This window comes from Vanellus vanellus (assembly GCF_965231255.1).
Source record: "Vanellus vanellus genome assembly, chromosome: 3".
In the NCBI taxonomy this organism is placed as follows: Eukaryota; Metazoa; Chordata; class Aves; order Charadriiformes; family Charadriidae; genus Vanellus; species Vanellus vanellus.
In genome coordinates, this window is record NC_138907.1 from 72,187,030 (window position 1) to 72,331,208 (window position 144,179).

General features: G+C 37.3%; 1 protein-coding gene across 1 annotated transcript; it reads left to right on the plus strand.

The window, feature by feature from the left end:
• Window positions 1-2,845: 2,845 nt before the first annotated feature.
• TBC1D32 (TBC1 domain family member 32) lies at window positions 2,846-97,233 on the plus strand. The gene is made up of 34 exons (XM_082481157.1): window positions 2,846-2,995; window positions 4,910-5,064; window positions 8,623-8,784; window positions 10,738-10,915; window positions 11,565-11,636; window positions 12,831-12,956; window positions 13,881-13,959; window positions 14,120-14,220; window positions 14,307-14,368; window positions 14,857-15,001; window positions 15,736-15,795; window positions 17,262-17,361; window positions 17,641-17,778; window positions 19,146-19,238; window positions 19,483-19,625; window positions 23,860-23,987; window positions 25,096-25,297; window positions 28,256-28,338; window positions 29,849-29,987; window positions 30,700-30,787; window positions 32,302-32,420; window positions 32,841-32,957; window positions 37,248-37,336; window positions 50,344-50,466; window positions 51,603-51,711; window positions 52,538-52,631; window positions 62,100-62,225; window positions 71,834-71,917; window positions 86,910-86,979; window positions 87,801-87,916; window positions 88,889-89,043; window positions 90,694-90,834; window positions 92,700-92,888; window positions 96,181-97,233. The coding sequence occupies exons 2-34, from the start codon at window positions 4,910-4,912 to the stop codon at window positions 96,298-96,300; spliced, it is 3,906 nt and encodes a 1,301-aa protein (XP_082337283.1). The 5' UTR covers window positions 2,846-2,995; the 3' UTR covers window positions 96,301-97,233.
• The last annotated feature ends 46,946 nt before the right edge of the window (window positions 97,234-144,179 follow it).

Sequence of the window (144,179 nt, forward strand, 5' to 3'; positions counted from 1 at the left end):
AGTGTGAAATCTGCATGAGCAATTTCACAGTGATTGCAACTTCTGTCATGTGACTGACAACCACCCATGTAAACAAAATGCACTTCTGAATAGCGTTGCTCACTCTGGAGTATCACCCTCAGAAAGTATATGCCTGGATGCACCCTAATGATCATGTCAAATGAGTCCTGAGATCCGCCACTTCGACTCAGGAGAAAGGGCTCCAGGTTCCAATTGCTGCAAAACACGTGGCAAAAAAAGCTGGATGAAACACAGAAGGTGGAAAAGAGCATAAAGGAATGGAAGGATTTCAGAAGCACCACAGATACCATGAGAACACCTTCCTGTGATGCCACTACAAGTGCAATTTTTTCTTATAAGGTGTTTTATAAAATAGGAATGGCATGCTAAAATGAAGCCTTGTTCAGTAAGAACTAGGAATGGTGAATGCTATGTATCTTGGATTTCCTTATTTCATACCAACCATGAAATTGTGGTGCTGTCGCTTGAATCAGTGCTTGTGAAGTGGCAGAGGACTGAGAAGTGTGGTACCTCAGCACAGCGCTTCTCAGTTGGGATGGGGACAGAAGAGAAGCAAACCTCTTTATTGCCCACGAAAGAGGAGCCTGGCTTGGACCAAGAATAAGCTGCTGTCATTGTAGCCCATTCCAAATAGTGCACTTAGAAGATGTGGACAGCTGAGCTAACAGGACTCAGGATCCTTTGCAAGCAGCAGTCAGCAGACAATTGTTCTGGTTTTTGTTTTGTGGGTACCTGAGAGCACTAGACACTTCAAAGCACTGAAGAGAACAGTGTTAAAAGTACCACAGACTCCATTGCTACTAATCGAAATCTTGTTTCTGAGGAGCTAACAGCAAGACAGATTTCTGTTTCAATTCCAAAATCGTCATTTTTCAGTAGAAATACCATTTTTTACATGCTTGGCCCCAACGTGCTAGTAGTTCTACTGTGAGAGAGTGGATCCCTATCTTTAGGTAGAGCTCTATTAACTGAAGGGACAACAGATCCGCTTACAGGAACATTTTGCCATGGAAGATTAGCATTACTGACGTAAAGGACAAAAATGTACAATGTGCCACCTTCCACACTAGCGCTGTCAAACGTCATTATGAGTGTTTATTATAACTCATTTCTTCTTGTTATAGCTAAGCTAATGGAAAATGATTTCAAATCAAAATGTTTTCGCTGTTTTCTGTTATACCTTTATTTGTTGAATAGAAAAGAAACCTATTTGCTCTTTTTGTAATATTTCCTCCATCCCAGGAGGCAATGGAGAGTTAAAGAGCACAGGAAAATACCTCGCCATTCATATTTTTATTTATTGAGACAATGTGGTCCCTTGCTGATGTGAATTGGGAGTAACAGCACGAGTGTATTCCTTTGATTTCAGCGGAAAACCTACACACCACAGAAGGCTGTGGGCCACCGCGGGCCGGACAGAGGTGAGCCCTGACACACCAACCTGAAGATGGGGAGAGCCAAGTTATGTGTGGCTGAATGTTTCATGAGTTTTGCTGGGGACGGGACCCTTTACTGATTGATAAACATGTCCCAATTACCCGAGCCATGGGTTTTCCCTTGCCTGGGCATGGGGTACTTCATCACAGCGCTGGAAAAGAGGGGAAAGTGCAGATTGGTCTTTTCCTAGGTCACTGCCATTCTTTGGCACCTTCATTTTACATAATTTGGCCGGCAACACAGAGAGACCACCAAAGGAAGGTCCTTGTGTAAAGGAGGACAGGGAGAGCCGAACAGCAAAGGCCGCTGTTTCACGCCTGAAACTGTTCATAGAATCATAGAATGGTTTGGGTCAGAAGGGACCTTAAGACCACCTAGTTCCAGACCCCCTGCCACGGGCAGGGACACCAGGCTGCTGAAAGCCCCATCCATCCTGGCCTTGAACACTTCCAACGCCGCGGCCCAAGCACCTCCGGGGCTTGCCGGCTTCCCGCCCTTTCCGCCTCGCCGCTAGCCACCCCCGTGGCCGGGGAAGCCTGCGGCGACAGAGGGCGCTGGCGGGGGCCCGAAGCCAGCGAGGGCCGGAGACTCCCGCCTCGGCTGGGCGGACTGGGACAGCGACAGCGGCTTCCCCGCCCGGGCAGGGGTAGCAAGCTGTGGGCTGAGGCGGCCCGGCCCTCCCGCGTCCCGCCGGCCTCTCGCGATGTTGCTAAGGGCCCTGCGAGACTCGGTAGAGGCCGCCGCCGGTTGCTAAGGGCCGCCGCCCGGGGAGACGCGCGGCCGCCGCGACGAGGAGAGCAGCCGCCGCCTCAAGGTGATTCCCGCCGGCCTGGGGTGAGGCGGGGGCTCGGCTCGGCTCGGGGCAAGGGCAGGGGCAGGGGCAGGGGCAGGGGCAGGGGCAGGGGCAGAGAGCCGGCGAAGGCCGACGTACCGCGATGCTTCTCTCCGCAACCCGCGGGGCCCGGAGCCTGAGGATGGGCGGAACCGGGAGTACGGGGCCCCGGGACCGGGCCGGGCGGGGGGCGCCTCGGAGACCTCCCCGGAGGAGTGGGGGGGAGACCGGGGAGGGCAACCGGTGACTGGGCCCAGCGTCTCCACGGTGCCCTGGGAAAGGCCCTCTGTGCTTTTAGCGATAGCGTGAGGGAAGGGCCTGGTCAGGTTTCGCCTCCTTCTCCTGAGGCTTCTAAAAAGGGCAAGCCGCTTCGGTACGCGAGTTGTCGCGATAAATCTGGTTACTGCCAAAAACTGATAACGCCGTTGCATGGCTTGGCGATAAAAACCGCGAGGGCTTAGGAATTCCCGCGCTACCCCTGTTTCTGTTACCTGCTTGCTGCTAAAATTACCACTTATTATTATTATTATTATTTTTCGGTTGTTCAAAGCCTGTCTGGAGCAGAGGCACGTGTGAGGGCGGCTGCTGGCGGCAGCGGGCCGCTGCCCCACCGCCCCGCGGGTGTCGGGGAAGGTGCGGCGGTCGTGGGACGGTGCCGGGAAAAGGAATTTTGAGTTTAAAAAGGCTGCACAGACTGGGCTTGGGGTAAGGTGTTTTTTTTTTGTTGTTTGTTTGTTTTTTTTTGTTTTTTTTTTAAGGGAGGAAACGATCATTTTGCCTGGAAATTGAGTGGGGGATATGGCTGCTGGGGAAAAAAAAAAAAAAATCAAACACAACAAAACCAACCCACCAAAAGACCAAACACAACAAACCGCAAACCCTTAGAAATTAATTTTAAGATAAGTATCTCTGTTAGTGATTATATAAGTCAAATAAGACTTTTCAAAGCAAACCAGAGGTGAAATTGCCAGTATTCTCGTGATTTGTCTTTATGGATACTTCGAGTGGGGCTCTGCACAGGTTGCCAGCCACTGTCCAGATATCCTGGATTTTTTTTTTTAAACGTGCAAATTATCTGCAGTTTTAGACAAGACCTGCAACTTAAAGAAAAAACATTCTGCTACACTATTGTGTTAGGTGTAATCACAGATGGATTGAAGTATCCAGATACTTGCACTTTTAAAAATGCCTAGTTATACCAAAATATTAAGGTTTTTTTTCAGGGGATTAGGATATTATTCAATTTTAAGGTCAATATATAAGACTTAGGAGAGTGGTTTATACAGACCTAAAAATGTATTGACTTGGGTTAAATATCTTGAGACTAATTTACAAGAAAGAGGACTGCAAGCCAGGGAGTTAAGATTATTGCAAAGGATTTGTGTTTTGTTTTGTTTTTAATTTTAATGCTATTTTTGGTAAGGTGATTAAGTTAATGTTGAATTATGTTTGATCAAAGTAAAACGTTCAGCAGTTGTGCTGCTTGTCACAGAGAACTGCTAACTCAAGGAACCGTTGCCTTTCATAAAGGGTAGCTCTGCCAGCTGATGCTCTATGGCTTTGATTTATTTTTTTGTTTGTTTTGTTAGTGAATAGTGTTTAAGTCTCAAGAAGTGATTTATTATATTGTCTCTTCCAGGTGTGCATATTGTTTATTCACAGGTGCTTAGAGAATTCTTGATTATTTTTTTTTATAAAAAAAAAAATAAATCAAAGGTCTCTAAATCATTCTTCCTCAAATAGACTAGAAACATATAAGCTAGAACTGTCATTGGGGGATGAAAGTATTCCTTGGCATATAAAGAAGTTTAAGCCATGAATTTAGGTTAATTACTTAATCAAGATAAAAATGGAGCTTTTAGGTTCTTTTGGAACCCTTGAAAATTAAACTGATAAGACACTATCTTCTGGACTTGACAGATGTTTACAGTTGCTCACTGCTGCTGCTCCTCCCAGTTTTTCTCAGTAGCTGTAGGGTTAAAATGACAGGACTCTATCAGGTCACTGCTGTTGACTACCTTACCACAGGGAAATTAAACTGTTCTGATAATTCCACCTGGCCCTTGCAAAAGCTGCCAGGACCTTTGATCATGGGCACATGATCAACAGCACTGAGTAGAGGGATCCAAAAAAATCAGAACTGGGTAGTAATAGTGGATGAGGAGCAGGTGAGAGACTTGTAGACATTTCTCATCAAGATATAGTTTTTACATCTTGTAAAAAAAAACAAAAAACAAAAAAACAAACAAAAAAAAACCCCAAAACATTTTTTTAAATTATGATGTAGTCTTGTGTCTATTTGATGGGCAAGTCCTCAAGTAACTATGAACAGGAATATCCAGGTTTTTCTTAAAGCAATATCTCATTTAAGAATATTGTACTAAGATAACAGCAGGTTTATTAAAACTGATTTGACTATTTTGTTTCCAGTTCACCTGAAGATAAGCCTTATCAAATATGCCTTGTCTGTGATCGTGTCTTTTGATAGAAAATCTCATGTTGTTGACAATGAGAAAAAACGTGGCAATTTAAGGGATTTATGCTTTTCTCTGCATCTTGGGGGGTGGGGGGGAGCCCAAAACTATGAGACCTTGTTATTCTTATATTTGCTTTATACAGATGTCTCACTTTACAAGTGAAGATGAAGCTCTATTACAGTCTATGCTTAGACAGTTGCTGCAGAGTGTGAAGGAAAAAATCACTGGAGCCCCATCAGTAGAATGTGCAGAAGAGATTCTCTTGCATTTGGAGGAAACAGATGAGAATTTTCACAAGTAAAAATATTTTTCCTATTTTTAATATTTTGATGGAATTGAAATGTGTTGAAGTATGTTATTCCTGGGAAATGTTTACAATTTAGACTGCTCTGTGAATGTGTATGTATTTCTATATATAGATATTCCTGTTGCTAATCAGCTCTCAATTAGCTCATGCTAATTTAGAAAATAAAATTAATTTTGCTATTTTTCTGTGGTTTTTTTTGTCTTCTTTATTTTACTCTTGGTAGTATGTTTTTACTGTAATAGTAATTGTTGAGCTATTTGTGAGAGAGTACCTTACAAAACTACCTAACTTAGCCAACTCTGATGCATGTGTACATATAATGTACTAAATGCACACATGAACAGAGGCTAGAAGTCCTCACTGAAGGCTGTCGGGCAGTATTTTTGACACCTGCTAGAAATATAATTTTGTTTTTCAAAATAAGGTACACTTTCAGAAGGCCACTTGGCTTCCATATTTGATTGTTCTGTCTGGCTTATATTACTGAACCCTTGTATAACTTATCAGGTAGTTGTTATTTTAATTTATGTTTTGAATAAAGCAGAAATGTATCCCCATCACACTTTTGTTAAATATGAGTTGACAGAACGACCTTACTTACATGTGACTAGATTTCTGGAGCCCACAGTCCTGTTTCTTTTCCATGGTGTTCTAACTTTATTTTTTTACTACATGGGAGATTGTTAGTATGCATTTATGACAAGTTAAGAGAATATCAAGCTGAAATTACCTTGAAGACATTTCAATAAATATCAGAGTTCTGTGACCTGGCTTCTGAGAAAGCTGGTTCCCTGCTGTTTTTTTTTTTTTTTCAGAAGTGGTACTATCTACATTCGCTTAAATTTGTTTCATTTTTAGCATTGCTTTGTCAGTGGTAGAAGTTAGGTAAAAGTAAATAAGTGAAATAGAAATAGCGTTTATTTAAAATTTCACTATAATTTTAAAACTTTCATGCTTTTGTGTCTTCTGAAGATGCTAAATGTTCTAAAATGTATTTTAGCTTAATTTTAATTTGTCTTACAAATTGTATCAGATAATGCTTTGGTTGGCAGTCTTGTGAATTTTGAGCACCGAGAGTAAAAAAGTTGGTTATAAAACATATCAAAGTTGAAAATGACATGTAATTTTCAAAGAAAAATGTTTTCATTTAATGGAAGATACATACAGTAAAATAACCCAAACAACCAAAAACCTATGAAATTACTGCTGTCTATTTCTTATTAGGACTTATTAGGAGAATACCTAGGATAAGGGAGTAAAGCCTACAACTGGTGGAAAAAATGCATATATAGCTTTCCCCTTTAGAACAGTGAAACCGTGGCATCCAGTACTCTTTCTGGTATGGTAAAAAATTGTTGATCCTAAAGATATTTCGTTTCATGAGAAAGGCTTTAACTTACATTTAATGGAAAACCAAGTGATGCTTTAAATGCAAGATGTGAGCATTACTGTTGGGCGCTGGAATATTTCTGGAGGTATTCTAGTCTTGTTCGTGACCTGTGGCAGTATAGGTTGGTTTTCGTGGAAGGTCAGAGAGGTCATATGGCGATTTATTAGCGAGACCATTAAGAAACTTTCTCCTTGACCCTTACCCCATCCATCCAGACTGCAAGCTCCTTTATTAGTAGTGTGTGCTTTTGGATTGTCCAATATGTGAGTTTGGCTTAGCATTTTGATCAGCGCTGTTTCTGCCTCATGGTTATTTTGCCTCAGTAGTTTTATCAGATTTTGAGGCCTTACTTTATCATTGTTCCCACTTTGATTTAGAAAAGACAGAAACACAGGATCCTCAGAAACCTAATAAAAAGGAAAACTGAATCAAGTTCAAAGTTTAGGTGCAGTAGTAGAAATCAAGATTTTAAATTATATAAGTGGCATGTTTTCTGTTGTTTTTCCTTAAATTAAAGTCCTAGAGATTTTTTAACACACATCCTCCCCCCTCCCCCCACCCCCGCTCCCTATGCTTCCTTTGTAAGGCTAATAAGATCAGTCTGACTTAAATCTGCATGTGAAGAAGTTGTTCTGTCATTGTTGAAATCCTTGTTACAAAGCATTTTTAAGGTGGAATGATGCAGACGATCAAGGCTAGGACATCAAGTAAACATAAACTTAGTGGCATGAATAATGATGTGATTGCTATGTATTTCGGAGTGAAGCAGCCAATGCAAAAATATATACCCTGGAAATGTTACTGTCATAAAACAAATGGGAGAAAGTTTTATGGAAGCTTTCATTCAGTGGAGAGTCATGTGCAATTTCATTACTGCAGAAGTAAAAAGCCAGCCTTGAAGACAAATGAAAATGCAAATAAACATGTTTGCAGCTTGCTTGAGATGTATTTCTGTTACTTTCATTGAGAACAAAAGTGATGTAGAAATGGAATTAAGGGGGGAAAGGACTGTTATACCTGATGGAACTTGAGGTAGGCAATCCAGTGAGGAAGTATGTATCGTGATACAAGACACAATTTTCTGTGCTTATTTTTTTTAATGTATCTTGAATGTAGTCTGATTTTTATTTATTTATTTATCTATTTATTAATATCCAAGAAAGCCAAAAGCTGCTGCCTGTTGTACAGTTGCTTTTATTTACATTTGTATTTTATAGCTTTGGACTCTGTACCTACATGGTGACTGACTTTTTAATTAGAATTTTTCTCACTCTGTATTTATCCAAATTAACACAAAGTAGTTGCACATCTACATTTGTTATAATGAAAATATAATGATGCATCTACTCTTTATGTATGATTACTTTTTTGTGTGTTTGCCTTGTCCTTTATACAAATTGGAATACTAACCAAAAAATGTGTATATATTCTGAGCACTAGTTTTTAGCAATTTGTATAGCTACTACAGAGTCTGAGGGCCCAGTGAGTCTTTTGTTTGAAATCCCCTTCTGATTATTCTATTGTTTAAACAAGTTTCTGTGAGTATCTAATAATAAAAGCATAAAGTGCCAGTTTCCTTATGTTTAACATGTACATGTAATCATAGACAGCTAGTTTGTCGGTTTGAGTGACATCTTCTGCATACTGTCATGACATATAGACTTTCATAGGCCTTAGACATGCTCATATGCTAGAATTTATAAATTGTTTTCTGTGTTTCTTCTCATTTTGTATGTATACTGCATAAATAATAATACCAGATGGATATACCATAAGACTGCTATGTTCAGGATGCTCCATGTAATGTTTCTTTTGGAATTTTAAATTTGAGATTTCTTGATATTCTATGATTTTTGTCTACAAAACCTTAACCTTTTGTCTGAGTGGTGTTTTACATTTAGAAGTGCAAGAGGAAATTAGAAACTGTTTGGTATTGTTTCTTCCTGGAATATGTTGATAATAACCATATTGAAGAAAATCAAACCTTATTGTGTTTTTTTACACTGTTGAAGTTTATTTCTCTGCAAGTCATTAACCCTTACCTTAAAGTAAGAGGTCTGCTGGGAGAGAAGACAGCAAATATTAATGTAGTGTTGAAAATGTTTGACGGTGAGCTCAAGGCAATCTGTTACATTTTAATTTTGTGCATTTTTTGCAGCTATGAGTTTGTGAAATATCTTAGACAATATATAAATAATACTGTGGGATCTGTGATTGAAGAAGAAACAGAAAAATGTACTTCTGCTCAAAGTCAGGGGGAAGTATCTGGCTATGACACTCTTGTCCAACATGTTACTAAGAAGACGCGTGAAACAAAAGAGTGGGTATATACATGTAATTCACATTTTTGTTTCATTGTGGTCTTTGTCTTCCTTTCTCTTTTCCAGAACTTGTTCTGAAAAAAAAAAAAATTCTGAAGCAATGGGTAACAAAAGTAATTCTTTGCTTTCAAAAATCAGTGCTAAGCAATTCATATAGCCACACCTGACATTGCGGTTTGTGATGGTTTGTCTCACTCTGGAATTAAGATTATGAACTATTGCATAAAAGGATCGATAGCAAATCTGTGAAGTTTTTGAGTTATCTAGGACTGGAGTTGGGCAGGAGTAAGATTTGAGAGAAGAATCACTACTTCATACTATTTCACTAGCTACAAATTAAATTCAGTTGTAATATGGAACTTGGCCTAAAGAAAAAATCGGTTTTATCAGTTTTTAAGGTATGATGATTTCCTTAGATATAAATGGAGAGTCTGCATGAAAATGTTGTTTTCTAAAAAAAAAAAAACCTAAAAAAAAATAATTAGAATTTTAGCCACTAAATTTATTTTATACACTACTTTGGCTGAACTATTTTTTTTCACTAATTTTTATTGCACAATCATAATTTCATCTCCATCGCTCTTTTTAGTGGAACTAGGATTTTACTTTGATGCCTATTGTTTACTATGTGTCCTCAGTAAGAAAGGAATTAAAAAATAGTGTATGTTTCTTTTCTAGGAGATTTTATTTTCTGTTTGTTTTCAAAAGGTATCTTATCTAGAAGTACACAGAAATATGTTTTATGAACCATGCTTTAATAGGTTTCTTTTCTTGTCACCTGTCTGGAAGCATTCTGAACTCTGATAGAGCATTATTGGGTCTCAATGGGATGGTCTTGACATCATTTCAGGATCATTCAAAGTTTTTGCGAAATTCAAAAAAATCCGATTTTTGTTCATTGCAATTATTAAGTATCATTGCAATTAAGTTCATTACCACTTTCTGTGGTAGGTAATATGCTTAAAGGTATTTATGGAGAAAAATGTATTAAGGAATCTAACTCCTTAGTGGTACATTCTGTATTTTCACAGTACAGTCATTTATGTTAGAAAGCAGTTCTTAATCAACTACACCTGGCTTTTATTTTCACCTAGAAAATAGATATTTGGATGACTGTTTTTCAAATTACGCCGTTTATGTATTTTTGTTTCGAGGATCAGGACCTTAGGGTTTTTGTGCTTGGTAAAGTTGGTAGAAGGAGCTCCAATGAACTAAATATGTTGTATCTTAGATTTTAAATTTGAGAGGTAGGAGGATATTAAAGCACAATATGGTAATAATTTGTGTCTTTGGTGACTATAAAATAAGTACTAGTAGCCTTAAAGTAAAAAATAATTTGAAATAAAGTATCAACATTTTACAATTGCATGTTTTTCTGAAGCAGCTTTTATTTTGAATTGCTTCCTTGTGTATATTATTATTCAATTTATGTGACTTAGAAAAACACTAGTTTTGTTGAAAGAAAATTGTTTTGTGTGCATGATCTGTACTCCAGATCTTGAATCAGAATGATGTGTTCTCTTCTACTGGTTCTGCTCGAGGCTTATAGCAGAAAAAAAATAATTGTATGTTGAACTTGAAGAAACATAAACAGTAACAAGGGTGAGAATTGTTTTCGCAGGAACAGATTCTCCCTCTTGATGGATTCACATTGTTCTTTCTTAAGAACCTCCCAGAACAGAATTATGGTAGTGGTATTACATTGAATGCTTTTAGAAGGGCAAAAAGGAATTTTATTATACATTTAAAATATAGTTATCTGAAACTTTTAAGGTACATACATGTTTTGTTGCTCATTTTGGATTTGCATTTGTTTTTCACTTATTTCTGTAAATCCAGTGAGTTTAGGTCTAAGTAGCATTATGCCATATGCACTTTTTCATGATTTAGTGAACTTTTTTTAATCAGTGATGTTTATGCTCTCTAATACTAAAATCATCTTTATTTTAAAGATACAGGGAAATGATGCATGCCTTGAAGAATGTCATGACGGTTGTGGTAGAATCTTTGATTAACAAGTTTGAAGAAGATCGGATGCGTAATAAGGAGCAGGATAGTAAAACAAAGAAAGAACATCAGAGTGGCTTCTATACGGACAACTGTTCTGACAGTGACTCCTCATTCAACCAAGTACAGTGTGTTTTCTCTCTACGTTATGAAATAAGCATGGTACTACAATATTTTTAAGCTTCTGTCAGTGGAGACTGAGAAGCAGCCCTAGAAAGAGATTCATCCTTCCTATCTTTGATATATCGTAATATGAATTAATTACCTTTCTTTCACTCCAAAGTACCAAGCTTATACTGGCTGTCTAACCTTTAGGCGGCATATGCTAGATGAGACGAATTGGATGCCCATATGTGCTGAAGTACATATGCAAGTACTGCATAGAAAAAGATAAAATAATGGTAAAAGCAATATATCATCTAACTTTTTGTGATTTTACTTTGGGAGCCAAATAATGTGCAGTTTGTTTCTAGACTACTGCACTATGCTATATTACTTACTGAATGAATTGGTATAAAGGATTTTATGAAGATACAGGAAACTTTTAAGTAAAGCAAAGCAAAACATGTAACGAGAATTTTGTTGCAGTAAATTTAACTTGGGGCAAATGGCAGAAAACATTTAGAATAGTCACTTTAATGTTAAATTAGTATAAATATTGAAGTCCTAATTATTAAAAGTAATTTAGATATCCGAAAGACTGATTATTTTAATCTTCTGCTGTTCAGTTTAATAAAATATTCTAATGGTCATTTTATAATGTGTATTATAGAGTTACACATTCATGAGTCAAGAACAGTTGCAGCTGCTTGTTGAAAGGCTTGACCCTGTTCAGCCTAAGGAAGTAAGTTTCAAAGAAGAAATAAAATGTTGATACAAATGAATGTTTATGGCATATTGGAAAACAGACTCTCTGTACGTAAGAGTTCATATGTACCTAAGTGGAATCTTGTCTTTGTTGGTTCATATATTTTGGCTTCAATGCAGTAACTGCTCTGCAGTGCAGTATTTCATTGTTCGTAACCATCTGGTTCAAAAGGTAATGTTATAGCAGGTATCTTTTTTTTTTTTTTTTTTTGGTTAGGCGTTTATGTGATATAGATGTGCATTTTTAATTTGGAAAAAGTTATTCTGTGAGAAATAAAGTTATTGAAGCTTATTTTCCTGTAAAAGTGCCCCTTGACCTTCTTGGTAACTTCTATATTGTCCTTTGTGTTACCCCTATCAGAAGAGAGAGATGCCAGCTGGTTTGCCAACAAGTTGCTGCCAGATGGAATATATAAATTCCAAGTTAGGTTTGCCTTCCTGTCAATGGCACCACTAATTTGTGTCTCTAACCGCCAGTCAGCACCAGCTGCTATTTTTGAAGCTTGGAGAAACATTTTAGAGTTCTGTCTCAGTAAGACTTGTTTGGGATTATCTGGCACTTGAAAAAGGCATGGTAGATGGGAGCTGTTATAAACATTGTGATCAAGTTTTCTTAGAAAAACAGGTAAAAAGTCTGATGCTATTAAGTACAGTTAAAATCTCCTACAGTTTGTTTCAGTAATACAAAATAAATTACTAGAGATTACAGTTGTCTACAAATAGAACAAAAAAATTAAGTTATTGAGATTGTAATGCTGATGAAAATTCAGCAGTAAACATAGTGTGTAGTCACTCTGTTTCCACTTTCACTTACTGACTTTTTAGAAAGCTGCTAGGCACATTTGTAGTATTTGGTGATAGTTTCCTATATTCACTGATAAAAAAAATATTTGATTATAACCAGAAAATAGAACAAAATCCTTGCATCCGGTATTGAAAACCTATATAAAATGTTTTTGTTGCTTTTTCAAATATGTTTGGGTTTTTTTTTCTTAGTGATGTAAAGGTTTGTCTAAATCACCACAAAAATATAGCAGAAGATAAGTTTTCTGGAATTCCCATCTGGAACAGGCAGGTCCTGTTCTTCCTTCCTCCAAATTATATTGTAAATTATGTATTTGAGAAGTGGCTGTGAACAGATCTGTGGTGTTTATCTTTTTGACTACTTCAGGTTCGCCAAGAAGCGTTGCAGACACTGTGCTTTGCCCCTCCCTCTGATATACTGAACTCTGAGAGTTGGCCAAGTCTGCGTAAGCATCTGACGATGTCTCTGTCAGATCCTGATGCAACATTCAGTGTAAGCTAGTGTTCTGTGTTGAGTTATTACATGTGTAGACTTAGTAGAGTACTGAAGAGGAATAAGAAGTTACATTTGTATTATGAGTAGTCCAGCAGGGTCCCCAAGACATTTTATTATTTGTGTATCTATTAGATAAACTCTTTTTTAAAGAACTATATGATTCCAGTAGGTCTTGATTTAAAGGTTTACAACAGGATTTGAATAGGATTTTTAGAGACTGGAGTACTTGTTTACGTATCTTCTAATAGGAGTGATAGGTTTGAATGTCTTTTAGCAAACAGATTTAAAAAAAACTGACAAAACTCTTCTGTAAAACATGTCGTGTTAATATTTCCTATTTAAGTCAGGTAATATGCTCCATGATGATGAGAAAATCATACATAGTAGTATTACACAGGCACTAACGAGGAAAAAAAAAAGACAGCTGCTTAAACTGCTTTTAGATTATTTATTATGCCAATTAAGCTTTTTTTTCTTTTTCTTTGAATTTTAAAGTGATTATCAGATAAATATGAAAGTTGCTAAAACTTTTTGCTGTCATAAATATGACAGCTGCTGTCATGTCTTTCTCTTTCAGCTTAGGTCTACAATTTCTTTTGAAACAGTGCTAGTTACAAGTTACTGGTACATTTAGTAACACGAAAACATTAATGTTAATGGAAAAGTACAATAGTATTCCCTGATCTGCTTCTTTGTGTCTCAGTGAGGTGCTATCAGTTAAGGTATTCAAGTAAAATTTCCTTTGGACTGTATGTTTCTGTGGTCCCAAACTGTATATTTTTATAAAATATGCTTCACCTCTGTAGAGATATCTGAGCAATATGTAGTATTAGGAATAATGACACTTCATATTGATTACTGTGCAATAATAATACACAGTTACATGACTGTTTAATACATTGCTTGCTTTTTCTACCTTAGGAGAAAATTCTTAGATTCTATGCAAAAACCTTTTCTTCTTCTCCATTTAATATGACAAGAGACGTCTATACGAGTTTAGGTATGTGCATTTAATTACATTTAAGACTTCATGAGTCATGTACTTCCAGAAAATCAGTTAACTTTTATAATGAAGCTCTATAATACACTGTTTTGCCCCTGTTGTCATGGAGGTGAGGTTTTGTTGTTTTTTTTTTTTTTTTTTTTTCCTTCTTTTTTAGCAAGACACTTGGAGTTGTACTTTCTTTCTGGAGAATATTCTCTTCGTATTTCAGCTGGTCTGGATGTATCTAACACAGACATAAATCGTTTACTTAAAAAGGTATACATGAACTTTCCATACCTTTTTTGTCATTACTGAAACATCAAGCATTCTTTGTCTTTTAGTTTTAATAATTATGTTTTCAGGTCCGCCTTTTAAATGAGTACCAAAAGGAAGCTCCCTCTTCCTGGATTCGTCATCCAGAAAAGTATGTCACTTTTAAAAACCTGTCACTGTTTCTTAATTTAATGATTTTCAACATATAATTAGATGCATATAATTTCAGCAAAAGATTGATTACAGAATGAACAGAGGACTGGTCAGTGATAAGGGGGAGGGGTGTAAATAGTTGGTGGGAAAAGTGGAACAGGGAGCAGACAGGTCATATTAAGTAACTTAGCTTTTGAAATGTTCTAAGTACTTTTTAACAAAAAGAATTTGGATGTTTTACAAAGTAACAAGTGTAATAAAATATGTAATCATGAGGACAGTACACATGTATGTTGTTGTTAGTTTTATTCATGGTAATACAAAGAATTAATATCCTTACAAGATCGAGTTAAAGATAATATTGTTGATATTTATGATTTATCTGAACAAAGAGGTTTTACTAGAAATTTGTTCCTGAGTGTTACTGGTGGAAAGATTTAAGTGATTTTTGTTTTCTGTTCTTTTTTTTCCTATTTGTGTCATAAGGTACATGGAAGAAGTAGTGGAGAGTACCTTGTCCCTTTTGTCAGTAAAACATGAGCCTAATCATCCTGCTTCTCCAGAGTTTTTGAGTCCAGTCTACTTCTTGGCGCTGCTAGATAGCAAAGCAGTATGGTTTAAAAAGTGGACAGTAAGTAAAAAAAACCCCAACCCAACAACCTCTAACTTGTTCATGTCTGACATGTATTTTGAAAAATTTGATGTATGACTTATTATCACAGACCTCTTGTGACCTGATAACAATGTATAATGAGCACTGTAATTAAGGAAGTCTGTGGGTTTTTTTTAGGCATTTATGTCTTTTGCCCTTTAACACTACTCTCTCCCTCCATTTCTATTCAGTTACTAGTTTTCATAAAATATGTGTGAACTTGCTCTGCTTTGGGACTTCAGTCCCTGAGTCATAATTGACTGATAGTTGTCAGAAGATACAAATATTTTTCTGGAAGAAGTGATGAGCATGAAAATACAGTTATATATATGATGTGCTGCACACAACTTGCTAACCTCCAGTGGACATTAGAGCTTTTTGCTCTATTTTGTATAAAATTATAATTTAGGATTTACATGGCAGTGTCAAAAGACGTAGTCTAACATTTCAGCATAGTTATGGTTTTTGTTTATCGCATGTGCTGCTACATATTTTTCTAATGACATAATTTTTTTTGTCATCTTAAATATATTGCCAGCAACAGGCTCAGTTGAGTATAATACTGCTTTACACAAGCTGGAGTTCAATACATTGAACGTGTACTGTGCACAGGATCCCTAATAGAACAGAATCAGAGATAATTTCTGCTTTTTAATTAAAAAAATAAAACTTACATGTTTAAAGTTGACATTAGGTCTTCTTTGTCATTTTAGCATGCATATTACAGCAGAACAGTGGTACTTAGGCTTTTGGAAAAGAAATATAAATCTTTGGTAAGTACTTCCTGAGGCAAGTTTACTTGGAACTTGTTCTTGCTTTGCACATTGTGGTTTGAATACTTTTTTCCCTTTTGTCAGAGCTGTTCCATGTTGTTTAGCTAGATGAGCCTTTTAGATTTTATTATTTTTTTTTTAAATTTCCATTTGCTTAAATGAATCATTTTTAAATGCAAAGAAGGGTATGTGACCAGCTCTGAGTGAGGGGGAATTTGAATGTTTTATAGCAGGTGTTTAATTAGGATTATTATTTATTAATTTCTTATGTTACATTGACACTTAGAACTACTTCTGACAATGCATAAAAATAGGAAATGGTGAATGAAAAAAATATCATAAAAACTCTATGCTGAATTTGGATTTTTGATGAGAGAGAGAGAGACTAAAATCCCATTATTGTGTTCTTTAAGTTGTGATATGAAACATCAAGGATTCAAAGTGTCAGTAAAATAAATCAAACTGGGAAAACATCTTTAGTAGTGTAGGTGTTCATGCTTGCTCATAGTCTGTATGGGTAGATCTCTTCACTGGAGTGGAAGTTTCATTGTTTTCGGTAAGACCAATATAGATGTGAGATCCATTCATATAGACAGGGATTTGGCTATGTTTTGTAAAATCTTGTAATACAAGTAAAGTATAAGGTAAAATTTATGTGACTGAAAAAACCTTAAGATGGGAGACAAGGATACAGGCAACTATAACAGATGTATGTCTTGTTTGTCTGTATGCATAGAACAGAACATAAAATAAAGCATGTCCCATGCAACAAAGAGTTTATAATAGGAAGTCCATGAGCAGGGTAATCTAATCTAATTTATTAGCATAGAGTAAACATCCGATTGAGGGTTTTTTTTTAATTATGTATGTCTGTATATTTTATTTACGCTTGTGATTAAGTCTTAGCAGCTCCAAACTGTAATAAATCTAAATATACTTCGTTGTTCATATGCTATATTTGTGATTAATTTCTAAATCCACGCTGATAATTTTTAAACTTTTGTATACATTGATTAGATGATAATGCTATGATACTGATACAACACTTCTGCAAAGAACAGTAATAGCACTTACAGCACCAACTTACAGTTTAGTAAGTGTATTCAAGACAAAGTTTTTGACTTGGGGAAAATTAAAATCTTCCACAGTAATGAGAATACGGCAATCACAGATTGCCATTAACTTCTCAAAATACTTGCATGTTCTCTGTACTCTTTTTCATGGATTGTCTTAATGCTTATAGAGCTGGTAGTGTGATAATGTAATAATAATGGAAATGTGTTTTAATAGCCCCGTAAAATTTTGCCTCCTGTTGGTTAACCCATTCAATGCACTGAAACGTGAAGTAATTGCAGTGAAGTGGATATTTAGGTTCTTGTGTTAAAGGACAGTACTTGGTTACAAGAGAGAGTGACTTTATTGTAAAATACCAGGTGCTTTATACTTTTGTGCTTTTTTTTCCACAGATTAATGCAGCTGTCCAGCAATGTCTTGATTATTTTGAATTTTGCAAGGCAGCAGTTAATAAAAATTCCGGAGTCAATGACTTCTTCCAGCAGCATTGTAGTGAGTACCTTTGCATGTCTTGCATTATGTGCACATACATCCACATTCTCTGGGTCTTTGAGCGTACTACCTTAAGAGGAAGACATTCCATCTGTTCTTTTTCTTCCCAAAATGTTGTATGTCTATCTTTTGAGAGAACACAAATAGCAGTGTTTAGTTACTTAAGCTGTCTGTCTTTATATACAAAATGATCCATGTATGTTGCAGGTAGTAGCTAGGTACCGTAGAGTACTAAGCTAGAAGAGTCAAGTTCTAATTTTTTTGGTTTTATTGTTAAAGGTGATAAGCAGAACTTTTCTTACACTGGACAAGAATTGCAGTATGTCTATTTTGTTCATTCACTGTGTCTTTTGGGAAGATTGTTGATCTATAAGCAAGGCCGAAATCTCTTTCCAGTACAGCTGAAAAATAAAAAAGGTAAGGGGAGGGCTGAAGAAAATGGAACCTGTTGAGCAATACTTTCTCTGTACTTGACGTATGTTTACACTGCAATATCATGGATGTTATACTCTGTTCTGCACTTCTGTGCCCAGGAATCTTTCTTAAAAGATGGTGTAGGTAATTTTGAGCATCAACACTGTGTTTGAGTCCTTGATGGACATGGTTGAATGGATCGCTTTTATCCTTACATATAATATATTAAATTAATGTTGAAGGAGAGTTGGATCAGTGTGTAAGTGATTCAGTCTTTCTAGGTATGAGTAATATCTTTTGTCAAACCAATTGATATAATTGATTGGAAGAAAGACGTGTACAGGGACCAAAACTGTTTTTCAAATGTGAAACAAAATCAGTATTTTCAAGTTAATTGCAAATCGAAAACAATTGCTCTGAACTTAACTTATTAATATAATTAATGTAAAACAATAGTAGAGGAAAAGGTTGGTACCTGTGGAACAGAAGTGTTGATAAGGACAGAAGATATGAGATGGAAAAGCCCTTGGACATCCAGAGAAATCTGCATTTGGTGATACATTGTGCAGGGTTGGCAAATGCAAGCATGTGAGAACAGTTGTAGTGTTCCGTTACATTAATATCTCTATTAATTCAGTGTAGGATTAAAAACATTACTGGATACTAATTCTAAGACTGGTTTTCTGAAGATATTTTGTCCCTCTAGGGCATTGTAGAGCAGTTGTGAGGAAGAAAAATATACTAATTGAGTGCTTTTGTCATTTCTGGATTATCTGTATAACACCATTCAAGCAGTGATCCATTGGTGATGGTTGCTTTTTTCTCTCCCTTGCAAAAGTAACAATCTCACCATCTGTCTTCTTAATAGTGTCCTTCTCGGCTTCATAGATAGCAACCTTTTCCTCACAAATTGCCTGATTTATTAATATAATTACATTAAATTGGAGCAATAGTTCCCAGCCTTCAGTTAGTTGCATGTTTGTTGTTTTTGCTTCAGACCTGAGGAAAAGTTGTCTGATACCTTGTCTCTTTTCCAGTTGTTTCCCTTAATCTAATACTAAGGTAATGCTTTTTCCTATAGCCGTGTATATTCAGCATTCTCAAACTTTGGCTGCCATTTTTTTCAGTAGAAGGCATGGTAAAATTGACATTGGCTAAACTGGGAGCAAGATCAAACCTTATAAGTTGATCATGAAATACTGTGGTAGTGTCCCAGGGACATGCATGTCCTTTGCTTTATCAATTGTACTTACGCTGATTTTTCTCAATAAAGCAAAGCACTTTTTATATATATTTACAAAATCCATTTTATCTGTAAAATTAAAGTTGCATTTTAATTTACAGTACTTTTCTTTTTTTGTTTTTAATAGATAGTGTATCCATAACCGATCTATTGGTATTATTTACTCAGCTTATTTATTACTCTCCAAGATACCCAAAGACGGCTTTGGCAACGCATACAGGTAAATGTTTGGTTTTAATATATGCTAATCTGTATACTTATAAAGTCATGTAGTAACTTCTTTTGCAATTTTTAATTTGTGGCTGTTATTTGTGCAGATTTTTCTCTTCCTTATCTTTCCTTTTTCCCCTCTAACTGTGTTAAATCAGCGCTTAACAAAATTATAATTCAGAAGCATGTAGATAAGCCATACAGATACATTTGTGTAAGTTAAAATATAAACAAATACTTCTTGTGTTCACCAGACAATTATTCTCCAGCAAGTCTTGTTATGGAGATTCTGCAAGTTTTTTGTGATCAGACAGGATGTGCTGCTGAATTTTTATATAAGGATGCAGTGATTGATGCCCTACTTCATCCTGTTCAGACTTTACTGAGTGGCACAGAGGTTTGTATTAATCTTTGAAATAATGTTTAAATCTATAGAGTATTATCATTTTCCTGTATTTTCTATGTAGAAGATTTATTTAATCACATGGTAACTTCTGTAGTATTTCCTACATTAGCTGTTATAGCTATCATTAAATAGTGTAGGCTGTCGTTAAGATCAATCTGAAAAACTTGGTTTTCTTAAAAGCTTGTGAATAGTAGCAAAAATTGTTCTGTAGGGAGACCATTCCTTTGAGAAAATCACATAGCTTAATTTTTTGTTTTTGTTTTTTTTTCCTTCCAATGTTTTTGTGTGTCTTTTGGATATTTCTTGGATGCTTATTTGCTGTACCTCCTATTTAAAAGGCGACCTACTTTTATTCCTTTTTAAATTCAGCTGGCAACTTGAAGTTAAGTGTTCTCAATAATGAGTATAGGTAAAATATGTAATTCTTCATGAAAAATTATTATTTTCTGAATTGGTAAAAGGAAGAGTGTGATTTTTGTTTTGTTTTGTTTTGTTTTTTTTTTTTAAAGCACTTCTGTAAGAGTTGTAAAAATCTTGGGAAACATTATCTACCTCTAGGTGCTGAAAATCTAGTTTATAGTTTCAGCCTGTCCTATTGGTTTTGTTTTGACTGAAATGATTTAACTGATCTAGGTGACTAAGTCTCCAGACAGAGAGGCCGAAGGTCTGAAATGCCTATGGAGGAGCCTGAACTATCTTACATAAAAAGACTCTGAGAGAAATTAATGGCTGAGAAGTTTTGAATTTACTTCCTGAGATTCATGCTTGAAAAGGCAGTTCCTAAGTTAAATACCTCATCTACATTCTCAAAGTTGAATTTTGTCAGTATCCTGATTATTTTTTCAGTGCAGTTTGTTTATTTTTCAGAAAGGACACTTCATATTGATTCCTGAAAATATTTTTAGCTCTACAAAAATATTCCAATGCTATTTCAGAAGTTTCCAAGTAATATTTTAAAGTATGTATTTCTGTAAAGCTTAAAGCCATAATCCTGCAAAAACTTTATTGTGTCAATAATTTAGCTCTTTTGGCAGTAGCATTACTTACGTATTTTACTATAAGCCTATCTATGGATGCTTTTGCAAGACTAATAGTTTAAGTTGTCTTGCTTTTACTAGACATTGCAAAAATTTAGTGCAAATGTTTTCAAGTACAAAAAACGACTGAGCCTGCAAATGCTTTGAACACTGATAGTCAAATTTAAAAACAGTACTAAGGCGATCATTGATTTGCTGTGATGGAGTCCTGTGTAATCCCCTAGGAAATCTGTGTGTTCACATGGTATTCTAAAGCATATACAACCGTCTCTCTTCTTTATTATACATTAGTAGTTATAAAAGAAATTACATCAACGTTTAATGGTTCTTCCCTTTTTTTTTTTTTTTTTTGTTTCTACCGTGCTCAGCTGTTTCTTGTAGGTAACTGAACTCTTAAATTATAAGCCCTCCTGTGACTTAGTAACTGGTCTGTTTAAAAAAACAGGTCAGAATCAGGCATAATTAAAGCAGAGGAGCTGTAGTAGGTTGGTTATGTGTTACGAATCTGGAATATGTCATATTTGTTCTAATGAAGGTGCAGATTGTTTTGTATTGCATCTGGCAAACAATAGCTAGAAATGGTAGACCAAGTCAGAGTGACCCTCTTTGTGTTTCACAAGAATTTGAACTGGTTTTGCTTCCCAGCCAAACCATTGGCACTTCTTAGACACCCAGGAATCCTAATGCTGCACTCTACTACTGGACCATGCCTATATCGGAAGGCTATGGCCATGCACACATCTTTCTTCAGCTGGGGTTGTGGGGCGGGTAGTGCTGGAGCTGCATATGGGGCTCCTGGGTTGTACAGTGGGCATACTGAGCAAACACCGTGCTGTTATTTTACATTTGAGCGCTGAATTCACTCAGGTAAGTGCAAGCCTTACTTGCCTTTTAAGCAGAGTAGTATTGCATATCTGTAGTAGAGGGGAGAGGAGAAACTTGGTGGCAATCACCAGGAGTTGTCAGAAGTATCAGTTTGTGGGCAGCAGTATTGATCTTTTGGGCTCTGTAGCCTCTGAGTTGCTGCTGACGCCTAGCTGGTACAGAACTTTGCATTCCCATTCTAAATAAACAAAGTACTATGTTTTGGGTTTTTTTTTTTTTTTTTTTTGGTGTTGCACAGGGAAAGCAAAATAATAACGCTCTTGAAGAAGCAGTGACAGCACAGTATGTTCCTTTCTTAGAATTCGGAACAATGATACCCAGTAACTTAAAAATAAAAGGTCAGGGAGATTTTTAACCCTCTGTATCACTGAAAATTTTAACTAAAAAACCTAAAGTCGAAATGGTATTTTTGTCTTGGGTTTCTTTGACCACCGGCATTGATAGTAAATTCCTTAAAATTTAAAGTAGGAAGACTATTTTTCCTCTCTGCACTATATAAAATATAGAGCTACCTGTAAGAGAAGAAGTAGGAGCTGGATTGCATAGCATTTTAAAAATAATTTCTCTTGTGAATCCAGCTGTCCTTGATGAATAACAGAAGAGTGGAAAAGACTTAAGCAGTGGACTTCAGCTTCAGGAGGGTGGTCCTTTATTCCCCATTCTGATATACTAGATATTTAACAAGTGTTACTGGGAACAGTAACCCCTGCTGGCTCATCTCACTGTGGACTCCATTCTCTTGTCCCGGGTATGGGTAGGGGGAGGCTACAAAAGAGGACTTCTCACTTTGAAAACTGTCCTTCTTCTTTATAAGTACGTTTGTGTGTAAGTCCTAGGAATTTGGAGGAATATGGACAGGAACAGAGTTTGGTTGAACACCGTTAGGACACTAAGTCCTGCAGAATTACAGCTGCTGTCTACCGTTAAGGCCCTTGGCACATCTCCCCATTATTTTCCCTCCCCTGGGCTTGGTAGCCTGGGCTCAGGGCCAGCATAGGTAATACTGTGGGTATCCAGCCTTGAAGAGCGCTGTTTGAGAAGGTTCTGCTAGGAAACCTAAGCAGAGATCCCCCCAGTGATGACTCTCCTAATAAGCCTCAGTGTGGACTCACTCCACCTTCCACTCAGGAGTGTTTTTTTTTAAGCTGAGATTCTTGTCCTCATTCCTTGCCTGTGCTATGTTGTAGCAACATGGAATCCTAGTGTCCCACTGATGTGAACCCTCACCCACAGATGTGATTTCTTCACTTGCTTTGCATCAGACCTGCTTTATCACTATAGATCCAGTAGCATGGTGATCACTGGGCTCTCTGACCCTGGTTACTGTGTCTGGTGCTGACCCTGACTCACTCACTCAGCTTCCTGGCTTAACCTTGCACCTCCATCATCACTGTGGAGGGGATCAGGACTGTTGAGTGAACCTAGTTACTGTCACTGGACCTCATCTGCTCACCTTGCTTGGGTATAGTGGGACTGCCCGCCCATCCCATGCAAAGCCACTGGTCTCATCAATTCCTGGCTTCTTGTTCCTTGCAGGGCATTCTGCCCTCGCTGCTCCCTGACAGATTCTTCATGGAACACCCGTGCTCTGCTTATCTACTATTGGAATGTTGACTGAATTTATTAATGGACAATGGCCAATTTAGCATTAATTTAGGTAGTACACTCATTAGTGATGGTACCAGACTGAACAGTCTGAATCCCAGTGTTAAATATTCAAGTTTGCTTGATTACAGCCTAATTGTGCTTATGCAGTGCTCTGAAGTGAATAAGGAATTGGAAGATGACTTTTGTTTTGGTCCAGTGGGGACTGGACTTTCCTCATGATTCCAAAGCCGTTTGGGCCTACTGCAGCCTAGAAGTGGGGTAGACACAGAAGATCTTGGGAACTAGAATTCCAGTTCTAGCCAAAGAGTTGCCAATGCATATGCAGCAATGAGGGAGTTAGCGTGTTTCTCACCTTGATTCAGGTAATGCTGTTATAACCCTAGATGGCATATCAAAAGCCTTTCCACGTTCATGGTGGGAAAAGAGAAAAATGAATTTAGAAATGTCTGTTCTCTGTATCTGTGGAGTCATTGAATTTCTGCTATAATCATTAAAAGCTGCAATTACTGCGATTTGTGATGAAGACTTCTATATGATGGCGTTTGAACATAGGCTGTATACTTGTTTTGTTTAAGCCATTAAGCAGTCATCAGAAAGGTGACCTTCAGGTTCTGCATACATAAGCCAGACTTGAATAAACAGCTTTCACAGAAGCATTGAATTGAAAACTTTTTTTTTTTGTTTCTTCCAAATAGGTATGTATAAATTGTCTTGAAACCACTTTAATTGATGTAGCTGATATTTTGGCAAGGATTGCTGCTGTAGACGATGGTCTTTCTCTTCTTCTTTATGGAGAAAATGAAAAAACTGCCAGAGAAGATAGGTAAGAGTGCATTAATGAATAGCATTAGTGAGTACTTTAATGAATTACATTAGTCTTATGAGACTCATTTTCTCTTTTTTCATTTATCTATAATGTGATATATTTTGTTTATGTTTGGAGTAAAATATCTGATTATCAAGTAAAGTAGTAAGTGTTATAGCGAATGTATTAGGGAGACATGTATAACCAGGTGAAACAACAATTTAAAGAAATAGTTTTAGTAGATTTCCATGGTTTACTGTTTTTTCTTATTCATGTGAGAGCTTTCCTTTCTCTGAATGTAGTTCCCTGATATTCCTCTCTTCTCTGTTTTTTGTTTGTTTTTAGAATAAATATTAAAAATCAACCTGCTTTATTAGAAGAATAGATTTAATGTAGCATTCACTTTTCAATACATCTGGTAGAGACAGATGTTGCATCAGAAGCTGACATTTGTAACACTGTACCTAACTTAAGATCTATGTGATCCTATGGATACTATATTGTTACTTGATGCTAAAACTTGAAACAGGGCAGTAAAACTGAGACTAGCCTTTAAAAATATCTAAGCTGCAGGTCATAAAAATGTGTGAAATATGTCTTCTGAGTGGAGGAATCTCAGAAGTTGCACATGTTTTTAAGGGGGGTTGGAAGTAAAGGACATTATTTTGGAGAAAGAGTTTTCCTTTGCATTGCAAGCGTAGAAGACTTCAAAAGGAGATCTTGGATAGGAAAAAGGAAGAACAAAGACAAATTTTTGCCTTGTAGTAATATCCTTAACACTGATTAAGCAGAAGCTGAAATGGTTGTCTTGTTACTCTTCCTAACTGGACTCCTGTAAAACATACAGTCTGTGTAGTTCATGGCTACATGGGCTGGAAGGAAGACAATGGATGCATTTTTGCCTTACGTAGACCTGTAGCCCAAGTAAAATCACTTGCTGTATATTTCTTTTCTTTTGACTGGTGTTACAAGTTATAGTATAGTTGGCCCATCCATAGTGGGTCGTAGTGTCTTTTCATAGTTTATTTTCCCCTAGAAAAATTTGAATTTGTTTAGTCAGAGGATTTCTTTCAAGGCTTATTGATAACTACAAACCAACATTTTAAAAGTGTTATTTTATTTCTAGTCCTGCAGCTGCTCATGTAATTGTTCAGTTTACAAAGAAACTTCTTCATGACGACATTTCTCTTTTATCTGGATCCGAGATTTTTCCGGTTGTTAAAGGAGCTTTCGTTTTTGTATGTCGTCAGATGTACAGAACTTGTGAAGGCCTGCAGATGCTAATTCCTTATGGCTTGCATGAGTCTATCGGAGAGGCCTGGAAAAAGGTAAATCTTGTTTTGGATTGGGAAGATTGGAAAGAATCTTACTGTAGAGGTTCAGCTTGTGTAATAGGTGTTCTCTGCTTCAGGTTGCTTATATTAAAGTAGTGAGATAATGCTTGGAATTGTTCTAAAAATGAAGTTCTACTTTTCAAATTTTCCTTCTGTATGTGAACGTAGCAGAAGCTTAGTTTGAGACTTCTGTGCCTTAAGATTCAACCAGGAACACTCAAGATGCATGGATAGACCTACTGTTCATAGACCAACTCCTTTCTAAACATTGTCTTTGATGCTAGAGGTCACCTGATGTCATGATAGCCACTGTCCACCACAGATCTGATCTTCACTCTTGGTTTGGGATATTTAAGGAAAACCTCCTGAGATGTGGCCTCAGTAATTTTTAGGCTAAAGTAGTTAGCTTTGGTCAGAGATATGGAGAAAAGGAGATTCCAAATATTTAACTTAAACAGTTAGATGCCGTTGAAATGTTCTCAAGGGACCATAATGAGCAGTGCCAGGCAGGAGTTCTTGTCTTACCTGTGTATTTGGATATCACATGAAGTGTAGAGTCTGTATTTCAACATCAGTTTGATTGCTAGTCTAATGCTTTTTCTGCATGAAAGAACAGTTCTGCGTATTTTGCTTTCTGTTATAAATTTACTGAACGAGGTATATGGATCTCTGCTTTATTCACTAAACTTTTCTGTTTTCAGTGTTCTGATTGCTGTATGCAGTGTGAAAAGTCTTATGTATTACTAAAAAATTTAGTTAAGATGGAAAAATGACAGCAGATGCTGCAAGAGCATTTTTCCGAAATTCACAGCGAAGTAAAATTCAAACAAACATTTGAATCATGAAAATATCTTTGGCAGCATTTAAGTAAGGGTAGTATACAAAGCTTCAACTTTGGCTTCCAGCTAAACTGAAAGCATCTTTAAACTATCAGTAGTAGAACACTTAGTGGAATAGCAAAATTTAGCTGTGTTGTTTCACTTCATACTGAAAAATGGAACCATCTCTTTTTTTTACTCCAGTGATTGTAAAATGTTTTCATAGAGAAGGATCAGAGCAAGCTGGAAGAAAAAAAATTGGCTAAAAACCTAAAGATTCTTTTTGGAGGCAAGGAAGCAAGAGATTGAATGCAAGGGAAAGAGAATGGAACAGCTATTCTTCCTGTCAAATGCTGTATGCTTTTATTATGATTAGAAATTTTAAAAATACAGTCACAATGTAAACTCAGGCAAAAAATGTTGGAAAGATAGAACGTGAATAGAAGGAAGACTTTAAATCCCCAGCTTGTGGGTATTTCTCACTGCTTTTATGTATGAATATTATCATGAAAGCATACATTTTGATTGAAAATAAAATATATTATTACTTACAATCATAATTATATGACAGTAAACTCTGTTTCTCATTAAAGAATGTTGGTTTTGAAACTTAGGCTCTTCCTTGCATTGAGAGCTTTAGGATTTCACTGAATTAAGGGGTCTAGTTCACTTGAATCGTGCTGTAATTTACATAACTCAACAATCTGTCTTTCTGTGCTTTCCTATTGTGTAACTAGTCAGTCTTACTTGAACTAACCTGTTACTCTATTTAACGTTTATCACAAGCAGACTGTTATATGCTTTTGATGGGCATTTCCAGTTATTTGCTCTAAAGCACCTCAGCATTTGCACATGCACAAAAGACTTCTTTGCACATTAAAATCATCTATTGTGGTCTAGAATATCATTTAGACAAATTGTTTTGACACATACAAGATAAGTAGGCTGAATGTGTCAAATTTAAAAACAATCATGAAACATTTAACTGACAAAATGCCATTTTTTCACATCACTTCGGAGGTCAAATTGAGACTGAAGTGTGATCTACAAATTCAGGACCTCAGGAATTGACAAGTTGGTACAGTAAAGTCACATTTTCAACTCTGCCATCTTGATTACATTTTAAATTATTTTCTGTAATTTTTCAATTTTAAAACATCTGCGGTTTATAAAATATTCTACCATTTATAGTGTAGCAAAAATGGTGTACTTTGGTGGACTCTATCCAAGCAGTAGTGACAGTTTTTTAACGGATAGGCTGGTAATTTGTTTCCTCTTATTTTACTTGTCTCCTGGGGTTTTAAGACTGATGGAGAAACAATTTTTTTCTTGGCAGATTCTTGGGATTCTGGGACGGAATTTGTACAGATGATACTAAAAGGGGAACTTAACAGATCCAGGGCAACTGACTGTCTTAATAATCTTTTGTGGATATATTAGATCACCTTTATAAGAGAGTAAATTAATGACTGCTCTTTCATTTGAATGGTGCAATATGCTTTTTATCCCTGGAAACATAAACCAGCTTAAATCATTCATCTTAAATATACAGTGTTTTTGACACTAGTTATTTTCAAACATAATTTAAATTAGAAACTCCATTAAATATAAAAATGTGTATGTATGTTTATCTATGCCTGTACCTCTAATTATATCCATACCAATATAGATATATTTATAGAATTTATAGATAAATAAAATAAAAATTGACAGAATTACTTAATAAATTTGGTACTGAGTTGTCAACTCCAGAGGCTTTTATTTCCATTACCTGTGACAGAAGTAGAGAGTTGCTTTCTGGTTTTTTGTTTTGCTGTGTTTAATACTGATTTTTTGCTTTGGGAGTCTCCAGTTAAAAATTAAAAAAATAAATAGTGCTTTTTGTTTTAAGAATTATAATGAAGATTTAAATAATGTACTAGCTTTAAGATGGTTTATGTCAAAGGAAAAAATAAAAAATAAACTTTTCTGGAATAAAAAATGTAGCAGAATAGTGTATTCTGTGCCAAAGGCTAGAGTACAACTCGATCACGGTTATTTTTTTAATGTGTAACCAGAGCATGAGCAAGATCTGGAGTTTAAAAATGGTATAAACAAACAGTAAGGAGGTATTTATTTATTTTTTATTTCACAGACAAGTTTGCTTTCAGAAAGAGTACCCACTCCTGTAACCGGCGTGGACTCAACTTCTTCGATAAGTCTAGAGTCCAAAAACACGTAAGTTGATGATTAATTTATGCACATGCACAAGTATGAACATACGCTGCTAATTTATCCACAGTTGAAGCATTTTACGACCCTGTGTTTTTTTTGCCAAAAGCATAGGGGTAGGTAGAGTGATGTCATCCTAGTATAGGTCTGAGTAGCGTTACAAAATTGTTCTTGACCTTTCACGATTTTCTTGTCTTCCAGAGTTGTGTCTAATCTATGTAAGATTGACTTATAGGTAATTCTCTCTAACTGCAGAAATTGGTTTGAGGAAAATGTGAATTAGAAAGCATAAAACAAAATAGCTGTCAGAGTTTATCTTACGGCTTTGATGTGGTGTTGATTTAAAATGCTGTTCTGCTGAATGGTAGCTACACCTTCAAAATACTATGTAGCAAGATTGGCAGCATTCTGGCTGAAAGCCTGATACGTATTGAAAGACATCCTTCCTTTTGTACTAAAACTTAATGTCTATTTCTAGAAGTTTGTATGCATTAAGATGAGAGATATACAAATATTTGTGATCCTGAAAATTCAGGGTGATGTTGGCGTTGGTGCAGAACCTAGTTAATTATGTAGATCCTTGTTTATACTTTACCATAGATTTCACGTATAATTTGCAAAGATACCTCTCTAGTCTGTGGTGGTGGCATGTGAACTGGTTATAGCAATTCAAATCTAGTGGTGAAAAGAAATGTAGGGATGCAGAGCTCTGACTGAGGAGGCTGCTACTAATCACTACCATTGACATAAGCTACAATTTCCTCCTAGCATTTAGATTTTTCATTTAACTATGGAACAAGACATGCTTATATTTTTCTGGGTGAAATTTTTGCTTCTGAACAAGACATAGCAGGGACTTTGCAGGAGACATGATTAAAGTTTGGGGTGATGGTTGGCTGCTATGAGAAAAGCTGTGTGCTGCTTGCTGGTGATGGGAATAAAAAGTGAGAAATGAGAACTAGAGATAAGAATCCAGTAAGCAAATGCTTTTAGAGAAGCAGAATCACAAGAGTCTAGTGATACCTGCAGGGACGGTACCTAGTCAAAGGTGATGTAATTGCTAATTGTAATTTCTAACAGGACCCTTTATCTCGTTAAATTTGTGTTTTTATTAGTTCCTCATTGTGTTTTCACATTGGTAAGAAATTCTGAGCATGCTTTGCCAGTTTGTAATTGCCATATTAATACCTTAAAAGACTTGTCTAGCGTCAGATAGTAAGTCATAAGTACATTTAAGGATGGTATGGGTCTTTTGTTTTCCCAATTACATCATCTGTCTGTTCTGTTTTCCTACCTAACCTTAGTTTTCCCAGGATGAATTTAAATGTTTGTACAAAATACAGTCTAATACATATAACTTTCCCAAATGCTTTTTAAAAACTAATGTAAACATATGCAGTAAACATAGAGTCTGGTGAATGAAATGTTGTTTTTCAAAGTCAGAAATTGTTGTTTTTCTTTTTTCCCATGCTTTTTTTACATACCTTTTAAAATTATTATTTTGCTACTCTTGCAGTGTGTTATGGGAAGAGACTTTGTTAGATGCCTTGCTAAATTTTTCTGCCACACCAAAGGGACTATTTCTGCTTCATAGTACAGGTGCTATGAATGACTGTGTGAACTTTATGTTCAACAGTTTATCAAAAAAACTCCAGGTAAGCATTATAGAGTCTCTACAGCTTTTCTTTCTTTTAATGATTCCAATAAAATAAAGAAGAAAGAAAATAAATCTAGAAACCATTTTGTCACTTAATTTTTGCAAAAATAAATTTAAAATGTAGCTTTTCACCTTTGATATTGGTGCCACACTGATTTAAGATTGTTGGATGTTACTCATCTTCAATATGTCAGGTATTTGTTTAGTTTTTTCTGACTTTTTACAGAAAAAGTTTGAAATGCTAAAGCAAAATAAATTTTTTTCCTTTTTTTTGTTTCTAAGTGCATATTTTTCTAGACCACGTTTGTAGGCAGTGTTGAAATCTGGATATGCTAGACAGTACTTGAAATGTAACCAAAATTGGGTAATACGCATTTTAGGATAAAAACCATAATGTTACAGACATCCTACTGAATGTGTGCAAAAAACCCTATTGTAATGCAAACATTTTTATTCTTTGCTGATGTTACATGTCTCAACCATAGTATTTTGCATTTAAATTTTGATAAGATACTTGATAAAGATGTTTAGTTTGGAATCTGACCCTGGTAAATCTGTAGAGGATAATATAGATGCGCTGTTCAGGTCTAACCATACAGTGAATTAAATTCTCTAAACAAGTGTAGGAAAGATCAATATTTAAGAGATCATTTGAGAGTTTCATGCCCTCTGAATAACTAACACTGTGCTTGTATGTTTGTTACTAACAGAGAAATGCATGTGAAGAGTTTGGTAATAGAGTGATTGTTACACAAATGGCAACAACACCAACAGGTGCAGTAGCTCTACAGAGTTCAGGTAAATTGAAGAACATTGTTATGAATGCTTACATGCTGTAGTCTTGCATATTAGAAAAAGATTGTGAGGAAGATGTTAGAAAACATCAACTGAGTGGAATAATTACACAGTATTAGCAAAGACTGCTTAAATGTCTTGATTTCTTCTTGATGGAAACTTATTCTTTCCAACTTTTAAATCATTCGCTTATCTTGATGCTGGATTTTGGTTTTGTTTACTTTATTTTCTTAAATTAAGCAAAGCTTTTACTTCATCAGTTTGGATTTCCAGAAATTTCCTATATGTGCATGAAGACATTTATGTCTGTTAAAAAATAAGTTGCTAGTGCTTCTTATTGATCTGCAGATCACAATTAATAACTGTTGATTTGTGTAATTTGTATGTACTTTTCTGTGGCTACTGACTGCTGAAAGGTTGAGCAACTGCAAAGTCACGAATGTCACTGGTGCTCTTATAGAATAGTGAGATGGAATTTAGATTATATGTATTGTTGATTCTTCTTGTATGCTAACTCATACCACAAAGTCCCTTCAGATTCATTCTCAGATAGCTCAACTGTTCCCATACCACCTGGTGGTCTGGGTAGTCATTATGTTAAAACTAGAATCTTATCAATAAAGTATAGCCGCTGTCTAAAGTTGCGAAGGAAGTCCATGAGGTACAAAAGAGTATCTAGAAGCGGCGGGTGTGTGATTAAAATGACTTGACTGAAAGACTGTCAGAAATTCAGGCAAATTCTGCCAGTCAAGGAAACTGATTGTTAATTGCTTATTATTTATGCCTCCGGGATCTTTCAGAAAGCAGGGAGCAGATCTACTTGAGGAGTAACCCATCTGTCCTGTTTAAAGTTCTCAGCCAAGTTGCTTCTTATGGCCCTTGGTGTCAAAGACAAATGGTAGACCAAAAATAATCAGCGTTGATTTTAAGCCTTGAGAGGAGGTTGTGTAATGTATGTAAAGTTTGTGTTAAGCCTGTAACTTCCATTTGGAGATTTCAGAGTTATGTGGCTGTCCTTCCTCTTCTATTTTAACATTTAACATTTTAAATTCAGCTAGTAGTTCTTCTTTTAAAAAGGTTTTTCCAGTCCTTAATGTTTCATCCTGGTATGTTTTCATTTATTAATGAGTTATAATAAATCTGTATTTTCAAAACCACGGAGCCAATACTAGCTAGGGCTTGATCTGTAGCAGTTAACTTGTTAAAGAAGGTCAGCAGCTCATTTACATGGAAGTTATATAAATATCATCGTACTCTAGTATAATAATCTTTGTGAACTGTTGCATTAGATTTTAGATTGAATATAAGCAGACTGCTGTAGAAAGCTAGTTTGACTAAAGGATTGAGAATAGCAGGGAGAGTAACCCTCAGGCAGTCTGTCTTGTGAAATTTTAGTCCACAATGTAGAGAATTTTGAGAATCTGGTTTAGGATTATGGTGTAAAATGTTTTTTAATATGAAGATTGTTTTTCTGGTGTTCTTGCCATTCAGATGATTACAAGAAACATTTTTTTTAGGTTTTGTAAAGGCACTTGTAACTGAGTTATGGTCTCTTTTGGAGTGTGGAAAAGATGATGTGAGGATAATCCAACCCAAATCTACTCCAGTTGACCCTATTGACCAAAGCTGTCAGAAGGTGAGAAATTACTTAATCTTCTGTTGTGGCATGGAAAAAACAGTGCTGTGTTTCAGGTAGGATAGTACATACATTTCTGTAAATTTTTATTGCAACTATACCTGCTTCTTGACACATGGGGCAAAATTAGTGTAAAACACTAACTGATGACTGATTGAAAGAATTCTTTTCCTGCATGGCAGGTCACAACACCAAGGATCGATTAAAATCCTATTTACAGACACTACTGCCCTTGTAGATTATATAGAGACTTGCTAGGGTTTGCAGTCTAATTTTGGCCAACTCTATTTATGCCAAGTTCAGCCTACAAAGAAGGATAAGAACAAACCTAAAGCAAATGGCAAATAATTTTTAAAGTTTATTTGGTTATACTTAACTGATTAACATTCCCTTTTGTCCTCCCTTTTTTTCTTTTTCTAGTCTTTTCTGTCTCTGATAAACTTGCTCACTTACCCTGCAGTTTTTGAGCTCCTGAGTAAACAAGATGTACCAAATAAACCAATGTATTCACTCCGCGAAGTACCTACAGATATTATTGTAAGTATAGTTTTTATTTTGAAAGAAAAATGAATACTTACGTGCAGTCATTTTTCCTGACAAAACGTTACTGTAATAACAGAATAAGGTTTTTCTTCTTAGTGAAAGATTTTGAAATTTTCTGCATTTTGTATTCTATACAGCATGAGGGCAGTATATGCACATATTACTTCATGTTAACCTAAATTTTCATTTTGAAATCCTAAAGATAGTATAAAACTTGATGCCTAATCTAAAGATCATCTTTTCTGACTTGTGTTAGAATTGTGGTTTTCCATGAAAAAAAAATTGACATACATAAACACCTCAGTATGTGCATGCAGATACATGCTGGAAAATGCTGGAAAATGTCTATACTTCTATTTTGTATAACATTGCTCTATCACACTGTGGATTTAAACAAAAATTAAAAAAAAAAAACAAAAAACAACAAACAAATGAAAAAACAAACCAAACCAAAACCTCAAGCACAGATGATTCGCACACAGAAAAAATCACTACCTGGGAAGTTACTGATTAAGGCATATTTCAGTCCTAAGAAAAATGGTGTTACCATTTCTGTATTTAGTATTGTTTTGTATTAGTTCATCCAACTGCAATCTATTTTTTTTTTTTTTTCTCGTCTACAAAGCGCAGGCAAATTTAATCCGTGACCTTGACTGGCAGTTAATTTTTTTTCTAATGAGCTAGCACTTTGAATTGCTGTTGTGTTAAAGTGTTTGTTTAGCACAAGCTCTGGATTGGTGGTAGTTTAAATTGTTTAGGCAGCATATATCATAATAGTGTGTGTTATGTTTGAAAGGGATTTTTGTAGTTCTTTTTTGTAATACAGTCTTGGTGATTTCTGGAGAAAATGGGATGATAAATGTCATTTTTCCAATACACTCAATGTTAGCGTGTCCACTGATGGATAGTGCTGTTTAGTCATCAAGTTTTCTCAGGCACTGGGAGCCGGGGAGATAGATATATATTGAAGGTGATACATATGTGAGAGCTTTCAGATCGAGGTGCATCTTAAGTAATGATTTTTGTGACTTTTGAAAGCCTATGTTGTTTTGGTTTTTGAGGCACTTCAGTAGTTTGATGGAATTCTCTCAGTTTCCAGAAATAGCAATACTGATACAGTTGTTCAGAGTTTCCTGAACTGTTACAGATGTTTTGGACAGGGTCTGTCTCACTTACATACTGTGCAACAGTGGGTTTTGTAAGCCTAAGCTAGACATCCAAGATTATGTAGTTAAAAGAAGGGAAATAGTCAGTTAATTGAATGTTAATTTAACACATAAGGACTAAGTCTAAGTACTCAGAAAACTTCTGAGGTTAAGCAGACATAAACATTTGTTATAACCATATTTTTGGGCAGTGATTGCACTAAGCTAAAGATAAAAAAAGAATTGACCAGATGTAACTATGGTTAGAAAGCAAAGTAAAAAAGCAATTTCGGTGCCACTAGAAGATTTGGTTAGAAAACCCAGTTGCTTTCTGTGCTTCGTTTTTCGGTATTTCTGAATCATGTCACGTTGCCACGGAATCTGACTTGTAATATTTATAGAATCATAGAATCAGTGAGGTTGGAAGGGACCTTTAAGATCATCAAGTCCAACCATAAACCTACCCTGATAAAAACACCACCACTCCTAAACCATGTCCCTAAGCACCTCATCTACCCTTTTCTTAAACACCTCCAGGGATGGTGAATCCACCACCTCTCTGGGCAGCTTATTCCAATGTTTAATAACCCTTTCAGTGAAAAAATGCTTCCTAATATCCAATCTAAACCTGCCCTGACATAACTTGAACCCGTTTCCTCTCGTCCTATCACTTGTCGCCAGGGAGAAGAGGTCAGCTCCCATCTCTCTAAAACCTCCTTTCAGGTAGTTGTAGAGGGTGATAAGGTCTCCCCTCAGCCTCCTCTTCTCCAGGCTAAACAACCCCAGATCCCTCAGTCGTTCCTCATAAGGTTTGTCCTCCAGACCCTTCACCAGCTTCGTAGCCCTTCTCTGGACACACTCCAACACCTCAATGTCCTTCTTGTAGTGAGGGGCCCAAAACTGAACACAGTACTCGAGGTGAGGCCTCACCAGTGCCGAGTACAGGGGGATGATTACTTCCCTAGTCCGGCTCACCACACTATTCCTGATGCAGGCCAGGATGGTGTTGGCCTTCTTGGCTGCCTGGGCACACTGCTGGCTCATGCTCAGCCGGTTGTCCACCAACACCCCCAGGTCCTTTTCTGCCAGGCAGCTTTCGAGCCACTCCGCCCCCAGTCTGTAGCACTGCATGGGGTTGTTGTGACCCAAGTGCAGGACCCGACACTTGGCCTTGTTGAACCTCATACCATTGGCCTCAGCCCATCTGTCCAGCCTGAACTATGTTTGATAATGCACAGAACTTAATAATCTTTGCATGCCTTTATTTCTTAAACACACAGGATTTAAACATTTTTTCCTCCTTTGTATTTTTGGCTAACTAGTTGCATCATTGACTGAACAGATTATCACTTGGGCTTTTAGTACTTCTAACTGATGACTTGACAAAACTTTTCTTAATACATGCCAGTTTTTTTTTTTGTAAATTTTGCCATATAAAAATATTTTAGAAAACGGAGCTGATAAATCAGGGTCCTTCTGCCTGCTTCCACTCTTCCTTTGAGAGGTTCTACAGTATACATATTCAAGGGAATCTAGCTTGGAAGGTACCCTCCAGATCTGTAGCTTTGAACGACATGTTTAAGCAGGTGAAGTTTGTTTGTTTTTTATTCTCCCCCCCAGTGATTATGGAGAATCTTGTATTTAGATGGTGTATCTTAGGTATTCAAAGTAGATGACACCCTACCTGTAATATTTAAGCTATACAGTGTAGTTGAACAGTGCAGATTTATCTGCACATTTTTCTGTTCGAACCTTGTGTTGGACCTTGTTCACTATCCTCCTTCCTAATATCCAAAATCAGAGCTTGGTCTGCTGTCTCAATAGTTCTTTCTCTGTGCCTGCTCTTTCTAGTCTATTGCAGGCTCCAACCTTTGATGTATAGATGAGAGGAGGAGGATGTTGGCAGAGAAATACCCCTTTGCATTTAACTCTTTGCACGTGCAAATATCTGAAAAGCCTTAAACCCCCAAAAGATCAATCGCTTGCATTACTGATTTTATGAACAGCCTTGAGGTCTGAGTTTAATTATTTTATTGTGAATTTAATTGTGAACATACTATATAGAAAATATATTCTTCATAGTCCCCTACTGTCAAAAAAAATCTAGTAGGGAAAATATGGTTTAACTGTATTTTAAGTAGTGATGCATTTTATGAAGACAGTTTATTTGACAAGTTTTTTTTTTCTGCTATTGGGAGTTTTGCTTGTGGTGTTTATTTCATCTGTGTTGAAAAACAGAGCTTTGGTTGATTTCATGAAAGTATGGATCCTAACTTTTCTCTTGTATCATATTGAAATGACTCATTGATCTAACCAGTTTAGTAATAACTCTGTCTCTGAAAACGATACTTCTTAAATGTGGAGAAAATAAAATTTTTGATTTAATCCAGATTAAATAAAGCCTATAAGGACTTTGTAGTTTTTCTTCTGACCATAACACAGCAGACGATAACAGTAAAAGCTTTTATGCATTTCTTAGTCTTTTACTGAAATAATTTCTTCAGAAGCAGTTTGGATATGCAGTGAACCAGTGGGGAAGATAATTAGGCTGGATTTGTGGAAGAAATGGGAAGCAGCCACAGGTCGTTGTCTATCACATGAGATGCTATATGGTGAAAGATGTGAGCCTCAACATCCAAGCTAAGCCTTGTTACACTGAGAATAAATAGCCATGTTTTGAAGCATGTAATGCTAACCAGTGTTAGAAAGGTATTATACTAAAGGTTTTGCTGTTCTTTTCATTTAAATAGATGTATACACTTTTCAAACATACAAAAAAACCCCAGTTTAACATTTTTGTTGTGGTTTAATACTAAATAAAAACTGGGGTACTTGATATGCTAGGATCTTTTTGTATGTTTAGTGATTTATTCTTTTTAACTGAGTTTTTTTTCCCCTAATCTTCTGCATGGTTTATTTTTTCTTTTTTAAATGAGTTTTTTTTTTTTCCTCTTATCCTTCTGTATGGTTTCTTTTTGCCATTGACTTTTATGGTGGAAAGCACGTCTTCTTACAGAAATAATTTTAATGTGCATTTTATTAATAGGTTTCATTTTATAGTAAACATCCCTGTGAAACTATTATGGGCATAAAATAAAAATTCATAAATGATTGTTTTACATTTGTCTTCCTTCGGCAGGATATCATTGACAGGCTTATAATTTTGAATTCAGAAGCTAAAATTCATTCCTTATTCAGTTATGAACAATCACATATCTTTGGTCTGAGGTAAGACGCTCATTTTTTATTCTCTGGTCACATTAACTAAATAAGATGTAACATGCTTGGATGTGTTGCTTCTGATAAGGTAACATTGTTTGGTTTTTATTATGCATGAAGGTGAAATTCCTCCTTTTTTAACATAAGAAGATTAAATGAAAAATGGCCTACAAAATGAGAATAGCAATGAATCTAATCTTATTACCTGTAAATGGATATATTGTAATATGATAAGCAGTAATAGAAATTGCATGTTGTTATTTTGCCTAGTTGATTGGAAAGAACGTGTTACATGCATTGTAGTGCATAAACCAAAAATCTTACCTAAATACTAAAATAAACCAAGTATTTTTACTATGTTTATATCGGTTTGGTTTATCTAATCTACCTGTACTTAATTTTTAAAAATTTATTGGTTTAATTATCACCAATTTGACCAAAACTTACTTTGAGAAGGAGAGTACCATTTGATCGCAAATATTTCTAGAACCTGAAGGAACACTTAAAATATGTTCACACTGTCATGCTCTTGCTTTGCAATATTAAGTGCTTTATAATATTTTAACATAGAAATTAGTTTCTGCGTTTTTCTGTTTTCCAAAGTTGAATATATAAATCCTGAATTCACATTTTTGTTATGAACATATTTTGTGCAATCAAAATAAAAGATCTGCTGGATTGTGCTTCATAGTATGGAAAACTTTGATAACCTTGCTTGGGCAAGATATAGTGCAATTGATTAAGTATGGCAACATTAGCTTTCTGCAGCTGTATTTGTACTTTGATACTACAGTAAAATTATTTCATACTATGTATGAATAACCATAAGATAGAGTATAATTTGCTGATAAGGATGAGCATGGAGGAGGTGAACAGTGGCAGAATTTGGAGCTGGGAGATAAATGATTTTGTCATATAAATCAGAAGTTATAAATGCTATTTTGAAGGAAATCACTAGTTGGATAGGAATGAGAAGTCCTAAGATAAAATTTGAAAAATAAGATGTTATTCTGCATTTAGGATTATACTGACTCCATAAAAAGCTTCATAGAACTCCCATTGATTTAATTAGGGATAAGGGAAAGTGAGATGTTTTACAGTTTGAAATAATAGTTTGCTTTTAGATTGTGTTCTTCCTTTATAAGGTAAAAGAACAGATTTCTCCTACAATGACATTAGGAACCTTTGTAAGTTATAGGCAAAAATGAATTATTCAGCATAAGCAGTTGACTCCCATGCTGTAAGATGGGAGACTGGTATGCAAATCCATGGATCATGTGTTGAAGTTGTGTTGAATGTTTACAATATTTTTAACAAGGCCTGTACCCTGTGAAGCAACAGCACTACCCATAACTACACATAGGAGCAATGTAAATAGCTCATCTGTAATGACATAAAAGAAGTTATGTTGTTACACAGATAAGATGAGCTTCAGAGTTCACTGTGGTAAGGACATTTTCTGCTGGACACTGACAACGTCAAAAACCAAGTGAAAATCCAGTCAAACTGTCAGGTTTCAAGAAAAGATTAAGTAATATTTTCGGTGTGGAAACTTACTTGTAAAAGTGATAGGTATCTTAATTATTTAATTGTAATCAGAAAAAGGAAAAAAATTTAAAACATTTAAATATAATTTTCAATAAAAGCTTCATGTTCTGTAGGGACTTTTGGAATCTCAGATATACCTAGGACCTCATATTTAAGTTCATTTTAACAGATTCAGTCTTTTTTCTTTTTTTTTTCTTTTGTTATTGTTCAAAAGCCCTGTTCCCTTCCCCCCTGCCTTTCATTGCCTTTCCTATAAAAGAAAAGAAGATACAATTCCAGGGTTTTTAATATGGGCTTGTGTATACCACAGATTATGTAAGACTGTTTTTTCTTATTGATTAAATGGCATTTCATGAGCATGTGGGGCTTGCTGTACAAAGGTATTTTGCAAATAATAAAGAATTCGCAACTGCCTGCACAAATAAAACTTTTATTATTACATAGTTATTCAAAGTTCCCTATTAAAATGATACCAGAATTCTGGATGATTCTGGAATTTTCCATAGTTACTGTATTGTTTACAGTAGTAAGCCTTGCAAGAATCCCTAGGCTATATTATCTGAATATGAGTGGAATACAGTTAATTTTAAATACCTTTTGAAACCAAGTTCCATGAGCTTTTCTGTGAGTGCTGCTGACAGCAGTTCTGTAAACTGAACATTGCCTTGTGTAGTTGGTTTGCTCCTTGACCAAATTCTGCCAAAAATACGAAATTCAGCAGCAGTTAGATCAAATAATATCAGATGCTTAACAGATCTGAAAATTTAGAAAGTTAATTAGAAAGAGCAAAATGTCTACATTTCTCTTTTCTGCTACATAGAAGTAAAACATTTAAATGTTTATGATAACTGCAACATTGAAAAACCTAAGTTTTGTGACTGAATGATTTTGGGGAAACATTTGTCTAGAAACATTTCTTTCTGCTAGACTTAATACCAATCGTACAGCCAAACACACATTATTTAGTCGTTCACAGATCTACACAGCCGTATACTTTGTTATTTGGTCAGGTATCATTGTACATGTGGCTCACCCAGAGTTGAGTGTTGGACTTAGATCTGTTTTAACTTACAGGTTATACTCCGAGGTCCTTTAACCCACATTTACTGTTCAAAAGAGTTACAAATTTGCTTACTTGAATGTTAAGAAACTTCTGCAATTTAGAACTTGTCCTGGTTTCAGCTGGGATAGAGTTAGTTTTCTTCCTCGTAGCTGCTGTGTTTTATATTTAGCGTGAGAATAATATTGATAACACATACTGTTTAAACTGTTCCTAAGTAATCATAGAATGGTTTAGGTTGGAAAGGACCTTAAAGATCATTGAGTTCCAGCCCCCCTGCCATAGACAGGGACACCTCCCACTAGACCAGGTTGCCCAAGGCCACATCCAGCCTGGCCTTGAACACCTCCAGGGATGGGGCCTCAACAACCTCTCTGGGCAACCTGTTCCAGTGCCTCACCACCCTCAAAGTGAAAAACTTCTTCCTAATGTTTAATCTGAACCTGCCCTCTTCCAGTTTAAAGCCATTCCCCCTCATCCTATCGCTACATGCCCTAGTAAAAAGTCCTTCCCCAGCTCTCCTGTAGGCCCCCCTTTAGCTTATATTAAGTCAAAGACTTTTTCAGCTTTCTGTAGAAGCTGAGAGGGATCATAGACAGGATAAGCAGGCCAAAGGAGTATTCCATACCATACCGCCCTCAATATATAAATGGGGGTTGGCCGGGGTGCAGGAATCCGCAATCACTGCTCAGGACAAGCTGGGCAATTGATCATTGGGTGCTGAGCAATTGCACTGTGCATCACTTGTTTTGTATAGTCTTTTATCATTATTATTGTTACTATTTTCTCTTCGTTTGCTGTCCTATTAAACTGTTTTTATCTCAACTCATGAATTTTTTTTTTTTTTTCCCCTGATTCTCTCCCCAGTCCCATTATGGGAGTGGTGGTAGGGGGTGATGAGCAACTGGCTGCATGATGTTTGGCTGCCTGCTGGGTTAAACCACGACAGAAATATGTTTTTCTTCACGCGTATACTGTGCTTCAGTGACTTAAAATTATTTTGGTTACTAGCTGTGTAACTATAGGTATTTCCACAGTCTGTTTACTCCAAAAAGCACAGGTGTATCTGTTTTTAATGTTAATATTGCATTTTTTTGGTGGATGATTGTTTTCATTTTGAATAAGTATGAATTCCGAACTATTAATTTTGAAGGACAGTCCTGCAGAGGCTGTGCTGTCAACTTTCCTTTTCAAGCTTGCCCGCTCTGAAAAGTGGTGTGCATGCAGTAGAAATCAAAGGGAATATGTAAGGAAGCTAGATACGGTTTTGCATAGCCAGTATCTCTCACTCTATAAAGAATGCTCCCTAGAGTGCATTCATACAAACTAGGTCCTGTGTGATCAACGTAAAATACCTTGTGAACAGCAAGCTATAGCCTAGTGTGACTCTATTTTTTTTTTTTTAATTCTTAACTGGTATTCCTTTAATTGCACCTATTGCGTGCTTTTAGGATAAGATTTATTTATTTGAAGGCCCTTTTAAAAATTATTATTTTTATTAATTACAGGGAAAATTTACGCAATAAGTTGGAGATAAGAATAGAAAAGTATATAAAGATTTCCTAATTCGTGTATATACAGATTTTTAAACTGTCAGTTCAATTTTCAACTTCAAAGCATATTTGTATTTACTTAGAAGCAGGAAGTTTCTCAATTGGCCAATATTCATTGACAAAAGAACTCTGAAGGCTGTCTCAGCCACTCCTTTGTACAGCCTGAAAATCTGGGTGCACAGGAACTGATGCAAAAATTCTCAACAGTCTTTCTGTTTTAGAAGATTTTGAACTTTAATTGCCATCAAAGCTGAAATCCTAAAGAAAGGGAATTCATAGCAGTAAGCAAAGTAATACATTGTTAACATACTGAATAAGAGAACTTTCTTAATTTACTGATCAACTTTATTTTTCTCATACAAGTGTACCCATTGATCTTATCTTATAAGTTACTGGATGTGAGAGAAAACAATTTTCGTAAAGGTGTGACACTAGTGATCTTAACCACCTACCTTTCAAGGCCAAGCTCTTTCAATCTCTGTAACTTATATTTACAGAGGAATTAAGTAAACAGTGGTAACATACTTTTTCTTTCAGACATTAATTATATGGCATCAAGGCAACTTATCTAGTATTGCAGTACAGTGAATACATCTGTGAGTTGTGAGTTTTTACAGCCTGCCAAGGAAATATGTGCATAATATATATTTTCAAAGCATCTGCCTAAAGCATTATTCAGGCATTTAAATATTGCGGTTCTCTTTATTCAGAAACTGAGTTTTCTGTGAATGTTAGTGACACCGTGTTGTTAGCTGCATTAAAGTGTGGCAAAGTATCAAATTTTTACCTTCGATAACCAACCCATCGAAGGTATCCCTGAAGAGTATCAGTGTTCCAAAATAAATTCAAAGATACTCAGTCAGTTTGCATAATAAACAGAAGAAAAAGTGTTACTGGCAACAGGCATAGGCTGTGGGCCTACAAAACTAGTAAGGGAAAGATTTAGGAAAGAGAATTTAAATGGCTTATACTATATTGACATCAAAATCAACTGGTATCTTGAAGTTTGCCTCAAAGCAGTATGTATTAGTCAAAAATTCACCCAGTGAAATCCAGGTGAATGAATTAAATCCTACAGGAGCTGGGAGATGAACAAACGTGTGATAGGCAAGAGATGACTTCAGGGGTTTAGGAAATACAGATAATGAGCACCCGTGCATTCTTTTCCATTGTGTTTTCATCTGCATTGTAAACACACCCTCTTATATAATTGCATTTTAATAATGAGGTAGCTTCAGCGTATGAAATAATTTGTTCCTTTAATTAGACTTACATTATGTGTATTGTTAATTAAGAGAATGTGTGATTTTAATGATTGCAACACAATGGAAGGAGCATTAATTATCTTGTTTTCTAGAGGTAGAAGAAACGAATCCTGATCATTCTTTTTCCTCAGGTCAACGTGCTATTTAGATTTATCCCCTCTGTCTCTCTCTTTCTCAAAAAGCATTATAAGTAGCAGAAGCTTTTTGAAGATGTTCTTATATGATTCTTTAAAATCACATTTATTATAAATTGAAGCAAGATGTTTAAAACTGGTTTTAAACAAATTCCCCTTTAGAAAACATGGCATTCTTTTACTAGTTTCATGTTTTTGTTTCCATCTTCTTTTCAGAGACAGAACAAGGCTGTACCTCTTGCATTCCGCATATCTTTGTTTTAAATATACCGTCATAGCCCGTGAACACTGTTGCCTAATGTCACTGATGAATCTTTTTGATCACTAACGGATGGTACATCTACTCTTGCAACAAAATTTTCGGTGCTGTTGCTTAGAGGTACAGAGGAAGCCTTTCTCATGCCACATTCTGTGGCATTCAACATCCTTATGTCTTTGTGAACAGAAGAAAACCATGTTCATAGGGTTCCTCCTCTCGAGGGGAGGGAGGAGTGTGGTGAGAGAGGGGAGGAACTGAGCCTGACAGCATTCATTTCTTCCTCCAGACCTACCAGATATGAATTCTTATGATGGAAGTGTGAAAGACTATGTAGTCCTCCAGTTATTTTTCACCATATCTTTTTCAATTAAATAAGAAGAACTGATTGAGTTAATTATTAATTAATGACCCGTTTTCTATTATTTTAAATGTGTTTTCTGCTTAGTAAGTGATTTATAGTTCTTTGGAAATGAACCTCTTCCTTCCAAGTGTACATGTTGGATGTGTGTGAGGGAAAAGACTTCTGCAGTAGTGATCACTAGGGAGTGCACATGTCCTATAAATCTTTAACTCCTATTTAATAATCCAGAGGTAAAGGAGGACACAGTCTACATTAGTAGTGACGAGGATTGGCAACAGGATTGTTGCATGCTTCCACATCACGTAGTTATACCGTTATTCAGTTTTTTCTTAGTTTATATATTAATAGAAGTTTGTTAGGTTTATAAATTTAAAAGAAATTATAATTAATAAAATAGGAACAGCAGATTCTGTGATACTATTATGTCACTTATTTGTTGATGTGGTTTTTTCTTTACTTCACTGAGGGAAATTAAAATGCTTCACTTCTCAGTCCTCTAGGCTGGCAAGTGATGCTCATGAAGAGCATTTTTGTTTAGCTAGGGAAACTTTTTTATCGTTAGCAATTGCATTACGTGTGATTTGTAAGTACATTGGGTAGCTAAAGCACTTTAGGTGCTCTTTTGAAAATCTTTTCATGTGGAAAATATCGTAAGGATGTTTTCATCAGTCTCAGTCCCTGAGTTTTCTTACTGGGAAAAACATGACTACCCTGCGGTAGTAGCTTCCAGTGCCCCCGGCATCAGAAGTGTAACTCAGGGTATTGATAAATGCTCTTGTTGTGGTTTCGGCTGGGATGAAGTTGATTTTTTTACTAGCAGCTGGTATGGTGCTATGCTTTGGATTTGGGATGAAAGTAGCGTTGGTAAAGCACTGATGTTTTGGGTTGTCGCTAAGCAATCAAGGCCTTTTCTGTTCTTCATATCGCCCTGCCAGTGAGGAGGCTGGGAAGGCACAAGAAGTTGGAAGGACACTGCTGAGACAGCTGACCCCAACTGACCAAAGCAATATTCCATACCATGTGACAGCATGCTCAGTATATAAAGCTGAGGGAAGAAGAAGGAAGGGGGGGGACATTCGGAGTCCTCCCACGTAACCATTTGTCTTCCCAAGTAACCATTACACGTGATGGAGGCCCGCTTTCCTGGAGATGGCAGCCTGCCGATGGGAAGCAGTGAATGAATTGCTTGTTTCGTTTTGCTTGCGTGTGTGGCTTTTGCTCTACCTATTGAACTGTCTTCATCTCAACCCACGAGGTTTTTTTCCTCACTTTCCACCCTCTTTCCTTCCCTTCTTCCCCCCCACCCTTCTGGGGGGTGGGAGTGGGTAAAGGGGGTTTTGAGTGAGTGGCTGTGTGGTTCTAGTTGCTGGCTGGGGTTAAACCACAACAACTCTGTATTCAGAAGATTTCTTATTTTTCGAAACCACGTTGAGCATTACCTTCAGTGGGACAATTACAAGCCTTGATTCTTTAGAAAGACCTCGTGCAGACACGCTTGCTCTCTGCTCATTATTAATGCCTTTTGTTCAGTCTGCAAAGGCAGCCTGCAAAGCTTTGCATGGCTGAAGCTTCCGCATGCCCCTTGTGTTCTGACTAGGTAGCTTTTGGCTATTTTTTTTTTTTTTTTTTTTGCTAGCCATTTGCTTTTGTGTACTTCTCTGGCACACTTGATAGTAATTGCCACTCGATGGTTGGATCAGTGTTCTTATTGGAGCTCAGGCAATTACTCAAAGTATAATCAAGAATAAATCAAATTTGTAACGTAGGCACTCACGTTAAATGTTTTGAGGCTGTTCCCCATGATGACGACACTAGAATGATTTAATGAAAATTTTGCTTTGTGTTTCTCTGTTGGTTTAACGTATTCATTTAGCAAGGAGGAGGTCCTGCTACTGCAAAGAGGTTCCAGTCCTTGGGGTTTTTTCTACTTATTTTTTTAATATTGATTGCTAGGAGAGAAAGAGAGACCTTACCTTGTCCCATAGCTGAGCTCTCTACAAATGTCACGCTGTGTATTTTCCACTGGCCTGAATCAGCCATGCCTCTATCTATAAAAGATAGTAACTGCAAGCCAAAAGAAAACCTTTTACTAAAGACCAGTTTTGTCCACCATTTTGGGGTCGCATCACTGGAACACTTTAGAGACAGCGTAGACTCAAGCATTTATTTGGTTAGCTGTTGCACACTGCATGAACTGAGATTATTACTGAAATTGCAGTATAGGTTACTTTGGATGTGCTGGTTTCTCTTTTTCCCTACGGTGGATGGACTTCTGCTTATAGCTTGAGATTTTATCTTCTTTTGCTAGGACTATTTACTGGCTGGGATGGAGTTAGTTTTTTATAGTAGCCTACATCATGCTGCGTTTTGGATTTGTGACTAAAACAGTATAGATAACACACTTGTGTTTTGTCTGACACTGTGCAAGCGCTGCTCAGCAACAGGGCTTGCTTTGTTTTTCCCCAATCCCAAGCAAGTAGGCAAGAGGCTGGGAATGAACAGAGCTGGGACAGCTGACCTGAATTGACTGGAGGGATCTTCCATGCCATCTAACATCATACTCAGCAATAAAAACTGTGGGGGTGGGAGGTTGGTCTTGCAGGTAGCCATTGCTCGGAGACTGGCTAGGCATTGGTCTGCTTGTGGGAACTGGGGAGTGAGCGAGCAACTGGGTGGGTGCTTAGTTGTGACGTGCGGAAATGAGACTCCAGAGACTCCACAACCGAGAAGGTTGTAAAGTGGGTATGTTTATTCGGCACCGGGCAGCACGTGAGGTCGCCCCACCACAATCATGCGTACCCAATGCAGCGGCCTTCTCAAATGTATATAGTACTTAATTACATAATCATAAGATTTCCCAATATGCCTATACATATGCATAACCTGTCCCCGCTTCGTATTAAAATTAGCTCTAAGAAGTCATTTCATAAACTCATCCCAGCTGCGCTTGTGCAGTGCCTCCTGGTGGTGGTCGTTAAGGGTCGTGAGGATGAAGGCTGATAATTCCTCTTCATCACTGCAAATAACCTTTCGTCCCTGCGCAGACTCAGTTCTTCTTTGGTCTTTGTCCAGACTGCAGGGTTGGTTTCAACCACTTTTAAAGACAGACTCTTATTTGTTATCAGGAGCTGTCCTTGGCAAGGTCTCAAGACTTCTTGCTTCATCTAGTTTTTTATCAGGCCTCTCTTTTAGGTTATAAATCACTACTAGCCAATTAGTACCCGCTGTGTTATTGCCTCTATCATATACCCCTGACTCAGTTGCTGGCTGCTGTCAACCCACCAAAGACTATTACAGCTACTGTATCAAAAAGAGTATCTTGCATCTTCCACTGCCAGCTGAGTATTTGCAGGCATCCCAGAAGTGAGAACAGAGCATCAGATTGTCTTTGGAAAGAACATATGTTATGAAAATAAGGAAGAAGTCTATGGGAGTGTAGCAGGAACTGCGGAAAACTAGAATTGGGTTTACCATAATAAAGGTGGTGTTGGAAAGAGATGTGGTTTGAAGTTGGGGAAAAAAAAAAAAAAAAAGACAGCTGAGAAAGCAGGACTACAGGGAACATCATACTATTTTGTGTTCTTAAAAGGAAATCATAGAAAAAATATTGAGAAATATGATAATAAGCTGTCCTCATAACGGGTGTTTTTAGCAACTTGTAGAAATTCATAGGTGTTTATTTATAGTATTTTCAGGTGAAAAAATTAGAGAGGGAACATAAATATTAACAAGTTGGTTTGTTGTTTTTTTTTTTTTTATTTAACAAACAGCTAGGCTTATTTACTAGCTGTTTTATATCCCATGAAGAACCTTCTCTTCTGCCATAATTAAAGAAGTCATTATCACCACCTGCCAAAACCAAGGAGATAGTTTACAAAGGTACAGAAGTACTAGTATTAGTTGTGAAATTACAGTTAAAGGGGGAGAATCTGGGGAGCACCGTCTGAGAAAGACAGAGATGGCATAGGACAAGAAATGCAGAATTCATAAACAAAATTACTTATTGCTACCATATTTTCGCAACTATGATATGTATTTAGGTTTTTCTGAATTTCTTTAAAATTACTGTTCTATAAAAGGCTGCCTTCAGATAACCTTTTATTTTATCTGTATTGCAGTTTTTTCCTGGGATTATGGTATCTCTTATTAGTAGTTTTCATAGAATTGTAGAATCGGGATTGAAAGGGAGATTAAAGATTGTGTAGTTGAGCTGCTCTGCTCAGTGTGTTTGACTAGAGAGCGTTACTCAGGGCTGTGTCCAGTCTGGTTTATAATATCTCCAATGCTGTCGATCCTGCAACGTCTCTGGGAAACTTGTTCCACTGTTTCACCATTGTCATAGTATGTTAAAATGGAATTTCCTGTGTTTCAAATCATGCCCATTGCCTCTTGTCCTTGCAGTGGGTATCACTGAGAAGCCTGGCTCCATCTTCAAACCCTCCTGTCAGGTATTTATACACATTGACAAGATCTCCCCTGAGCCTTCTCTTCTTCAGGCTGAGCAGACTCCCACTCTCTCAGCCTCTCTCCCTATGTCAGATAGCCCAAGCCCTTAATCATCTTTGTGGTCTTTTGCTGGACCTGCTCCAGTGTGTTCATGTCATGCGTGTATTGGGGAGCCCAGAACTGGACCCAGCACTCCAGGTATGACCTCACCAGTACTGATAGAGGAGAAGGGTCACTTCTTTCACATGACCTTCTGGCAGCGCTCTTCCTTACACAGCCCAGGATGAAGTTGGCCTTCAAGGCCATGTTGCTGTCTCACGTTCAGCCTGTTGTCCACCAGGACCCCTGGGTCTTTGTCTGCAAAGCTGCTTTCTAACTTGTCAGTCCCCAGCCTGTACTGTCACATGGGGTTGTTCCTTCCCAGGTACAAGACCTTGCATCAAAGCCTGTCTTCCAATTTTCAGCAACGTTTAGGTTGGGAATTCTATCTTCGGCTTTTAAAACCAATTTTTTTAAAAATATCTCAAAAAGATATGCTTTGTTTTTATTGTGTTATATCTGTCAAGGTTTTATACCTTTTCATAACCATGCACTCCTTATAGATAGGATGTTGAGCTGGGTGGTCTCATCCAATTCTTATGTTCCAAATGCAATTAAAAACAAACAAAAAAGAAAAACTCCACAGCCATATTTAAGCATGCTCATAAATATACACACTATAAAATCTGATTTTTTTTTTGTTTGTTTCAAACTTTAGTCTATGTATTTATGACTTTGGAAGGAAGGTAAAGCAATGGGATATTACCTTTAACCAAATAACTGTACTTCAGTGACGGCATTTTAGGTGGATTTTTCTACCTAGATGAAAATGCCATTTGAATGCCCCAGCAGAGGTTGCTTATGTTAGATCTTGTATATTTTTTAGTTTGTCTTACCACTATCCCTTCTACCTAGTTTTATTTGTTCTATTGTTTTGCCCTGCCTTGTGTACCAGAGGAGGCGTTATAAGTATTCTCGGACATCAGTCTTCTCCCAAGTGTTTTTTAACTGCTGGAAACAGGTTCTTTGCCAGTTAGTCATCATTCTTAACAAAAGAAATGGTCCATCCTCATAATGGTTTCAGTGCTCTTTTTGTGAATTTATCTTCTATGTAATAATAATAAAAAAAATCATAGTTAGACTGTCACTTATTCTGTGATTTAGAAGAGTACTGAGAACAAGTCAATGTCAGGAAACAGTTAATGTAAAATAATAAAACTTGGAAGAGGACTGAAACTGAAAAGATCATGTTAAAAAAGCAACAACGACAAAAGGCATATTATCATCTTGACTATTTAACCTTTGGCCACAACTGTGTGAATTTGCAGGTGTTAAATTATCCAGAGGACGTCTTGCAAATTTTCGCTATTGTCAGTAGAAACATATAGGGAATTACATGGAAGAAAATAAGCACTGACTAGCAGACTACAAATTTCTAGCTCATATCTAGTCTTATGTGAATGCAAAGTATAATGCTGATCAGACTTAATTTACGTTGCGTTTTATGACTGTGATAAACCAGAAAATAAAAATAGCAACAAGAATGTTTAGTCATATTATTTTCCATGAACAGGAAGCCTTCAGTGAAATTATTCTGTTGCTGTATTACACTGAATAAATTAGTTAAAAATAAAAAAGTAATATGATTTGGATTGCCCTACGTCAGATTTACATGAAATATATTGGAGTACTTTCACTGTTAATGTGCCCTGAAGTTATAAAAGAAAATTGTATGTAATGTGCTGTCATGTGCTCTTGTGATTGTTAATTTTATTTGCCATTGCTTCGTGTTTCTCTGAAATAAAAAAAAACACAGCAGAATTGTTGTTTTTGTTACGTTAAATCTTTTATTGCTTTTGAGCTGTGTTAAATTTGATTATACAGAAATGCTGAAAAGCCTGTTTTCTAAAGGAAAGATTTATTTTCATCTCACTCGCTCTCCCCACTTCGAACAACCTGATTCTGAGTTGCCTTTCCTGCCTATTCTTCTTTTAATTTCTTCACATTTCACGTGGAATGTCTTATTAAGTCTGTGTCGCTTTTGTTATTCTGTGATATAAACTTAAAAGCGGACTGAGCTGACCAGTGACTTATTTTCTCTGGTTGTTCAGTGCACACAAAAAGTCTGTTGTGAACCATTCCCTGTTTGTTCAAGGCTGTGAGTGGCTAAAAAGTGTATAAAAGATTGTTCCTGACCCAGTTGTGTCTGGGTATTCTTCAGGCACTTCAAGTCTTTTGGTTTTGGGTTTTTTTTCTTTCCATTTTGAGATCTCATAAATACATTTGCCTTTCTCTTACTCTGCATTGCTGGATTCCTGAGTGATGTGCTATCATTTCAATGTGTCCTGCAGATTGTTAAATGTGCTGTGCTGTGAGCTCAATACCTTTTTACTATTGGAGACTCAGTATAAAGTGTCACAAGTTCTGCTAACTGCTCAGGAGGAAAATGTCACAGAAACTTCAGAAGGACCAGGGTAAGAAGTGACTGACGTAAATGTTATTTTAACTATCAAACTTTTCTCCTGAGAACAAATACGCGAATGCCTTAGTGGCTTTAAGCATACAAATGCTCTAACTCAAGTTGGCTTCTAATGTGCGTATGTTTACTTACATGCAGGTTTGTCATGAATCTTAAATTATGAAAAGATACAACAGTCATCTTTCTCCCAGTTTCACCCCAAAAGTGTAAAGAAGCAAATATTTTTCTCATTTTTATTTGTGTTAATCTTATGTTATTTCTTTTAAAAAAGTGCAAGATTTGTGAGTGTAAAAATGACTTTTAATTTTTATTTTATATTATTTTATATTATGTAATAATATAAAATTAGGGTATTGTTTTCATGTTTATGAATTAAAGGCCTCATCAGTATTTTACTTTTTTGGATTTTATTTCTTTTTATTTATAACTTAGTCGACTCTCCAACTGCTGTGACTTTCCGTTGCTGACTTTTAAATAAAATTGCACAATGCATTATTTCAAAAAAGAAAAGTGTATTTTTTGTCCACAGACGTGGACAGTCATTTAGTCACAGACACTTTGTCCTTTCTCTCAGCATGCTGAATTTTAAGAACTTTCCTCTTACTGTTTGCTATATGGGACCAGTACGTATGGGTGAAATCTCAGCAGATATAGATGCTATATACCATTTGAGGATGAAACCTACTGTTTGCTTACTAAGGAAAAAGTTGTAAGAAATATAAAAACTGATTTTATCCCTTTTAAAAAATTTTGTACTTTGGGCTACACAGTGACTTCAGCCAGCAACTTGACGGTGTGTTAAGTTATTCATAACTCTGCTTATTTGTGACAGCAGAAATTTGCTGTTAGGCCAAATAAAGAGCACATTTTGATGGTCCATTAACTGTCTTTGCCCTAATTACTGAGCATGTGGATATGAGATGTTTCCAATCAGCAGTAGGCGAGGAAGTACGAGGTTAAGATAATGCTCGCAGACATCTTAAAATACTTCACGTTTCTGTTTATTTCTTTATGCCTATGTGTTTTCCAGGTTGTGTTTTAAATCCGGTATGTCTCTTATGGTATTCTTGCTCATTAAAGTTTGCCGAATTAACCAGTCTGTAAATCAAAGTTGTTCTGATTTCCCACCAGAGATTTTATAATTGATGGTCTGTCAGTGGAGAGGAACCATATTCTTGTAAGGATAAATCTGATTGGAGGACCACAGGAAAGGATTTTGCCTTTGAGAGTACTAGATAAGGTTAGAATCTAAAGTTTAACAGTGTCACTTTCCATAACTCCTGCCTTGATTAATGGAACATTTTTGCTGATAATTCAGAATGTGGAAAATTATTTAAAATTAAGAAATACCAGCCCACCTTTAACTTTATAAAGGGCTAAAATTTCTAAGAGTGATACACTGAAAAAATGCATTGTTCCCACTGTCTGGGGATTGGCATGTGTCTGGGACATACTGCGTTCAGATGAGGTGTTTATATTGCTCCATTTTTAATGTTACGTTTCTTACTATAAAAGTGAATGCAATTTGTCTTTTTCTTACTTTTATATTTCTGTGGGTTTTTTTTTTTTCCCCGTGCTTGGGTTTTCATCTGCAGTATCTAATACCTGGAGCTTTCATCCATGTTCTTAACAATACAGTGTTTGTTAAGCAGCTTCTTTAAATGTTCTGCTTCTTGGTGACTGTCAGTCTTATAAAGATAAAATGCAAATTACTGTCAGCACAGCAAAGATGGCTAGATCAATGTATAAAATTGGAAATAGAGTTTGGTGGGTTGTTTTTTTTTAAATTTTTATAAAATCTGCCTTTTTCTTCTTGGTTGAAAAAAAGAACTGTAAGATCAAAACTGTCAGTATATACTAGAAAAAATTCTGGCTCAAATGCTTTTTCGATTTTGTATCCTTTAACTTTTTTTTTTTTTTTAGTGGTGGAATATCTCATTGCAAATTGTAGCGTCAAGCATAATTTTGGTGCGTAGGCAGTAATTTTGGAAACTTTACCTGTGTGTTATTGAGCAAATGCTATTAATTCTTCTCCTAAATTAATTTTTTTCTGGTCCTGTTTCTAGGGCAGTGATCCATATCCTTGGCCAATGTTTTCATCATTCCCTTTGCCAAACTGCTATGTTGCAGAAATTCCTAGGAAAGCTGAATTCAGACAAGGTACATACAAAGCATGCAAGCAGCGTAGATGTCAAACAAGCATCTCTGTTGATTTTTTTAATTATTTTTTTTCCCTTCCTCCCCATGCCCCTCCCCCCCTCCATCCTCCAGATTATAATCTCATAAGTATTTAAGGATTTTTTTATTGTTGGCTGCATTTGTAGCTAAATAAATTGGTTTGGTTTTGCTTGTCTGCCTTTGTGCAGCTGTCAATCTACAAAGCTCTGTTTAGTAATCTAATTCTTATGCAAACTTCAAGATTAACCTTTTGGCTTGTCTCAGGTGGGTGACTCATGAGATGCATTTATATCATCTCTCTAGTAACTGAAGGAAGACAGTATGGTTAAGCTACAAATTTTTTGTACACTATTTTCATGATTCAGATCCCTGTGTTTACAAAGCTTGGTAGCGTGTGAAATAGACAGTGTTTAGGATATTTGGTTTCCACATTGAACATCAATTTGGAATGCGGGCAGACTGAAGAATCCTTTGAAGAGCTATCTAGGCAAAGCAGTTTAATTCATACAGAAAAACCGTTTTAAGGTTTTAATTTGCATAAACAGTGCAAAAGAATCTGATGAATGGTTTATAGTAAATAAATCACTCTTTGTATTTGTTCATGTTTTCTGTATCATTGAGATGTACTTGTTAGAAATTACTTGTGAATTTCCTTAGCAGATACAGATTTTCAAAAGTGATAGAAGTTAACTGTAGAATATAAAATAGTCTGTTTATAAATATCTAGAAAAAAAATAAAAAAGGCTATTCCCTTTTCTGACAAGAGGAAAGGCCATGTATTTATAACAGAAGGGAGTTTTTGTTGTTTAACTTTAGTAATAACATTCCAGCAGGCTTCCCAATACAGTTTTCATAAAACAACAATCAAATCATCATAAAGTGGGTGCCCAGTTTTTTTAAATATGTCTTCAAGGAGGCAGATAGTATTGCTCTTAGATTGGAAAAACATATTTTACTGTAACCCACAGAACGTCTCTGTTCTCTTGCTCAGAGCAATTCTGTTGCTAATCATTAACCAGTTTGATAATGGAATAGACATTGTAGTTGTCACTTGTGTGGATGACAGCCAGCAAGGAAAGCTTGGCTAAAACTTTTTGACTAACAGTAAATTTGCTGAAATAGAGTTTCAAAGGCTTGCAGATGTGTTTGATGAAGTATTGAATATTTGCATTTGAAATGGCATTTTTTATATTAAAAAGTAACTGAAGGAAAAGACAATATAACTGAAAAATTAACAGAACATTTAGTTTTATAGTCAAACAAAATATTTTGTTTGCTGTTTGAAAAATAACGAAAATAAAATATTGAAAGTGTTCTATTTCAGTTCTCATTAAAAAAAAAAAAAGGAATTATTCTTCCACCAAACTGTGAATATCTGATTTGCCAGACTGAAGCTTTCAGGATGTGTAAGTTATTTTCCAAGAAAGTTTCAGAATAAATAGATCAAAAATGAAAAGAATGAGATTAATGAATTGCTATTTCCAGTGCTTATAAAAGAGAAATCAAGAGCATGAGTAGAAGATGGGGAATATCTGAACTGCATTCTTCAGCACTACAGTATGGGAGTGATAGGAGTGCTCATTTGCAAGAGAGGTTAAAAATACAGTTATAAGAAAGGTCTGTGAGTTATAGTTATGCAAGACAGAAGATGGTCTTTGTCAGTTGAAGGTGATGAGTCCTTGGGTGGAGTATCTCTAGCAGGGCACTGCAGTCTAAGAAAAATAGATATATTTGAGGGATTCTAGAGCACAGATACAGATCATGACTCTGAAATGTGATATGAGGGTATAGATTGAAATAATTGGAACTGGCTGATGCTGAAAAGACAGAGGTCATGCAAGTCTGATAGTATGTTAAAAGCAGTTAAACAGAGGACAGATTGATTGTTTTCTATATCCCTGTGCAGAGAAAAAAACATACTTGTGTTACTTGGCAATAAAGATTCATTACAAATTAATAAAGAAATGTTCTAGTAGGATACATCTGGAAGTTCTGAAATCATCATTGGAGGTTTTAAGAACAACTTCTTTGATGTTGTGAATATTCAGAATTCGTGTCGTGTGTTACACAACTCGCAGGTTTTAAAAATAGTTTAGGCAAATACTTGTTAAATTTTAATTCTGCTTCACTGCAAGGAGGTGGACAGGGTTCACACAGACTTCTGAACGGCAAAACTTGTGCAGCCGTGCAAACACTTGTACACTGTATGAGTGGGAATGGGCGAGTGCTTTGTTATATCTGTCACCAAAGATCGAAGGTAGCAGAATGTTCCTGCGGTTCCCTGAAGCTGTCTGTATTCAGATTTTGTGCTGCGGTGTTTCATTATATAACCTGTGTGATATCATTCCTTTCCTCTTTTTGTGGTGTTTCTACTACGTGAATGATTAAGGCTGCTAGATTCTTAGTACCGTTAAAGAATGTATAGTTTCTTTGGCTGGAAAGGCTGTAACTGTAGGTTTTATGCTGTCTGCGCTGACCTCTTACTCACCTCCTCTTTAATTAACCATGGACACATCTTATTAACCTGGATGCCAGAAGCTTACCTTTTCTTTCTCCTTTGAAAATTGGTCCTTTGTCAGTCATGTAATTGTGATGTCAGCTGTAAAAACATAAGCTGAGTTGATTTTTGTTTTTAAAAATGTATCTATAATACAGATATTGGAGATGGCTGGGAGGGGAGGAAAAACCAAAAGGGTTACAGATGTGCACTCAGATATGATATTGCTCTCTCTGAACGTGTTTCTCTTCTGACCCTCCCTTCAGATGGAGTTGAAGGACAGATGCAATAACAGAACCTTTGTTTCCTACGGGTGTCTCTCAACTAATGGAAGTTGCCTTTCTGAGTGCAACCTGAAATTACTCTGAATATTTTGGAATAGCGTGTCTGTTGCTCACTGAAAAGATTATGTGCTGCTGAGGTCAGGGAGCAGGAAGTTTCGTTTCCACAGCCCTAGGCGTCACGTAGCCTGTGACTCTATCTAGTCTAATGGAAACCATAGATAAAACTTAGAGTAGCATATGAGGGGTGGTCACTGAAAAAAGCTTTATTCATACTGAGTTTTCTGTGAAGAAAACAGGCAGCACTGGCACCTTTTGGTTGTTCAGTGAGCAGGGGAAAGGGAGGAGGAATAATGAGCTGTAAGAAAAAGCAGAGCTGTGCTAAACCTGCAGAGTGTCTGGAACATGTGTTTCCCAGTACCAAGTCCTGAAGACTGCATCTTGGAGAACTTTTTTTTAGCACTTTTGCTATTATTCTGTGCTGATGTAGTGCTCACTGACACTAGCAACAGGATATTTTGCCTCACTGGTTAGAAAATGAAGCTATTGTAATTTATGCTGGTAAAATTAGTAACTACATTGGAATAGTGGAGTAATTCCTCCATTTTGAGATGGCACTTTGAATGTACCCAAAAAGTATATTTGTATTTAAGGAAAATCTGTATTGCTTCACTCTACAAATATCTGCCCTGGTTTTGCAGATGTTAGGCATTTGCCTGTATGGTATATGTGTCTGTAGGAAAAGGTATATGGAAAAATAAACTTGCTTGCTTTTGTATTAATATGCATGAATTATTTCAGCCAGTATTGAGAGTTGGAAAACTATTGGATAGCAGTATATTAATGGTTCAGTTCTGTCAAAGATAATTTATAGTGAAGCTTCAAATGATTTATGGGGATCGTTATTTACGTGTGGAAATTAATTATGCCATTTCCACCTGTTTATACTGCAGCAAGATACCCTCTTGCTTTTCTTTTGTCTTAATTGTTCAATTATTGTTTCAGTAAGATAATTTGAGGAAGAACTATTAAGTGGTTTTCAAAGAGTGATATAGTCCTTCGTTATTCAGAATACAACTATTAATGTTTTTTTTTACTTGTAATATTAACTACACTAGGTTATTAAAAGTTAAACTTTTTAGAACTGTATTAAACAGTAACATTCACTCTTCTGTTGGCACAGAAGATCTATTTTCCTTTTCTTCTCCTAGCTCTGTAGTTATGACAGTTGGTGATGGGTGTGACTGAAGAATAGTGTCCACAATTGTCCTGCAATGATGCATTCACTGCTTAGCATTTTCATATATGTAGGCAACCCATCATTCACTAATCCTACCCTCTTCCTGACTCATACAGTCCAGAATTGCTACCAAAAGTCTTCTGTGATAATGTTCTTAAAGTCTTTTGATGTTTTATCTTGGCCACTGTTCTCTGAGTTCTTTGCTTTATACTCTAAATTGAATGGCAACATGCTGCCATGTTTCTGTTCATTTTTTTTTTTTTATCAGATTTCTTTTCAGACCTTTTTTTGGTGATTTTTTTTTCATATATATCTGCCTGAAACTAGCAGTCTCTCTTTTTATTTTTTTTTTAACTTTCTCTATCAAAGAACCAGCTATATTAGCTTTCCTGTTATCCAATTTCACATAAATATCTTCATCACCTGCACTTCTTTGACTTGTCCTTCTTTTTATATTTGGTTCAGTATTCATGTATGAGGCTGTTGCCTTCCATTCTTTAAGAAGTCTACTCAATTAATGAAAGGTGAAAGAGAAGTAAGTGGACAGGTCTCAGAAATGTGCATGGGCTTTCCTAGAATATATATCCTTATATGGATATGTTTTCATGTACTAGTCAAATATAATATAGTCAGGTTACTCATTATTTCTAAGTTTAGATTTGGAATAAGGTACACATGGATTTACAGATCTTAGTATCTTAGTCACAGAAAAACTCTTTTATCACAAAAAACAATCAGATGGGAAAGGGCTTGTGGCATTTCTGATGTTTTCTAAAACACTTATGTCCTAGGTCTTACCAAGGAAAGGCACAAAAGGTAGCTGACGAATTATAAAGCAGCATCTTTTAGGGAATGAGATCAGTTTAAACTTGCAGAAAGTTATGGTGTGGTGGTTCAGATTTCATACGTGCGGGTAACTGTAGGTTAGTGATAGTGCAGTTCCATAGCTCCATGAACTAGTAAGCACGGTTATTTTTTTTTTTTTTTTTTTTTCAGAAGGCTACACAGAGCAACCAGTGCTAGCACAAAGGAAGGGGTGGGATGGGAAAATATAACCACATATGAGGAAGAAGGCAGGACTGCAGCAGGTTAATTAAATTGACATAAGCTTCCCTTCAGTCACACTGGTAGAGTTGAAAATATTTAAAAGCTCACTATTATCAGAAGAGCAAGGTCTTACTCATTTCCTTCCTCACTTTTTCTTTTCTTTCTATTGCTGGTTTGTTGTTTTTTTCTTTTTTTTCCTTTTTCTTCCTCAGTTCCCTCACCTTCTGTCCTTCATCTCCTTCAGCAGTTCTGGTATTTCTTCCAGAAAAAAAAACAGTAATTCAAGTCATTAATGTGAGATAACTAGTGAACCCATTTAGTGATGTACAGAAAAGAGAAGATAGAAGAGCAAGACTTCTCTCTTTTGGCATTGGCATGTGTTTAGATCATCTCTAGCAACAGCGTGAAAATGCGCCTTCAGTAACAAGCAATATGCATAGCCCGGGGCTGTGTGGTAGTTGGGACTTCCATCTATGTGGTAATACTGTTGGGCACATTATACTTGCCAACTGACTTCTGAAAGTGAGCTGGCATTTATTTGATATCATGAGTTTTTTGGAAGTAATTTTCATTCAAAAAAACCCCCCAGGTTTTCTTTTTTTGTACTGTGATGACCTGCTGGAGGAACTGCTAGTCCTTGTTTAATGGCAAGCTGTTAAGAGGCAAGTAGTTTAGCTGAAAGAAAATAAGATGCTGTAAGTTGCCATAATATACCAGTTACAGTATATAATAGATGTATTAAATACACAGTTATGCTATAGTATCTTGGTTGCATGGATCTTAAGTTTGTTTCTCTGTAATTTGTGTTTGAACATTTGTGTGCTGCACTCTCCAAGGATCCGAAGTCTTGTATCCTCCTTGACTTGGGGGAAGAAAATCCACTGGTTATGTAAAACGAGTTCTTTTTTCAGTAGGTCTGTCACTATTCTAATGACAGAATACATATCTGTGTTAGTGATATTTGGTACATATTTCAAGTTGCTTAAGTTCCTTTTTTTTAAATACTACCTTCCCAGAGGAACCTTAAGGCAAATACAGTCGTCCATGGTCTTTAGCAAAATTTCAGAAAAGACTAATACTGTAGTCTTTATTTCCTTATCTTATTGTTGGAGGATAAATTAACATTGTAAAAGGTTACATGTTTTAACAGTACAATTTTGGATGCATTGATGGTGCTAGATACTAGCATGTGCATGCTTCAGCAATCACAAAATAAAGATTGAATTTTGTAAAACCTGCAGGAGAGGAAGAATATTAGAGAGACGAAGTGTGCAAAGAAAAATAGCGGTCAAATCAAGAAGCCAGAAGGAGGCAGCAGAGATGGATGGGCCATGATCTTGAAATTCTGTTTTCTTGAAATTGTTGAGGGATTTTTTTTTTTTTTAGTAGTTTTATTTATTCAGAGGAATCAAAGTTTCACTTTGGTCTCTGGTAGGTTGACTGATTAAATCTCAGCTTGTAGTCTGTGATCATCGTCTGCCAAACTGTATTAGTACAATCCTTTAGGAAGTAAAATAACTATTTACGTTGTAGAGGAGTGTTGCGTTGCAGTTCTAAGATTTCCTTCTACCTCTTATAACAGAAAAGGGCAGAGAAAGAACTAGAAATCCTACTGATAATACTGATAGAGTAAATCCTCCACATTAAATTTTCATACTCATGTAAGCTGTTCTAAGCATCAGTGCATGTTATTTGGAAAGATACTAACTGAGGACTTATTCCTTTGTTATCCTCAAAAACTTTCATGTTAATTTATTTGGAATAATTATTAATGATAATAATTAAATTACTATAATCTTCTTTTGAAATACTATGTATTGTATAATAAATTCCAATGACAGGGAGACAATTTACTGATTATAAATCATTAAGGTCTTTAGATCAGCTTAAAATAAATTATATGCAGTATTGTAGTGCTGTTAAAAATATTCTAATCTTCTAAAAAGAATAAGATAATTTGAAAATAGTATGTTGTTTGTGGAAACAATTAAGTTTTATTGGAAAACTGAAATACAATAAAGAAGTGAAAGTAACAGCAAATATTCTAAGTAGCTATAGACTGGCCGAACAATTGTTGAATCTTTAGTCAGAAGTCACTTTTCATGACTGAATTCATTTCTACAGTGTCCAAAATGTAGAAACAGAGCAAAGGAGAGCTTGCAAGGTATGAAGTACCTTCATCACCTTAGTGAACAATTAGTAGTAGTGTAGACTATGATCTGTTCCTAATGATGGGAACAGCATGGTCCCACAGAAGAGGAATTGTGCACAACTGGAGTGAGTGCATGTGCATTTACCTTATTACAGATGCCATCTTTATTATTCTCTTCAAGTTGACCAGAAAATATTTCATAGCAGCATCAAGTGCCTTGGGAACCAAGTTGCCTGAGGAGAGGCAGCCTAATTGATTGTTTCCATTTTGTAGGGGTCATTACTTTGTGTGAGTTTGATCGGTTTTATATTGCATAAAATTACTTCATAAAATGACTTGGCATTTGAACTTGAAATTTGTTCTGCCTTCAGAAAAATAGAATTTGAATAGTCAGCCCTTCCCAATATATTAGCATTTTTTAACAAACGCTGCATATGGGAAGAAATTATTTGCTCTTTGATTTCCCAAAGCATATGTATGCATTCTTTTAATCACTGCCTTGCATATTATTATTCAGTGTGCTGTGTCATCATGCATCATGGTAGCATGCTAATATTTATTGTTCAGTGTGAATTTCAAGATAGACGTTCTGGTTGCAGAAGTTTGATTTAAATAAAAAATTCTTAAGGCTTTAAGTACAGACATCATATTGTTGAAAGCCAACAACATTTTCATGTATGATTACACATGCTGGTTCTACATTTGTCACTATGATTCTTCTGTTTTCAAACCTCTGAGACTCAGTCAGTTGTGAAATTTACTGCCTCAGCCTGTGATATTTTTTTCTAGAGAATTGCTAAAGTATGTGTAATTTCCTTTAACTTAGTAGAAAAGAGGGAAAAAAAAATCCCTTTTAGCCAAGAGAGAAGAGAACATACTTACTGTCCTTTTGTCATTGCATCAATGGCAATTTTAATTTTGAAGGCACATCTCCCTGTTGTAGAGAGAATGTGTCTTTAATAACAAGGTAAGAGTAACAGTAAGGAGCAATCTTTGAATTTCTTTCTTTGCATTTAAAAGGAATCTTTTGTGAAAATCTTTTTGTAAACTCTTCTGCAAATTTGTTTTATAAGCCAGCTGAACGTATAATGAAAAACTTTATCTGATACATTTGTGCCTCGTATATAAAAATTGTACCAAAATATTGAGTTTTAATAGCGCTCAGGTAAAAAGTAAAGCATTCAGAAGTTAGAAAATGCCGGAGTTATATTCTTGCAGCCTCTGACAGCACCAACAAGCAGCCTGTGGCCCTGGGCTGGAGCATGTTGGGTGCACCCAGATTCTTCAGAAAACTCACTTAAAATTCTAAGTTTCTCTAAATGTTAATGGAAAATTTGCAAGGTGACATTTCAGCAACAGCAAAAGTATATGTTTAGTGTAACCTTTTGTCCCAGTTTTAAGTCCTTGTGCTAAAGTTGGGAAGCACTGGAGATTATCTGCAGAGCTAAGGTAAGAATTCTCATAGCATGGGCAGCCCAGTGTGTTTTCACAAAATTTACTCAATAGGTATGCTTAGCAATCTGAAGGCATACACATATATGCCATAATATCTGTCCATAGTAGAGGCATCTGAAGGAAACCTGCTTACAGAAAGAAGCAGGAATTTTCTATGGTACGCTGCTATGTTGCTGTCTTATCATGCTTTATTTCATGTTCTGCAAAATAGTGCTGCCACCTCACGGTTTTATTATTAAATCAATGATATTGGGTGGAGGATCTTTGCTTATCCTCTATTTTAGATTCTTGGTGGTGAAATCACATGGAAATACCAAACTACTTTCTTTAAAATGCCTTTCCAATTCTTATCATTTCAAGACAGAGGAGTAATAACTTTAGAGGAGTTATAAAATGTGCCTCAATAATGTCTTAAATGTTCAAAGCCCAGCAGTAAAGTAGAATGAGTATTTCTGTTCTGTATAAAGCAGAATGTCGTCAGCTTTAGGACTGCTTCTCCAGCCTAATTGTCATAGGATAAGAGATATTTATTTAGTCTTTTCTTCTTGAGGTTTGAGGTCTGCCAAAAATACCAGGCAGTGACAGGGGTCTCAGCTGCATCCGACTTTCCTGTTCTTTGTTGAAACAGTTTCTAGTTTCTGAATGCATCTGCTTCTTTCTATGGTACTCTGTAACTAATCGCTTCTTATTGCTTACATCGTAAGTTTAAAAGAAAGAAAAAATAAAAATTTAAAAAAAAGGAGCCAACATGATAACACTCATTTTTCATTTCTTCTAGATAAAGATCTTGACAAGCTCCTATCACACTTAAAAAGTCCAGAGAAGCAAGCTGGGTGGAGAGAAATTTGTAGAAAACAGTTCTGCAAAGTGATGAAAGCCAGACCAGATATCATCAGTGGAACAAGTGAGTATGACTTACTGAGTTTAACAAAGGAAGCAAACAGGAGGCTACTAGTAAGCAAACATTCTTTAAAGTTTCATTGAGGATTACATTTTCTATACAATTAGTCAATAGTTTTGTGTTGATTATGAAAACTATTTCAGTGGGATTTTCCTGAGTGAACAACTATTTTTCTCTATGGCCATCATCCCTCTGTGTTGGCTGTTTTCAACAAAGTTTGATACAGAAGCAGGGCTCAAATATAAGTGTTGTTTCAGATCTCTAGAGAGTCCATTATTGAGATGCTGAGAAAATGGAAAAGAGAGCCTCAGAGAAAACAAATGTTTCCCAGAGATCAGTGAATGTTTTTAAGATGGGTTCAGAAGTTATATTAATGGCCAATTTCAGTAAAAGATTCCAGAATTAAGCCATACTGAACATCAAAGAAGCCACTCATTCAGTTTTTTCTTCATTTTCATATGTATTTTCTAGTGAAGAGTGCGCTCATGCAGGAGCTTTGGTATAGATCAGTTAAAACAAGAAACCAGACAAAACAAAAGCAGTGATCACCCATGTGACATAAATGATCAGAAAACGGATGTAGTAATTCACTTGTAATATCATATAACCTTGTGTAGCAATAAAGAACCTAGGTATTTTCAGAAATTGCTGGCTTCCATTTCTGTAAGAATTCTGTCAGTGCATAGTCTAACTTCGGTTACAGATGACAAAGATTTCCCTTTAAATTCTTCATGTAAGCAATTAATACAACTGACAGTGAAGACATGAAGTATCTTCTGGGATCAAAGTAACCCAGCATTTGTGTTTTACATAAGAGACCTGAATTTTATGCTAAGTTATATAGCAATATAAAAGTTATCAAAGTTATAAAAGTCATTTATACAGGCACTGATTAAATATTAAAATAGTTAATAAGAAATTTGTCATTTGTATTATATGGTTATTGTCAATAATTATTGAATGTTTCTAAATTCTGAGCTTTCTGTTCTTACTGCTTGTTTGAAACAAGCTTGAGTGTATGGTCTTAGGTGATAGTAAATTAGTCAGAGCTTTCACCTTCTGCTTGCGAGAATGTATGTATAGACAGAATACATATGCATATGCGTATATGCATTTGTAATACACATTATATTGTACACGTTCATAAATGTGTGTATTCAGTCAGCTTTGTGAAACAGGTGAACAGAGATTCATAACCATTCAGAAACACCTGAACGTATTTTATGTGAACTTTTGCTAGTATAAGAAAAATCAGTTTAAGAGTAGCAATTAAAAAAACGCTAGATCTTTCTGGCAAAATTGTATGTTTTCTTTTCTTGCGTGACTGATCTAGTAGTTCAATGAGGATTTTTTTTATGTTATATATTGTGAAGCACAAATAATTTAGTCTTTGTAAAATCAATTTTATTTGAATGCAGTATATTTTCTAGACTGATCTCTTCTTGGATTATATGAAATTTTTGTTAAAAATTGTTAGTCTGTCTTCCTGCACCTGAAAGGAATTATTTGTAGAAAAAAAATATTTTTACAAAAACCAGAACATACATTTAAAGTTGCTAGCTTAAAAGAAAAATAAATATATTTCCTTTTTGCTTTATAGTTATCCATACACAGCCCCAAAACCTATAGAGGTTGTTTTCTGTTTTTTGTTTGGAGGTACCAGAAGCTAGAATGAGGAATTAGAGAAAGTCATTAACATTTGAAAACCCATAGCAAAAAAATTATGCTTGCTTCTGTATAACTGTTTCCAGCTGAGATTGAACTGGAAGTAAAAGTCAGCAAGAAAGTATCTGTTGTTTAACCTCACAAGGACTTCTTGCAAGTGCTTTCACAAACCACACAAAAAAGTAAAGTATGAAAATAGAATAGCATAATGAAGCACTAAATAAATAAATAAAAACACCCTACAAAAGGATAGTAATATTATAAACTCAGTATAATTACTGGTAATTTAAGGTGGGTGCGAAGCTGTTCAAATGTTGCATGTCAACTTGGAGATACTTCAGAAGCAGCAAAATATCTGCTGGCTGTGTGGTTTGAGACAACGTCATGTTCATTGAAACTGCTTTATGAGAGACAGCTGTGCTGCTATGTATCTTTTGCAGCATGTGAAGCTCTCCCAGATTTCATAGAATCATAGAGTCATCTAGGCTGGACGGGACCTTTAAGATCATAGAGTCCAACCATCAGCCGAACACTGCAAAAACCACTACTGAACTATGTCCCTAAGCGTAATGTCTACCTGTCTTTTACATACCTCCAGGGATGGCGATTCCACCACTTCCCTGGGCAGCCTGTTCCAATGCTTGACAACCCTTTCGGTGAAGAAATTTTTCCTAATATCCAATCTAAACCTCCTCTGGCACAACTTGAGGCTGTTTCCTCTTGTCTTATCGCTTGTTACTTTGGAGAAGACACCAACCGCCACTTCTTTGCAACCTCCTTTCAGGTAGTTGTAGAGAGTGATGAGGTCTCCACTCAGCCTCCTTGTCTCCACACTAAACAACACCAGTTCCCTCAGCTGCTCCTCATAAGAGCTGCTTGAGACCCTTCACCAGCTTTGTTGCCCTTGTCTGGACACGCTCCAGCACCTCAATGTCTTTTTTGTAGTGAGGAGCCCAAAACTGAACACAGTATTCAAGGTGTGGCCTCACCAGTGCTGAGTACAGGGAGATGATTGCTTCCCTAGTCTTGCTTACCACACTATTTCTGATACAAGCCAGGATGCTATTGGCCTTCTTGGCCACCTGGGCACAGTGCTGTCTCATATTCAGCCAACTGTGGACCAACACCCCCAGGTCCTTTTCTGCGGTGCAGCTTTCCAGCCACTCTTCCCCAAGCCTGTAGTGCTGCATGGGGTGGTTGTAACCCAAGTGCAGGACCCGGCACTTGGCCTTGTTGAACCTCATACCACTGGCCTTGGTCCATCAATCAAGTCTGTCCAGATCCCTCTGTAGTGCCTTCCTACCCTCAAGCAGACCCACACTCCAGCCTAACTAATTTCAGAGGACTGAGTGTCTTCAGTCCAGAACACAAGAAATCAAAACTTTCTCTTTAGTTACACATGGAGCAAACTGAAGGATTCCAGAACAAAGCAGCATACTTATGCTACCTGTGCTGGGGCCTTTCTAAGGGAGACTAACATAAACAGCAGTTGAAACAGAACATAATCAGCAAAGAGAACGTTGGATTCAATGACTGTATAATGTAGCATGTTTTGATTTTTAAAATATTTTGTGGTCTGGTGTTAGGATTACCAGATGCTGAATCTATAGAACCTTCTTGAACTCCATCAGAAAATTCTTGAGCAAACCTTATAGTATCTATATATATATATAGTCGAGTTCACTCTTCTGGTGTTGATTACCATCTCATTGACGTGGTCAGTGTCTTTGTGCTAAATGCTGTGGTATCGCATTACTTTTGGGAACATTCATCTCTAGATTGGCGTTTTCTCTGCTAAGCATCATCTCTGACAGTAGCTTAATTAATTTCTGTGGTCAAACAGCACAATGCAGTTTTGAATGGCTTTATGGAACCACTGAAAGGAGATGCAAACCTTCCTCATGCTTGTATGTCTTTTAGTGTGGCTGGTCTGAAAGTGTGGGATTTTTCATGGTCATCTAAAAGCAAATTGTATTGTAGGTAACCGGCTGCTATGTTCTGTTGTTCTAAGCACAATAAGACAAAGGCATTCTTCCAGTCATTTGTTCTATAAAGGTGCTACAGATGCTAGGCATATAGCTGCTTGTTGTTGAGCAGCTTTTCATGTGTCTTTGGGTCACTTATATCAGCTAGGAAACATGAACATGGATAGAGCCCTTGGCCGGGTTGAGTCTTGGCCTATTTTGGACTACTCTTTGCAATACTTGTGGCCTCCCTGAAGCATCTTAGTACAGCTAGATAAGAGCTTTCTATGTATTGGCATCTAAGCTATGGCAGGAAGCGAAACAAGAAAATCAATTCCTCTGAAAAACAGGTTAGGTTTATGTAGAAAATTATTAGTCTGTGTAAATCTAGGCTTAGTATATTGCATCTTCAAATCGTTCACATGATTGGGAGGTTGTTGGTTTTGTGTTTTTTTTTTTTGAACCAGTATCTCAGCTTCACTATTTTATCCATGCCTTTTTCAGTTATCTCCCCCTTCTTGTCCTTCAGAAGGCATTTCTGTTAATTTCAACCCCAGCAACTCCTTTTTTATCTGTTCTCAGTTAGTGTTGTATCAGCAGCTGACCTCTTTCCAGTCTGGACAGATTCAACTGCCTCTCAATTCAGATTCGATTAATCCTCTCCGCTCTTAGGAGAGTATAAACCTGAAGTAAGAGAAATTAGGGTTGTTGCAGAGATCATATAATTACATGCTAACATTCTTCCCTTCATAAGGAGAGATATTCAGTCCCTAAATCCTAATCATTCTCTTCAAGCTTTATGTCCATATGTGGATAGGGGTAGTAAACTCAGCTAGAATGGCGTGCTCCATGGAGTCATTCAGGGTTTCCATGGCACATCTTCGTCAGGAATTTGGACTTAGATCACCAGTATTCTTAAGAGCCTATTAATTTACCTCTGAATTGTTTGTTCTTAAAAAAAGAACAGTAAAAAAATGTGTGGGGCATATTTTTCTTTTAAGATAATTTTCATCGTCAGGCAGTTACTCTTTTAGTCTCTTTAACTATTAATGACTACAAAAATACAAAAAACTCTTGAAATTGTGTATGAGACCTTACTGGAAAACACAGTATTTTTCTTCATTTTTTACAAGTTAAATGGCTGATGAAAGCACAGTGGTTATGATCAACACAGTGTTCTGCAATCCATTAATGCTTTGTGAGCTCTGCCTCATCTGAGGTAGCTCTGTCAAAACATGCTGATGAAAACTACTGTGATCCCTTGATTAGTCATTGTTTGTGACGTCTGTGTGCTGCAGCCGTTAGCAATTGTTGCAAAAAGTTAAGAGTAACTGCGGAACTTTCCCCATAGGATGAAGAACCAAAAAGATGGATTTTTTTTTTTCAGTAGGTATGACTGTTGTGTGTGGTTGTGGTTTTTTTATTCAGGATAACAAAATGCTAAACTTTGCCAGTTTATCAAAATAGCCTAATCAGTCATTGTAAATGTAGCTTATATCAAAGTCAACTTTACCCTCCTTGTTGAGATTCTAGTACCTGTATCTCAGTTGTCACCACTCTGCCTTTATATAACCGTAAAGATAATAGGGACTTTACTTTTTGATGAACAAGATCTTCTGGATTCAAAGACAATGAAATACTACATTTTAAAAGCCATTATTAGCATGTTGTTCCTTGTTTTTTAAGGAGAAAATTATTTAAATTTCAGTCTCCGTTAGGTCCAGCTATAGAAGATTTGACTTACTTTAGTCTTGCATAGCGGTCTTCCATAGGCTCTCTTGTTAAGTATGTGAGAGAGAATTCTATAGGCTGTGATTTCAAAAAGACACATCAGGGTAACTGCATTAGATTTCCATTCTGAATTGATCCTCACAGGAGCCTATTTTTCTCTGTAAGAAGAACATAGATTCTCGAAGCTCAGTTCGATCTTTTTAAATATAGACCAAATCTTCTGCCTCAAAGATCACTCAATTAGATCTAGATTCTGCCTGTGGTCTGCTGTCATGTTTTAGTATGACCAATTTAAAAATATTGCATTCGGAAAAGAGGTTTATAGAATAATACAAAAAAGATGTTTACCTTTTTATGCCCTTACTTGATTTTTCAAGGAGGCTTGTTTCAGAATTAGAGTGGAACTGTGGGTCTTTTGTGTTACGCAGGAAGAACAATTGCAGATCAAACTTCTTTCTTCTGTCCCCCAAACCAGTTTGGAGCAACTTCCAAAGGTATATCCTGTAAGCAGTGTAAGTGCATGTGAGCGTGCATGCATGTGTGTGAAGATTACGACATTTGATTAGGATTTGAAAGGCTGTTTTGTCCATTAATGAAGAAGATACTCATATATTGGTATAAGATGTGCAACCTTCATCTCTAATGGAAGCAGTGTCAGAATTTTTATTGTCTTGGTTTATTCTTTTCAAAGAAAATGCAGGCTGCTCCTTTGCCATTTCAATGTACAATATTTGAAAGTCTGTCCCATTATCTTAGAAATTAAAAAAAGTCCTCTTTATTATTGCCATTAAGAATGGAATTGCGAACTGTGTTTTTCATAGATTTATTAAACAGAAGCATGGTTGATGAAGTTGAAAACTTCTGACACTACTCTTACAAGAAGTCAGCTGTCCAAGGTTTTCACTCTTGAATTTTTAACTTCTAACACAAGTCAAGCATGACTACTGTTAACTCTTAAGAAAGTTTTTCTTTTAAACTCCTCTGAAGCATCTCTGGGTTGGTATAGAATACGATCCAGTAACACTAGTTACATTAGAGGATCTGAAAAAGTCTGATGCTTTTTGCAGTTTTTCACTATTTTGGCATAAACCTTTCAGAGTAGGGTTTAGATAACCTCTCATGGTGCCTACCTACCAAAACAGTTTTAATCACATGAATATTTTTAGTCAGTGTTCTTATTCAGTTTAGAAACCATTTTGTTTACCTTCCTTTTGTACATTATTTCTTCAAGGGAAAAAAGCAATCCTGTAGGAATTTAGGTGTTTTATGAGCATACTGTAGTCATTTAGGGAATTTTAAAACTCTTTCATTTAGTTTGTATATGATTACACAGTCTTAAATTAAAATCCTCTTTATTTTGGAAGTGTGGATTACATTTGCATGAGGTAATTGCCAGTCTCTTAAAAACTTCAATGTTAATACAGCCACACTACTGTAATTTAAGAAAATCAACTTTTTCACTGAGTTGGCTCAACACAACACTAGTCTCTAACTCTGGACATAACCTCTGCATGAGAATATGGGCTTTTAAAACAATACTGACTGTACTGTACAATGAACTGTCCTAAATTTCTTTTGTCTACTTTTCCAGTTCAATGAAAAATCACTGAGCCAGTTTCCACCTTTATAGAGATTTTCAGGGAGTGTCCAGATGGCAGCTAAATAATTTAGTATTAAAAGACAAAAATTAAAATAACTACTTGTCATTTTGCATGGACATTCTTTTGGAAGAGACAATGTCCTGTGAAAACCCTCTATTTATGTATTAACCACATTTGGTTTGATAAATTCTTACGTGTGTCTTCCTCTCTCAAACTTGATTAAAAGATTCTCAAAGATCCTGATAGGCACTTAGATAAATACTTCCAAATGGTGGAAATCAATTTAGTGCTTGAGTTTCAAAAAATTGCATAGCAGTTGAGCTGTCACTTCTCCCATTAACTCAAGCACTGAACTGAAATATTCGACTGCTAGGTCAAGCGTGTGGATGCCTTCCAACAAAAAGGGAAGAAATGTACAGTGTTCTCACTTGGTTTTAGATTTCCTGAATTATGTGTTATTTTAGTCTTTTTAACATAGTTTCTGTTTGTTATTATAGTACGGTATATTTATATTTCAATACTCACAATACTAATACAGTAAACATCTAGCTAGTTACAAATTTTAAGTTTATTTCTGCTTTTTGCTATCCAGAGCTCCAGGTGTAGACACCTTTGTCATTTTACACAAGTATTTGTTAAATTGTTTGTGGACCAAATTCCAGTAAGCATGTTAGTGAAGATTAGTGAGATTGTTTACTCTGTTTATTCTTGCAAAATAAATAAACTGTTACTCTTCTGTAAAATAAATTGCTTTTTGCTAGCCCCGTGTGGTTTATTGACCACGATTAAAAATAGCTATATTAGGTTTAATTACCAGTTTCTTCTCTTCATAAAAATGCATAAGAATATAAATTACAAATGTAATTTTTTTGTTTTGATATAGTAGTCCTTTGCAATGCAAAATTAATTTTGTTACTGTTTGAGTTGCTACTCTAACTGCAAATCCGTGTTTAGCTGTTGCAGTGAAATTTCTTTTCCCCTTTGCCCTACCCATCAACATAGTATTACCAAAACTCAACCTTTTAACAACTTTTTCTGGACTCGTTCAGTGTAAATTAATTTCTGTAAATGTTTTAAAGAACTAATCAAGAAAAAAAAATCATGACTTAATGTCAGCACGTTAGCTTAAAATGGTTGGAAGAAGAGGTAATTGTCTTTGTGATATCTTTTTCTTCATTATTTTTCTGACATAACAAGCATCAGACTGTGGTTGGGGATTCTGTCATCTTCCTTCTCCTCCTCACGTATGACAGAGCTTGCACTGCAGTCTCCTGTGTTAGTTTTCCTGTCAGCAAGGCTTGGTCAGGAGTCTGCTAGCTTTCTCCGTTGTCACTCTCACCACAGATTGTTACGCCTTACTTCTGCTGCTACAACTGTTTGTACAGCTATCCGCTAAAATGGTTTAGTGGAATTATTCTGTCTAAAACCAGCAAAACCATCTGTGAGTGCGTGGAGTTGTGTGCAGGAATGGGTGACTAGGGGGTGAAGCTTCGGTGCTGTTAAATTGAGCTGCTGCCAAGGAAATGGTGACATGTGGTCTTAAAACAGGTACTCCCATGGGTAGCAGTACTCGTTACTCTCGAAATACACTTCCTCGCTTGGATTAGTTTGAAAAGAATGTTATATCACTGTTCTTTAAATCCTGTTTATCATGACAGCAACAGCTGTTTTGGTATAGTATTTACTTATAAAAAAAATGTTCTTTGTTGCTATCTGAAATTCTTAATATAGCTCATCTCAACACGGGCTCCCTCCATGTGTAAAGGCTTCCTTGTATCCTTTGTTTAAATGTGTAAGGTGGTAGTGTGCTCACTTGCCATAACCTCAAACTTGCAGAACTGAGGAACCGGGAACAGTTTCTTGCTAATGATTTATCATTGAGAGTTCTTACTAACTTCCTGGCTAACATCCTGTTAAGGGGGGAGATACAATTTCCTACATACTGACCAGATGTCAGCATCTGACTTACCTATGTGGTACCTGCAGACTCAAAAGTTCCATGGCAAGAACTGAATAAGAACATTATGGTCATCATAAAATACAGAATTTCCCAAAGGAAATGCTCCTAATCATAAAATACAGAATTTCCCAAAGGAAATGCTCCTATTGCTTAATTTTAAGTGAATAATTTTTATCTTGTAATAGCATAGGTGGTTTTATAGCATGTTTTTTTGAAATAGCCCTTAAAACTTCATTTACTTTTGTTAGCGTTATTTTGGCATGGTGTAAGTTTTTTGTTGTATGGGGGTTGTTGGGGTTTTTTTGTTTTCTTTTTTTCTTTCTTTCCTGTCTACATACACTGACAAATATAGTAAGATATTGTAGTTTAATTATACCTAATTTTCATTTCATATCAAAACCATGTAACAAATTCTGAAGTAATCCTTGGAGGATATAAAGATAATATGGGATTCTCTTTCTGTTTACACTGAATATATTCTCAGTAAAGCTATTGAAATTTAATTTAAGAATGGTGTTAGGAATGCAAAAGCGCAATGCATGCTTTGAATTGTTCCCCCATAAAAACATGAATAAACATGCAGGAATTCAAGTAGCTTTAGTTTCTCACATACTGTCATTTTGTTAGGTAATGTAGTTCCCCATTTTGTAAGTTGCCTCTAATGTTTTAATGGGTTTTTACTTTTTGCAGTTTTGGCAGAATTAATTGAAAAGTTCGTGTCACATCTTTCTGAAAGCCGATCAGATTGTTATTTCAGCACGGGAAACTATAAAGGTCAGTTTCCTAATAATTTATTGCCATACAGCCTCTTCATATTTTAATTACTTTCCTTTTAAACGTATCTGTAGCATTTGGCGGTTTGTTTAATATGTTCTTTAACAACTCAGAGATTCATTACTTAACTGGTGGGACATAACCTCACCTTAGAGCAAAAGATGATGTGCTTGAGTAAACAGTACAGGTAATTATTGGTGATGGGCTTTCACATTTCTGCATGTGTAATGGAAAGATGGAGATACAGAACAGGTGGGGGTATGATTCAAAGTATTTGTTGACACCTATTATAGAATGATTTGCAAAGCTGGTGGCATAAACATTTAAGATGGTGTAAGCAATCTGGCTCACCTTTTGAAAGCCTCGTAATATATAATGAACTCAAAGGTATGCAATTTATATTGCATTAAAGGATATGTGTTAAAGAACTGCTATTGTTGACAGAGTAATCTGAGTGTTAGTTTTGTATAGATGTCTTGCTTACAGCCAAGCATAAAGGATGAATGATAACGTTAATTTATTCTGAGTGTAAAATAATACATTTTAATATTTTGAAGAATTTGCAAAATTCGATTTAGAAGCATAGTTAATATCTGCCGGAAAACGCACTTTCATTCTTTACTATCTGTCCAGGACTTTTCTCTTAGGTTGTAGTTCAGTCATTTAGAGCACTTATTCTGGAGAACCAAGCCTGCTTTGTGGAGAGTCTGTTATTTATACTGATACTTTACTCTCACATCCATAGGATGCAAGTGTAGTGTCCCTGGAGACTTCAGACTTGCCTTTGAAGTTTCAAAGTATAAAACCTTTTTAGTAATTTAGCAGATCTTTCTTTTATGTAGTGGCCTTTACCTTCTGAAAGCATGCTAACGGAATACTCTTAATTTTATTTGAGAAACTCTCTTTGCTTAATGAAGAGAGTTGCTGAAGTGACAGTTCATTCTGTCAATATTTTATTTTTCATTAAAAGATCCTTTTTTTGTTGTCCTCCATTACTTTGTCACTTTTCAACTTCTCTGGAGGCATAATGAGCAACAAAGATCTTTTTGTGGACTCATAAGATTTGCTATTTACATATTTCTGACATTTCCCGATTCAAATGATGATTTTGGTGGTTAAAAGCCCATATAATGTCTTCATGATGTAAATGATTTATTTGAAACCTAGACTGCCCCTCTTGCTCCTCTCTGTACAACTCTCTTTTTAGGTCACAGTTCGAAGTATCACGCTTTCTGCAATGATATGGAAGGCCCAGGAGTGGTTTTCTTTTCTGTCATGGGGAATGCCTATCTCACATAACTTTGGAGAACAGTATGGCCCGCAGACATAAATTTTCAAGGTTATCTTAGTGTTTCCTGTTAGAAAAACAGGAAAACCCGCTTGGTTTGATGAAGGCAAAAGCTAACTAGAGGAGGAACCGAGATCTAACTGTGCAACCTCCAAGTGGATGTCTTGCCCAGCAAAGACAACATCCTACTGTTTCTTAATCGTAACAGCTAAGTGCTTCCATCCAGTGTGGAAGAACTCTAATGAAGGGAAGCAGTAGTCCATACTTTGTTCACTTAGGTGTCACGTACCTCAGTTTCAATCCACTCTTCTCAACCTTTTGTTCAAAGCTAGGATTTAAAACACATTCAGGAAGGTTGAACCTATATATTCTCCGTTATTGATGTGCGATTTCACTATGAACCATTGATTACGTGGAGGTGGCAACAACACTACATTATTTATCTAAAATGTAATGCTAACTTTGAAGAAACACCAGGTTTGAAATCCTGTGATGATTGTATGCTTACGTTATTTTTTTAGAACGGAAAATCCCAAAGAAAGGTACAGAAACAAAACAAAGATAACACACTAAAAGCCTCAATTCTTGGTTTTCTTGAGCTTGACAGATTTTCTTCCTGTGATAAAAGAACCCAGTCTGTATGACACTCCTTTTTGTATTTCTGAATATTTTTTTCATTCAGTCTTATACAGGAACTATTGGACATTAAGTCTGTATAAGTTTGCCTGTTCAGTTCTCAAATAAAAGTTCCAAAATTTAAAGGGTTAGCTGATGAACAATTTTCATTTGCAAATGCTTTTGATATTCTGTGTGTTTTAATGAAGACAAGCTTGGAAATGAAAGAGCAACAAGCCTTCTCAAGGATAGTCAGTAGTCTGGTGGTAAGAAACTGATGTGAAATGTAGGCAAGGGGCTAGTGTTGTCTTACAGCTTTTTTTCCTTGTCAGCAACACTATTATCACAGACGCTTCTTGTGAAGAGTTCTCCAGTCCAGGACAGTGTGTTGCTCAGGCAAACAGCACATGTTTCATCAAGAGTTTAAGTTTTATAGGAAAATAGTTACTAAAATTTCATGGCACCTTTTTCAAACACGTGTAGCAATGAGTGTTTTCCAGGGAAACCAGTTTAGACCAATAAATTCATGCTGATTGACATGAAAATGAAACAAAAGTCTGGCTCTACATTTGATTCTATGATTGTACTCCACTCTGGTACAATAAAAGGGCTTGATTCTATAGCTACATTTATGCTCATTTCATGTTCTTTTTTACATCATAAAACATATAGTGTGGCATTCCTATGAAGACAGGGAATGCACTTTGAGAACCCAAGTCTGTATTACCCTTCCTATGTTCTTACAGAAGGGACAAACAAAACATGCTCAAATCTTTGTAGAATCATAAAATCATTGAATCGTTGTAGTTGGAAGAGACTTTTAAGATTATTGAGTCCAACCATCAACCTAACACTGCCAAGTTACCACTAACCCATGATCCTCAGCACCACATGTACCCGTCTTTTAACTACCTCCAGGGATGGCCATTACACCACTTTCCTTGGCAGCCTGTTCCAATGCTTGACAACCCTTTCTGGAAAGAAATTTTTCCTAATATCCAATCTGAACCTCCCCTGGCACAACTTGAGGTCGTTTCCTCTTGTCTTGTTGCTTGTTACTTGGGAGAAGAGACTGACCCCCACCTCGCTACAACCTTCTTTCAGGTAGTTGTAGAGAGCAATAAGGTCTCCACTCAGCCTCCTTTTCTCCACACTAAACAACACCAGATCCCTGAGCCGCTCCTCATAAGACTTGTTCTCTAGACCCTTCACCAGCTTTGTTGCCCTTGTCTGGACACACTCCAGCACCTCAATGTCTTTTTTGTAGTGAGGAACCCAAAGCTGAACACAGTATTCGAGGTGTGGCCTCAACAGTGCTGAGTACAGGGGGCGATCACTTCCGTAGTCCTTCTGGGGACTTTATTTGTTAAAATTTTTATTTACTTAAAATTAGGTTTCTCCTTCTCTAATGGATTGAATAATGATGGATCAGATTTGTATACATTTCCCAGGATTGTTTGCTGATGTGTATGAAGGGTTGGAATTTCTCCAAGGAGAACACTTAATTATCGAATGCCTTGTTATTTCAGAGTATCTTTTCCATATACGCATGTGTAAGTGGTACCTAAGCGATATCCTAAAACTTCGGTTACAGTAGAGACATTTTTCTGAATTAGTAAAGCTAATGAGTTGTTAGAAGGTAAACTATATTCCAGATTCATCTTTCCAGCTGCACATCTAAGTAAGCCAAACATGCACTTGGCAATTTCATGCATTCCCTTGAATAAATTTGGGTCTGAGGAACTGAAAACCAGTTTCTAGCAGTTGTTTAATTTTAATGAAGAGAAGCCACAATTTTCATGAAGGTGGATTCAGCACAACGCAGAGATATTCAGTGTTTATCATTTTTCTTGAAATGAGAAATTGATTATCTTTAAAAAATGACAGCTTTCTAAGCCAGTAGGTAGTTGTAATTAGAATAACACAGTCATCCATCTGCTGTGGAATCCCTTGGGATTTCAGTCTATTATAAAATTTGCAAATATGGAAAAATCAAATTAGTTTGGGTTGTTATCATTTTCAAGATAAGAGAGAAGGAAAAATATCTGATAAACCACTATACATTTGCAGTGTTTAATTATAAACAGTAACACAAATCTTACTTGAAGTTTACTTTCTGCTAGCAGCAATGATACTGCTGTTATGTGGATTCAGATGAGTAAAATAACATATAATGTGTGTGTTAAATGTTAATGAACTGTCAGTCCTCTTTCCCAGAATTAATACTTCCTAGTTCGCTTTTATTTTTCTTCGTAAAAAACCATAACCATCGAAAACCAAATCATTGATGTCTAGCTGTAACAGGCAGTAGGATGGCAAGAAACTGAAATTTGCTATAGTAGTAAAATAGGCATTATTCACTAGGGATATGAAGTTCCTGAAACAGCCACTTGCTCTTCCTATTGTTAGTAAATTCCAGTTCATTGCAACATAAATGTTTTGTGGAAATGTATGAGTTTTCTCAAGGTTCCAACAAACCCATTTCTGAAAGAATTCCATTTAGAGTCATTTAATGTATTAGTATCTGGACTTCTTAATTATCTCCACTGTGTGTTGCAGACCGTCCAAACTTGGGAATACTACAACCTTTCAGGATTAACTGGTTGTGCAGATGACCTCACAGTTGAGTTCTGTATTTCCACTGAACTTTGTTTCTGAAAGAGCTCTGCCATGTACTTCCAAAGGGACAGAACATCAGGGATTTCAGGTCTTGGCCATAAAAATCAAATGTCACGGTGTGTTCCTTCTCTAGATGAGGCTTAGTTCTCTGGCTGAACAAAATCTCATAGGAACTTTCTACTATTTAATGAGCTCTTAATCTTCTAAGGGTCAGGTGGATCGGGTAATGAACTGAGAGATTTTAAAAACACCAATGGGAAGCTATCAGTATAGAGCTGATCAGAAGGAGCAGCAAATGAGAAATACAGGCCCACAACCCCAAATTGGGCTGAAAGGGAAGGAGAAAGAAAGGCATCCTCCCTTTCTTCCTGCATCATTTGATGAATGCACTTCTTTAAGGATGGGTGCCCACTTTAAAGTCGCTGTTAGCAAAAAGCGTTTTGCCCTTTGCCAGTTTATATGCAACAGGTGTGAAAACATGGTTTGTTCTTAATGGTGTTGCTGCCAAAAATAGCTTGTGTATTTGTGATGACCAATACATGAAGAAGTTCAAGATATGAAAATTTTGATCTTGTATTGTTATGACAAGCGTACTGATGACATTACAGATACTTTCAGTAGTCAAGGTAGAATTGCACATGAGGTTACCTAGCTACGATGAGAAGCCAACAACATTGTCCAGCAATTATTCTTGGATCTTGTTTACATTGTCTCCATTCACAATTCAAATCCGACAATAATAATACTTTTCTTTGAAGTGATATTTTGTTATAGAACATTCTAACAATGAATATGAGATTCAGACTGTCAGAAGTGCTCTAGACAAACAGCCTGGTGGAAGAGATGACACCGTCAAAAAATGGTAGCAAAATGGCAGAAGAGAATATAATGAGAAACGTATGACTTCTGCTCTGCCCCAACTCCAAATAATGATTTAAACTAGAAAACTTTCATAAGGACATCAGAAGGAGAGAGGATAGATACTGACAACACAAAGTTCTATATTGACTGCTTGAGCACCTGCCCACTGATGGTGTCAATGTTAAAATACCTGTTGAAGAGTAAGTGAAAAACCTGGGGTTTTTTTTGCTAAAACAAAAATAATTGTGACTTCCACAATTTCAGTTTGTATAGACAAAGCCAAGGACTAGAGATCTGATAGTGAACAAGACTACATACTTCAAAGAATTTTTTTAAACGCTTGCAGGAATTATACAGATTGCTCTGGCCTTCGTGGGATTTTCAACAGCTGTTTGCAGTATTGTTAGTTACATGGTTCCTTTGAATCGAAAGTATTTTCGATCCATATAATGAAAACTAATCTTTCTTACCATTATTGAAGTTAAAATTTAACATTCATTAACACTTTGTGAAGATTATTTATATCACCATAAAAGCATTTGGCCTCGACACCAGGGAGTGAAAAAACAAAATCAATAATGGGAGGAACAGCTTTACTTGTTTCCTCCGTTTAACACAAAAGGGAAGCCAGTAGTTTCTTTGGGGTAACAGCAGTTAAATAGGCATATAAGTTAATTATTACCTAAAAACCATACAAGTTGTATGAAATATTACATAAAGCTGTTTTGGTTTGGCATCCTGTCATTTCAGTATGAATGTGATGTAGCCCATTTTCTTACTTAAATACATAAAAGCTTCTTCATGGTAAGAGGGAAAATGAATGAGAAAGCAATCTTTCATATGAGTTGTAAAGTTGATTGAAGTCTAATCTGATCAGGACAAATACTACTTGACTATATGCGCTAGTTAACTTACTCTGAAGTGTTTGCAGCTATAGATTGAGTTTGATAAAACTATGTAATCTCCTTTGCAAGTCGTGCCTTATGGGATATCTGTTTTTCTGCTCGTGAATGGTACAAAATATTTTGGGAATTACTGCCCATTGAGATGCTTTTAGGTCATGACCAATCATTTGTATTAACTCAAACAAGGGAACACTGAAATTCCTTAAAGAGTTGCTCCCCATCTTCCCTTCATCCTGTTCTTCCCATTGCCCCTAATCCCTTTTGACATTTATGACTGCTCAGAGTTTTGCAGAAACACCTGGAAGATAAAAACCACAGAAGACAGCTGACCTTTTTGTACCGACACAAGATGAAAATCTTCAAATTCCTTTCTATCTCTAGGTTTGTTCTGCAATAAATAAATCAATAAATACATCAGTAAGGAAAGGGCTTGTAAGCAGAAGTTAATCCCAACCTCTCCCCAGGATCATCTGATTTGCATCTGGAACTATCCAAGACGCACAGGATAGCTTTTCTTTAAAGATGAAGACTAGGTAGAATAGAACGGAATCATTTGGGTTGGAGAGGACCTCTACGATCATCAAGTCCAACCATTAACCTAACACTGCCACGTCCACCACTAAATCATGTCCCTCAGCGCCACACCCACATCTTTTTAAATACCTCCAGGGATGGTGATTCCACCACATCCCTGGGCAGCCTGTTCCAATGCTTGACAACCCTTTCCGGTGAAGAAATTTTTCCTAATATCCAATCTAAACCTCCCCTGGCACAACTTGAGGCTGTTTCCTCTTGTCTTATCGCTTGTTACTTTGGAGAAGAGACTGACTCCCACCTCGCTACAACCTTCTTTCAGGTAGTTGTAAAGAGTGATAAGGTCTCCACTCAGCTTCCTTTTCTCCACACTAAACAACACCAGTTCCCTCAGCTGTTCCTCATAAGGGCTGCTTGAGACCCTTCACCAGCTTTGCCCTTGTCTGGACACGCTCCAGCACCTCAATGTCTTTTTTGTAGTGAGGAGCCCAAAGCTGAACACAGTATTCAAGGTGTGGCCTCACCAGTGCTGAGTACAGGGGGACAATCACTTCCCTAGTCTTGCTTACCACACTATTTCTGATACAGGCCAGGATGCTATTGGCCTTCTTGGCCACCTGGGCACAGTGCTGGCTCATATTCAGCCAGCTGTGGACCAACACCTCCTTTTCTGCGGTGCAGCTTTCCAGCCACTCTTCCCCAGCCTGTAGTGCTGCATGGGGTGGTTGTAACCCAAGTGCAGGACCCGGCACTTGGCCTTGTTGAACCTCATACCATTGGCCTCGGCTCATCGGTCCAGCCTGTCCAGATCCCTCTGCAGAGCCTCTTACCCTCAAGCAGATCAGCACTCCTGCCCAACTTGGTGTCATCTGCAAACTTAACTGAGGGTGCACTCAATCCCATCGTCCAGGGCTTGATAAAGGTAGTAAAGAGAACAGGCCCCAGTTCTCAACCCTGGGGAATACCACTTGTGACTGGCTGCCAACTGGATTTAACTCCATTCACCACAACTATTTGAGCCCAGCCATCCAGCCAGTTTTTTACCCAGTGAAAAGTACGGCCATCCAAGCCATGAGGAGCCAGTTTCTCCAGGAGAGTGCTGTGGGAAATGGTGTCAAAGGCTTTACTAAAGTCTAGGTAGACAACATCCACAGCCTTTCCCTCATCCACTAAGAGGGTCACCTTGCCATAGAAGGAGATCAGGTTTGTCAAGTGAGACCTGCCTTTTATGAACCCATGCGGACTGGGCCACATCACCTGGTTGTCCTGTATGTGCCACGCGATGGCACTCAAGATGCTCTGTTTCATAACCTTCCCCAGCACCAAAATCAGACTGACAGGCCTGCAGTTCCCTGGATCCTCCTTCCAGCCCTTCTTGTAGATGAGTGTCACATTTGCTAACCTCCAGTCAACTGGGACCAAGCCAAGACTGCTGATAAATGATGGAGCACTTCTGCCAGCTCCCTCAGTACCTTGGGTGGATCCCATTCGGCCCCATACACTTTTGTGTGTCTAAGTGTTGTAGCAGGTCGCTAACCATTTCCCTTTGGATTATGGGGCTTCATTCTGCTCCTCGTCCCTGTCTTCCAGCTCAGGGGGATGTGTACCCCAAGAACGGTGGATGTTACTACGAAAGACTGAGGCAAAGAAGGCATTAAATACCCCAGCCTTTTCCTCATCCTTAGTCACTGGGTTTCCCCCTGCGTCTGATAAAGGATGGAGATTCTCCTTAGTCCACCTTTTGTTGCTAACATATTTATAGAAACTTTTTCTATAAGTTAAAACATATAATATATTGCTAGAAACATTTTTTTATATGATAAGCAATAGCAGTGAAGGATGCTTTACCTAAGAATCCCAGGTTAAGGCTAACTGAGCCAGGTGGGACAAGTTGCTCAATGAGCCCTCTGCCTTTTTCTGCCCTACTCCCTACCCTCACTGCTCCCTGCCACTCAAGCGACAGAGGTCCTAATTATTTCTTTTTTTGGCTCATTGTGGAACACTGAGTTTGATTCAGAGGTAGAAAGGTTGGAAACAAGGGGAAGATTACCAAATGATAAAAATGAATACTTCTTTATTGTAGAAAAAGATAACATTCTACAATTTTTCACGTGTAGTGTTTTGGGTTTTTTTTGTTTAAAGTTATCACTGGCAATTAATATTTTGCAATACTTGGTGTTTCAAGGGAAGCATTTTGTCTTTTGAATGAACAAGATTGTATTAAATAGTGAATTTAAAAAAAGATTTGAGAGCAGGCATACCAGTGTTTCTTACGATTAGCTTTCCTGAGCTATGTATGGTAGGTTGCTAATATAAAGACCATGGCTTAAAAAAAAAAGAAAATATCATTTACACTTAAAAATGGTCCATATTTACTGCTGTGGGGTTTTTTATGCATTTTAGAATGAGAGATAAAGTCAACTTTCTGTATATTTTTTTTTAATTGTAAATCGGCTCCTGGTGAATTCTGATATCCTTCAAGTCACTAGTTTCATTTTGGCTTAATTTCTATTTTACAGTCTTTTATATTTTTAAAGAAAGAAGTGTAAAATACTTGTTTAATGTAGAATTTTTGTTTTGTTAGATAAATAGAAAGGAAGTTTCCAAAGCACATTGTTCATTCCATTTAATAATAGCCACAGTGCGGTATCATGCTGTTATCTAATTCACAGTTCAGAGAGGTGTTCTGTCCTTTGTTTGAGGATAAACGGAATTCTTATTTAGAAACTGATCTGTCAATGACTTTTGTTATGAAGCCCATTGTGTTTCAAGACAGTTACTTATATCAGGTGTATTGATAAATACCTGTCAAATGAGTTTTGTAGAAAATTTAATTCAGTGTATTAAATCAGAGACATCATGAGCATCATTACAATACTACAGTCACAACACTCCTGCAAGCTTACTGGTCAACTTTTTATTTGTGGATTGCAATATGCAGTATTGCAGTATTCCACTTATTGTTTATAACAATTTTCAAAGCTTAATGGAGCATTTAATAATAAACAGGGGGAGCTTGAAGCCATGATGCGCCAGGAAAACTATGACATAGTGGCTGTCACGGAAACGTGGCGGGATGCCTCACAAGACTGGAGTGCCACAATTGAAGACTACAAACTCTTCAGTAGAGATAGACAGGAAAGGAGAGGTGGTGGAGTGGCTGTGTATGTCAGAGAATGCTATGAGAGCTCAGAAATTAAGTATAGTGATAACAGCGTCGAGAGTGTTTGGATTAGGATAAGGGTAAATAAAGGTGATATCGCTGTGGGAGTCTGCTATAGACCTCCCAACCAAAGCAGTGAGGTGGACAAAGCCTTTACAAGCAACTGGGAGAAATATCGCAGTCATTTGCCATTGTACTTGTGGGGGACTTTAACTTCCCCGATATCTGCTGGGAATACAACACGGCAGACAGGGAACAATCCAGGAGGTTCCTGAAATGTGTGGAGGATAACTTCCTCATGCAGCTGATAAGTGAGCCGACCAGGGAAAGTGCCCTCCTAGACCTGCTCCTTGTGAACAGGGAAGAACTTGTGGGGGAAGTAAAGGTTGGAGGCTGTCTAGGGCACAGTGATCATGAGATGATTGAGTTCTCTATCCTTGGAGAAACAAGGAGAAGGGTTACCAAAACTGCCACCTTAGACTTCCGGAGGGCAAATTTTAATCTGTTCAGAAGACTGCTAGACAGAATACCTTGGGAGGATGCCCTTATGGATACAGGAGTCCAGGAAGGATGGACATACTTCAAGAAGGAAGTCTTAAAGGCACAGGAGCAGGCTGTTCCCATGTGCTGAAAAACAAGCAGGCGGGGAAGGAGGCCAGCCTGGCTAAATAGGGATCTCTTGCTGGATCTCAAAAAAAAGAAGAGAGTCTACGACCTTTGGAAGAGGGGGCAAGTCTCTCATGAAGACTATAAAGACGTAGCGAAGCTATGCAGGGAGAAAATAAGGAGAGCCAAAGTGCAGCTAGAGCTCAACCTGGCTACAGCTGTTAAGGATAATAAAAAATGTTTCTATAAATTCATTAATAACAAAAAGAGGATTAGGGAATATCTCCCATCTTTATTGGATGCAGAGGGAAACATAGTCACAAAGGATGAGGAAAAGGCTGAGGTGCTCAATGCCTACTTTGCGTCAGTCTTTAGCAGTGGAACTAGCTGTTCCCTGGACACCCAGCCTCAAGAGCTAGGAGACAGGGAGGGGAAGCAGAATGAGAGCATCGCGATTAAAGAGGAAGAGATCAGTGACCTGCTATGCCGTTTGGATGCACACAAGTCTATGGGACCGGATGGGCTACACCCAAGAGTGCTGAAAGAGTTGGCAGACGTGCTCGCCAAACCGCTTTCCATCATTTACAGGAAATCATGGCTAACTGGGGAGGTCCCAATGGACTGGAGGGTGGCAAATGTAACACCCATCTATAAGAAAGGCAAAAAGGAGGATCCAGGTTACTATAGACCTGTCAGTCTAACCTCGATACCAGGGAAGGTCATGGAGCAGGTCATCTTGAGTGCCATCGAAACCCACATAACGGGCAACCAGAGGATCAGGCGTAGTCAGCATGGGTTTATGGAAGGCAGGTCCTGCCAGACGAACCTGATCTCCTTCTATGACAAGATTACCAGAATATTGGACGAGGGAAAGGCTGTTGATATTGTATACCTGGACTTTCAAAAAGCATTCGATACTGTCCCCCATACAATTCTCGTGGAAAAACTGGCTTCACACGGCCTGGATGAGCATACAATCCGCTGGATCAAGCACTGGCTGACTGGAAGGTCCCAAAGAGTGGTGCTCAATGGATTTAAATCCAGTGGGCGGCCGGTCACAAGTGGTGTGCCTCAGGGCTCAGTGTTGGGACCATTTCTGTTCAACGTCTTTATTGATGATCTTGATAAGGACATAGGGTGTATCATCAGCAAGTTTGCAGATGACACCAAGTTAAGTGGGAGTGTTGATTCCCAGGAGGATAGGGAAGCTCTACAGAGAGACTTAGATAGATTGAGTCATTGGGCCAACATCAATGGTATGAGTTTCAACAAGGGCAAGTGCCAGGTTCTGCACTTGGGCCACAATAACCACATGCAGCGCTACAGGCTTATGGAGGTGTGGCTGGAAAGCTGCCTGGCAGAAAGAGACCTGGGGGTTCTAATTGACAAGTGGCTGAATATGAGCCGGCAGTGTGCCCAGGTGGCCAAGAAAGCCAATGGCATCCTGGCTTGTATTAGAAATAGCGTGGCCAGCAGAAGTAGGGAGGTGATTGTGCCCCTGTACTCAGCACTGGTGAGGCCACACCTCGAGTATTGTGTCCAGTTTTGGGCACCTCAATACAAGAGAGATATCGAGGTGCTGGAGCGACTGCAGAGGAGGGCAACGAAACTGGTGAAGGGCCTAGCAAACAAATCATATGAAGAGCGGTTGAAGGAGCTGGGACTGTTTAGTTTGAGGAGGAGGAGGCTGAGGGGAGACCTCATCACTGTCTCCAACTATTTGAAAGGACACTGTAGAGAGGTTGGTGCTGGTCTCTTCTCACAGGTAATTAATGACAGAACAAGAGGGAATGGCTTCAAGGTCCAACAGGGTAGGTTTAGACTGAACATTAGGAAAGAATTTTTCACAGAAAGAGTGGTCGGGGGTGGAATAGACTGCCCAGGAAGGTGGTTGAGTCACCATCCCTGGATGTGTTTGAGACGTTTAGATGTGGTGTTGTGGGATATGGCGTAGGGGAGAACTTTGTAGAGTAGGGTAGATGGTTGGACTCGATGATCCCAAGGGTCTCTTCCAACCTAGACAATTCTATGATTCTATGATTCTATGATTTAAGGTTTTTAGGTCCAGTTTTTAATCAGTAGGAAGTGTTCCTTTGTGTATTCTAAATGACTTTATAGTTTTCTAAAGCCTGGTCTTCCCAGTCTATTAATTGGTAAACAAAATGGAAAATCAACTTTTGACCCAGGATAAAGAACCACAGTTTGTCTGTTCCCATTGTGAGTTGTGGATTGGCAGCAACTTGACTGCATAGTGTACGGAGCTATGATTATATCAAATACACTGGTGTACAAAAGCAAGTTTTTGTCTTGATGGGGTACTATGTAATATAGAATTATTATTCAATCCAAACGCTATGTTATCTTCTTTCACAATACAGGGGAAAATATCAAAAGGAAAACTGATAAGGAGAAAATCCTTTTCAGCAACTAAGAAATGATTACAACAGAGAATAAAAGGCAATGAGAATCAATGAAATCAGTTGTGTTCTTTTAACATTAATGGGAAATAAGTATTCCGTACTGGCTGTAAACTGTTACACAATGGAAACTGGGCTCAGATTGTGGGTTGTGTTACAGCTGTTCTTCATTACACCCTTGCTGGACTGGGGTACCAGCTCCTGTGTTGCCATCCATAGGAGGATGCACCATGGCATACCATGGTGTATGCCATTAAATATGGTTGTGCCAGGACTGAATTAGCCATTAAGCATAGCCAACTCATTCAAACGCCCCCTGTTTTGTCTTCCACCATGGTTTCTAGGATATAAGTATGCTTCTTGCCTTCACAATTGCAAACAGGAACCTGAAAATTAATTGACTGTTGGTATGGTAATTGCAACTTGACTAAACAGGTAACTTGGAACAGGAGCTGTGAAAAGATATGAGCTGTTTCACTCATCTCCGTGGGTTTCTAACAGAAATGCCTTGTGATTTTATATGTATTCTTCCAAAGATTGTGTTGCTGTGTACTGTGCAAAATATATTTGAACTTCTGTTCTTCGGGTAGAAAAAATTCTCTGATCTGGGATTACTGTTTCAATCCCATCAGATTGTTGAGTAAATTTGTTTTGCTCAAAGACCAGTTGATTTTTCTTTTGTATAAATGCATTTGTCAAACGTACAAGGTTAATATCTCATGACCCTAACACTTAGATCATTGTCCTCTATTAAAGTTATAATACACAGTTGGGGTTTTTATCTTACCATACTTCCTCTGCTGAATGTTATTGTTTCATTTTCAAGTGTAATTTTGCTGTATTGTTTTCTTCAAGAAAATTTCAACCTACTTCATCTCATCTGAGCAGAGTGCTTCTTAATTTTTATTTCTTTAAATTTTGTTCCTAACCAGAGGCGTTTCTTCCCTTACCCAGTAAATATTTAATCTTTCATACCTTAGTCCTTGTTAGCTTACCAGCAACATCGAGTGCTTACCTAAATGGGTAGCTAGGGAATCCTTCAGTTTTGATTTCTCTATCTGTCTGAGAAGGGTATAGAAAATATACATATCAAGTTACTGTGTGATCTGCTTTATCAGATTTTTACATTTATCACTTACATGAATATATTTTAACTTCTGCTGCCATTTTTAACGAAGTGTGTTGGTTGTTAGGGTTTTTTATTTATTTAACGGTTTTCTGTGTTGGTTTTCACATACTTCCGAAAGAAGTATGTGAAAGGTTTAAGCCCTCGGCAGTGTAACTGATGTTATTATTGGACTGTAGTTTTCTGAGGTAGAGTTATTTTAGATGATATATGTACATAAGAGAAACAATGCCCCATTTTTAATTCATCTTAGATATTAAAGTTTTGAGAAAATATTACAACAGGGGTTGCTTTAATTCATGATTTATTAATTTGTCTAACTTGGATTTTTAATTTAAACAAATGTAGAAAATGGGGTATATATTACTGTGTGAAAGAACAGTGCATAGAAATACAGGATTTTTTAAGTCCATCAGTTATAATGTTTTCTGATGTTCATATCAAAATAGATTTTTTTGTTAATAAGGTTGGGTTTACAGCTAGTAGACTTTGAGGCCACTGGAATGGAAGAAGGTAGATCAGAAAACGCTGTTTTGTCTCATTTCTTGGCCAGAAGGGATAAAGCTCTACTAAGGAATGGCTCTGAAAAAGGTGTTTGTTTTCATTGTGCTGTAAAGCTAATTATAACCATACTAAAAATGAAAGTTTTCTTATAAAGAAAGTGATTTTAATTAAAAAAACAAAAGTGGATGAGGAATGCAGGTTCTTCATGCATTCTTTGCAAACACTACTAAACTTATTTCAAATAAGAAACATTTCTTCAAAACTGATGTTCATACATAAAAGAAGCTTTACATTAGGACTCAGTTAAAGCTCTATTTATCATAATACTTTATTACATTTTTCCTTTTGTTTTAGCCACGGATGCAGATGTGAAGAATGAAAGCCTTTCATCTGTGCAACAGCTTGGTGTTGAAATGACTGTCAGGTACATAGTATTAAAGTATTTCCCTAGTATATTTCTAGAATTTGTTTGATTTTCATGGAATGACTTTAATGATATTTAATCCATAAACTCAGTGCTTTATACCATTTAAATCTAAAGATCATCTTTAAGAAGATGAATTCTAACTTTGAAAATGAAAAAGGTATTAGTACATAATTAAATTATCTTTACAGATTATATAGGTTATTATCCTTTTTTGTTGTGAGGCCTAATTGTAACTTGTTAGTAAGATTTACCATAAAATTACATTGTCCTGACTTATGTGTCTTTTTTTCCTCATGTTACTTCTCTAAATGGTTCTATTTAGCTAAGCTTAGTTATATGCCATTTAAACATTTATTTGGCTGGTAATTTGCAGAGCCGTGATGAAGGAAAAGCTAATGTGTCTGTACTTCCAGACTGTTATCTTTAGTATTAATATTTGAATTCTGATGCTAATAATTACACGTAAAATATACTTAGATGGAATTCTAAATAATGTATGTGAAGAAAATGAGTTGTGTGTGTTAGAGTACTTGCTCTTCCCCACCACAGTCTCTGAAACTTAACTAAAAGAAATTTAGCTGAGGAATTGTAGCACTGAGTAGCAAATGTTTGGTGTGCATCCTTCCTTGATAAAGCATAATAGGTTTTATTAAACCATTTATGTGTATATCTACAATATAGTGTAGTTCGTAGTTGATGAACAACACTATGACAGCTTAACTTTCGCAGGCCTATTAAATATAAGTTCTTGCTTTTTAGGAATTAAAAAGAAAATGCTTAACCTTTAAACAGTTTTGGTTTTTAACTTTTTGTGCTAGATATGGAAAATATCTAAACTTGCTAAAGGAACATGCTGAAAATGGACTGTGCTTTGTGTTAATGAATTGTGAGAAATTTCTGAAACAACAGCAAAGAACTGTGGTATCCCCACTTTGTATCCTTTATTGATGGCATAAATTATATTGCCTAAAAATACCAGTGGAATTTGAACTCACGGTTTGGGCTTTTGATGGTGGCGTAGATGTGTAATATGTACTGGGAAAAAAAAAAGTGGCACTTCTATTTTGAAATTTTGTCAAGTTAAAATGTACACCCAATGCGCTCAAGAAAACCTTCACCCATTTGTTCCCATATTTTGCTAAAATTGTAAGTCTCATTCATTTCTGTCATAAACTGTTTTGGCGTAGGATCACATCTTTCTGTATGTGATAAAGAGTGTGGAGCAATGCCACTTTCAGCATTAATGAGTATTTTTGGTACTCCCGCAATACCAGCATTGTTAATGGTATTGCCCATGTAATCGTATGTGGCTGTAATTTGATCAACAGAAATGTTTTGACTTGTGACTCTTTTAGATCTACTGTGGAACTTTTTTTTAAATAAAACAGATACCGCTTTTCAACAAGCTTTGCAATATTCTTCAGGTATTGTGCTTACATATCACTATTAAAAAACACTGCAGGTGTATTAATGGGGATATGCTTAATCTCTTTTTTTTTTTAAGCTTTTCTTTTACTTTGTTTTTTTTTTTTCCATAATCTTTACAGCTTCTGTTTTCTTCCTCCACTGTTCTCCTTTCTTGTCCTATAGACGCGCTTGTTTTCGTGCAGGTTTTTTTGCATTTACTTGTTTTTTGTTTGCTTTGGTTAATTTGGCGTGACTACTTATGGACAGGAAAAAAGGTAGTGTGTAGGGGAAAAAAGCTTAAACAGTTTCTCTTAAATCAGTTTGAGAAGCAGCTGTGCCTCAAGAAGCTACCCTCTGTGCAGCTTTATTCCCCTTGTCCTATCTCTAACAAACTGGCTCTTGCCTCTGTGTGCGTGGGCCTGAGGAGGGGGAGGGCTGCAGTTCCTGCCAGGCAGTGAGGAGGACATCTCTACCCAAGTTCCTTAACCTTCTCACGCAGGCTGCTTGCAGGAGCGCTATGCTGGCTACGACTGGTTTGCGTCTTCTGTCTTCCTCATAATGTCAGGGGACGCGGAGAAGACACTGACGTTTCTTCAGCGATTTTCACGTCTTCTTGTTTCAGCATTTCTCTGGCTACCAAGACTGCATATATCTGTAAGAATTTAAAAGCTATTTCTTTCTGAAAGGCAACTTTGAAAGTTTCTAAAGGAGACTTTATCCATTTCCTTAGTTTTGGGTGGGTTTTTTAAATGCATTTTCATTAAAGCCCTCTAACTGAATACGTGACCCTGAAAAATTTTCTCAGAAAAATATAGATTTGACAGTTGCTCAAATGGATGTTTAAAAGTAGTGAAATAACAGGTGGACTGATAGTAAAAGCAATGTTATTGTTTTTTAAAGCTGGCAGTAAAATAAACTTTGTTAGTCGCATTAGTTCTGTGTGAAGGCTGTGATACTGTTGAATGGCTTTTTTTTCATTATTATAGTGTGCAAGTTCATCTCTGATTTTTTCCTTTTTTTTAGTAAAACTATCAGTTTTAAAATTTACTAAATATGTAAATGCTGAATGCTTGGCAGTTTTAAGTGATTAGTGTTGTGGATCAAGTTTGTAGTATAAGAAACTTCATTTCCACCTTTATTAGGTGGGATTCCATGTATTTAAAATAAACCCCTTTGAGTCTGACGTTTTACTTTGTCACGTTGTTTTGAATCTTTTGAATATAAACAACTGTAGTCTGTACTAGAGATCTCTGGGGTGTAAGAAGCATGGATTAGACTCCATACCTGTTCTGCATGCAAGCCTCTCTATTAATATGAATTGGTCTGTCTTGTCAGCAGAAGTGGTGACACTCACAGCACTGAGTCCAGCCCTGAGGTTGTTCCAGCACGATGAAATGTTGCTCCATTGTGTAAATATAATTGTGCTGAACACCATCAGTGCTGAGAACTTGAGTCATCTTCCATACAACAAGTAGTCAGCATCACAGGCAGGTTGCTACACGGCTAATATTCATTCTCAGTACTGAAATGATTTTTGTTTCATAATATATCTTGAAAACATAAAGAGAAAATTCAACAGTTAACCTATTTGCATAACTTCCACAATGTAAAATAAAATAAAATGTCAAAATATGAATGAGGAATTATCCAGCCATTGGATTGTGATGCTGCCTACCTCAGGAAGGAGGAAAATTCCAAAAGATGTACATTGACCTTCTAGCACAAAACCAAAGATTCATTAGCTAGAACCCAAGCACTGACAGCCAGGGCTTTCCATACTGATAAAACCTCTGTTCCTTTTGCTGCACAAAGTAGAATTTCACTCATACCAGCCACGCATACTGCAAAGAAACATGCACACAGAAAACAACTTCAAATACCATAGAAGTTCCACTCTATCCACCGGTAAAAGGGGAAAAAAATCCAACAGAAAGTAGTCCTCCCCCCTCTTCTGTTTAAAATATAGCAGTGGTTTCTCCATCCCTACTTTGACAATTAAAGCTTACATGCAATAAAGAACTAGATTGCTAATGCAAAGGAATAGTCGGGATATATTTAATAACAGTTTCTAACTTTTAATTTTCTTTAGTTTAACTACAGTTTTTTCCTGATGGTAGCACCAACTTTTTTATTTATTCTATTTCCTGTCTCTAAAATAACTGGGATGACTTATCTTAGAAGCCAAAGTGTATATTTTTATATATTGTTCTCAGCAAGCTATTATAAAATAACACATTTTTTTAGTCTGTAATAATTTTCCTCAACTTTGTTGTTGTTGTTGATGTTTTTCTTGTTGTTAATCAGATACACCTGCCTATTACCACAGTGGAATCTGGCATCCATCCAGTCTATTTTTGCAGCGCTCACCACATTGAAATGTTGCTAAAAGCTGAGCTGCCACTTGTCTTTTCAGCCTTCCACATGTCTGGTTTCACTCCATCCCAGGTAACTGATAAAAGCGTACCAAAGTATCATCAACTTTTTGGCTTAAATCCACAAAATCAAGAATGTTCAGGAACATCCTGTGTTTTTTCTATACAGCACTTATGTGGTGGTTATGAAACTGAGGATAAGAGATAGTATTGAATGCAAAGTGACTTAGAGCATCTGAAGATAGAAAGCAACTGACTTGAGAGTAATGACGGTGTACTGTAGCTGATGACCTTCCATTACATGTTCATGCAGAAAACTTCATAAAAATAATATATCCTAAAACTTCAGATTTGTCATTAAAAACAAATAGACTATCTTATTCCCTGGAATAATTTTCTAAATTTTCCATAGGAGGGAAATGGGTAATTTGGGATAGGTGTATAATAGGAAGCAGTTCAGGTGATATTAGAGCAAAATTTATTTTATATTAGCTACCATAAATATTACACTCAGGTCACATGCTATTCTTCTATATTAAAGAGATGTTACTAAAGTAGAATAGTTATTCCATAATGTTAGCTTTCATTTTACCTACTTACTACAATTCTTTGGCAACATGGAATGCTATATATGGATCATTGCTTCTAAAGACTTCAGTCGTGATGAAGCATCAACAGCTTTGTGCAATAACGAGTTAGATTGCCAACGGAAAGGACCTCGTACCAGAGTAAGAAAGCTTATTGCCATTCCAACGCACGAAAAATATTTTTGATCTCATGCCTTCAAAATTCCTTTTTGCCACAAGATTTGCAGCTTAAGAGGCTTCTTAATGGGGTCAGATGCCAGTGTGGTACAGACATTGCTTAGACTAATCAGCTTGGGTTTTGATCTTTGAGGAGAGAAGATGAGCAGATGAGGGACTTTGTCTCAGCATAGGAGTGAGGTTATAATAAGGTTCCTGTTTTGGGGTGGGAAAATACACAGGGACAGTTACTCCTTCCTCAACTATTCTTGTGTAAGTTATGCTGTATGCTTTTTTTATTGTTTGCACTCAATTCATAAGAGACTAGTTATTGTTCTAAACTATTGATAAGGTTTTTTGTTTGGGGATTATTTTTTTTTTATTTAATGTGTTACTGAAATGCCACTGGTGTGTGCCACTGAATCTTCTGTGTGATTTTGCAGTTCTGCTGCATGATTAAAAAAAAAATAAACTCTGAACTGGGAAGACAACTCTGAGGTATTTAAGTGCTTGTGTGCTTCAATAAATACCTGAAAACAGATTTAATGCCAGGGTATGGCTGCTGTCATCTAATTAGAATCTTGGTACTTCTGCTGCTGCATATTTTTAAACACTTTAAGGACTGATTAGCAGAAGATTTTTGGTCTATAACTAAATGAAATGTGCTGTACACATCTTAATACATTGTGATTTAGAACTGGAAAAAGGAGTCACTAATTGCGTTCTATACCCACTTCATTAAATGAAAACGTGTCTTAGGGAAGGGCCTAACATTCATTCATAAGGCAAAGAACTACATTAATTTAAAGGAAAATCCACATTAAACACACCTTCATCACCCTCATTACTGTCAAGGCCATGTTTTAAAACAGTCTTGAAAAAATCACCTTCGCTTTCATTGGACTTTGAGTTTTGTGTCTCAACTTCAAGAGTTGCCAGAATATACTCAGACAAGTGAGATGCACAGATGCAGAGTATTATGTCTAGCAGAATTTACTGGAAGTCTGTTCAGAGGCTGTGATTTAAAAAATGGTGATTCTTGCCTTCTTTTTTACTTTATTCCTTTTATTTTCATAAGTAGCATGATGTTACAGGAAAAAAGGTCTGTAATATAGAAAAGCTAAGAGATAAAGCTGATCAATTATGACGGCGTGTCTACAGCAATTTAATTGTATATACTTTCATTCTCATCTAGATTTGTCTGCAATGGATAACTCAGTGTTTCTGGAATTACATGGACTGGAGTGAGATTTGCCACTACATTGCTATATGTATCTTTCTGGGTCCCGATTATCAAATATATATGTGTGTTTCTGTGTTCAGACACCTACAGCAAGACATCCTGAAACACACTGAAGCCCAAGATCTGCAGGTTTTTCTTAAAGTAAGGTTTTCTTTTTTAATTTTTCAGTTGCTGAAGGGAAGCAAAGCTCTCAGTACTGAAAATATGTTACTTATCTGAAACTCTTAGTGAATTGCATGTATTGATTTCAAGTGGGTGAAATAATACTTTGATTTTATTTACTTCCTGGCAGGAAGTTGTGGTATAGTGTTTTCCAAAGAACAGTCTTCATGCATTTTGTCCTGATTGGTTTCCTTTGTATGCGACATTAAGTCATGAGAGCATTTGATTCAGTTCTCTGTGTAGCCTCAGTCTCATTAAACTAGATGTTCTCCAGAAAGGTGGGTTTACACAGTGGTCACATGCTAAAGCTTGAAGAGATGTGGCACAAAGCTCAGTGAGCTGCTAAGCTGCTATTTTGAACAGGTGCCAATTATTGTACAACCAGGTTCACAATTTCCTATTCTTTGCCATATTATAAATTATGTTTGGTTATTGGATTCTTTTTTCAGGGTAGTGCTTGGCTATAGATGCAGTCATGAGTAAATACAAATATTTGAGTCTTCTTCCCTGAGACATTTTTTCTTTTTTCTCCAGTCTTTTTTTTTTTTTTCCTCCAGTCAAAATTGTTTTGAGCGCTATATATCTGCATCTTAGTCTGTCCTGACTTTCTGACTAGTTTGCACCCAACTTACATATTCTTAAATACAAATAATATGTCAGCTTAATTTTTTTCCTTGAAAATGTTCGGTACACAGTGTAATGAGTGACTTGTTTTGTTTGACCTGGTTTTGGTCAATGTGGCTTAAAAACTACTTCATCTTGATGACATTATTGGGATAGTTTATGTTAATTGCAGAAGAGAGAATTTGTATGTCGTCACCTACAGTGTAAACAGGCCAAAGATTTGACATGGTACTGTTAAATTAATGAGAAATGCTGTATATTAATGCACTACCAGAGTATTTACAATTCATTGAGTGACTACTGCAGAAAGAGAGGATTTAGGGTCATGCTTAAAGTGGACTCTTGCTTTTGATAGCTCTTAATTCACCTAAAGAAAAACATGTTCTGTCATTGTATTCATTCAATTTCAGCTGTATTATGGGCTTCATGTGAGGTTACTTCAGTTTAATACTTGTGAATACTTGTTTCCCTTTTAGTGAAATAATGAGATTCAGTTTCAAGTTTTAGCCTGTTTCTCAGCACAACATTCACAAATTCGGATTACTGTAGTGGAGCAATTCTCTTAAAGGTGAAAGTATAAACTGTTCTGAGAACATAATCCAGGTTAAGAAAAAAACCCAACACACCTACAACCTTTGAATATTCATTTATATTTTTTTAATGTTATATCACATCTTCAACTTCATACTAGTAGTGGTCATTTGCTGTACAAACAAGTCCTGCTACCTATTTTCCTTCCACAAACCGATAGTACTTTCTGGTTTTAAGCTTCTAACATGCATTATGTCTGTCATGAAAAGATTCTGATTTGACAGCAATATACCTTTGTTGGTATTTTCTAATAAGTAGTTCCAGCTAGCTATTAAAATTTAACAAAAAAAAAATTCTTCTTAAAATATAAATATACTTTCATTTGCACACGAAAAAAGAAGTTGGAGACAACTTTGCTGTCAATTCAGATTACATTGTCTAGCACTTAAAATAAGTAAAACATTCACCTTTTCAATGTGTCCTTCAAGTGATAAAAAACAGATGACAACCTTTGAAATAGACCATCTTCTATTACTCTGTAATTTGCCTTTCCTGTGTGCCAAGAGGAAAGTAGAAGTAACAAATTGTCCATGAACATTTTTTCCTTTATTTCTGATTCTTTCTGTTGGCTGAGATGGGTTAATAACAGTTACAATCCCTTCAAGATATCTTGAAGTTTCAGCATTAACAGAACTTCAGATTTATTGCTTTGTCTTTTAGTAATTCTTCATGGAAGGATGAAGTTGCATAGCTTCATAATTTCCGTGTATGAACCAAGAATACTGTAACCTGCCACTTCAGTAAACTCTCTTGGTTTCATTGGTTTCATTTGGATACAATAGAGAAAGTGGGGCTACAGAGTTTCTGAGTTCTTGTAATAGCACAGGTAGGCCAGTATGTCAGTCTATTCTGGGAGTAATTTAGCTACTCTTCACTTTATTTCCTGTGAGTATGGGCCATATTATTGACAACTAAGTGGCTGACCAATGCTTTAATATGTGCACACATTTAATCAATATAGGATTTGACTGCTTACCAAAAAAAAGAGAAAGACTTAAATACCTACTACAGTTTCTCTATTGGAGTCAGTTTTCTTTTCCACTGTAGTCAACCTTCTCACAGTGCATGAAGAGCAACTTGGAAGGTAAAGTTGTGCTTTTGCTTTCACCTTTGAGTAGGGGAGTAGAAACGTAAGGACTATCTTGAATTTCTGTTCGGATGCCAAAGTGCAGCGTTCCAAGCCTGAGCGCGTGTTCTCAGGGGAATTCTGCTTAAGCAGAGATGCACAGTCAATATGCCAGCAGGTACAACGTGTGTCCGCAAGGACTGTCTGGCTCTAAAGAGCGTTTTGCAGCACGTGCTGGCAGCAGTGGTAATACTGCTTAGTAGGTGGTGGGTTCACAAGTTGCTCCAGTTCAAAGTAGCAACAAATTCTCCCATTTTACCTAGACTGTTCTTCAGGATCCCGCTTTCTGCAGTGCATCCTCCCTCTTCCTCTAATATAGTAGCCACAAGAAGGAACATGGCCTGTTTGTTTCTTTTTCCTGAGGGTGTCTTCTTTTACTCTGTGTTTTGGAATTAGTAAGAATTAATCGCTTGTGGTGATGCAGAACTCTTTATTCTGTTTTTATTTAAGCTCTTTGTAGCGATCTTTCTTTATCACTGATTTAAAAAATAAGTATCTGCTGTTACTCTCCTGGTTTTATTGAAAATCTAGTTGGATACAAAAGCCACACAAACAAACTTTTAGCATGCAGTGTAGGTGGTATAAAAATCTTTTAAAAGAATATTTTAGTACTTGGATTTGCCTTTTTAAAGCTTGCTTTGTTTTCCTTAAAAATCTTCATATGGCATGTTCTCCAAAAATGAGATGAACAATGTCCACCTGAAGAAATTATTTGTTACCAAGACTGTAATTAGGAACAACTGTCTGGAAGCAGATATTACCAGTTCTTTATTTCTAAACAAAATGGAAGAAAATGTGTGTATTTTAAACATCCAGGCTGTGACAAGCAGAACAAAGTGAGCTATATTTAACAGCTTAGAATTCTTCAAATTTGAGTCATGCATTTTTTTTTCTCTAGCTAATAAATGTTTTCTGTGTGTATTTGTGCAGGAAGAAGCACTCCATGGGTTTCGAGTGAGTGATTATTTAGAATACATGGAAAGCTTGGAGGCGATCTACAGACCTATGCTGCTGAAAGACATGAGGAACATAAGAGTGCAGAATACATAGATGAAGCAAACAAGCACTTTATTTGCCAGTTTTGGTTACATCCTTTAAAAGGATGCTGATGGATTGAATCTCACCTAAATAAGTCAGGCTGTGTAAAGGTACATACTATAAAATAAAGGAGAGTTTTCAGAATATAGTTTTTCTAAAAGGACTTCATCTAAGTTTGATGACCTAAAATACCACATTTTCCCAGACAAGCTTTACACGCAGCCTCATTTTCAGTTGGCAGAAGGCAGCTTCAGAACCCACCTGTAGGATGCTGAAGCGTCTTCTGTAGAACACATCTTCCTTATAAAGCCTTGAACCTGTTTTCAAATCATTATTGTAATCTCCTTGTAGCACAATCCTAAAACCTTCATATTTTGCTAGAGTCTGACAAAGTGATTTTTCTTAGAAACAACTGCTAGTGTGTATTCATATGCTTGAAAAGTCAACAAATTCCCTGTACGCCGCTGTTCTGACTTTGTGGATCAGGTTGAGAAAATGGGGGGTTCAAATACTTGCGATGAAAAAAGACTGAAATGCCTGTTGTTTTCTTTTTAAAATGAAATAAATCATTTTACATCATAAAACATCTATTTGTAACATACACTCTGTATGCATAAGTCAGTGAGAAGTCCTTGAGTGGCCTGCTTTTCGTATCTCTGGAAAATGATAGTTTTTAAAGATTCTGGTTTCATTAAGAGAGGAAAACTAATAAGAAGTGTCATCTGTGCTTGCCTTTAATCGTGAATGAAAAGCAGGATGTAAGGCTGCTAGATATTTTCTAACACCAGCAGCGTAGGGGAAGCTTCAACATTGTTGAAGTTGGCTGAAATGCCCAATTTCAAAAGAAACCTGGTTTTCTTGAGGAGCGCTGCATCCCATTTGCTGTAAGGATAGGTTTTAAGTAATGGTCAGCAGGCAGCCAAGGAAACATTCTAGTGTCTTTTTTTTCCATGTTATATTACTGTTAAATAATTTAAGAAATAAATATATATTTGTGCACCAATTAATAGTTGGGTTTTTTAATCCAAATTTCAAAGCACCAGTCATGATGTTGAGTCAATAAATAATATTCAATTAGATGACAGCATATTTCTAAAACTAATACTACAGCTGGCTTGTCAAGAATTAATTAATAACTTTGTCTTTTGATTGAAAATATGGCCAATAAAATGATAGCTATTGGCCAGCAGGAGGGCTTCCTTCAGTATTTGCAAGTAACCAGAGGGTGAGCGGAAAATGACAAGGTATCATCCCGTGGCCATTTAATGTTTTTCATACAGTCAATCAGATCTGCATCAAAATTTCCAAAAAAAGAAAATATCAAGTAGAAATGTAACTTTTACAATGCCCACATGAGGTTAGATGTAAAGTAGACATTTAAGATGATAGCTGCAAAAATTCATAGTCACATGGGAAGAAAATCTAAAATTAGAACAGTTATTAAAATTTATTCTCTAATTTGTTATACTAATGTCTTGAAATGGCAGAGGAGAAACAGTGTGGTCTGTTTGGTATATCCTACCCATCGCCAGGCCAAGCTTCCTCTTGGAAACCAGAACACTCTTCTACTTCACTCACCCCCTGTGACATTTGTAGATTGCTTGTTCTTTTCATTTTGCAAGAGGGTTTTTTTCCCCTTACTTCTGTATTTTGTTGGCCTCTTCTGTTCAGGGCTTTTCATCTGTGCTTCCAGGTATTCTCTCAGTAGACGCAACAATTCCCATTTCTCACAATCTCCATTCTACTGTAGATTTTTCATTCTCCACTACAAGACACATTGTAGTCATGTGGACTTTCCTCTGTTTCTTGTGTACTACCTCACCAGTAGAACTTTATGGTTTGAAGTTCTGTCTTGTGAGTTGCCCAAGTTCACTCTCTTGAGTATTGGGAATGTTGAAAGAGGTCAGACAGTGAGATTACCTCAGCCTACAAGGCTTGGAGACTGGCTCGGAGCAAAACTTTTGGGAGCATTTCAGAGCAGTAGCATCCATCCCTGAAGTAAGACACACTAGTCTGCTTTTTCTCCTGTGCTGCACGAGGTGCAGAACTGGTGTTTGTTGCGTGCTGGCCCACAGACTTCCCCTCAGAACAACAGTACTGATGTTCTATTCTATTCAGTCATCCATACAGGCAGCCCTGACTCCCTGTAGATCTTTAAGTTTGGTCTGAAGGCTGGGTTTGTCTTTTTGTAATTATTTCACAGCTGGTGTCTTCTGACAATTCCCTCTGCTTTAAGCATTATGCTTTATAAATACCATCATTGTGTCATACCAGTCTACATCAATTCTCCGAGTCTTGCATGCAGTGCTACTTCTACATTGCATTTTCTTCTTTGTGGGATTGTTGAAGGTTAACATCTGATACACGGCATCTTATTGCTCATGGCAGATGGGAAGAAGCAGGTAAAGACACATTGTTCTGTTGAGGAATTTCCTAATATAATGACTTTTTGAGTAACCAAATCTGATACCTGACATACAGGTATCAGTATCAAGTTCCTAAACTGCTTTTTGAAAACACAATATTATCTTTGGCTTAGTCTTCGACAATAAACCGGTTATCACCCCGAGATACTCATTTTCCCTGAGTAAATTTGCATCAATATTCTGTAGTTTCTGGAAATTTGTGCTGCCCCTTCAACCACCCAGAGTTTCTAAAAGGCAAATATTGAACATACCCTTTTATTAGGAGATCTAGCATTAGGATTTCAGTTTCGTTTCAGCCAAAGTAATAGTTGCACTACTTCCATTTAGAGTGAAATGCCCTGTTCCTGCAGTTACCTTTAAAGAAATTTTTTGGTCTTGGTAATTATTTTGCCGAGAAAGTTGGTAAATTGCCCTCTACCTTGTAGGATCGGACCATTAGTACCTTCATGTTTCCAATGACATTGTTTCTTTATCAAATAAAGCAGGATTCAGCTTCTCTAGCAAAAAGTTACTTATCAACTGTGTTCTTAAAGATAGAAGTCTTTTTACTGTGAAGTGTAAGTAGCCAGCATGATTGGTCAAGTCCCTGCTGTAGCTAGTTTAATAACTAAGTATAAATTCCCCAAATTGCAACCTAGTTATGTAGGCAACATTACCAGATGATGTTACATAGTGAAAGTTAAGCATTAAGAAATTCTTCATTTGGTTAAAGAAGTAGGGAAAATACTATGTTTGATCAACACCTGCAATAACATCTTTACAGAATATCTGGAATCTCGAAATATTTTGATTATATTTTTGATATAATAAATGTTTTAGAAGTTCAATGGAAACGACAAATGTTGAATTTAGACTTATCCAATATCATTGCCACATTCCCGTGAAACTAAACATTACTGCAAAGTTCTTGAAAAATAAATTCACTAGATAAAATGAACGTGTGAGTGCATACACAAATTCAAATTATAAAATACATTAGAACCTGCAGTGAAATTTCTGTAATTATATGCAACCTAAGAGTGAGCAGCACTGACAAAGGTTTTGCCACTAATTTCTGTTTTCCTGACTCTGCATTTCATAAGTTCATGGGTTTAGCTTTTTTCCCTGTCTAGAAAATAATGTTTTAAATATATTTGGACTTCTGTGAACTGTGTTGGCTTACCTACATTAATAAAAGAGGCTGGCAAGTACGAGGGAAGAATTATGACAACTGATAGAACTGAGTATTTGCCTGATGCCAGGGTCAAAGAATGCTAAGACTCCCATAAAATCTGTTCTTTTAACCTTAATAGCAGTCTCTTTTTTTTTAAAAAAAAACATCATTTTGGGCATATATCTCAAAATAACCAAATGACAAATATCCAAATGGTAACTAACACTAGAATACTAATATATATGTGTTTCTGGAAATTCTATACATATTTAAAGAGACCATGGTTGATTAAGCAGCCAATTATGAAGTCATCAGTTCCTTTATCATCAGCAGATATTTGTCAGGGAAATTAGCTCTTGTGCTAGGCATTCCAGTAACCCAGGGACTCTTGCCATCTAAATAGCTGCCCCTTTGTATTCCTCATCCCCCAACAAAGAAGAGAGAGGCACTGCAGATCTGACCCTTAATATCAGTGGCTTTCATCAGTATAGCATCGAATCAATGCAAAGAGGTACAGTACACAATAATAAGGAAGATGAGTCAACTATAAATATAAAGCAAACAGCCTGACTACCAAGTGCTGCTACTGGCAAAAGCGCTTTCTGCATTGCCTCCAGCAATCCAATGAGCTGCAGTTTCCCCAGCCGCAAAACAGCTACAGTTTCATACAGTCAGTGTAAGTGCCAAGATGATTAATTAGAAAATATCTGTTAAACATTTAGGGCATGAAAATTCTATGTAAATGCTAAATCTTAATAGCTAATAATAATATAAAATTCCGTTTTGCCCTATGACAGAAACAGGACATTGATAAATGTAGACAGAGATAAATGTAAAACAGAGCTTGAGGTGATGGTAGTCAGAGAAACCAATGGCACTGTCTTTGAATCAACAACAGTCTAAAAACAAATGACCATTTTAGGAACAGATATCTGAAGACACGCTCACATGCCATATTACCTCTGGTTTAACAGTCCCTCATCCAGCCTTGCTGGCTGATATATAAACTTCTCCCTTCACTCAGGTCCCCATTTTCTTTCAAGGAGCTGAACTCTACTGAGATGTAGACATTTTCTATCTCTAAATCTGTTTGTATTTTTCTGGTGCCTGTTCCAGCTTCTTTTTCCCTGCTTTCCATCTTGATTTTATTTACCCCCCTCAGGCTTTTTCCCTCTTATTTTCAGCTGTCTCATTGTTCCCAATCTCTAATGACAGTCTAAGCACAAGAGGATAAGAAGTGTTTCCTTGCTTGTACCTAAAATGTGTAACTAAACATATTTTAAAATAAGCATAATGGGACCAAAAAAAAAAAAAAAAAGGAAACACTAAATAAAACCCCAACTTGGAAAAATTGTTGGAAAAATTGGGAAGCCAGTTGTAGGAAGACACGACCCCCAAATAAGTTGGCAGCCATCCTGCCCAGTCTCCTGCTGCAGGGAGATAGGCACTGCTCTGCCTGTCTGTCACATCCCCCTAACCGTCATCTGTGATGTCATGCTGCATAGAAACAGCTGTGTTATCCCTGAAAGACATGCAGTTTCCAGGCCATCTCCTTCAGCAGCATCTGCAGCATCACTCAACCTTTTGGGATAAAATCAGTAATCTCCAAAAAATATTTTTCACCTGTTCATGTCTGCCATGTTGCCTTTTGCCAAGTTATTATAACACTCTGTCTCAGAACATTTCCAGATTACCACAAAACTGATGGACAGGTAAATAAAGACTGAGATAAGGAAGTGATGGAGATTGATCTGGGTCAGTTGGTGAAGCAGGGTGATTAGAATGCACGCATTTTAGTACAGCCAACTACCAGGTCATATATCCCCACAGGGGGACAAACATCATGTTTACAACATGAAGGACTTTGTTACGAAAGAACAGTGACAATGACAAGTAAGTTTGCTATCCAAAAGAATTCCACACGGTCACACTAGAGAAATGTATGAGTTGTGGCTAAGAAAGAAATCCTAATTCATAAATAAAGAGACTGTTTCCTCTATTTATAACATCATGGACTATTAAAGAAATAATGTCCTATCCATTCCCAAAACTTCCAGAAAGCATGTGTAAAAATTAGAACTGTCATATAGTTAGGCATCTATGGGGCATAATACAGTCAGTGTATTCAAGAGAAGATTGTCTGAAGATTATTTGCATGCTGTCTGCCCTTGCCTATGTGGAGAAGAGCTTTCTGTTAACGTCTTTTTAATCTAGCCAAACATCTTGCCCCTACCCCACAAACAAGAAAAGCACATTGCCAAGAATCTGTGAGATCTAAGAAACAGAGCTATGGAAACAGACTGAAAGAGGTTGTCATTTTACAATGAAGATAACTATCCAGCAGAACAAAGTTATTTTAAGATAATAAATCACTACATCTATGTTTTCGGTCAAGATCTGATTTTTTGAGATACATGCTATTCTAGAACACATGCCATTCTAAAATATATAATTTACTCCAAGTTCCACAGCCCAAGTTATAGTTATATAACTCTGTAATATCTGACCTTTCTGTGCCTAATATATAAATAAATAAATAAATAAATTCAGTTAATGTCAATGGGATATGATCTCTTCCAGTTCTCTTTGATGCATTTTAGGCAAATCATAACAAACAAAACCAACACCAGGAGTTAGAGATAGACAAATCTGAGGTAGAATAGCAAAAATTTATATAAAGAATTTAAGAATAGTTGGTAATGACAGCACACGTTTTCCCTTTCAAATTATAATATATACCGATATACCACATTGGACTAGAACTGAAGATACAATTTAAACTAGTTTGAGCAGACAGAAAATCAAAACTTGTTTGGAACATAACATTATATTTCTGTCAGAAGGAGTAGATAGCAATTATTTCCTGTAAGGAAGTCATTTGGAGAGCTGCAATGTTTGTACTGTTCCTGTAAATCAGTGGAGTATATTCAGGACACCTCTTTTGGTATTTTGTTTATTAACTGATCACACGTAAGTAGACAGAGCTATGACTCCTACTTCAAAGCTAGATTATTCAACCTAGTTTCCGATCTTTTAAAATGCTCTTTCTAGATACACAGACCATGTCTTTTCAGATTTCACTTTTGTTCAGAATTAGAGCTAAAGCAGAACAAATCTTTTAAATTCAGGTTGTGACTAAGGCATGTCGTGGGTTAGGCCCAACCGGCCATCGGGCGAGCGACAGATCCTCCCTCCTACCCCTCTTCAAAGAGAGAGGCAGAGGAGGGAAAAAGACTTATGAGTTTAGGAAGAACTAAACTACTTTAACAAATACTAATAACAAAATAAAAGGAAAATAATGAAATATATACAAAACTGTATCAGGCTTCCAGGATGACAATCGCATCACTGTCTGGCACTGGGGAAGTCCCAGACTGGACTCAGTGACAGATGGGAACTGGATTCTGGATCTGGATTCAGGATTGGGATAAAAGACAGACAAACAAACAGGGTCCTCCTTGGATGCTGGACATTGAAGAAAGAGAGCTGACCCTTTGATCCCTCAGCTTTTATTCTGAGCATGAGACAGATGGGATGGAATACCCTGTAGGTTAGTTTGGGGTCACCTGTCCTGTCCGCTCCCCCCCGCAGGTGGGACCCCTCTACGCTTTTCTGCTTCCGACCCTCCAACGGGGCAAGTAACAAAGTGAGCTGCTCCTGAGTGTTATAGCAGTAAGTATAAGCAGGAGCCTCTCTGCATCCCATGCCTGGGCATCAGTTATAAACATTGGTCTTATCACTCTGAGACCGAACAGTGTCTGCACAATATGCTGTTAATTTCAGTAGTTAGAAGAGGTCTAACTAAAAAGTAAAGTTGCTGAACAAAATTGGTCCTGTTTTACCTCAAACCAGGACAAGGCACCACTTTTATTACTTCACCTAACAAGAACTGTTTCAAAAAGTTTTGTATACTCAGCAGAGTATCAGGAACAAAACCTTCCCTGTTCCTCTGATACCAAACCACCAGTAAATTAAAAAAGCCCCACAGATCCAGAGCATAATGCTCTTTGATTCTGTTTCATCACAAAAAAAAAAGAAAAAAGAAAAAAAGGTTTTTAAAGCTTAACATACAAATGCAGTGGTGCATAGGGAGGCATCAACATGGTTTGAAAAATTAGTTTAGATGAGGTTAAATTGGGAACTGACACTTGACAAATATTTCATCAGGTCAGTTTCCTGCTCCGAAATAGAATGAGACAAGGAGAATACATGAAATTCACTTAGAATGATGAATGGGGAAAGCAGACATTTTTGTGGTAGATTTTTAAAGAAACAAACACAACAAAATCAAAAACTCCAAGGGAAATTAACCATTTGAAAGAAATCTGTGTTTTCTCTCTCAAAAGATTTCATCTGCTCTAGGTATTTCCTGTGCTCTGACTCGAAGCCTATCATGGTATCAGATTCAACCATGATGTGGGAATTACCTGCTTTTAAAATGGACTTAAATTTTAAAATGTTGCTTTAAATTAAAAAATACAGGCTTTCATAAGCCAACACAATAATCCATTTACACTGCAGCGTCCCTTTGCACCATGGCTGCAGGTAAGCACGCTGCTGAAAGAAAGCAATATTCCTAATAAAACCCGGAGACTGAGGGGCTCACCATGTTGACAAGATGAGCATTAATTGAAAGGGGAAGCAACCTAATAACAAAATCCATTTGTCAGCTGTTTTCTAGAGGAGAAAGCAAAGCAGTAAAAGGGATGAAGAAAAGTCACTATGCCCATTCCGTCATATTTGCATTCACCTATTGGAACTTCCCTCTCCTCTAAATTCTTGATGGTTTAGATAAGGCATATTTTCTGGAGTTATCAAGACTACTTCCTGCAGCACAATTTTCACTTTAGAAGGCAAATTACAAGTATTTTTTTCAGATCAACCTTTTTTTGGTTAGTAAAACCCACTGTTGTGAACAATGCCATATACTGTCACAATTTGTGCCATGGGCCTTCTGGGTAAAGCTTTCAGGTCCAAAAGAACGTATTCATTTTTATTCAGGATAGTGTTTAGTTATAATGTTATTTTTCTCCAGCTCTAAATCAACAAAGAAAAGCCTCACGCTAGAAAATAGGAAACCAAGGTTTGGAACAAATACAATTTTGGCAAGGAACTCCTTCTGAGGGAAATTATAGACCCATGAAGCCAGTTAGACCATCTGTCTAAATCACTTTGGAGTCATTCAGATGCTTGTAGGAAATTCATTTTGTACAGATTCTTAAGGTGAGGGGAAAACATGGTCTCTAGACACCTCAACTCTTTCAGACTCCCATGAAAATTAAATTTAATGAATTTTCAACCAAATCACTTGGAGCCAAACGACTTTCTCTCTTAGAGAAACTAATTTAATATCCTGAATAATTGCCTTCACCTTCAACATGCAGGAGACTTGAAGCTTCCAAAACATCCTGCACTGCAGAAGTGGGAGAATCTCAGTGTAGCACTGTTCTGGATTCATTCTGCAACGCTGCTGCAGACTACCGCTATGGCTATTCTTACTGCCAGCTGCTCTTCTCCTGTGAGGCTAGAGTTTCAAACACCTATTGACAACATCATACGACACTAACACGCTATGCTGAGGACAACAGTATCATCTTCCACCTGTAAGCTGCCAGCTCATTCTCTGTTGTGAATAGTAACGGAAATGTTTGCCTCAACAAAATTTTGACATCAGATTCCGTCAAATATTTTCCAAAAGCACATTCTTTTCAGAGAGGGAAACCCTCTTAAATGTGTCCCTTAAAAATAGTCCCTCTCTCCATCAGCACTGCCCCTCAAAATAAAAAGGAATTATTTAAAATACAATACTCCTTAGAGAAAAAGAGTAATAAAGACTAACAACATGATACCTTCTATAATCCCTGCTCTTACAGTAAATACTCCCATCACTTGCACAACTTCGATTCGTACCAGATCCGTCCAGTAGCTCATTTATATCATTAAAGCAGCAGAAGGACATCTTATTTTGTGAGGGTTATTTTCTAGATGCTTGGATGAGGAGTGGGAGCCCCGTCAGGGTTGGAAGCTGGACCTGTAACTTAAGTAATAGTGCACACATGGAAAAATTTTCTCTCCTCCATTTGTGTCATGCACAGTTAAACTTTCGTTTGTTGGAGTAGAGAAGATGAAACTGTCAAAACTCCAGTGTAAGAATAGTTTGTTTCCCCCCCCCCCCCCCCCCCCGAACATATTCCTACTATAAATTTTAGCTATTGAAGAAGAAGTTTGAAAGATTTAAAGAAATACATTAACATACTCTATGGTATAGCATGGACTGGACTGTAAGCAGCCAGTTTGGCTTGACTTTAAAGATCAGAGCAGGTAAATGACATAACCTTGTCTTCCAAATGAGCCTTTCAGAAGATATAAATGGGCAATAAAGTAGAAAAAGCCAAACGTTCTCTCCTATTCTAACCAAGAAAAAAGTCTCGGCACCTACAGCACGGACATTGTTTTCCTTTGGGAAAATCCCAGCTGAGACCCACAGTAAATATTCTTTGGTACCTAGCTTTTACTTCAGCTTGCTGATTGAACAGTTCTTTTCCTCCACTATCTGCAACAGTTGCTGGTGTCTATCCCTAAGGTCCTTGTATACCCACCACTTACTTCCACTTCTTTAAAAAACAACAGCAAAGTTATAAAACGACTTCAATAAGATAAAATATGGAATTCCTTTTAAATGGTTTGCGATCTTCATGCAGAAGGGTACACTTGAACCAGCAACTGTAAAGCAGTAACTTGAACCAGTAACTTGAACCATTACTCTCAAATTCCAGGTTGATGACAATACAATCAACTCATGATGGTTTTGGGGTCTCACAATGTGTGTTGTGGATCAGCCAGGTTTGGCCTTCCTTCATCTGTGCTGACCGAAGCCACAGACTCCTTGCACATGGCTTTGCTCAGCCTGCTACTGCTTTTAAGTTGCCACAGTTCCTAATAGAAATCTATCTGAAAGTTTGCCCTGAAGAGAATACTCTATATATAGCCTCGAATTCAGTGTTAGTTACTTAAAAGCATGAGCGATATGGGAAACTTCACATAGACGTCTTTAAAGGTCTTTTGTCAGCGGACACTCAAGACAAAGAGTTGCACTTAGTTCCTGGCTCCGTAGCCCTCCTCATGGGCAATGGTATGCAAACCACAATTTCTCCATGCTACAGATCCACAACTGTACAATGTGGAGAATAATACTTGGTCCCTCTCCACCTTAGTCCCTGCAAGACCTTCTGGAAAGAGCCTCCTCCTTAGTATTTGTACTAGCAGTTTCTATTGTAATTTCAAAACATTTCAGGACACTGGGCAGGAAGGTATGAAGAATTCCTTGAATTATAGTAACAGTCTCATGGTTTATGTTTATGAAAAAGTCAAAGTCACAAAAAAAAATATGCTGCTTACAAGGGCCAAAGGACCTAGCTGCACTTTATCACTTCAGAAAAACACTCCACTCTGCCATGTAGTAGAGGCAAATGTTGACATATATTTATTTTATTTAATCCTAGTGATAATTTCACTGAGGTCAGGTTAGGCTATTTGTAAATTCAACTTCAAAAGTTTCATCTGTGAATCCAGAAAGCCATGCTAAGACTTGCTAAATCTTTTCTGCAAAAAGGTAGATTGAGGAAATTAGGCTAGATGTGATGGTTAAGTTAATATATATCTTTAGAGTTATTTAACCTAGCCGAAGAAATTAAAGCTTTAGGTGTTCTGCTTGCAAAGAAAATCTTAGAATTATAAGACCAGTGAGTAAGTCAAAGCAGTCCATTGAAAACAGAAGCTTGGAAAAGTACATACTTTTTTTCTGTTGGCCTCAAACTAACTTTACATTAAGATACATCGTTACCTTTAACGAAGAACGGGGTTAAAGAGACTTCTTTTGAGAGTTCTCTTGCTTTTATTAATCCCAGAGCAACTGATCTGTTGAGATCTCAGGCCTTCTTCTGACAGAGCTGAGTTAGGTAAAGTTTCTAGCCAGGTGTCAGTAGGGAGAGTGAGAGCTCATAAAATTCAGCAGAAGATTTAGCAAACATACTGCGATCATTTGTGAGGTGACTGTGCAGTTTGATAGATTGCAATTATTATCAGTTAAATGTTCAATTCTTTCCACAAAGTAATCAGCCAACAAAGATTAGCTCATTATGCAAATGCAGACAGTGAACACTGTGTGCACAGTGGTGTAGCAAAGATCCTGCACTGGCAGCAAGCTACTTAAAGTGCAGAGAGAAACCAGAATTTAAAACAGTAAATGTAATAATAAAAAACAATTAGAGGGAGTGTAAACATTAGGTCTGAGACTAAGAAATTAGAAAAGAAATAACTAACAAATTAGTATGCCAGCATGGAGCTGGAAAGCAAGGCCCTTCATAAAATAATCAGAGCACAACAGAGACCATCTGAATCTAAAATTGCAGTTCCAATGGATATGAAAGTATCATCCGCTTGCAACAAAAATCAGCCTCAAGGGGTCTATGAAATGAACAGAGCTTTCACCCTACTGTAGAACAGTGTCTTCTGTGCAATGCTGTCCTGTGTTTCCACAGCTGACAATTTCTTGACAGGACCATTTTGTTAAAAATGACAGTGCATTGGCCTCAGGCAGCTCTTTTGAAACATCTTACAGGGAGGATTTTTCCAGAAACCCACGGCAGGTATTTTAAAAGCCCTGCTTAGCTTACCTGAGAGCAAGCTCTTCCCACCTGCCCAACCTGGCTGCTCTGGAAGTGCTGCCAACCTCATGAGAAGCAAACAAGAAAGTACCATCTTGTAACACCTGACAAGTTGCCCAGGCTGTAAGCTAACAAGGCACAGCCCATTCCAGGTTGGGAAGCCTTTTAGAGACATGAATGCACACGTGCCCATGTTACGTCCGTACAACTTCCAGGCAAGAGGGATCAGCTTTGAGTTAGCACATTATTGCACATCTCCATGTCAGCCTAGCCAGTTCCAACCTCACTGAGAAACTACAAGTTCTAAATGCCGCCTTATTATATGGCAGTGCTTAAATAGTTCCGAGTCTTTCAATCAAACAACCAATTAAAAAATATCAACTGCAAGTATACACAGTTTTTTTAGATAAAGGTATTCCACCAGCACTATAACCGATAACAAATCCTAGAAACAAGCTTGAAGAAACGTACTTGTTTCAAAGTTTGGGTCACTTAATACTTGGCATCCGATTCTTTGTATAGGCATTCAAATTGCCATATGCACTTAGATCCTTCTAAAGATGTTTTTCACAGCTTTATAAGGATCTAAGACTTTTCAACCGGTGTTTGGATGTTCCACTGCAAACTATGGGGGAGTGTCCTAAGAATTTGCTCAGTTTCTTTCCAATATTTTGATCTTTCATAGTCAGTCTCAGACACATCACTAATACATTACCGTTCAATATACAGCTGCAAACAGTTCACTACTTTTCAGGCTTTATTCACAAGGAACCAATAATCTATCTCAACTGCTTTTTGCAAAGCAGAAAGCAGTAATGGATTTTAATTAGCCACATACAGTAGGAAAGCATTCGTTCAGGAGACTACTTTCTTTCTGACTATTTTCAAATGGTGACTAACCCCATCTCCCCACCCTGCTTTGCTGTGACTCTGCAAGAGCCATTTATTTCTTTGTGAATAGGGAACACTGTTAGAGAAAATCTGTTCTGAAACGCAGCAATGCAGCACTCCACCTGGTCTAGAGATGAAAGGTACAATAGCTCATAAGCAGCATAGGCGACTCAACAAAGAGAAGAATTTCAGGCTGGAAAAAAATTTAACCCCTCTCACCCACAAAAAATAGGGATTAAGCCCATGCCCAATTTGATAGGGAACATTTTCCTTGCTGTATGTTAGACTAAAAGCAAAACGCCAGTCAGAACCTGGTATAGATGAGGTGTTTGCGAAAGAGGAATTAAGAAGCATGAATCACAAATTATCTTGGTTTCTCAAATTTCCTGGTGAAAACCAAAAGTTAATTGGAAAGGGAAGGAGTGAAAGAAAAGAAACAAACAAAAAGCCCTCAAACAACCAAGAATAAAAAAAAATGGGGATAGAGAGTGATTTTTTCTGTTCCACACCTCAGTCTAATGCCGACAGGAGAATGATATTTATACTTTACGATTGTGATGATATTATAATGCAGGTAATTTCCCACAGAACCAAAAGAATTAGGACCCAACTACCTATGAATCTTTGGGTTAATCTGCCTTTGCTATTGTAAAAATCACTGTTGATCTCTGATCTAACCCCATAGAAACTTCAGCCTCTGAAATTTCAGATAGGGAGATCTCCAAATCGAATCCAGCCCTTCTAGATTTACTAAAACTCTAAAATTTATACCTGGCTGTTCCATAAATCCTAAACCTGTACCATATAAGAGTTAATTCTTGGGTGTAATCTCGGCTTGCCTGCCTGTGCACAAAAGAGGTCAGTAAAAGATATTTATACCAGCTACTACCACTACATGTATAACATTACTAAAGAAGCTCTAAGGGCCTGTTTTTTCACAATGTAAGGCCACTGATAACACTCCTCCTGTGTTCACTTTGATCACTTTTTCAACTTTAACTCTTTTTCCATATTGCTTGTGCACATGACACTGATCCTCGTTTGTATTATTCCAGTTTCCCTCAAGCTCTGCTTGCCCATAACACCAGGGCTACAGTAGGCTCATGCCTGTAGTTTAAAGCAGGAGAGATTAATTCATTACAAGCCGGAGTTCTCCGGCAGAAGCTTTATAAGTAAGGACCCACCAAAAATTATATTAGCACTTAGTTAAACGCTTACTTGAGTAGCATTTCTACTCATTCTTTTTCTGCTTAATCTCCAGAAGCCAGGCAGGAGCGCGCGGAGCTCCGGCCTCTGTGAGGCCCCAATTTGTAAGGGGCTCCATGATGGCATATGCTGCTTCCAACATGGCTTCAGCCCTGCTGAGTTTCCAGCAGGTCACTTGAAACATAAAAGTCCTTAGGTTTTGTATAAAATGTCTTTCCAAATTTTTCCCAAAACTGAACTCAGCGTTTTGCATTCAAAGCTAATATTTTAAAAACTGGAAAGCAGTGGGAAAGGCAGTCCAGCAGCCTGCCACGGAAACCACACCAAGAACAAAGCAGTGACAATATTTTGACCATCCCTTCCAGGTCTCTGTAAAAATGAATACTACGGTTTCTTTCTGCCTTCTTTTTCGTTCCTTCTGAGATCCCTTTCATGTGTGTGTACCGGCTGCGGGTGCCCAGGCGTGGGCCGGGGGCTGCAGGGCGGCCTCTGTGAGGAGGAGCCGGGGCTGCCCCGTGCCGGACATGGCCAGTTCCAGCTGGCTCCAATGGCCCCACCGCAGGGCCCAGCACAGCCCCACAGCCACCATGGCGGCACCTGAGGGAACGGGCGTGTAAGGAAGGGCAAAACACTGCTCGGGAGCGCTGTGTGAGGGGAAACTCATCAGTCATGGTGGGAAGAGGTAGAGGAGTCAGGAACGAAGGAATGAAGCTGAGCTGGGGAAGAAGGGGAGTGAGGGGGGAAGGTGTTTTAGTTTTGCCTTTTTTTCTCACCATCCTGCTCTATTTTTAACTGGCAATAAATTAAATTAATTTTCCTCAAGTTGGGTCCGTTTTGCCCATGACAGTAATTGGTGAGCAATCTCCCTGCCTTTCTCTACACCCATGAGCTTTTTCATCGTATTTTTCCCCCTTGTCCTGTTGAGGAGGAGGAATGAGAGAGCAGCCGGGTGGGGGTCTGGCAGCTGGCCAAGGTCAACCCATCACAATGTTGTTTTTTTTTTTCTGATATTGCTAACCACCTTCTCCCTGTATTTTAGGAGGAAATCAAATACCAACTCTGTCTTTAATTGTTACAGCTTCTTTGCTTTTCTTCCACCCAGGAAAACGAACAACTATTTCTGGTACTTTCCCCATTCTTGTAACACTGAAGTAAATAATGTAACTATTTTTTAAAAAAAACCCAGATAACATTTACCTCATTCCCATCCTTTCATATGATTACTTTCCTGGTATACTGATGAATGGTGTGATGCAACTTTCAATGGGCAAACTATAGCTATGTTCATCTTATGACAATATAATAATTCAACTGCAGAAAATCTCTTTTATTCTATCCTACTTGAAAGGATGAACCAAATTGTAGTATGTGATCAGCTGAACAGATCACAGAATCACAGAATGGTCAGGGTTGGAAGGGACCTGTGGAGATCATCTAGTCCAACCCCGCAGCCAGATCAGGGTCACCTACAGCAGGTTGCACAGGACCGTGTCTATGCGGGTTTTGAATATCTCCAGAGAAGGAGACTCCATAACCTCTCTGGGCAGCCTGTTCCAGTGCTCAGTCACCCTCAAAGTAAAGAAGTTATTCCTCATGTTGTGACAGAATTTCCTGTGTTCCTGTTTGTGCCCATTGCCCCTTGTCCTGTCGCTGGGCACCACTGAAAAGAGTCTGGCCCCATCTTCTTGACACCCACCCTATAGATATTTATAAGCGTTGATGATTTGCCACAGTGTCTATATTAAGAGGGCGTTATTTCCAAATCTAGAAAGAAAAAAAAGTCTATGACAGTGTATACAGACTGAATTTTTGAACCCTGAAGCCCGTCCCAAAGTCCTGTTGCATTCAGATTTAATACTCAGTCCTCAAAGGTATATAACCAAACTAATTGATCAAAACGTTATCAACCAAACCTTAACTGAACACCCAGACAGAATTTACCTTAGTGATGATACTTGCATGTATATTAGTACAGTAGAGGAGATCAGACTGATCAATTCTGCATGCTCATTTCTGAAGTATGGTAACAGCGAACCCAGTGATTTGTCTTGCAGACTTGCAATAACAATCTAAAGACACCTATATAATGAGTTATAGTCAATTTTTGCAGGCTGATACACAATTCATGATTCATGATTAAGATACCTGAACCCTGCACACAGTGCTTGGCAAAAGATTTAACAGACATTTGCTGTTTTGCCTTACCATATTTCACAATATACAGTTTCTTTCAGCAGGAGATTCCTGTTTTCAACACTCTTCAAGATACACACCTTGGCCTCGCTAGTGCCTTTAATGAACACAGGTAAGCCAAACAATACGTTTTTTGTTATCCTCTAAAACCAGTGTCTCTCCAGGTTGCATCCAGACTGATCAATAAGTAGTCATCTGTGTTTATAGCCTGAGTGCCTCTCTGTGGTCCTGTGCTTGTACTTTCAAGGCTTTTGCTATCGTCCCAGGACTGTCATTTGACATCCTTAACGGTTCTAAATTATGTTTCCTCTGAGGTGGTTTCTGACAACAATCAGCATGCCTTATTGATGACTGTACAGCAGTGATTCATTAACAGAATACATAATATTTCCTCAACTACTTATTATAAATACCTATGTCAACTTTATTAGTATGTGTTTGAATTTCGTTCTTTTCAGGTTATAACATTCCTCTCTTCCTGAAATGCCTGTCCATACATGTGTACTATACTGTTTGGACAAGTAAAACTAGGTTTGGGACTTTTTTGTTTAACAATGTTTGTTGCTACATCAGCAGAATACACTAAAGTGTACTTCTGCCTCCAGCCCAAACCCTCTCCTCACCACGCATGGCTGTAAACAGGAACTTACAGGGTTTCTTCTCACGTTCTAGAGGTTGCTTTCCTTTATGCATTTTTTAAAAAAAGATTAATAGTTCACTATAGCATTTATCAGTACTAAGCATATATTTATTATCAATTATATTGTCATGCAAGAATGTAGATTCCCAAAGTGAAAAACTTTCCCTGACCACAAGCATTTAATGACATTCAGCAACATTTCATTTCCCTGACCAAAGTGTACCTGGAACGAAAATATGCCATTGGTATTTCTGTTTCGCACAACACCCAGTAAGCAACAAAGTTTAATCTTAACCAAACAGGTATTTCAGAGGTGAGTGCAGTCACTGTGGTTGATTTGCATTAGGTTTGGTCTGGAAAAAAAAGAAGTATCTTACAAACAGTATCTTATTCGATACCAATTCTGTTTTAAAGACATCTTATTGGTACAAACTCTTCTGTCTTAAGCAAAGCAATACTGGGTACACCACAGCAGACCTTAATGCTGTCTACAAACACAGCCACAGGGGAGTCATTACCAGGACCTGTTGCCATAGCCCAGTGATTACGGTTCAGGAGGATTCTTTCCCTGCTGATGCATCATGTCAAGTATTCAAATAACACTGAGTAGCAGCAAATTGCGCTATATGCCAGCATGGGGGGGGGACTTTAATGAGAACAGAAGCTCCTTTGCATTAGCAATATTCCTAGCAATTTTTTTTTTTTTCCCCATAGATATCAGAGCAGTGGAAAAACTTCCTCAGTTATAATCTTGAATAGAAACAGACAGGTTCTTCTGTTAGACCCCATAAGGAGTCTACCATCAGCCATTAAGGACTATATACCTTCTTCTCCCTCATAAAAATAAAATTTAGAAGGAAGTTTCATTTCCTCCCTTTTTTCTTCTGCTTTCCCTTCCTCACTGTCCCCACACAAACAGCAAATGAGGGGGATATACCTCCTCTGGAGCAGGTCCTGTCCAAGTTCATTACGTTACCACTATCGTTATCTAAGCCATGACTGCAAGTCACAGGCAGGCCAATACGCGCTAGTGGGATGCTGAAGTATACCAGCCAGCCAGATGTGCTTTCAGTATCTACTGCCCGAACTGAATTTTCAGCTATTTAGAGTTCATTCTGAGTTCACACTGGTCTCTGATACAGTCAGGGTAATTTTCCCATCAACTTCAAAAACATCAATAATTTACTTTTTGGTTTTCCACATTTATTTATATGTAAAAGGTAAGATTTAGTGCCACGTCATTTACATGCTCAGCCATAAAGTGAAAAGAATAAAGGTGCTTTTGGTTTCCTTTGTCAACTTTTTTTTTTTTTTTTTTTTTTTTTAATACTACTGGCAGTACTTGCTGTAGGGAAAGCACTGAGAAAATTAACAAAAAGGAATAATCATCTCACTGTTATCACTCCTATTTTAGCAGCCTGCTCAGAGTTACACATGTAAAAAAATTACAGAAAACATTTCAAAGCTCTAACATTACATTTTGCTCCAAACTATCCAAGCAGCCCTCACTAATTGCATTGATTGTTACAAAAATGCAATCCCTAAATTAACAATGGATCATTATCAACATTTTTTCACCTTTCCAAGAAAAGCAAAGCATTTGTTCCAACAAATTTAATTAAAGGTGCATTAAGCCTGAATCGTCAGAAAGAAATACTTAGGTTATTAACATTCCAGTTCCCCTTTAACGCTACTGGCTTTAGCAATAGGTCAGTAACAAGCTCAAAATTTTCATTGCAAAATAATAATAAAAAAAAAGAGCCACTCATTCAATCCTTCCTTTTTTAGCACAAATTTCTTTAGCTGTATTTGAATGTCACTGTTTGTTTTCTCTGCCTTGCAATGCTGCCTGAAATTATTAGTTCTAATTCAATCCTAGGCTCTAAATCAGACATTAGCATGCCATACCTGCACCCAGACCAGCTCTGCCAGGGCTTGAATTTTTGAAGGTCCCAGATGGTTAGTTCATCCCCGGCTTTTTAATGTCATCCTACCTGAGTTTACTACACATCATGATGTGGAATGAAATGATCTACTCTCTGTGTGGATGTCTGGGAATCTAATAGCAGCAGTGAGAAAGAAGAGGGACTTCATGAGCAAGAAATCAGCATTGGATGTGCAGTGTGTCAGGGAAAATTGACATTGGGTTCCTGTTGATTACAAGAATTGATCCTTCTTCAACTGGTAGAGAGTGACTTGGTGCCTTAGCCTCTTTGAGGTACTTAGGATGATTCTCTGTGCTCTCAGAAATATCTGAAACATAACTCCTTTTAAGGAAGTAACAGTCATCATGAGAAGCTCAGCCTTTGAGATAGGAGTAAAATAGGATACGTCTGTCTTGCCTGACACTGTGGTCTTGAACAATAGTTTTTTTAGTGCATGACTGATAGGCAACGAGCCTCTTACAGAATGTAACTTGTGATGAATTGATTTGGTATTGCAAAACTAACACTGACAGCTAAAAAGACAGATGAGGAAAATAAGGAAGTGTTCATATTGCTTTCCCGGTCCATCGAAGAACTGATGCCACTCTCCAGGGAACTTTCATTTACAAGTTGTCTATTATTTGCTGTGAACGTAAGTGACTCTCATTAGATCAACCCTCCTTATCCTCCCTCAGAATAAAACTGGGCTTTACCAAACATATAGAAAGATTACATTTCTGTAAATAAAAGTTGTGATTCTGAACATCACCAGTGCATTCAGAAAACTTTACAATACGTGGATAAAAGTCTCAAAAATTTAAAAATTTCGCCTCCTCCTCAATTCTAACAGAAGCTAAAAGTGAAAATTTCTATACATTTTTAGCATCTTAGGAAGAATAAGAAATCATCTCTTTTTCCATTATTGTTAAGTAAGTTCTGATTTATTTTCATAGTAACAATGAAGCTAAATTATGGCTCGTGTTTATCTCATTATAAGAGCTGATTCTACGCAGAACTAGAAAGACTCCCAGACATTTAAAGACCTTTATGAATCGCCATTTCAGTATCTAAATTTCATAGCTGAGACCTTTCCCAACCTTTGCAATGCTTGAGCAATGCTCACCTCAGTCTACATCACCTATGCAAAATTGATATTCCACAGTCGCACAGCATTATGAGTTGACTGTGAGTTTCACCTGCTGGACTGTTCTACGCTTAAAAGCTAATCAGAGGTGAAAACAGACCTAATGAAATAGGCTCCTGGCCTATGCTTCTCCTTCCAAGAAACTCTGCAGATTTCTACATGCCTCACGTAATTCTGTAACTTTCATGATTCCCAACTAAACTACAGAAAACTGTTTCTCTTTCACCTTTTGTTATTTATTTCTGCTTGCATCACAGCTGACAGTGTTAATCCCCTTGCTATTCATTCAGCAGAGACTGGAGAGGAAGACATTTATAGGGTCAACTCAGAAAGACCTTTGCTGGGAAAATATTTCTTTTCATTCTTTTCTTTCCTTAACTTCGGTAAAATCAAGAGCAAGCCTCAAAACAGAGCCTGTTGGGTATCCTGGAGCCCATTTAAAAGCCTTCCCTGAGGCTGTTTAAGTTGTTGCTTCCTGCTCTAGGCATTACAGTATGCTGACACCTTCAACAACTCCTGTTAGCAAATATCGCTGTACTAAAACTTCTCCCACTTACTCAGATAGGTATGAAAAAAAAAAAAAGAGAAAAAGAGAAACAAAAAGAAACTTTTGGTGCAGCAACCTCCAAGTATCACAACTTTTTATAAAGCACAAAGCGCAGTTACGAAGTTCTATTTCCGTGCAGCCTTTCGGGACAGCGTCATTTCTATTCTACAGCAGCCAACAAGGAATGATTCGCCTATGCCGTCTCCTGGCAGTGGTATTTAGACTACATCTTTTAAATCTGTTATCGGCTCATACTGAATACTGATGCCTCTCTGTTCAGGGCAGCATGCTTTGATGAGGAAATCGCCCTTTCCTGACTTTAATTCAGCTCATTGTAATTTTCTAGTGCATTGAGCTCCTGCTGTCCCCACAGGGCCAAATTTACAGACAGAATACTGGCAGGCGGGAGGGCTAAGTGCAATTCCTCCCCACAGTTTCCTCACCCACTGCAGTACATGCGGGCTGGTCACATTATATACTCGTATAGATGCCACCTTTGTGTGAGAAAGATCTTTCCTGAAAGAAGGAATATATGGTACTGCACTACAATGAATTCCTATTTCATCTGCTTATTACAGCCAGATATCTCAACTCTTATAAACCTTTATACCTTTGTCTCCCCATCTCCTCCTCCCTCCAAAATCAATCCTACAATGATTTACCGTTACAGAGGATATTGTCTCTTTCCTATAACTCCATTTTTCCTTCAAGAAGAGATGAGAAAATTCCCGGCAAGATGGATGGAATGTTAGATCTGAGCAGAGACAATGTTCTGTTGACATAAAGTGGTCAGTGCTTCATCAAATTTCTGGCAACTACAAAAATTAACCCATATGGCGATCTGCTCCTAGGACTGCAATAAGGATTAAATGTGAACGCTGATTTTAACAATAAGCAATGTGAATATACGTGAGCAAGTAAATGCCTTGATATTCTAATAAAAGATGTGAAGCCTTAGGTAAAAAACAAAGCAAAACAGAAATTCCACCTGCCTTCCCCTGAAACACAGATATATAATGCAAACAGTCTCTGGCTATCACAATGAGAGTTAGTGTGGAGTAAAGGTAGAAGTGCTAGATAAAAGCTGAAATAGGCTACAATTTGAAAAACACTCTGAACAGGATTTTTAAGAGCCCATTAAGAAGAATAGGCTATTCAAGAAAACCTGAAGTGCTGTTCTGCACCTTTGCAAAAGTTCAGACTTCCCATTTAAGTCCCAGAAATGAGTAGCAAAAAGAGCAAAGGGCTTATCTTTTCTGTTCTCAGCCTTACTAAGCTTTATTAGTAAAAGCCTAGTCTCCATTCTAGAATCGCAAATTAAATTCAGCTGAAAAGATATAGTGCATTTAGCCTCTAGTTCCCTTCCACACAATAAATACGGGAGATTTTAACCAGTACGAAAATTGTTTCAGGCCACATCTAGAAAGCACAGTCCATGTGGCAAATGATGTTTCATTATAAAAGCAAGTGATTTCCTCCTGTTTTTAGCGGAAGAGATGTCGTAACTTTAGTCTTATGTGGCATTTCTGATTTAGCCAACAAGGGCACTATAAAACCAAATGGTGCTAACATTGTAAAGAAGTGAAGCTGACTTTGTCATTGCTTCTGGTTTCCTTTGGAACTGCTACTCAGCCTCTGAATGTGTAATGCATAGATCTGCAAGAAATTAATCTTACTCAGGTGAGTAAAAATGGCACAGACTGTTTTGTTCTGCCACTTCAAAAATTATTCTTCCCTGGTGGCTTTTCTGTCAGAAACGAAGTGAGTAGCTTTCTTCTGTTTGAAGTGCAGTTAAAAAATTTTCATCTTGAAATGAAAGGAAAACTGGCTGAACCTCATCAGTCTGGTGTTAAGTTAAATGATGTTGGAGACCATGTCTTTTAGCTGTCACTTAATCTGTGAACTGCCAGACCCCACTGACTCCATTGATGGACAGACACATACTGGCTGCACACAGTAATGTGGCAATGTCCTTGCTGAGATGAAACCCTAGATACTGGGTATGACACAAACCCACATTAACAGAAAACTTTCTGTATGCAGTCATCTGGTCTCCATTTTTATTGTTGCAGTTGAATAATAAATACATCAATCAAAGGATATGGTCTTGTTCTGTTTAGTCACTGACAGACACATAACTGTATCTGTATCTATATCTGTATCTGTATGAACAAAATGTGGAAGAGGACAACAGCTCCTGTGTTAGCATTGTTTTGTCAGTCCATACACTCTACATAGTGATTACACAGTCCCACCATGCACAATGTTCCCATTCCATCCCATGGTTGTGGCAAAGAGCTGGGCTATGATACATTTGTTTTCACATCTGGCCAACAAAAGTTAATAAGCATAGTAAAAAAAGATCTGCTTACTGCTACCCAAGATCAAAGTAAGAGATGTGACACCAAATACCCTGACTGCAGACATCTGGTCAGGAAGAATACACTGATTCTGGACATTCAGGCAACCGTTTACTTGTCTCTTTACTGCTCTGTGCGGCCCTTCCTCACCTCTGCCCCAAAAAGCAAACTGCTTTAGAGTCAGAGCCACACAACTTGATCCCCAATCCATTCCAAATCCATCTAGCGATATACAGAATAAAGACCTACCTTCAAAAGCACTAATGAGATGGATGGATGATTTTCAGGGAATTAGGATGTAAGTGCTCAGTTGGGAGCATTCCAAAAAGGACAAAGTAAGTGCTCTGAACAAACCTAGCTGTAGGTAAATTGAGGATTAAGAGGAAGAGCTGTTTTCCTTGGAAATATGGATTAAAGCACTAATAAGAAAACTGCTTTTACAGAAAAGTCACAAATCTTCAGGCCAAACAAACCATTTATTTATCTTCTATTTGATCTATACCAGTGTGCTAAATTGTGGACATCTCACTATCTTCATTGATTGATTCCTGGCCTTGCATCCACAGACCGTGCTGGTTCTAGCACAGGAGGGAATCACTAGTTTGTGGTGAACTGATAACCTACCATCATCCATTCTCATTCCCAGATGCATTTTGCAGGTGGTTTTTTTTTTTTTTTTTATAATTTATTTACAGATATATGAACTTGCAAGAGGAGAGCTTCAACAAGCAACTGTTAAATGCAATAACATAAAATGGGAATCATTGCCAAAACTGCAACCATTTTTTAACTCAAACGCTTAACAGAAATTCTCCATGAGAAGAGCACTCATTTTATAAATATCCTATTCTTATTCCTACTCATGTATCAGGAAGGTTGGACTATGCTCCTAAATTTGTTCTTCTCTTTCTTTCATGAAAAGAGAACTGTCTTATATGAATGATCATTGGTTTTAATTAGTCGTAGGACTTATGCTATGCCAAAAGTGTTGTTTGGTTGCTCTAAAGGGCACAAATATCATCTTCCTCTTTTCATCCTTCACAGTGAAGCAAAATACCCCATTTAATACGTATTTTTCAAAATTTTAGCTACTGCGTATTAGAAGACAAAGCTTCCCACTGATGTATCTTTCTCCGTGCTCCTGGGGGAATATATGGTCTGTATGTGTCAATAGGCACAATAGATGAAGAGAAAAGGCTATGTAAGCAATCTTGCATCATGGTGACTATGCAGTGACTCCATGTATGACCTGAGAGAAGTTGCTTAAAACGCATTGTATCCCACTTCTCCTGTCTATGAGAGAAGGCTAATACTTTTCTGTCTTGTAAGAGAGTTATGAGGCTAAATTAATGTAAAGGCCTTTTGGATAAGTGCAAAGGTATTATTTCCAGGAAAAAAAAAAAAAAAAGTGGTATTAGAAACCTTTGAGCAAAAAATAAAATGAACCATTCTTGTTATCTGACATTGCATATGACAACGCCCTTTTCTTTTTTTGTAAATAAGTTTTTCCCAGCAGCTTACCAGATAGAGGCATTTTATTCAGTACAGTTAAGGACTTTTCTTCTGACAAAACCTTCTGCAAGAAACATTCCTCCCTAACATTTTGGTCTATTGAACAACAATTCTCCCCAGAACATTTCTTGCACCAAGGAAAGAGAAGTAATAGCTAATATTTTACTTGTCTCTTAGAGATCAGCTGAGACCCTCCCCTCCATTTGCAAGAGGTGGAGAACAAATAGATAGCTAGTTGGACAAAATAAGAGGCAAACAGAAGAGTATTTTATAATCTTTACTTATTACAGGCTTGGACTTTCTGCGTAATACTCCCAAATTTATCTTTCACTGTTAAGAGGTAATTCCAAGGCTCTAGCACAAAATATACTACCTGCATTCAAATGAAATATAAATGACTGTATTCTGATTCATTCTACATCCTTGCACAGTTATTGGACAAGGCCTGAGAGACCAGAAAGAGAAAAAAAAAAAGAAAGTCACAATCCAAATACAACCTTTCTTTTGTACAGATGGTTTCCCTCATAGATTACAAGTACCCTTTTGAAGGTGCATCATTTTCCAACTGACAAAGGTGAATTAGATCAGAGATTCTTTGAAAGGTTATCAAGGTTTCTGTAGGACCCCGTCAGACTATTTTACATCATTGTTACATGAATTCACTTGGTCATGTTTTCTGAGTAGCACTTTTCATTAATTCCCATTTCTTTCAACCCCAAGATCCCTTACAAAAACTTCTTCCTAAAACTCAATACTCCAGAACTTTAATATGTATAAATTGTTTATACAGCTGTTCCCTTATTTTATATACTGAATCATGTCATTTAGATGAATGTTTGGATACTAAAAGAACAATCTCTTTTTTGGCATGTCCAACTCAAGAAAGCCCACAACATTCTTATTCAGCCAATCTCTGGAGACAAGAATAGTTTTAAAGTTGTTCTACACCATTTTGACTTGTTTAATTAAAATATGTAGAGGGGAGAAAATGAACAAAAACCTCTTCAGAAAAAAAAGCAAATCCACAAAACAGGTCATAAACATTTAACCAAGAATATTCATGACTTCTGAAAAGTAAGTTTGTCATTCCTATACTTAAAAACCTGAGAGTTTTAAGAAAGTAGATTTTTTTTTTTTCCTTAGGAGATCTATTTTCTGTAACCTATTGAAATGTATGCTTTCTCAGCAGCTAATGAATATTCTTTCATATCATTCTATAGCCTCAGACTTTGTGGGTTAGGGTGTAAATCTTCAGTGACGAGGATGGAGAAATTCCATATATCAGTTTGAATCTGCATGGATTCTTAAGCCTATACTGAAGCTAAATCTGCTCCATGGACCTGTAGAAATACAGTTCACTGCAGCATCTCCAAGCATTTTTCACAGTTCCTGAATTTATAGACCATCAGCTGCATAAACAGTGTCCACTCTTTCATCCACTTTCCAGAGGAATAGCTGCACGATGTTTTATTTTGGTGGGGCTTGGATTTGGGTTTTCCTTAGTGAATGGTGCTGAACATTGAGCCCTGCCCATGACCAGCTCAGAATGTTCCTGCCCTGCCTTGGCCCAGCAGCCAGTGAGCTGTGACTTCCTCATGGCCAAGCTCTACTCCCCTGTAGATACCTCTGTTTCACTTGAGCCAACTTTTAGAACAAGTTTTCCATCTTGAAACGCCATGCGTCAAGGAATGGCTTTGAAAACACAGTCTGAATCCTTGATTATGTCTTGATATTCTGTGGGAAGCCAATATGCACATAGAAAAAGCTGAACTGATGTGTACTTTAAGGGCTGAGTCCTTAACAGATATCAAAGCTATTACCTCAGTCGGTATTCTTCTTGGCAGGAAGAGGAGGGGGCCATTGCAGGAGACTAAAGACAGAAAACAGTGAATGCTGTTTTACAACATTGCTATAGTTCTGCAAAGCCACAAACATGTCTACTGCCCGACTGAATTACTATAATCATTCTGAAACATCCCATACTGGAAAACGAAACACACTGTCTTTCCTGTTCAAATGAGGTAGGGAAGAGAGATACGCTACTGTCATTGTGGCTGTTGTCTACCCAGCCTTTTCATAAGTAATTTATCAAGAGGGTTTTATGTGTCCCAGGGTAAGAGCCAAGCACCATGAATGTCAGGATCTACTGACAAGGTAGATAATGCAATACCTTTTACTGGGCCAACAAATAAATTATTATGTGCTAGCTTTCAGACCAAAAAGGTTCTGTCTTTTGAACGTTGTCAGAACTTCCAGAATATGGCATTTAAATGAAGCAGTTGATTTAAAGCCTTTCAGCTGTCCAACAAATCACATCTTAGGGCTAAATCAAAAAGAAAAGCCTTCTGGGAGAAAAAGACAAGCGAGATGTTCATAAGCCCTATTTCCTCTTTTATAGAGAACCTGTCCTGATGCATCTAACTATAAAGTTATTCTATGCCTTTCTTCAAAAGTATTTGAAGAACAACATAGGTTCTGTAAAAAAAAAAAGTCCAAATAAGAATCATGAGTTGCAATAGACCAGGAGAAATTACACTGCCTAATGAATTTGCAACCTAAAAAAGAAGCGGAAGTTTCTCAGAACACCTTCTGATTAAACAGATGAACATGTTCATCATCAACAGATGATAAACATTGAGAGAAACAAAGTAGAGACTAACAGGAGCATTAGAGCTCTGCCTAATTGAATAGAAACTAAGCTATTCCAGAGAAAATCTAGAAAATTCTGGCAGAAAAAAATTGACAGCCAAAAATTCCTACAGTTCAACTGCCCTGATCTAAGGAATCTGTTATTTGAGTAACATGACAACTTCCTGTATGCTTGACTAACATTTTGCTGAAGGCAAATGAAAGACCAAATCACGTTGTCAGTAAGGTTCCAGGATGGGAAATGCAAGAGTAAATTTTTAAAATTTCCAAAATGGTTCTAAAGGTATCTTGCTTGCTGCCTTTGATTTAAACTTTGAAAACTATAACCATCACAAGCATAGATGAAGTTTTTACTTGTCTTATTCAGATGAGTAATGTAAAATATTAAGCTACCTCCTGAAATGATATATGAGAACTGCAGAACCTGAGAACAGAGACCTTCTCAGCTCTAAGCCTCTGTTAAGGAGCAGAAAAGTCTAGACAAGAAGCTGACAAGGGCCCCGCTGTAACCTCTCAGCAAAGAAGCTGTAGCTGGCCAGGGGAACTAGTGCAACGGCATACATCATTGCTGCTTTGTCTGAAATTACTCAGCTTGTGAAAAAACAAATTTCCTAAGAAGAGGATTGTTCTTAGACTTTCAGCTAGCAAGGTATCTCAGGCCTCTTTTCCAGCTCTTTTCTTTCACTGATGTATCTTTGGGGAGCACCATTTCATTATTAGTAACTCCTGATGCTACATGTGAAAATAACAGATTATTCTCATCCTCCTTTCAGTGCCCAGTAAGTCTTGTATATAGCTGCCACTGTTGATTGCTTTATGACCCATTTAATGCCTTTATCCCTCTTCCAGAAGTCTCCCCATACCCCTTTCTCTTCTCACAAGAGTTAATTTCACTACAGACCCCAAGATAGTGAAGAATCACTCTACTTTTTAATCTTTTAACAATGGCAAATTAGTACTCTCTCTGCTAAAAGACAGCAGTAAGCATTCTTTAAACAAGCTTCCTTTGTTTTTAATTCCCAGTGTAATGGAAGAACTGCAGCTAACAATAGGCAGTCACTTTAAAACAATCAGCACCTTGGCTTATAAGATTTATGGAACCCTCAAAACCAGGAAACTGCTTAACCTATGCTATACAAAGGGCAATTTTATAGCCTGAACACATGAGAAGAACATTCTGTTTCTTAACAGTAAAAGCAGGACGTGTAGTTGTCTAACGTCTCAGACTCAAAAATATGTCACTGAAGTAGGAAAAATTAAAAAATGTAGTGCACCTGAGCAATAGTCAGTACCTTATATTTTGTAATTTGTAGGTTAATCTTTTCTGTTATTTGCAATAAGTTATTAAGTCCTTTCCAACTAATGACCTACCAGTCATTTTTGTCTTTTTCCTTATAATAGTCCCTTTGGTATTACCTAAACATTTTCCAATATATTTCTCGTGTTGTCGAAGTGTTAATAATAACTAATAAAGCAGCATACTAAGGAACACAGCTGTCTCTTTAGATTAGGAATCAAATGCCATCTGTGGATTCGTACAGACTTACATTTTCAGAACTCTGTGTGCATTCTGAATAATCATTTCTCCAAGCAACACTATTAAGAAAGCAGTATGTCATATATTACTCTCATTCTAAGCACGGATGCAGTGACAGAGAGGTAAAATGATTAGCCTAGGGTCACAAAAAACAAGGTGGGCAGAGGCAGGAATTCCCGCTGCCCAGCTCAATACCTACTTTGCTTTGCAGCTGCACCCGTTAGGGATTACATGGTTTTACTTGTCAGTCATGGTTTAGCTGCTTATTTGCAGGACGTTGTAGTCCATAATACAAGCCTAGGAACCGCAGCGAGCCAGGGAGTAGCTTACTTTTTGAGGTCCAGGTGTAAATCCCTTCCCTTGTTCGCATATACCTCATAAGTGGCAAATATCTATTGTTCATTTTAAGAAGGACTATTAAAAACCCAAGCAGAAATTTTGGCATAGAATCTTGGTTTTTGCCACAACGACATGCAAGCTCAACTTTACAGAACAGCTGCCCTATCTCCTTTACCCACCAAGAGCTTAGCAACACTTTCCATTTTTGGTGAAAAAGGAAGTCTTGATAACAGCATGCTTCATGTATTGGACACACAACCACAAGACTCACTCCAGTCATGTTTCAAAGACCGCTCCACTCATCTTGTTGGAAACAAGTACCTGGATTTTAAGGTTGCTGAGGCACTTTTCCTTTTAGAAGTGGCTTCGGAAATGTAAATGCCTTATCAGTGTTGACATAATGGATTAACCCTCCTATGCCTGCCTGGTCCCTTTGGAAAATCTTAAGTAGCGTGGTGAGAATATAGGAGTATGACACCACAAGGACTTCCAGGATATACAGTTCAGCTGGGAAATGGAACAGCAGCAGAACTGCAGGCTTTGTTTATCATCATTTCTCTGAGTAGGTGAGCCACAGGCAGGTTAGGAGAGCAGACCAAAGTCTATGAGAATCCTGCCTGCAGCTAGTCCTCGATTCAAACACTGAATGTAAGACAAATGACAATATATAGATGCATATACACATTCACAGGCACATAAACAAAACATAAATACCAAATAATTAACTTTCAGTTTTAACCATTATTATTTACTATTATGTTTTACTTATATTTATTTTTATTTTACTTTTTTCTTTACTGTATCAGATGTAATGATGACTTATACAACTTCCATGAAATTTTCTGGACTTTAGTCTTCTAGGAAACAAAAGAAGCTCTACATGAAGCCCATTTGCAGATGTTTCTCCAAAATGGTTGCACACTCAGACTTTTAAAAATGGGGGTAGGATATTTTTGAAAGGTTGCCTGATTCACTGCATTAAATGAGTGCTTTAGGAACATGCAAAAATTGTCCTGAAGGCACATGTATTCAACTTCATATTAGTGAAAAAAAACAGTTGTTAGTTATGAAGAATTGATTCTGTATTAATCATCTGGCTTGTAATTTCACAACAAAATTTCAGTGTACCGTTTGCTAGGCTAAAAAAATGAGGCAAGAGACCTTTCCAGTGCTACTGTAAATAAATATTATTTTGAAATTTTTAATTCCTTATATTTTCTTAGTTACATTACTAATTACCTAATGAAATATCTTTGAAGTATTAGCTCATTGTCAATTGTGATACACAATTTTTTATAAATCCAACACAACATTAGACCAAAAATATGTGTCCATAAAATCTCACACCCCTGAATGAAACTTGTTCCAGGCTATCTATTTAGCATACACAAATATGTAAATGTTTGTATGCAGGACGTACAAAATCCAGAACAGGAAGTATATAAGACAGAAAACAAGCAATGGTATGTTTTTCTTGATCGTGATTCCTGTATCAATAAAATTATATATCTATAAGGTATAAATATTAGTTCTATAAATGAAACACCTTGTAATAATTCATATTAGACTGTTCTTCAAGTAAAACAATAGGCTTCACAAATTTATTGTGAAGGGTGATCTCACATCTCTGATGGATTACAAATAAAGGATCATTTGTCAAATCTCTAAAATAGTAAGTACTAGTAAGAATTTTCTGACAATAGCAGAGCACATGTTAAGTACATGCCGGGAAAAATGGTTACACTAGTTGCACACATTCAAATATTAATTCACTCTAGCAAAGCTCATTTCCTCTGCTGATTCATGTTACAGTTTGGTCCTCTCCTGTGTAACTTCCTCAGCATCTATCAAAGCAAAAGACCTTTTCTGCTTGGAATTTTTAATGAATCCTGACTTTGATCTAACTGAAAATCTGGCCCACTTTTTTAACACTGGTTAAAACATTGGGACGTGCAATATTATGTTAGAACCAGAGGCAAAATATTTCTTAATCCACACACAAAAAAAAGGCGTATCTGCATTAAAAGAAAAAGGATTTCCAACATGGTATCTTTTAAATATTTCATAAGAACATTTCTAAACTCCTTCAGAAAACATGATTATGTACTTGCACGTGGTTTCTGTGCCAGAATTTAGGGTAAAGTTTTGATGTCCTGTTCTGCTGTAAGGATATGCTACATCCATACAGACCCAGCTCTCAAATTTTCCCATCTCCACCCAAATATCCTACTCTCTCTTTTCTAGTTGTGACTTTGAGAAAGGTCACCCTTTACTTCCTCTGTGCTCTGAGCTTTCAGTGTTGTTATAGTCCAGAAGAGTTTACCAAAGTATTCCAATTAAAAAGCAAGCATATTTTAAATCAGAATATGGGTAGTTCTTGAAACAACCTAACCAAAGAAGTGGTAAATATTGATTCCTTAACATCTTCACATCAATAATTTATGCCTTCTTGATCAGACACGCTTAGCAAATACTAGTTACTGAATTTCTGTCAGTCAGTGACCTGTCATACATGAATGAACAGACAGAATCCTATCATCTGATGTTGCACACCATGAATCTCATTATCACTTACGTTTGAAGTTCTAACTTTAGATGTCTGCAAAAATGGGTTTAAAGCTTAACTTTTAGGGTCCATGTTTGAATCTTTTTCTGTATACATAAAAATATCGACTGTATTCATTTACCCTTTCTGAAAGTCTAACTTACCTTTCATTGTTAACAGTGAAGCACTGAAGATTAGAAAAAAGCAGAGACTTGAAGCCAGTAAGAAAGTCGTCTAGGAACAGTATTGTCTTGCATGAGATGCTCTACTTGCTTAAGTTCAAGTACATTATAATTTGGAGAGCAGAGGTTTTAATATTCAGTGGTTTAGATTCAGATTATACCAGTCTGTAAAATTCAATAGATGTTACTATTTCCCTGTAAGTTATTTTAAAAACACTGGTTGATTCAATCTACTCCAAACATTAAGATAAAGTGGCAGAAGTTTGCATTTCTTAAAATAAATTCTACGAAGACTCAGCTTCACTGAAAGCTTTATCTATCATAATGGCAACACAGAGTTTTCTATAAGGTGTTTGGTAGTTGATTAAAATTACTGAAAGTCCCCTAGGCCACATAGACATTTTTATTTTTATATGGCTGTTCAGTCCTTGACTAATAAAACACTTTAGAAAGGAAAACAAAATAATAGATGTTCCAATCTGCTGAAGGCCTTCCGATTTGGCCAAGGGCCTTATCTCAGACCTCCTAGCACTTCCTTGTTCTGTACAGCCTTGCCTAGTTATTAATGAAGCTGTATGCTTCCATGCACAAATCCAAAAAGTCATGCAAAACTACTTTTGCTTGTGCAGTTCTCCAAATCCTCTATGCTTTACATCTGTCCCATGTGCCTGTCACTCACACTTCTAAACTTTACTTAACTTCGGCACCTGTTGAGCATTACAATCTATTTGATGAAGGTAGAGACAGAGCTCTTGACCTTCATGAATATGTGACAGCAGCTTTCAGACAACGGAACATGTCTTGTTTGACAGACATTAGAGTTGCAGTACTCACGTTCAAAAGTGAATTAGTTTCCACATCTTCAAAGAGCAAATATACGTTTCCAGCCTGAACAAAATTAAGTTTACATTAAGAGAAATGTTTAACAAGAATGAAGATTGCAGCGGCTTTATACCTCTTACGACAAGTGGGGGGATGCTGAAAAGAGAGGGAGGAGAGAGAGAGAAACACTCTGCCCTGTAATATCAGCTGTGCCACTTGGTTCTTGAGACAAGAAAGACTCTTCAATGTTTTACAGATATAGTTGTATATAAAGCTGTCTCTCTTATGTAACTAAGTATCCCACCTAAGACGAGTCTGGAGATCACTCATTCAAGCAACATTCATAAAACAACCAGGGGTGCCATGTGCTTCAAGATACTAAAAACAGTTTGTCGATACGGAGAATTGAATGAGAAAAAATCAAAACCAAAATAGCTACAGAAAATATTTATCTGCATAGCTAATAGCCTGTATCTCCACAGAGACGATTTCTGGTTGTCTAAACCAATAGACTAGTGAAGCCACAGTTTTCTTCTGTAGACACTTCCAGTAAAGGAACACGTGTGCCAAGTCCACTTCATCATTTTAGGTTATGGCTATTTTAAAAGGCAGACGTGGTATGCGTTCTGGAAATGTTCCTCAAAACAGCACTGTAGTCACAAGTCTCATAGCACACTATCTCTGCTTAGAGCAGGTTACTCATAGGTCGGAAGCAGACTCTTCTACACCATGTTAAAAATTATTTTTTGTATTAACAAATAGAATATACAAACACCATACTTGCTAATATTTGCTTTATAAATGTCCAAATACACTGTGTTATTTGTTTTATCTGTTAGGTACATTTCCGTATTGTCTTTCTCATACATTTCGTAGTGTTCACATTCTCTATGTTAATTTAAGCAGCACTCAGAACTGACAATGCAAAAGCAGTGAGATTAATGAACATGCAATACAAACAGAATGAGCAAGCCAGGAAGTTTACGGTACACTTCAGACACAGTTGTTTATTGTTAAATGCCCTCAGAAGCAGTGCTTTTTTTCAGCTGTGACATATAAAAGCAGAGTCTCAATTACTCTGTTCTACTGGTAATGGATGAAAAATGCAATAATGGTTAAATCTAACAGACATTTTCTACTACTTGGCTACCCAGTGAGCAGGTCAACAACTTAAATACGTTTGGAAAAATGTTGCAATACTATAAATACCCAGAATTACGTATTCTAGCTGTCACATGTTTACATGAAAAGATGTACTGCTGTATGACTTTTCTGGTTGATTCTGTAATTTGAATGCTTGAATGCGCTTGCTTTTTTTACCTTTGACTGAAGAGAAGAATTTTTAAAATTTGTTGTTTCCTAAAAGGATGGCACCCTAAGTAAATGCTAAAACAAAGATTCTGCCCTGCATACTCCAGATGTAAAGAGTATGAAGTTCAACCATGCCAAATGCAAGGTCCTGCTCATGGGTCAGAGCAATCCCAAGCACAAATACAGGCTGGGCGCAGAATGGATTGAGACCAGCCCTGAGGAGAAGGACCTGGCAGTGTTGGTTGATGAGAAACTCAACATGAGCTAGCAATGTGTGCTCACAGCCCAGAAACCCAGCCATACCCTTCACTGCATCAAAAGAAGCATGGCCAGCAGGTTGAGGGAGGTGATTCTGCCTGGGTACTCCACTTTCATGAAACCCCACCTGGAGTACTGTGTCCAGCTCTGGGACTCCCAACATAAGAAGGACATAGACCTGTTGGAGTGAGTCCAGAGCAGGGCCACAAAGATGATCAGAGAGCTTGAGCACCTCTCCCACGAGGACAGGCTTAGAGAGTTTGGGTTGTTCAACCTGGAGAAGAGAAGACTCCGGGGAGACCTTACAGCAGCCTTGCAGTACTTAAAGGGACCCTACAAGAAAGCTGGGGAAGGACTTTTTACAAGGGCATGTAGTGATAGGATGAGGGGGAATGGCTTTAAACTGGAAAAGGGTAGATTTAGATTAGGTATTAGGAAGGAATTCTTTACTGTGAGGGTGGTGAGACACTGTAACAGGCTGCCGAGAGAAGTTGTGGATGCCCCATCCTGGAAGTGTTCAAAGCCAGGTTGGATAGGGCTTTGTGTCTAGTTGAAGGTATCCCTGCCCATGGCAGTGGGAGGGGAATAAGATGATTTTTAAGGTCACTTCCAACCAACTATTCTATGATTCTGTGTTTCCACTTGTCATATTTAACTTAGCTGGTTTGACACACAAAGAAACAACATCTGTTGATCAACCTCTGATGCAGCACAGCATTATCAATCCATACTCATAGAATAAATAGCTGTATTCCACGTCCAGTGGAAGGAACTTGGACAATTGGTATCAGAATCTTGGTTTCTTAAGCCTGGCCAGCATTCCCTGGTCTTTTTTCAGCTTCTCCTGCAGTCATTCTCTGGTCTGCAGAGATCCAAAGCAGCAGAAGGCAGAGGAGGAACTTAATGCAAACTGTGGGTGCAGTGACAATTACAGACCCTAGCTTTCTACTAGGTCTGTGTATGAGATTCCTCATCACGTTAAAACATGAAGACAGCCAGTGTGATAAGGCTACAAGGAAAATTTATCCTCTAGCAGAGCTCAGGCTGCATCTCAGAAATCCTTGCCAGGGATGAATAGTGCAGCAAGTTAACTTCCAGGTGTGATGGTGAAGCGAGATCATGAACAAACTTCATGCTTGGTAATATGAACTTGCCAGGTGCATAAATTGTTATTGTCAATTTCTGATATATTAGACCTGGTTCAGTCACGTAAACCCAGCCTCTAGTGATGCTGATGATCAGCTTTCCTATCATATGTTGCAATGTCTTTTCAATTGAGATAGTCCTATGCTGTTGCCTTGAGTGCTTGTAGAACTACATACTCACAGCAACCAGGTAGAATTCATTAAGTATTTTAGTCAACTGCAATGTATTCTGTAAGATCATACTGAGACTGGAAGAGAATTTAAAAAGTTCATTCTTCAAACAGCCTAAAATCCTTCTGTTAATATTTTTGAGATAAAAAGCTTTACACATATTTGTTATTCTATTAAGAGTTTCTGGAATGGAGAAAAGTTGGCTGCAGGTATCAAATTTCTTCAAGGATGCAACTTTTAATCAACTTGAACACAGGCCAAGAATATACAGAGGCTTGTGAATTATTATTATACAGAGGCTCAAAAGAATTATGTGTTTGGAGATGATACTCTGTAGTTTTGTACAGAAATAAAACCACAGAAAGAGTGCGTATCTATTTCAACTGCAAAATGAAACTTGTTTTAATATTGGATGGAAAACTGAAATTTTTGTTTATCTCGTATATTAGATACGACAAGAGAAAGTTTGGCTATTAATTAAATGTCTTCTCTTAATTACAACATGCAGGAGTTTAAAACTGTTTAGATTATTTTCTTGTTTTCACTCTATAAAGAGTACCACATTCATATATAACACAAGGACTTTTGAAATGCCTTTAAAGCAGACAAATAATATTATTTTACACCTAATGAGCCAACAGTACAGCTTCCACTTAGAGCACTATAAACCAAGAAGCTTAAAAGCACAGATCCACTCTAGCCAATGAAGAGGCCACCTCAGGGAATTTCCCCTTCTGCTTTTTTCAAAGGGAGAAATACTACTTAATCTTATTGTGGCTGAGAAGTAAATTTTTCAATCAAAAGTAAAATATAGAGAGTTGATTCTGTAACATGTTGAACTATGGCAATGCTTAAGATGCAAATATCTTTTATATGAAATGTATTTTACACATATAAACTGGTTGGAAAATACTTGACTAAATAACCTTTTACTTATTTTAAAATGTGACGATCACAGTAAAATTTAAACTCACAACCTTATAAACATACAGTAGTGTTGCTTTAGCCAGTAGAATACTTATTCATCAGTTAATAGTTATAGGAGCTTACAGATATTAGATTACCTCTAGGGAGATATATTTTTTCTATGACTTCAAGAGAAATGGATGAAGAATTACAAAAGAATTCTAATAAAGATGCTGAATACCAGTGCTTGCACATTTTAAAGCCAATATATTCACTAGTTCTTTTCGTTAACTAAATTTTTAGATGTCAAAGAGATTTGTACTCCTCAAAAATAGGAAGAGGAAATGATGATTAAAAAGTTAGCTTTATAAATACATTTTTTTCTGCACAAGTCAGATTTACTAGACTTGTTTATAATGAAAAGGTAAAAAGATCCAGCCACCTGTTCGTACTGTCTGGGTCGTACTGCAGCTTTCCTCACACAGAAACTGATAAAAATTACTTCAAAGGTAAATATCAAAATTCACAATGACTTCAAGAAAAAAAAGAAAAAAATAATAACTCATTTTGCAATTTGGCTTACAGTTACCACAAAAAAATTGTATATATGCACAGAAACATAAGAAGGCTAAAAATGTCCTTGAGTTACAGGCCAGTGTAAGGTGGCAGCAGCTAGTTCATACCAAAATCCCCAGGAATTACAAAACAATCAAGAGGGTTGAAACTCTGTTTCTTTTTATAAGACTGTGGTATTTTCCCAGTCAATGTGGTATTTTTAAACTCCCATTTCAAGATAGCAGTGTAGAAAGGACTACTTAAACCACAATGTCCTAAAAGTCTACAACTACAGGAGAAAACCAGATGAAAGGGAGTCTTAGATCCTTCTGGAAATTAAAAGGAAATAGGCACCTTTTCCAGTGTATGCCCAGGAATTCATGGTGAGTTCTCAAGTGGCAGTCTAATAAAATGCAAACTTTGGTAACAATTTGAAAATTGCTAAATTGATAGAACACTTTAAAAAAAAAAGGTTTTTTAAAATTATTTTATTACATCTGTATTAGTTTCTAACACTGAAATAAGTTCCTTAAAATATCCAAGCAGAATATTAATGAACATAGGAGACTTTTATTTCAAAATAAACACTTGAAATTGGTGTGTCAACAACTGGAGTGGTATCATAATCACCAGCCATGTCACAGCTCCTTCTTCCCTCTTAAGCCTTCTGAGAAGGAAAAAACCAAGCTATTAAAATTCACTACCACATCAGAACACCATCACCACATCAAGACAAGAACAAGTCATCACACAACTTCAAAACCTTTTCCCTCTAGCAAGTCCTGAAAGAAAATACAGTTCCTATTCTTTAACTACACACAGTCCTAAATCTCAAAATCACATTTATACTTTTGTCTGAGAGTGCTATCTAAGTAAAAATTGCTTCCTATCTCTATCTCCTTCCAGAGTCTGGAATCTCTCCAGCTCAAGCATTTTATTAGTCCCAAGATCTAAATTCCCAATCTCAGTTGTATCCCTTGGGAACGACAGGATTTTGTCAGAAGCACGAGCTTCCATGTTCCAGCCACCTTGAAGTTTTAAAATCTCCATTTCCCATCTGAGGACTGTCATCAGAGATTGCACCAGCAAATTAGGTTTAAGAGAATCAAAAACTTCATCATCGTTTTAAGTTACTCCCTTCTTCAGCACTAACAAGAGCACATTTTAAATCCACGGGTGGGATTGCTTTTCTTCCCTCAGTTTTGAAATACATATTAAAAAGAGGATTTCTTTCACATACTTGTGGGAGCAATGATGCCTGAATGTAAATGAAGGCCTTTTGTTTGTAACTGCTTTTATCCTCCAAATCATAGTTGTTTTCTGCAAAGCAGCAGAACACAATGATTCCTTTTCAAAGAAATCTTTTTGACAAAATGGCTCATACACCTGTCAGAGTAATAGAGGATGTTTTTATGTTAAACAGAAAGAGGAAACCCCCAGCAATACCAGTGTTAATTGCTGTATTGTTTCGAGAAACAAAAACTCCCAGAAAAAATAGCAACTGCCTACATAACACCGTGTATCTAGAAATTGTTGGAAGCTAATTGCAACAAGCCTGAGACAGTTGTTACAGCACTCATATTTCACAGTGCAGAGGCTTCGGGAAAATATAATTCTTTCATCTTTCTGGCTTTTGAATCTTTGGTTTTCTCATCGGTTTACTTCGCATGTAGTGACTATTGCTTTTAGAGTAGCTACTGCAGCACAGACTGTTGTCTGAAGTGTAAGTCACTGCTTCAGGCAGAAACACATTTCTTGGGGAGACCCAATGAGCAACAGCATCCGCCGCAGCACTGTGGCCTGGCGCCGGGTGCGCTGCCGGGCACCAGATGGGGTACCTGCCCTCCCATCCCTTGGTTCAGACCACAGCCCCTCTCACCTGTGGTTTCTACAGCAACTGAGACACATTTCTGTTCAGTTATGATCAAATTGGGCAGGCAGGGGGGCAGGTAGGACATAACACGACAGGTGACGGACAGGTTACGGACACAGGACCAAACCGAAAAACGAAAACAAGCCCTCAAGTTACTATTCTGAGAGACTGCTCAGATTAGCAGAATGGCAGAGCGTTAGCATCTCTTTTAATTGCAAATAATGCTATCACTACAAATTAATAATTATCCCCGTAAAAAGTGAAACACTACTGTAATTTTATAACCTGTTTAATTTAAAATCCTGCATTTTCAACTCAAGAAACTAGGACTCAACTGTGAATTAAAAGCAACTCCTTCAGGTCAAAGACATCTCTAGTTTCATCAAATGTCACAGAAAACACGATTTTGTATATTTTTTTTTTATAACTGGTTCTATAATATAATTTGGTTCTATAAAAACACAGATCTAAACAGTCAAGTGGATTTTTCACAATGACACATGCCTTAATCTTGATAGTGCAGTGTGGGCTCTCTAAGCAGCAGGAAATATGGAACAACAGACACTTCTCACCTTTCAAAGTGTTTTGAAAGCATAAGACAGAAAATTGAATCAGACAATTAGAGATGCATCATGACTATAGCATATGTGGTAAAAGGATCCTTAAGTTTCTACTAACGACAGGTAAGGCAGACTAACTATCAATGCTGCCCCACCAACCTGAACTAGAAAGAGCCACCAGGCATCATGCAACCCTACCTAACACAGTCAAAGACCTCATGGCTGCACTATCCATTCCACATGAATTCCTCCTTCTGAAAATATCTACAGCAAATATCTACAAAATATCTACAAAACTTCACTCCCAGGTGCATTCTCAAATGATACCCCAACTATATCTCCCAAATTCACAACTCAGCTTTGGCCTTAACCACAACAGATTTGTTACACAAAACTTTCTGGATCAAGCCTAAAGAGATGAGGTTGAGTGGGATTTTAGTTTTTTTTAATAACAAACAGCAGATGATAGATGGCTGTGGACGGATTTGCTTGACGCGGTGTTGGTATCTGAATCATTCAACACAGAGACCCCCTTTTGAATCAAAGAGAACTAGTCAGAGTTAACTCCATCCCAAAGCAAATGTTCAGCAATGTTAAAAACAGCTGAACTGAACTTTGTTCTAAAGCATCCGATCCTCTCCACTTGATAATGAACAGAAAACTTACACCAAGTTCTGTACAGCTAGGATTTTACCTTAGGAATTCTTAGCCTATATTTAAAGTGACGTAATGTCTTTAAAGCTGCATTTCAAAACCAGATGCCTTCTAGATTCATATATTTTAGAGAGCGTATCAGATTTTAGTGAGCTTTCCTAAAAAGTAAAACTCAAGTGATTATATCTTCTGTCACTGACCCCTCAACAGGTTGATTTCATTCACATTTGAAAGCGGACAAGGTTTTAAGGATATTGAAGTCTTTATTTTTTTTCTTTTTTTGTTCCCTGGTAGAAATTTACTTCTAGGGAGAAGAGAAAGATATTATTTATCCCTTCAGTAATGGAAAATCAGAAAGAGCTCAGTCCAAATCTGTTCCAAGAGGCAGCAGTCAACATACCAGGGGGTGGGAGGGTGGGGATGAGGGGGCAAGTAATTTGTCCGTTAAGCAGGTGCACAGCTCCAGACAAACTACACTGACTGCTGTGGTGGTTATGTGACAAAATATACAAATGTGGGCTGGTGTGCAAGGATGGATGACAAAAGAAAAGCAAGTTTCATTAGTTCTGCTACTAATGGAACAGTTTGTTTTAGCTTATAAACGTTCTAGAAAAATTTAACGGCTATTAGAAACTTTGAAGATTACATTTGATCATTAAAGTGTGAAATAGAGAAATTTATGTCCGTTTTAATTGAAAAGCTTAATACAACCTTTACAGCAGAGTTACCTCCTGATATATCTGCAAATGTCTGTAGAAATTTTTTTACTGTGCATATTTTACGTACACCAGCAGATTCTAACTATGGTGAGGACAGAGACAAATTAATGTAGATTCAATTAAGATGTTCATAATTAAAATCTGTGCACTTAAGACTGATCTATTTGTCCTTTCTACCTTTTCTAGTTGTATAAAACAAGGAAAAAAGTTGGTGTAATTCTAAAGCGATCACTTTAGCACTTCTCAAGGGAATGTGTCTCCACAGAATGTATACTCAAACTGTAGATTTGATGGTGAGGAGGCCAACACCTCAAATCCCCACCTGCAGCACTCTAAAGAGTTGAATTATTCTATTGCAGCTAGTCAAGTCTGTACTTATGTGAGATAAAACTAACATAATGAAGCTGCAAGGCCTGCAAGGATGAGAAAAACAATATTCCTGCTCTCTGATGCACCTGGTGTTGCGAAAACTGTGTGCGCAAAAAACTGGTTTGACTCCCCGCCTCGTCTCCTGGAGACTGCCAATTACAGGGTCAACACAGGAGGGTCCAGAGATAAAAAGCAGATTTGATACAGAATTTGATCTTTAATACTCTCAAAGATATGGATCTCCAATTAATCACTTAGATTCAAAATAAAGTTCCTTTACAAGCAGAAATTTAAATTAATACTTACGTTCTTACTGTAAGTAGCCTTATTTCCAGAGGTGACAAAAAGCTATTCAAGTCAACATAATTAAGAAGATTTCTATAGAACTCCTCTTATTTGACACCTGTCCCAGAACTCGGGCCATCACTTGTGCCAGAGAATATGTAACAGTTCCATCAAAAAACTGGAGCCTCAACTGCCAGCGGAAAATAGGCGTGAGGTGCATAGAAGGAGTATCTACAGCTTTAGCAGCCACCCATGCACTGCAAAACCTGGACTCCATCCTCTCCACCAGCATCAGAAAAGCTCAATATTCATGCATGAATCATAAAACAATACTGAATTCAAATGTGAAAATTGAAACAGATGTTTGAAAGTGTTAGTCCATAGTGTCACAACTGCGTGTCTGAACACCACCACACTGAGACTCGTGCTACTCACTGGGAGCATAACATGGTGTCAGACGGTTCCCTCACCATTTGCATGGGGGAATTTATATTCCTTTCTTCTCGGATTACAGCTGGAGTCAGGAGAATCTTATCAGGTTCCAATAAGAGTACCTGCCTGAGGATTAATGGCAAAAGTTGATCAGAAAACCAACACCTACTTGCTTTATTTAGGTGAAAAACACTGCAATGAAAAAATGTAGGGTAGCTACATTACTGAAGTTTGTGAGTTTTTTGCTCTGTTTTGAGCACTTTGAATACTCTGATAGAACAGATGTGGTGCTTTCAGGTGCACAGATCTCAAGTTACTAGTTGAGGTCAAAACAAAGGAAAAAACACACTTGAGTACCTGATGGCTTGTCCACACCTTCTGTAAAACAAGTTGAGGGAGGCGATTACTGAATGGGACCTTAGACAGGTGATTAGAAAGATAGATAAATAGCTGTTGACTGGCACATACTCACAACTTCATTTCAACTGGCAATTTGAGACTAGAAAATATAATTTGCATCTTTGCTGTACAGCATGGGAAAATGGCATAGCAGCCAGCATACAACAAGACACGAGGAAACACAAAAGCTTTTCTTCAGCATTTGCTGAAGAAAGATCTTCAATAACTAATAGAAAACATAACACAAGGAGGCTGTGAATATGAGAGAAAGACCCAATCCTATAGAAGTTCATAGAAAATTTCTAGGGAAAATGTAGGCCCACTAGGGAAAATGTAGGCCCACTGGTGAATGAGACAGGTGCCCTAGTGGTGGAGGACGCAGAGAAGGCAGAGTTACTGAATGCCTTCTTTTCTTCGGTCTTCACTGCTAAAGCTGTCCCTCATGAATCCCACACTCTGAAGGCAAAGGGGAAGGTCTGGAGAGTGGAAGATTTTCCCTCAGTTGAGGAGGACCGTGTCAGAGACCACTTGGCCAAGCTGGACATTCACAAGTCCATGGGCCCTGATGGCATGCATCCGCGAGTGCTGAGAGAGCTGGCGGATGTTATTGCTAGACCACTCTCCATCGTCTTTGAACGGTCATGGAGAACAGGAGAGGTGCCTGAGGACTGGAGGAAGGCCGATATCACTCCAATCTTCAAAAAAGGCAAGAAGGAGGACCCAGGGAACTACAGACCGGTTAGTCTAACCTCTGTCCCTGGGAAGGTAATGGAGCGACTCATTCTGGATGTCATCTCCAAACACGTTGAGGAACAGGAAGTTATTGGAAGTGGTCAACATGGATTTACCAAGGGTAAATCGTGCTTGACCAATCTGATAGCTTTCTATGATGTTATAACTGGTTGGCTGGATGAGGGGAAAGTCGTGGATGTCATCTACCTTGACTTTAGCAAGGCTTTTGACACTGTCTCCCATGACATCCTCATTAGGAAGCTGAGGAAGTATGGGCTAGATGAGGTGACAGTGAGGTGGATTGAGAGTTGGCTGCGGGACAGAACTCAGAGGGTTGTGATCAGCGGCACAGAGTCTAGTTGGAGGCCTGTAACCAGTGGTGTCCCCCAGGGGTCAATACTTGGTCCAATTTTGTTCAATATATTCATTAATGACCTGGATGAGGGGACAGAGTGTATCCTCAGCAAGTTTGCTGATGATACCAAACTGGGTGGGGTGGCTGACACCCCAGAGGGCCGTGCTGCCATCCAGCGTGACCTGGACAGACTGGAGAGCTGGGCAGAGAAGAACCTAATGAGGTTCAACAAAACCAAGTGCAAGGTCCTGCACCTGGGGAGGAAGAATGTTTGGCACCAGTACAGGTTAGGGGCGGACCTGCTGGGAAGTAGCTTGGAGGAGAAGGATCTGGGGGTCCTGGTAGACAGTAAATTATCCATGGCCCAGCAATGTGCCCTTGTCGCCAAAAAGGCCAATGGAATCCTGGGCTGCATAGGGAAGAGTGTGGCCAGTAGGTCAAAGGAGGTCATTCTCCCCCTCTACTCTGCACTGGTGAGGCCACAACTGGAATACTGTGTCCAGTTTTGGGCTCCCCAGTTCAAGAGGGACAGGGAACTGCTGGAGCGAGTCCAGCGAAGAGCAACTAAGATGATCAAGGGATTGGAGCATCTCCCTTATGAGGAAAGGCTGAGAGAGCTGGGACTCTTTAGCCTGGAGAAGAGAAGGCTGAGGGGAGACCTTATTATGGTGTACAAGTATCTAAAGGGTGGGTTGAAGGAGGATGGAGCCAGGTTCTTTTCAATGGTTCCAAGTAACAGGACGAGGGGCAATGGGCACAAGTTAGAACACAGGAAGTTCCGTTCAAATACACGGAAACACTTCTTTACGGTGAGGGTGACAGAGCACTGGCACAGGTTGCCCAGGGAGGTTGTGGAGTCCCCTTCCCTGGAGATTTTCAAGACCCGCCTGGATGCAGTCCTGAGTAATGTGCTCTAGGCAATCCTGCTTTAGCAGGGGAGTTGGACTAGATGATCTCTAGAGGTCCCTTCCAACTCTGATGATTCTGTGACTCTGTGATTCTGTGAAAATAAAATCCCTGTAATATTCTACAGAGGATTCAGAATTCTGTAACATTTCTATACAATGCTCAGTTTCGCAAATGCTACTGGTGACCATGTGGCAGTAGGACAATAAGTTGTCTATCATGTTTAAGGACTTGATTGTAGAACCCTACAAGAACTTTTCTTTTAAATGTCAGTTTTATGAAATTAAATTAATAGCAGGACAAACTAGCAGTTCTGTGATTTCCACATTATACAAATAGCATGAAGCAAGGCAAAGCAATGTGGCACCAATCCGTAGGTGTGGAAGCTTGTGCACTAGAAAGAAGGGAGCAGAGAGAGAAGAGGTGAAGGAAGGAAGGGAGTCAAAATGATGGCGTAGAAGAAAAACTGCTGAGGAAAACAAACAATGTGCCTTGGAGAAAGAATTTGAAGGACAAAAAAAAGAAAGAATCTTAAATGTATCATCTTGAGGGATAGGTCTCAGAGGAGGAAACTTATGAGACTGGGGTTGTTCAGCCTGAAGAAGAGAAGGCAGACCTTATAGCAGCTTTCCACTACTTAAAGGGGGTCTACAGAAATGGTGGAGAGGGACTCTATCAGGGGGTGTAGTGATAGGACGAGAGGTAATGGATTTGAACTGAAAAAAAGGTAGATTTAGATTAGGTATTAAGAAGAAATTCTTTACTGTGAGGGTGGTGAGACACTGGAACAGTCTGCTGAGAGAAGTTGTGGATGCCCCATCCCTGGAAGGGTTCAAGGCCAGGTTGGATATGGCTTTAAGCAACCTGGTCTAGGGGGAGGTGTCCCTGCGCATGGCAGGGGGGTGGGAACTAGGTGATCTTTAAGGTCCCTTCCAACTCTAACTGTTTTGTGATTCTGTGATTCTATGAATGAAAGGAAGACAAAAAATTCAAAATAAAAACATTGGAATATGTATGCTTCTACAATGTTAAGTTGAAATACACAATGGGTACACAAAACACACATCTACGTTGATATGTAAGAGATGTTTTTCTCCAAATAAAATGCATACTACTGTGGTGTGTAAGCAGTAAATATGCCTGAATTTCAGATGGCCACATTATAGACCAAGATCGGTTTTGAGGCTGAGTTATTTAGGTGTCCAGTAAGGGTCATCAGAGTGCTGGTGAAAAGATCATGCCACACCAAGGTGTTATGCATTTTTATAAGCTATGCAGATGCTGATTGGTAACATTTTAGAACGGCAGGGGGCGCTTTCAGCAAAATTGTTTCTTACAGCCATCTCTTAACATGTGAATTTCACCATCTGGAATCACAGTGAAAGGAGTTGAAAGGAAAGATGTGGTATACCTCCAAAATAACTCACCAGTAAGAGTGTCATTATTACAAGACAGGATCTCTTTGAACCTTGTCATTCTTATCAGCTAGGCTCTTTCTCTGTTTATTCTACATGGTTTCTTCACATTATTCTTGGTATTTTCACACATAGGAAATACACATGTTTATACTTTGTGAATACTGAAGGACCCAGTGATCTTTGTCCATACAGATAAATTCACATTATAAATGAACGACATGAAGCTCCTGAGGTATTACAGATAAAATACACTGAACTTACCTCTGGAACCAATTATTTCCCCTTCTAAATTCTGGATCAGAATAAGATAATCAGAATTCATACACTTGAAAAGAAATAAAGTCTCCTAAAGCATCCTGAAAACTTAAAAAATTCACCTCAAACCAATTCTGTTATTGTATTTTTACATTTTTATTCCATATTTACTTCTGTTCTACTTTTGCTCAGATTTTTTTTTTTCACTGCCCTTGGTATAAGAAATAATCCTGAAAGAACTCCTCTCTTATTCCTGCTAAATTAAGATGTTAAACGAACAAATGCTCAGGATAAAAATCTGTATGACATGACAGCCACTTCTTGCCTTCCTGTCTGAAGGCACGGTGACCAGGACTGCAAAGAAAAACTTTCTTCAGTGACACAGAATCTCCATTTCTTTATCATTTTAAACATCACTGTTCCTGGATTATCCGTCCTCCACAATCTTTTCTACATCATGATATTTCTTCCTACCTTAGTCATTCGGGGATTCTCTTGCTCATATTTCAAAACTTAAAATTTTTATACAGAGTTAATTTATTCATCCACTAGAAAAAAGAATGAAACAGTAATGTCATGGCTCAAGATTATTATGAGAACTGGGAAATAATTGGTATTGTTTTGATGGAAAATTAAATTTATGAAATTTAACTTGCAGTCAAATTTGCTATGAAACAAATTACTATCTTATAATTACAATAAGACTAGTGTCATTGCAAATTAAAATCAGAAACTTTTTCTCTTATAACATTTTCAGAATATCTTGATCTTGTACCAAGAATAGCCTCTCTCTTTGTGCTTTATGACTCAAGAAATAAAATTTATTTCAGAAGTTAATTCGGATAAATTGGGATAATTTTCTGTCAGAAACCTGTTGAATAATTCATTTTATTGTAAATTATTATGGATATTTTGTGTGCGGTTTTGTGGTGTATTTTTTTGTGAATTTTGGGATTGCTTTTCCACTCTTCACAATTTACATCCGTTCATAACTTTTGTTTCGAAGTCAGCTAGAAAAGATTCAACATAGCAAAGCATTGACCCACAATTTGTGAAATCTAGACAAGTGCTTTTGCAGACTTTTGATTCTGAGAATAGAAATATTTATCTTCATTGAATGATGTCTGTGCTGGTTTTAATAACATTTGATGCCCTAGAAGAAATCTGGAAACACCTGTTAAGGTCAGACCTTGTGCTAGGTAACATTCAAACAACTACTGAAAGAGCCCTTTCCTCAAAGAACCTGAAATCTAGGAAAATCTGGTTCTAAATGGTTAGACTTAACTCCTCTTTCAGTAGCGTCAAATTGATGCTTGAACAATTTATGCCTCCAAGGTTTCTGTGAGGGCATCGTGTAGAAAGCCAAACGCAGGATTAAATACGTAACATGGAGAGATTTCACAGAAGTCAGAGATCTAAGCCAACGAGAAGGTCGAGGTCTTTCATGTCAGTAAAAGATAACATCTAGACAGCAATATAGATCATATGTGGGTCAAACCACCCTCTCAAGATACCTGTCATTTCAGTCTTGAAAGGAGTGGCCTGATTTAATTCATGATCTTGACTTAGGAATCTTAATTAAAATGTCTAAAAAGTTCATCAGAGTTCAATACTGCATATCCTCTGCTCAGCCAAGGCACTAGAACAACCTTCTTGCCCTCTCTAAGCCACTGAGACTCACAAACTTGGCAACTTGATCTGTGAGGGGCATCCAATAGGCATATCCTGAGGAATAACTCCAGGATTTCCTCAATACTTTTTGGATGAAAAAGCAACAGCAAACATGTGTGTGGAGTGGGTATTAACCTAGAAGCAAATGTGTCAATAAAAAATTTAAGCAAGTGTCCTAAC

What these genes read in the sequence shown, in the direction of transcription:
- TBC1D32 (XM_082481157.1), top strand. Translation starts at nt 4,910, where the DNA reads ATGTCTCACTTTACAAGTGAAGATGAAGCTCTATTACAGTCTATGCTT. An exon ending in AGACGTCTATACGAGTTTAG is followed by an intron (nt 13,960 to 14,119) that starts GTATGTGCATTT and finishes CTTCTTTTTTAG; the next exon opens with CAAGACACTTGGAGTTGTAC. An exon ending in CTGGTTTCACTCCATCCCAG is followed by an intron (nt 90,835 to 92,699) that starts GTAACTGATAAA and finishes ATTCTCATCTAG; the next exon opens with ATTTGTCTGCAATGGATAAC.